The sequence below is a fragment of the Aythya fuligula genome, chromosome 6, assembly GCF_009819795.1.
Source record: "Aythya fuligula isolate bAytFul2 chromosome 6, bAytFul2.pri, whole genome shotgun sequence".
In the NCBI taxonomy this organism is placed as follows: Eukaryota; Metazoa; Chordata; class Aves; order Anseriformes; family Anatidae; genus Aythya; species Aythya fuligula.
Genome location: NC_045564.1, coordinates 13,019,781 through 13,163,959, shown reverse-complemented (window position 1 = coordinate 13,163,959; position 144,179 = coordinate 13,019,781). Strand labels below are relative to the sequence as shown.

Here is a 144,179-nt window from a genome sequence, read left to right as displayed (position 1 = left end):
GTGACTGCTACAGCCTTACGATGAAAGGAAAAGGGAATAAAAGATGAACTGGAAAAATATAAAGTTCCCCCTGAAAACCACGGTGAATATGTCCAAGGATGTAAACTCCTTGACTAAATGTTCTTCTTCTTAATAAGACTGCATCGTTCCTACTGTCATCAATAAGAAAAAAAGTAATCATTTTTCATCTGGATTCAGATGTTTTTTTTATGGGTGGATTTGACAGTGAGAAACTTCCAGTGTTGCCATGTGCAACAGTACAAATTTCAGATTAAATGATTACAGCTTTAGAAAAGGGCAACTAAATGCCTGATATTAATTTGTTACTAAAGGATCTCGGTAGGGTTTTGAATAAATGAGGACACCTTTTAAATGGTAGAACACAGGAAGATCAGAGATGAAATTTCACTTTCTTTGTCAGTGAGGAATATTGTCAATCTTTGCCATTTTATTCTATCTTTTAAGGTAACTCAATATTTGATGATAATCTCGGTGTCAGTGAAGTGACCATAAGCCAATTCTTTTGGGGGCATTAGAAGAAAATGCAATTTTCCAAGGCAGTGTTGTTCTGAACTTACTTGGTAACTAAAGAGTGCTCCATTTAATTTTTTCCTCTTTTAATAGCGAACTGAAAATACTACATGAAAGTCGTCATAAGTGTTCTCTTTACCAAAAAATGGGAAGTTATTGCTATTTATTGCTGAAATTAATTCCTTGGGGATGTTTTCATGTTAGGACAAAATGGCAAAATAAAGGCTGCTTATACAGAGAGAAACATACTTTGCCAGTACCTGTCAGTTTCCCAGGCAATTGTCTAAGGCATGTGTTTGACAGAGAACCTGTTCCTTGTGACCCTGGCTGGATTAGGCAGTATGTGACCTGGTGCCTAAAATCTGTGTCACAGTGAGCAGGCAGCAAAGGCTGGACAGACAGCTTCAGTGCTGGTACGTGTCACACGTGAGTGTCACTCCAACACCTCGGATGCTGGCTTGGATTTTCTTAGGATGGCTTTCATACGTTAAGAGTAGCCTTCCAGTCTGAGCACTTGGTTTGGCTCTGTATAAAATATGATCTAACCAGCATTCAACCCAGGACTTTTTTTCTTCATTTTTTCCCCAAGCAATGCAGTGTAAGGCCCTAATTTAACGTATACAGCGTGTACTGGGACATGTATATAAACAACTCGCGTGCTGGCTTTTGGCACAGCAGTTTCAGGTAGCTGGATGGTTGCAGCAGCCTGGAAGTGAGCATTGGCTGCCAAACCTCCCCAAGCCACGGGCACTGGCAGATCCCTGAGCCCTGCCGTCTGTCTGTGGCCTGTCACAGTGACGGCACTGTCTGCTTGCAGAGGTGAGGCTGTGCCCCTCACTTCCTCAGATGTGCTGCAGCCTCCTGTGGCTGTGCCCCTGTAGATACCAGTCCTCACAGGCTCTGTGGGTGAGGCACTGGGCACCAGCCTCAGCTCAGGCCTGCGGCCCAACCTGGCTGAGGCTCCCCAGGCCGCTGCAGCCTGCCATGCTCAGCCTGCTTCACTGCTCTGCCCTGTCTGCTGCACAACGCCACCCCTCAAGGCTGTTTTCTGCCTCAGAACAAGAAAGCATTTTCTCTGCTAATCAGAATGGCTTTCAGTTGACCACCTTTTACAGCGATTGTGCTTCCCTGGTCTGTTTTCACTTGTTCTCAGGCTGAGATAGGCACCACAGTGCCCTGTGCTGATGCACGCATTTTTAGTGATACTAAGCGTCTCTATGTTGTATGCAAGTCATTGCTCTAGCTCCGTTTAGCACTTACTAATTTGGCAATAACGGTAGTCTCCAGAATGGCAATTAGTGAACAGAAGAAAGTTGCTCTGTGTGACCTAGCAACCAGGCTTCCCTTAAACTTGTTTTCTCTTTTCTTTCCCCCTTCTTTTTTCAGCTCCATATCAGTCTGCAGGGAACGGAAGTGTAAATTGCTTTACATAGACACTACTGATGATTCTCTATTTGGTGCCAGTTCTCAGCTTTTTTCCTTTTAAGAATTTGCTCATCACAGTGTTTTAGTTCAGAAATATCTGCGCTCTAGGATTGCTAAAATCACAGCATAGTTTTAACGTATCTGTCTGTCATGTGCTTCTTGAATCTCTTTGGGAGTGACAGTATTTGGACATCTATGTGAAGGTCTTCTCTTCTTATATTGTCCTGTTGCTTATGTTAGTATGACTTTCAAAAGTTGAAAACAAAAGCATTTTGTGCTCTCAAAGACAAGGTATTTTGCAAGGCAAAGTCTCTTTCTAGGTGTTTGTCACATTTACTGCTCTGCCATATAAAAACGAAGTAGGTGCTACAAAGGGTTTTAAATTATGCTTTAGTTGTGAATTTCTCCGCTGCTTGGTATGCAAGTATTTTGTGAACTTTTTTTTGGTGTGTTCTACTATCACTGTATTAATACTAATTAACAGTAGTATTTAACAGTAGTATTAACAGTAGTTAATTAGTAATAGTAGTATTTTAATTAATTAAAAGCTAATTAATAATTTAACTTATTAACTAATTAATAAAGTTAATTCATAATAGCAGTATTAACAGTATATAAAAAAAACTAGCGTGGGAGAGTCAAGCATTCAAAGAGAGAAAAGGTCTGGGAGAACTGGGAAAGTACTTGCTCTTTCTTTTTTTGCATGAAGTGCTTTCTTATGCCTATAAACAAGGAAAGAGGTAGCAACATCATTCATGTTAAGCTGTACTTTGCTGGAAATGTTCTCTTCTTGAAAAACCTGCTGCATGTATTGATAGCACAGCACCAGTTTCAGCTTGAAGAAAAAGGTTGGATGAAGCTATGAGAGAATTTAGTATCTTCTCATAGGAGAAGCATGTTGGAAAATATCAGCCATTCAGACAACCTGAGTTGTTCTAAAAGCCAAAGCTTGTTTTGTAGTGGTGTTTATATTTGTGGGTAATCCGGTAAGGACCTCCGTGAGTCTATTAGCAGTGTCCAGTTGTCAAAGTCTAAAGAAATAACCCCATCCTTACCATTGATGCAGACTTGAAAGTGTCACAGAGAGGGGCTGCTATTGCCCATCACTGTTGTCAGGTCTGCAAATCATGTGCTATTCCCTCCAAGTCTGAACGGGGATTTCTGCAGAAGCTAGGCTTACCTTGATGTTATTTTTAGAACAAATTACATTGATTGCACACTATTTCAAAGGCCCCAACTAATAAAGTACACAATGAAATGTATCTGTCTCACTAGTTTAATTTCACTGTGTGGTTTTAGGTCTAAAAATTTAACTATTTATTTTCCAGACTCTTCCAGCAAGGATTTTGGTCCCACTCTGGGACTGAAGAAGTCCAGTTCTCTTGAGAGTCTTCAGACTGCTGTGGCTGAAGTTAGGAAGAATGAACTCCCTTTTCACAGACCCAGACCTCATGTGGTCCGTGGTCGGGGGTGTAATGAGAGTTTCCGAGCAGCCATTGACAAGTCTTATGATGGACCGGAGGATACAGAAGAGGGTATGTTGCTACTGGTAGTCTTTGAGGGAACCACCTTCATTTAGCATGACTGAGGGCCAACTCAATAAAGCATCTAAGCAAGCAATTTAATCCAATTGAATTTGATTAAATTTAACATGCTGCTTATGTCCTGCTGAAAGGGAGCTGTCTTTGTAGTACTCCATCCAACCTTGACTGGCTTCAGTGTAAAGTCTTCACTGATCTCCTTTGGGGCAGGGGTGTGTTGGAGGAATTAGAACTCAATCCTTAAATAATTGTGTTTTTCAACATCAAGAAGCAGCTGCCTTCTTCAGATTACATTAAAAATCATCTTGCCTGTTTTACAGAGCTGTCTACAATTCCCCCTTCTCCAACTAGGAAATTGTTTCCTGGTATAGACAAGGCAGAGCACCCTGCTGCTTATTCTGTCACCATGGGCTTACGGACCCCACTCTGGAAATAACGTCTTCTTTAGGATGAAGCATAAACTGTGCTTGCATCCTGAGCCCTCAAAGAGAAACAATACAGCTCTTCTCCAACCAGACAGAACAGTTTATGTATTTCTTTTTCAGCCATTAAAGTGGAAAGATTCCAAGAAGTGAATGAAAATCATACTTTTTTACCTAGGTTATTTGTTGAAGTGAGCCCATGATGAAATGTTTTTACCCCAGCATGCCAGTTTTCTTGAGCTGATGGACTAGCCAGGTTTAAAATAGAATAGTGTTTTACCGTGTCAGGATTTTCTTATCAGGATTAATAACTAGAAAACAAGTAACTATAATAATTCTGCATTTAATTTACAATAGAACTTTGCTTGAATTCACTAGATGTGTCTAGTCTGCTTTCTAAATTATTCAATTAAATGCATGTGTGTTGTGAGTCATTTGAGCACCTTGTAGACACAGATGCTGTATTTCATGTGTTTGCGTTGTGGTGGCCCCTAGCTATCCCCATTGCTTCTTTTTCATTTTGTGCAGATGGTTTTTCTGATAAGAGCTCTCACTCTGGTCAAGAAGCTCAGAACATGGAATCTGCCCCTCCAGGGAACCCTGAAATAGAAGATGTAGAAACCAAAGCAAAAAAAGACAAAAAAAGTAGAGAGAAAGAGAAGAAAAAAGAGAAGGGCAAACCTAAAATCAAAGAGAAGAAACGGAAAGAAGAAAATGAAGATCCTGAAAAGAAAAAGAAGAAAGGCTTTGGTGTCATGTTGAGGTATGTCATTTTAAAAAGCAGAACAACCACCCTTGCTCATTGTAACATATGAAACAACTGGTGCTCTCATAAAGTAGTGGAAAAATTATTTCACTTGGACTCAAAATAATGTTTATGTTATTTAAAAAGAAAGCAGTTTATACTTTTACACCAAACTTGTGGCTGAGGCAGAAGACATTTGGCAGACAAAATGTCTTTTTGTGCCTTTGAAATTCATTCCCATATGCCAGAAAAAAAAATCAAGGTTTCAGGCTAAAAACAAGCATGTGTGGGGGGTGGAGGTTTTGCAGGGAATATTTCTGAGTAATACATGACCCGCTCCCACAGTCAGACATTTGCCTCTTATTCCCTTGGTTATCTGGATTCTTCACAAGCTTTGGGGAGAGTAGGAATGCTTGTATTACTGTAAACAGTTTAGTGACATTTGTTGTTGCTGAAAAGTACTAGCTATGACGAAATCTTTGTCTCACAGCTTCAGCCATTGCCTGCAGTGGTCAAGAGTTCACTGTCCTCTCTGCTTGGCAAACAATTGTTTGGATTTCTTCCAAAAAAATTTGGCTTTTGTGTGTGGTTTTGCATCTCTGGAATCATCAGAGACTAGACAATACTTATCTCAGCATTTCCTTACTGCTGCTGGAGACTTTGGTGATACAAGCAGTCTGGTTGCTATCACCCCTGCCTCTGGTACCTGTTTAGTCTGCTGAGTATTAAAGTGGTTTAATTTAAGTAGATCTTTGCAATTAATGTGGAGTATGTGAATGAAATGTAATTATCTCATATATAAAGATGTTATTTGATTGTAGTTACTTCTGACACTAAACATTGTGTTAGCTTTATGACGCTATTAGCTTGATGGTTGGAGTTACTGATCTTGAAGGTCTTTTCCAACCTAGATGATTCTGTGATTGGTATTTTCTAGCATGCTGTATTGTAGACAAGCCAGGTGTATACAAAAGCCACAGTCATTGCCTAGACAGAGATGTATTTAACTAATAGTCTATGAAATCCTGCTGTGACATCATTCACTCTGCAATGATCTTCATTAGGACACTGATACATGAACTTGCATTGCAGCTCTCTCTTAATATTTCCTCCGGTGTCGAATAGCTTATGTTTTATACTGTTATGGAAAATTTTAGCTGTTTTGCTTCCATGTATCATCAATAGGAATCTTCAAATTGCCCTAGTGAGTGTTGAACACTGAAGAGAGGTTGTCAAAAATATACAGGCATGCTTATGTGCCAAGTTTGCATGATTCCAGCAGTTGTTAATGTTAGTAAGATAAAGGTGTATGGGTATACCACTCTGCATTCAAATGGAGCTCTTTAGGAATGCTCGAGAGGCACATACTCACACCTGTGCGTTGCACGTGCATTTGTGTTCATACCGTTTAAAGAAATAGGGCTTAACACGGAAATGTAGTCAAAACACTGAATAATTAGGAGGGTAACTTCAACAACTCTCTTTTTGTGTATGTTAAGCTTTGTCTATTTCCATTCTTCTTAACTCTTTGTAGCAAATAGGACTGGGGGAAGAGGAGAGTGACACAGAGGTCTGACAAAAGCATAAGTATTCTGGTTTGTGTGTTGGTAGCGGAATTGATTAAATTTGAAGTACAAGGTCTTTCTTACAGGGGTGACCCAGAAAGAGCAGGGGATGGTATCAGAATCCAAAACAAGAGATTGTAGTTAAAATAAATAAATAAATCTGATAATGATCAATATGCAAAGCTAAGAACAATGGGTTACCATTCTTAGAGATTTACTTTTTCAGAACGTATTTCACATTTTAGCAGTGTGCAATCTTTATACAGCTGTTCTTTTCATGTGTGTTTTTATTTCAATAGATAGTCTTCCTTGGAAGACAGTGGTGGTTTTTAATATTTATCTGGATGGCAGCACAATTGAGAATTTCTGTCCATTGAAAATCTGTACAAAGCCACAAAGGTGATGGGAACAGGTTATAGAGCACAGAGGCGTTGTTTGTAAGAAACAAACGGCTCAGCTGGGAGGTTTTGGGAGGTCCTCTGTTCTTGTCAGTGTTTCTATCCAAAAATTTTCAAAATTGTGTTTGAAAACAAATTCCTTCTTGAGAGGGTAGGAGTCTTAGATGGAACAAGTGCAAACAGCATGGGTTTGCAAAAGAATTGGAGGGACTGTATTACCTACTCAAGCAGAACAAAACCAGGCCAGTCTTTATTCAGGGAAAAACTGCTGTGGGTGATGTGAAAAACAAAAACTGAATATGAATATTTTTTTTAAAGAAAGAATGGCAAAAGAATCAGGGAACTTAGAAGGGATTGAATACTGACTAAGTACTAGATTCAAGAAGTACTTTTCACACTAGAGTTTGCACTGATATGAAGAGTGAGGAGATTGTCAAGAGGACCAGGGAGGAGGAGACTGCAGTAGGAAGGTTTAAATGATCAAGTGTTTTAGCAGCACGGATGGAAAGAAACAGCCAGATTTTTTACAACGTTGTGGAGATGAAACTGGCATGTTTTATTGGTAGAACATCTGTGGAAAGAAAAAAAAGGAGCTGCAGACGACAAAGTTGTGAACTTAAGCAGCAGGCAAGGTGACTACTAATTCCTGGTAGTTTAAAAGAAAAGTAGAGAGAAGTATTTAGAAACAGAGATGAGCTCGGTTTTTGACATGCCGAGTTTAAATTGGAAGGGAAACCTGCCATAGGAGGCACTGGAAATGTAAACACCATAAGGGAACAGAAAGCTGAGTGAAGAAGGAAATCTGTAGTGTGCCTGTTGCAGATGCAGTGGTAGCGATACTGTGGTTCCCCATGTGGGACGCTTCACCAAAATGAGGAATAGGGAACAGAGCCCCTGCTATACTGACAGGAGAAAAGAAGTTACTGAAGCAGGTGGCAGAGGTGGCAAAAGGATATATCTGACTGGGACAGTGCAATTCCACGAGTTTTTCAAGCTAGTTGAGTGGATGCAGCCGTGTAATTGATTGATCTTACTGAGCACTGAAGCCCCACGCAGATGCATTTGTATTCCGTGTAATTTCTGGACTGCGTTGTTCTGAGCCATGTCAGCTCTGCAGTGCCATATGGATGCATCTAAACAGGAAAACAAGCTTGCTGAACCCGTGTCAGAATTGTATTGAAATATGTAGGAAATGATCATCAGTGGGGAAAGCTCCTGGACCAGGACAGAGAAAGTGTTCCTGAGATGTCACCAGAAAGCTCAGTGCTGATGGAGGAACATACAATTTCTGGCACTTTGGGCAGAATGACTGGCAGTCAGGTGTAAGGGACAAAGGAAATTCCAATTTGAGGCTAAAAGTCGCACACGTATATGATAGAGGTATTGTACTATAATCACTGGGCCATGTTTACAGCTGTACCAAGTTTTATCTTGATAGTATATCCATGTGAATTGGCTTGTTTCTGCCTTTTAATCAATAGCAAAGCAAAACAAGGTATTAAAACCAAACCCAAGTATTTATCTGTAGTACAAGAAAGTGCAAGTGTTGGACTTTAGTCTTTTTGCATCTGAGATTTTTGAACATATTGGAATTGCTACTGCATCAGTTTTTTGCTTTTTTTTTTTTTTTTAATTTAACAACAGAAAATAGCAAAGCTGTTAGCAGTTGCTAACAGATTTCACTTAGTGCCTCATCTGTTGCTCAGCTGCTATTTACTTGTAGTTCCTGGTCTTTTTTTACACATACAAAAAAAAAAAAGGATAAAAAAAAAAATTGCTTTCCTGCTAAGCTTTTCCTGGATTGAAGCTTTATTTAGGTGACTGTGATTCAGGGAGACCATCAAGAAATCATGTGTGTATTTTTGTAATCCTTGTTTTTAAAAATGTCCTGTTTTCTGTAGTATGAACTGGAACTCCTGGCTGCTGTATTTTAGTGACTGCTGCTCCTGGAGCAAAGTAGGTAGATATACTGGAGATCTGAAATGCAGATGACACTGATTATCACTGGTTAGTTAAATTTCTATAATACAAAGTACTATTTTACTGCGGTGCAGACCGTATAGTGTTTGTGTTTTCTTGTTTGGTTGGTCCTGATGCATATATTGCTTGCCTTAGGATTGGATCTGCATATGTGCTGTTCAAAGAACAGAAGCTGACTTGATTAACTGTTTGTATGCAACATCAGCTAAGCAAGCATTATTTTACTTTTTGATATTTTCTGGCACATTGCACCATCATAGCTCACTAAAACAACGCAATGCTAGACAACAGACGGCAAAGTAAATTGCTAATGTATATCAGGAAAACAACTACATTAAATACCATCGTTACTGGAGCTGTGACTACATCTACCCTACAGTCTCAGGAAAAAGTCAGTCTCTAGCATTCATGATGAAACTTGGAACAAAAATAATATTCAATTCTATGCAGATGCATCACAGGAGCAAGGTTATGCAGTACTACATGAAGTTCTTGGTTCACTCCCTTTCTTACACTGGTCTGACTGATTCTTTCAGGGCACGGTGAGTCTTGAGGGGACTGCTGTAGCTCAGATGAGATTCTCTGTGCATCTTTTTGAAGGTGTTTTGTATTTTTATGAGCAACACTATAGTGAAACAACATCTTTCGAGCCTTTGAATAAAGGCAGTCTGTAGTGTTGTTAGTTTAGAGCTGTCAGAGGCCACGTAAGGTGGCTTTGTAAGCTGTTTGGAAGGGTTAACCCCTTGGTGCAGGGTAGTAGAAATCCCTGATGCTGAGCACTAACGCAAAAATGCATTGTCAATTAGCACTAGGAATGCAAAGCCGATCTAACCAAGAGATTAATCTAAAAATAAAAATATTATTCCTCAGTTGACTAGGTGATGAACACTAGATTTTAAATTTGTGATCTGTAGTTATTGCTTTGCTTTGAAATCCTGTCAAAATATTCCTTTCTAACAAAGGTAGGAGTTGAGTTGCTTTCTAAATTAAGTTGAAGAAAGACTGAACCTTTAAATCACCAAGGGAATATGACCTCTGCTGTGTATTGCATTGCTGCTCCATATCCTAATCCCATTGCAGTTGTTACAGTCCTGGCATATAATAAACCTGACTCTATGACTCTCTTACTACCCTTTCCAGATAGCGATTGTAAAAATTCTGGGTAGCCCTTTCCATTTCATGAGTATGAAGTTAAGTCAGCTAAAGGACTGCAGCCACACCAGTGACATTTTTATATTTTTATGGTTAGCTCCCCATAGGCAGAAGCCTGTATGTTGGATTTTTTTTTTGTTTTTTTTTTTAATTATTTTTATTTTTTAAAAAACACCCTATGAGCAAGTATTGGGGACTCAAAAGTAAAGAGTTTTTTGCCAAACTGGAGTGTAATGGAAGAACACCTTCTCAGTCTTTCTTTCTAGACGAGATTGAGGGAAAAATTTTGTTGGTTTAAGATATTTCTTGTCAACCTGACTTCACTAGTTCACTGGTGAATGTTTTCAATATTTGTATAGGTGAGAAAATGCATGGCCGTCAAAACCAATGCACATCAACCACAGCTTGCATACACATGCATGTGTGTGTGTACGTGCAAGTGAAGAAAGTAGAAATATGTGCATATCAGATGCATCTTGCTTTCTCTTCTTTAGATATTACACACTTTCTCACATAACAGTTCATCTTAAATTATTTACCTTCCATTTCACAATATGCGCCATGAATATTTTATTTTTTGTCCCTTTAATTTGCCAACTTTCCTTTCAGCTAAGTGCGTTAGTGATTTTAATTTTTCATTCTAGTTGGAAGACAAAAATGACCCTTTTTTCATTATTACTATTACAGGCCTTGTGCTCGGAATGATACTTTTACAACCAGCACCATTGAGCCCGTAATGGTATTGCAGAGTAGATCTCATAATGTACAGATACTGCCTTCCATTAAGTATAGCACTATGACAGCTTATGGAGAAAATTATTTTCTGGTCTTTTTTGCCCTGAGAAGTTAAGCACTGGGGAGGAAAAGTTAACATAATTAATAAGAGCATACAATAATAATGCAATTTGATGGAGATGGGTAGTGTGTGTTCTTCTGTGTGTGCGTGTGTGTACATGCTCCTATATATGTACAAATATATTTATATATACACATGTATATATTGAGCTGGAAATTAATATGGACATGGATAGACAGAAAATAAAAACACCACAAGACTAGATTAAATTATAATTAATTAGGGTAAAGCTATTTTAGATTTTTTTTTTCTCAATAGTGAAACAATCCAAGATGGATCATGCATGCGTATTAGATACACAGCATCAGTTAATGAGGCAAATTAGTTGTTGAGAGGCCTTGACTTCCTCATAAATATTCCCACTTTCCAAATGTATAAATTGGTAAATAAAACTCCTGTTTCCTCGAAAAAACACAAGCGGATGAGTGAGATAAGATGCCTGTTCGATTTAATGTACCTCAAGTTCGTCAAGTGTTTTAAACTAAAAAAGGACAAAGACCTTAATTTGTGTATCCCTTTTCCTTTCCTCCACTGTATTGATTCCTCCTTGGCTGCATTCATAGTCAGACTAAAATAGAGAAAATAAGGGGGTTTTGTACTAAAAATGATCACGTGGACTGCCTACTAAAGACTTATTTGTTTAATTAAGCATCTGTTCTCTTCTTAATATGCATGCATAAATCTCATTAACATTAGATGTATGCAAGTGCAGTGAAGAAGAATAGACCCCTTACTCTCATTACTGAACTTGGATAACGAGATTTATATTTACTTAACAGATCAGAGCAGAAAGTTCCCTCTGACTATTTGAAAGGACTGGAAATTACAAACTGTTTACAAGGAGCATGCTTTTTGTGAAATAGTTGCATGTTCATTTCAAGTTAAAATATCATTATTCAAGCCATTACTAAGGAAAAAAAAAAAAAAGCAGCATGCTTTGTCTGTAAGGATTAACTATGTGCACTAAATTCTGTGATGTGTCTAATTAAATGCATGCTTGCCTATTCGCTATTGACCTCTGGGCATGCCACACCTACTAAAATAAAAGTAAGCTCCTATTGGAAATACGAGTAGGTCCTTTCTGGAGGTGGCATGTTTCTTCTAAGTGTCTGTCTCCTCTCCCCCAGGACACCACTCTTGGAAGGGGGGGGGGGGGGGGGGGGGGGGGGGGGAAGTCCTAAAAAGCAAAGTGTATTTGCTCTCATCAACAACACTGTGGCAGTATGTTTTCCCTTCATTCAGTATACATGGCTGTTACCAGTTTTAAAATCCATCTCTTGTCTGGGGATAAAACGTGAATACCAGATTTTCCATCTAAGTTATGGTACGTTGGGTATTTCTGTATGTAGTACAGGTGCATCATGGTCAAAGATCCTAGAGGGTTTAAAGTCATGCTACCTGAGCTGCATTTTAACTAATAAATACATATTTTGCTTGGGAATATTGTGTGAAGGGAATTATGCCTTAAGACAAAAAAAAAAAAAAAAAAAAGCAGTTTTGCCGATTTTGTGGTGAAATATTTCTTGTAATGTGAACTTGGTAATTTGGGGATCTGTGGTGGTGGGGAGACAACAATTAACAGAGAAATTACACAGAAGGGGGCTCCTGACAGATTCCTTAACTACAAAGTGCTGGCAGGTGCCAGTTTAATAGGTATTGCCATTAACAGCCATCTGTAGAGAAAATGAAATGTGCTCATCTCACTGAATTATGATTTATGCCAGACAAAGCAGTCAAACCAAAGTAATATTTATATTATAATTCAGAGTCATTGATTAAATGCACATGGCATCTCAAATCCAGTTGACATTTTAAGTTGAAATGATTGCAGACATGTAGCCATTTATTTAACTATTACTTTAAAAAATGTGTCTCTACTTGTTATTAATAGAAGAAAGTCAGACCTGGCCAATATTTCAATAGGCTGACCTTTTGTTTTGCTGACATATAAAAGGAACAAAGCTCCTTTTGGGGTAGTCACAATTTCAGAAAATATGAAGTATGCTAGGCTCAGAAAAAAATGACCCCTTTGAACCACTCTGCCTCTTTCTTCCCTCTTCTTTTCCACCCAGGATTTTTGAAACAAAGTGGGCAAGAGATGGTTTAGGAGATAGGAAAACAGCCTGAGGCTGTTTCAAGTGCTCTGCTACTGAGTTCCTGGGTGACACTGGTTACCTCACTTAGCTGCTCTGGGCCTCAGTTATCCTTATACAAAGGTTATCTGTAATGCTTATTTAAAAATAAGGAAAGCCAAAAACATTTCCCTGCTTGACCTAATCATTGTTTGGTGAAATGTACATAATTTTAAAAACAATTTTAGCTATTTCTGTAAAAGTATAGCAGACAAATAGTTCTATTTTTAAGAAAATTAAAACCAAAAAGTGTAAGCTTTTTGCATGATTTCTCTCACTTCTCCTCTGGTCACTAGGACAATTCCTTCTCTGAGGACTTTTTACTCTTCCCTTTTACTTTTTTTTTTTCCGGTGATTCTAATTTTTCTCATTTGTTGATCTTGTACTGCCCAGTCTCTTACTTCCACAGGGCATCTCTCCATTCTCCTTTGACTTTTCCTCGTTATTGCTTATAGTCCCATCAATTTTTAGCAAACTTTGGTCTCTTTTCTCTGTGGAAAAAAATACGATGCAAGCTCAGACCAATTTGCAAGCTCAGCGTTGTGCTGTTAGAAGAACAGTTGAGAGTACTGGGTAGCTCACCCTTCGCCCTCCTTGCCACCGCTAGCACATGAGATGCTAAGCAGGGGTTTCCTCCTCCTGCCTCCTATCTCTAGATACTCTTACTTTCAGAAGTGCGGTTCAGAATACAACAGCTCAGAAATAAAGTTGACCTTCTATCTTTTATCCTGATTTTATGCCTTCTTGCTAGAAAAAAATGACTTGTCATTCCAAATTTAAGATGGGCAAATTCATTTTTTTTCTCTGCCAGCCCTCCCTCTTTATTTCCTTGCTCTGTCATCATGGCAAGTGGTGGCACCTTCCCCCCTTCACAAAAGCCGCTACATGGGATGTCATCTTGCAGTGAACCTTAAACCCTCTCTACGAGGCCGTGTAAAATTTGCTCTCTTCTTACCCATCACACTGAAGACTTGACCCCACAAAAAAAGCAGCAAAGCTTCTTCCTTTTCTGCTTGGACTCCTATCAACTGGTTGCTTCCAGATTTTTTCGGTCTCTGTTGTGGATCAGGTTGCTGGGTCGTTGTTCTGACTGCTCTCGGCTGCCCCTGTCAGCACAGCATGAACTTCATCTCCTTCCTAGTTTGGTCTGTGTTAACAGACCAGTGTGGTAACATATTGCTTTGAGCAACTGTTAACACTTACCAGCCAGCTTGTCTCAGCAGCGCAATTCCTCCTGCAACGTACTGCAGCGTGTCTGTGCAGAGAGGAGTTTACATAGCCCTTCAACTTGCCTCCGATTCGTCCCTGCTGTAGAACTTCGATAGCGCGTGTGAATGTTGGCAGGCCTAAACGAGTGAGGAAGTAAGGCTTTCAGATCCCTTCCACCCCAGCTCCTGCTTTCTAGCTCCAGCCACCAACAGGAGGAAAGAAAAGCTCTTTCCAGCTTCCTGTGCTGCACCATATTTGATTGTCCCGGTCCAACCCCACCCTGTTTTATTGGAATCTTTCAGGAAGCAAATGCAAAGGTGTGGGATTGATCCTTACCCAGCGGTTCCTGCTCGTTTCAGCTGCAGTGTTAACTCTGTCTTCTCAGTGCTTCCATCCCCTGACGATGCTTTGTTTGTCCCCAGGTTTCTGTCCCTGTTCCTTTTTCTTCCTCTCCCTACCTTGCACTCCACCCTGGGGTCTCTCTTGTCCTTGCTCTTACCCTGCTTACATGGAGCCCCAACTAATAAGCCTAGCAGAGCTCGTTAGCACGGGCTCTGCTGCGTGTGTTGCTTTTCCTCAGTACCTTGTCGTGAGGAGCAACTGCTGATTTCTCAGTGGTCGTGATGCTGCATGACGCTTGACATAGAAGTTAATGATGCTGTTGAGTGCACTCCTCACAAAGTATTTACATTCAAAGAGCACCGCACTGCTTGCTTCCTTCATTCATTTGAAACGACTTCTCTTGGGTCTTGGCTTGGGCCAGGCATGTTTGAGAGAATTTGCTCTTCCTCCTTAGAAGTCTTTGCAAAATTCTTGGTGGTGAAAATCAAGATGTATTCTTCTTTTTCCTTTCTTCTCTTGCAATTTTCCTCTTCTGTCCTATTTCTTATTTTTTTTAATTGTTGGGAAGAATGAGTGACCAAAGAATAAAAAGGAACCTCAGCAAATAAAATGTTAAACAAATGCTGACATGATGCAGACTAGCACTGTGTGGGTGGGTGTGTATATATCTATATATATGAGAGACGATGAGATATGTTGCTGTGTAGCCCCTAGTTTAGAACCAGAAAATAAAAATAATCGTCTTACAAGTTGACTCCCAAGGCAAAAATCATCTGTCTCTGTGTGTATATGTAGTGCAAGATAAACAGATCACTAAGTATTTACAATAGTTCCTCAGCATTTAACTTTGTATTAGATTTCAAGTAAGGAACTGGATGCCTGTGCCATTCATTCCCCCCATTCAAAAGCAGTGAATACCTGGCCTCACACTAACCCTAGACAATCAGGTTGGGTGGTAATGTGCAAATAGAATTGTAAAGCTATTTTCTGGTGGTAGAAGGCCACAAGTGTTCTCTGTTATTTTTTTCTAGCCAAAGAACCCCAGAGAGTAATGAGTCAGGCACTGCTCATTCTACCTCTGTCGACTTTTTGTTTAGCTTTTTATCCTCTAATGTGGAAATCTGTATTACAGTAGCTTAGTATAACAGACATCCTCATGTTCTGTTTTTAATTAAAATTAGATTGAGGAAATAAACAATTCAAAGAAGTTAGCTTTCTTTCTTTTTCCCCTCCCTCTAAGTATGTTTTCCATATCCTCTTCTGCATTTGGAGGTGCTTGTTTCCATTCTCGTGCTACTGAATTGTTCAGCCTCCCCAACAGGCAGTGAGGGAGGACTGTCAAAGAAGCTCGTGTTCATTCATTTAGTCTCCTTAGTGACACACATTTTTAAATTATTGATTTTTGTCTGTTTGTGTCGATGCAGTCTGCACTGTAATTCGTAATATAAGAGGTTTGTCAAAAGGTGAAGATTTTGCAAAACCAAAAATACACTGCTCTTGAGGAAAAACTTTCCACTTTGCAGCAGCAGATCATTTTTACTAGGACTAGAATATAAACAGCAGCATAACTTACTGAATTAAATTAGTCTAAAGAAATCAGCAAATATTTCTTTCCTTTAAAAAGTCAAGTTATTATCATCTCTGAATACCTCAGCTCCATCTTCTTCTTGTTGAATTCCTATTTAGTCTATTTTAGCTTGGTTGGCATTTGTTGCTTCCCAAACCATCATTCATCTGCAACAATGGAGGCTGCTCTAGGCAGGCTCAGGCAGAACTCCAGGAGCTCAGGACTGAAGTGGTTTGGGAAGTAATGTAGAGAAATTGCTGTGTATAGTTCTGCTTTGAATTCTGTCTGCCAGTAGCTGTAGTGTTTTGTTCCTGCGTGGGAGATGCATGCTAATTTCTGTAATTACAAAGTCGAAGTTGTATTTCTGCATCTGTAGTAAATGCTGTTGATGTTTTGTAAGACCATGATGAGACCTGTAAATCTTATGGTGCTAGTTCTCTGTAAACTGCATAATTTGCCTGTGAAGTATGTTATACCCAGTGAGTGGTGAAAACTGATTTGGCATGCAAGCTTGCTAATTCTGAGTGGATAACTGGCGTTAGTCTCCAGTGCTGTAATAAAGCGGATTTGGTTTTATTGCATCCTCCTACATGGAAAGTACTATTAAAAATCTGTGTGGTAGAGATATTTCAGTGCTTTACAAAGACTTGTATGCTTCGGCATGTTAGAGAGTAGGAAGGAAGCCACAATCCTACAAAATGTGCTCTGTCAGTCTAATTAGAAGCACAACAAGTTATAGGCGGTCTGAAGTATACTAACAAAAATACTCCAGTAGAAGTATATTCATTTAATTCGTCCCAAACATTTATCCAGGCTTAAATACCAGCTTCTTCTATCTTGTGGGGGTATTCAGATTGGAGAGAGTGAGTTTAATCTTTTTTGGTTTTAGGCTACAGTTTAAAGAAATTGAAAGATGATGATCCTGTCATGGTGGGGAGAAAGATCACCACCAGCCTCGACCTGCTGTACGAAACTTACACTGTACCATAAAGTACTGTCCGTGCGCTTGTGTGCAACTGGAAGTGTAGCACAGAAAAAATGACCTTTCACTGGGGAAAATGAAATAAAAAAAAAAAAGTTCCCAACAACCCTGGAGTAGAAAATAATCTGAGAACTGAGATTTTGAATAACTAGTTATTTACCTCAGTGGTTTAATAACTTACTGAAGCCTCAGTCCAGCAGATAGCAAAGCAATAAACTACAGTTGCAGTATATACTTTTCTGTCATCTTTGCTCTACATATTTACCTTTGCTATTTTAAACTGTTATTTGTATTCTTGTATTTTTATGGAACTGGTGGATTAGCACATAAATCTTTTAAAGTATTATATAATTAATTTCCAGAATATCGAGTAAACACTGGGTTTCTGTCTTTGTCAAGCTATTTCTGTCTCTATAATGAGAACAGCAAAAGGTTAGAAAAGGAGATGGTAGATTTACATGTGCAAGTACTATAAATACTCTGGGGACAGGAGCAAGGAGGTCCTTACAGCTTACATAAGTTAAAAGGAGCTTCTTTACAGAATGGTCTCATCACATCACTGTGCATCTTATGCATCTTTTCAAGGACACGGAGGGACCCAAACATGCTGAAACATCCCACATCTGGAGAAAAGCATGTTTAACAGAGCATTGTATTCATGGCTTCATCAGATACCATGGCCATTTGTTGATCTTGCCTGTCAGTTTATTGTTTTTCTCAGTCTTTGTTTATTTTGTTTACATTGGCCATTCACTGAGTATCTTGGGAGACAAATTACGTATAATGGATCCAATTTACTGGTCAAACGTTAAGTCAGTCTCATGAGGCTGCTTTCCTGTTGGTTTCTGTTGACTTTGATACCATATTAATCATAGTAGTATTGTAATGTCTTAGAACTTCCTATTGAGATTTTATTCTAATGCTCATGCAGCAGTTCCAGGTAGGTGACAGCTTGGTGAGTTCGTACTGTCATTAACTTGCGCAGGTTTCTTGCATCTTAACTTTAGAAAATGCCAGCCAGATTGAAACTGTGACTGCTGTCTTCTGTAGAGGGAGATCTGTGTCCAGAGGGGCTAATATCTTTTGTCTGGCAGTGTTTAGACCTGCTACATCATAATTTTTCCATTTGGCTTTATGGAAACTTGATGTTGAACATCTAGGTTTCAGTTTAATGATGTAAGGAAATCACCATGCAAGGCAGATGCAGTCTTAAAATAAGCCTACAAATATAAAGGTTAATAAGGAAATCTGTAAATCAGAGATTTCATATACAGCAGTGATCAGAGGAGGAAAAAGAAAAATTAAAAAAAATTAAATTGGTTGCATAAAATGTCATGCCACTTTACAAGCTAAAAGGAGAAGATTGTAAATGAAGCACTGAAGTATGAGATTTTCACTCTGTTTGTAAATATTGAATTTAAATGAGCTTTAAAAAGCAATACCAAAGACACAACCCCTCTGCCCCCAACAAAAACAATGTCTAGTTTGGTTTGTAGCCTTCTCAGGCACCCAATTTCAAAGGCTGACCAAAGAGGAGAGAGACCAAAATAATACATCAGGGAGGAGGAGAAAAGTACAAAACTGGAAAACAAATTGATACAGTGTCTGCATGAAGATAATTAAAGCCATGAGATTTAATTAAAATCACCGAGTGGCTGTTGCTATCAAGAATGAGACAGTGAGGCTTGAACAGAATTCCTCTGAATGTGTACAGGGAGCAGGATAAATAACAATTTTACTACTGGCTATAAACAAGTGTATTCAGCAAAGAACAGCCCAAGCTGTGGGTATATTACAAGGCCTCTGCACACCAAATTTCAAGGATAACCAAATGCTCTGTAAAAGCATCTTGTGATCAATTGTATTGAATGGCACAGACAAGTTTCATTGAATCAACACAGATGGCTATCCATTTGACTGTTCACAGAAAGATCGTTACAGACCTTTAACAGAGCAGTTTCTTCTCGGTATTTGTCCATTCTGGAACTTGGATTCATAATAATCATGTTGGTCTCATGCAAAAAAACAAAACTTTATTAAAGTCAATATGCTGTAGAAGTTCTGAAACAGAACAAAGAAACTCAAGAGAGTACTGTAACAAGCAGGTTTTATAACCTGTGTCTTTCAAAATGCTGCTACCATTTGTGCATTTCAATGACAACAGAAAAGTTCCAGAAGCTCTGACTAAATTTGTCTGACCAGTGATGAGGCTGAGATTAAAAATGTTTATTGTTTTATGGCAGCAGTGGAAGGAATGGGGATCAGCTGCACAAGTGATGAGACCTGATTGCAGAAAATGAAATAGAAATACAAACTGTGGCAGAGCAGAAGGAAGAGTTTTGGGAACCTAAATAACCAACAGTTATTTCAAAACAGTAGAGAGCATCCTGTCTTCCTAAAGGGGGAAAAACAAACAAACAAACAAAAAAAAAAAAAAACAGACGTTTCAAGGAGATATGGATTGTGTTTAAATCAGAAAAAAAAAAATAAAATAATAATTTAAAAAACAAACAAACAAAAAAAAAACATAATGGCTTTGTGGCAAAATTTTCCAGGTCCAAGTCAAAGCCTGTGGAAATTGATGGAAGTCTTGTACTGGATGCAACCCACATACATCTATGAGATTGAAGTGCGCCACTCTCAAGTTGTGACTAATGCTTTTTTCCTTTGGGTTGTAAAGGTGTAGGAGAATTAACCCTAGTCCCAGCTCTATGTAGAGTTCAGAGTGATAAATGTGTTTTTCTGACTTCCTGGGGAGAACCTAGCTTGAAACTGAGCGCTCATAAGGTCCAATTCTTCCCTGAATAGTGAACCTAAAAATAGCTTATTGAGTTTCTGTGTTTCTTTCAATAACTCAGTATCAGGTTATATGTAATATTCAGAAATACCCTTCAACTGCTAATCCTGAAAACTGCTATCTAAACATAAAGATATTCCTGTTACTGATTTGTTCTCACTGGTATACTAAGATTTCTGAGACCAAATTCTTCCTTTAGCTGCATCTTTACCATCCCATACTTTTGACTTGTGTTTCATGGGAATAATAGATAGATTTTAGCCTAGCAATTCATGAAAAATAATAAAATTTAGCTTTTTGTCCATTAGTTTTGCTGATTGTTTAGGGGCAAAAGGATTACAAAGTAGGTGAAACCTGGTTTATTTCCCTAGTTATATATGGTTGATAAATTCCCAGAGGAAGCAAATCTGTGAAGTACTATTTCTGTCATGTAGCAGTCGGTGTTGGGAAGGGAAGGAAACAGGTTTTCTGTTCCTGAGAATTTTAAAATTCATAGGACGTTTTGCCTGATATTATAAAACTCAAATATTTCTCACAGACTAAATCTGAAAAAGAATAAGTTTATGTTAATTGAAAATACCTATTTTTACACATCTTTCACTTTTAGAACCTTTCAGTAGATGGATATTACTCTGAAGAGTCACTTTAGTCAAAATCTTGAACAGTTTATTGTGGAAATACAAAGAACTTGGCAATTTTGAAATTAAAATATCAATTTGTGATGTTACTGTAAAACAAAGAAAAACGGCATACCAAATGAAAATCTGATAACCTCTACAGTCTGCTTGCTTAGTAAAATCCAGTAGCTTAGGAAAGAGAAATGGTCTTTTATAGTACATTAGGAAGAGTACCATGAACCCAAGGTGTAACATCATAAAAAGGTATGCATGATATGACTGAAAAATGTAACCTCTTTTGTAAAGTCATTACTGCTATTAATTCTGAAACTCTAGCCTGTGACGTTACTAGAAGATGGAGCAGACCTAAGAAGAACTTTAAGTGGAAACAACTCCATGATCCGAAAATGTTTGTAATAAGCTTCTGATAAAGCACTGACTCCTAGCTGTGAGGAAGAGATGGACATGACCAGTCAAGTGCCTGCTGCAGCCCGTAAGGATCTGGTAGGATTTAGTGTGGCATTGAAGTGCTCAGAGGAAAGAAAGAAGCCTGCTCAAAGGAAAACCAAATATCATGAGCTAATAGACTCATAAGAAGGCCACTCAGCAGATTCAGCTGAAAGGTTATAGGATGAAAATGAGTAATAAAAAATAATGGCAACCCTCCAGGAATGGAGCGGGAATGCTAAATGTGAAAATGAAGGCGTATCTTTGCCTGCCTTTGTGTCTCTTACTTAGTTAAAAGTACAGCTGACACTGTGTCTCCTAATGTTAAAGAGGAGAAGAACACTAATTTAAGAGCTCTCCCAGTCGTGCTCTCCGTTCTGGGACCCCCTTGCCCCTGTCCTGGGCTCAGTGCCTTGGGCAAGGGGCAGCAAGGGAAGCTGGCCGCCCACCCTTACCAGTGCCTGGTGCCTGCAGTGCTGCTGCCTTGGGCTCTGCTTGTGGAGAGCGCGCACCTTTAGGAAGTGAGAGCTCACTCCTGGTGTAATGAGGCAGGAGAAGGAAAGGCCTCTCTCTTAAAGTGTAGCTTTTTCCAGGCACTACAAAGGAGTCCACCATATAATGCAGGTGAATGAATGAATTGAAGAAATAGTTGGGCATGACATTCAAGGTAATTGTAGAGAGGGCTAAACATAAAATATGTAATCATTTTTTATTCCCCTCCATTGAGCCTCATAGTATCAGTTTCCCATATTTCCTGTGCCAGCCAAAAATATGCTTTCTCCATGGTCTGCCTCTTAGAAATCCTGACGCTGGACTTTCTTTGGTCTTAACTGGTTACGATTGGTGTCCAGATACAGATGCCCTTCTCAGCTTGTTTTCGAAATGAAAGTTGGCATTATGCTTATTATTGTTCAGCTATATATAAAGTGAAACAGACTTTCAAAAATCATTTACAGAAGATTTGCTGTGACTATTGACGTTTTCTGACAACCTAATTTTTCTTGTAGACCTTCTCCTCTCCTCCCACCTCTCCCCACCTCCTGATTTCTACTCTGCAAACAGCAGAAAGGTATTTGGGAAAGTGAAAAGGTTATGAATCAAACTTTTTGAGGTATTTTTTAATTGACCCTGGGTAGACATTTAGATGGAGCTGATAGGTTGCAGATGGTCTGTATTAAAAACTCTCTTTATATTAGATGATGCTGTGTCTTGCATCTAATGATTGAGTAGTCTCCTGTGGAAACATGCATTTACCCATAGTACATAAGGAGCATTTTCAGTTCTGTACATATTTCATCTGTTACTGGATTAACCTGAACAGTCTATGGGTAACCAGATCCCCTGGATGGAAGGACTGATTGGATGCTTGTTTGCTACAGAGATTTTTTTTTAGTACTAAAATTTAACAGGTTTGCTCTGAAATGTGGCCACTGGTATTTCACTTGAAACTCTAGGCTATGCAGACTTAGGAGCCCAGCATATAAAATATAGGCTTTGTTTCATAGTTTGCATCATGCAGTGTATATTGTTTTGGGGCAGGATGTTCTTGTTTGGTTTCTGTTGTTTGTTGGTTTTAGGGTTGTTTTCATGTTAGTTTGTTTTTCATTTTCAATCCTGACTTAAGAATGCAAGAACGGTATTGGGCAAAAGCAACTATGGACATTTGCAGTTGTATTAAAATGTGGTAATGCTGTTAGAGAAAAATGACAGCAAGGAAGTCTAGAGACGCTATTAAATAGTGCTGATATTTCCAGCCTTTGGAATAAAACAATGTGAACTGGGATTGAGTTTCAAGCTAACTTAAAAACTAATTCAATTTGAGGGCTTGGTTACAAGCTGGCCCTTACAATGTAGTTGGGAATCAATAATACTGTTTGACTCCTATTGTATGAAAACATGATCATTTCCTTAAAAAAAAACAAACCAAAAAAAAAACTTCATTTTTAATGTTGTAAGCTTTTAATAGTGAGTGGCTGAATTATCTCTGTAATTCATTACCCTCTCAGCTGTTAGATGAATGGGATATATTATGGTTTGTCATTATTCTCGATGGTGGCATGGAGACTGGGGATTTAAATCGGCTGCCACTGCATGGGCTATAGACATGCTGATGACTTGCTGTGAGATTGCATTTAGTTCCAGGATCTCTGGTGCTTCATAGTATAATGCATTCAGTTGCCATGATGAACAAAAGCTTCTGATGGTTTGTGTAGGTATACTAGGAGCAAAACGGAAGAGAAATAGCAAAGAAAGAAAGTAAGATGCTGTTTTCTTTTACAAGTGACAAGCTAAGTACAGAGAAAAAGTAATAAATTTATGTCAGGAGGGAAACATACAATAGTTGAAATATTATACAGACATCTCTATGTGAGTGTGTGTGGAGATATATAATGTGAAATACAGTATAATCTTAACATTGTTATGTACGTACTTATGACTGCACTGGCTCATTACCCATTGCATCAAGGATGCTCAAGTGTTTATTATGCTATTTACCAAATTATAGCTATTTCCTGAACAGCCGGCCTCTGCTGAATATACTTGTATTCTGTCCATCTTTAATAATGAAGCCTGCACTTTGGGGCAGAAACATAGTCTGGCAATGATCAGCAGGAAATAGGAGAGAAATTGGTAATCTCTTTAGCTTTACTGTTTTATGTTGTTTATTTGCCTCTCCCAAGTATTCGTTTAGGGATCTTGGGCAGCATAGGTCAGGCAGTTGAATTTTAGTGGATATTAAGAAGTGGATTGAAGAGCCAACATATTTCTGTAAGTTTTATACAGAAACTGTAAGTTTTATACAGTGTTTTGTTTTTCAGTCACATCAAAGATTTAGCTAATTTGTCTTGGCAGGAGTGTTGTAATAATTGCGATACAAGATATCAGCATAACATCTGTTAAGCATTGGTTACTTACTGCGACATCTGAATGAGTACATAAGATGGATATACGTAAATGAAACAGTGCTAGAGGTAGAAGGAATCAACGGAGTTCTGCAGTATTCAGGCTGTTCTGCTACCAGGTGAACAGTTTTGGGCTGGTATCTGAGCACAGAAATCCTCCCCAGTGACAGGGACATTACATTGCCCTTAGAGGATCGACTCTGCCATTGCCACCTTGTTGACTGTGAGGGCAGTTGGGTTGGTAACATGTCTAGGCTCTCATCTGGGATGCACATCTATCCCACAGAAGGGCCTGGGCAAATGGGGACCGCCCACCCCTTTCCAAATACCTAGGGTAGTAAGGGCAATGGAGGTGTGTAGTTCAGAATAGGTCAGGAAAAATTTCTGTCACTGGTGGCTGATTGAGTGTAGCTGTCCAGGGTTGTTTTTACTTTCTGCAGACCTTCCTTAAACAGAGTGGGAGGATGATCCTGTCATCTTGTTTACCTCTGCCATTGCTTTACAAAAGCAGCCCAGTGCAGACAATAACCTCATACTCACAACAGGAATTAAGTGGTTAGCAGATTAAGAGACCTAGAGCTGTGGGAAGAGAGACCTACAACAAAACTAAAACACATAGGTTCCTGGTTGTATGTCTAGCCACAGGTTGTTTTACATGGGGGGGGGGGGGGGGGGATGTTGATCCCCTTTTAATAAGTAGTTGATGGGATTTTAGAGTGCATGAAACAAGTTAATTGTGCTCATGACATCTCTGTTTTTTTTTCTCTTTTTAAATTATCTATCTTTCTAGAAATATCTTAGAATAAAGCTCAAAGCCTAAAACTACTTTAAAAATCCATTCCACTTTCCACCATTTATGTGTTATAATTTTTACTTTTTTCCATCTCATTCTTGGACAATACCCAAGTCAGTTGCACATGCTGTCTTTCTTGCTTTATAGAGTTACTCCAAAGTTTAACTTTCTCAGTAAAGCAGTGCTTAAGCATAAATCTGCTTTTATTTCATTTTAACTTTCAGAAAAATATCCCCAAAAAGGTTTAAGAAAACAGTTCAGAATATAAATGTTGGTTTATAATTCCTTCAATTATTGAAAAAAATGGTCCAATCAATCTCTAGGTTGGCTTCGTGGGTCAGAATGCCTTAATCTGACAGGAATGCACAATAATCTATGAAAGGAACATCTTAATTTATCACAGAACCCATTACTTCTAAGTTATATTTTGTGCTCTGGATAGCTGTACTTAATTCTTCACAGATAACGTAGATTGAAGTCTTGTTCATGATGCATTTTAGAAAATGGAGTTTGTTTTCTCTTCCAACGAGAAGAGTGGTGTTGTGTTTATTTTTAGTATGGAGGTAGATATGTCACCTTCTAACTTCTTGAAATATGCTTGTGATTTTACAAAACAAATGTTCTCAAGATCTTAACCATCAGCTGTGGAAGCTGGACATTTTGCGGGTGAAATGCAGCTGGAGCTTCTTCAACTTCTGCATTTCCCCCTCCACCACGAAGGTCAGTACTTCATACTTGTTTCTCATGTACTGAAGAGTAGCAGTCTGGATTGGTTTATCGAATACTTGCATTTGAGTTAAAAGTACGCTGAAGACAGACATGTGTTGAGCATTATTCTGTGTGTTTGGAATTTGAAGAACCTCCAAATCTATTTAGGGTTTTAGTATGATGAAGAGTTGAATTCTGTTTTAAGGTACTTGAATCTATCCTAGACTTGCTGCCAATTTTTGTTGCTAACAGAGATGCTCTCCAGTGCCTAACTTTTTACATCTGTATTTGATAAGGCTGGCAAATGTCTTTGATTAGGGTGTTTTTTTGGAGTGGCCATTCAGAGGCAACCTTCTTCTGTACTCTGCTGTGTCTCATAAAGAAAGGTTTTTCACATTAGTGAAGCACTTAATTACATTGGAGCAGCATAGTTACTTTGGGTTTTAGACTTATTTGGACTGTAAAAGCAAAACGTAACAAATGCTACCATCTGCTCTTCTCATTCCTCCCACCCTGCCCCGCCTTTCTCTCTCTGTGCCCCAACAGACTCTATTCCTCCCTTTCATCCTTATTGTCTGATTCAAAATCTTGTCAGGGTACTTAAAGCGTGGAGTAGCTTCAAGGCATGAAGCAGGAGATCAGCGTTTCCCAGACAGGATTCCACACTTGTTCTGTGAATTAAGGATTTCTACAAAGGTTAGCCAGAACTATAACAGCACCCTTTTTTCTCCCTGAAAAGTAAACTTAGCACATCTATCGTGTCTGAGGACTGGAAATTTCTGGCTTCATAGAGGAAAATGTGTCACTGTGGTGTATGTCATCTGACCTAACTATCCTAGAGATTTTTGTTCCATTTATCTCCTACATGCTTTATATAATGAAGGAAGTCTCCATAGGCATGATCAACCACAGAGAGTGAGTGAAACATAATGGTTTCAATCAAGCTTTCTGCTAACCCAAGTTAGTTGTTACTCTTCAGTCAAAGGTGCTATCTTTCACCTTGGAAACCAGTAATAATTATTCTATTCATTGACATTTGGTAGGTTTTCACTAGCCACTGGTCACAACCTTGTGCTTAAATTTGTAAGAAGCTTTTCTATTTTGAATTCTAATATTTTTTTCCCCTTTCAGAAAAATAACCTCCTTGACCTGAATTTGTGGAGTTTTGTGATGATCTCTGACGTGAATATCTTGATAGGAAATGCTGCAGAGTCCTTTGTGTCAGCCTGGCTCTATTCCACGCATATGTGCAATACAATTCCAGCAAAACTCAGGTTACTGCTTTTCCTGCACAAATCTGTCAGTGGCATGAAAGAGCTACCAAAGAAATTGAAGCAGAAAACCTTAAAACTCATATGTTACCCAGTTTATTGTTTCTAAATTATGTTCAGGAGCCCCTCGTTTCATCTCCAGACAGAACACAACAATTGGAACTCAGTTAAAAATAATTGAGGGAGGGATGAAGTTAGTTTCCCTGAGCACCCAACCTTGACATTGAGATTGTTTGCCAGAGAGCCAGGAGCACTCAAAGTGGTCGGCTGTTGCAGAGTTAAGGACCCTGGAAGCCCTGGCTTCTCCCAGCAGGCTGCAGCTGCCAGAGTAGCAGCGGTGCTGCCAGCAGCGGAGCAAAGCAAAAAAGAAGAGTTGTTGGGTTTCCTCCTGGCTCCCTTTCACGACTTCCTAGCTGACTGCTTGGGGGCTCTGGACAGCTGTCTTTCAGGGCTTTGGGACCTAGGAGGGTCCGACTGCTGGGCTGCCTGGAGCTGTAGACACTTAGGGCCAGACTCCTTCACGGTAAGTCAGGCAAGCTGCTGAGAGGCACAGTGGAGGCCTTTCTTTCTTGATGTTAGATTGACATCAGACAGGATTTTTCACTACAACATATCATCTCTGAAAACAGTGCATCAGAATTTTTCCTTCTAGCTTGCAATGGGACTGTGTATCTTACCTTCTTCAGAGAATTTGCCAAAACAAACTGCACTGTATCCTAAAAAAGATCATTTAAAGCATATGTATTAAAAAAAAAAAAAAAAAAAAAAAAAAAAAAGTAGCAAAGCTTTCTTAGCCACTGCAAAATGTTATGAATTATCTTTGCCCACTAAACATTAATTGCAGGTATATTTTGATTTTTTAGCTTCCTGGATTTCTGGAAGCAGGTTTCATGTAATCCAGGCATGACCCTCAGGGTAAATACATTTGCAGTTTTAGTTTGATTGTTACTAGTGACAGAATGAAGAAAAGGGTTCTTTCATCTGAATGTGTATGAATAGATACTTCTGCAGTTGTTTTTTTCTTTGCCTGCTTCTGGTGCTGGTGATCTGACAATTACCTGAATGGTCCAGAAGCTCAAAGCAGGGGTGAAGAGAGCCTGGTTTTCTCTTGGGATTTCTTTTTCACACTGCATCTACCTTTCTCAGATGGGGGAATATCATTAGAGAAATTTGATGTATACATGCATCTGGTTGTCTTATTCATTTATTTTTAAGCTAAGCATAAACTAGAAGACCCATTTTACACTACCTCTGTGGGGAGTGAGAGCATACACTTTAGATCCTACATAATTGTTATTCTTTAGTAAAGAAGTGATAATAAATGCACTGCTTGTTAGAGGATTCGCTTTACTGCAGGCTTGTAGCATTGATCTAGTCAAAGATTCTTCACACTGCAAACAAAACTTGCATATCTGTCATAGCATTACAAGCTCCTTTTGTGTATGTGTGTGGCAATGAACTTGCAAAAGATCTTCCTTTTTATTTGAAGGCTCTTAATTTCCTTTGCTCTATCTGTGATAAAAAGGGACTTGAAATCAAATAGTGTCACTGCTGAGGTTAAAAAATATTTCACTATGAAAAATCTTGTGTGTTAGATGCAAAAGCTCCCAGCACAAAGGAGGATAAATAAGTAATGGTAAAAATATGCGTTTATAACCATAAAACAGCAAGACCTACAAAGTTAGATTTGAGAATATAATCATGACAATGTCAACAAATATGCTGAAGTTGTTTTATGATATGGCTCTTACTGGATGACTTTGTACCCCAGCTGGCTCTAAACTGTAAATTCTTCCATTCTTTGTCCTGTTTGGTTTCCATCCCACACATGCAGGTGTTAGAGTATTACTTTGAAACTAGTTTTAGAGATGACCCTAGTTCATCTCCCTGGAGCTATGCAAAACCCATATAAACAGAATGAGGATGTGTGAGAGGCATTTATAATCATTCTAGGAGGGGTCTAGGGCTCAGTCTGGAGATGGAGTATATGTCTACGGTATGGAAAGCTTAATTGATGGCCTTAAAAAAAAAAAAAAAAAAGGCAATGAGTAACCTGGTAAATGGCACAGACTGTTAATTAGATGTCTAAATTTACCAATTGTGTCAGGAAAATTAGGACAGCGGGAACAATATGTCCCTAAGCTGTTCACTAAACAACTGCTGTGCTACTTATTTATATTTATCTGATGAAAAAGTACGTGCTGAAAGGAACACAGGAGGAAATCTATCTCACTACTCTGAAGCTCCCAGATATCTCTCTTTTCACAAGGCCTCTGTGTCCTCACATTCCCTAGTCTGAACCAGTCATTGTAGTACGTGGCCTCAGGAAATACTAAGCTGTAAAGAATTTTGATAGTATGTTCAGGAGGGAGCCATGAGGAAATTTTGAGGCTTAATCCAATGTTCAGTGAGGACAATTTACAAATTCCTGTTCATTTTGTGAGGAATCAGATCAGGCCCATGCTGATGAGAGGAAGAGGGAAGTTAGTATCCTACTTGGGATTCTTATTTAAGTATGTACATATTTAAATAAGCGTGTTTTGCAAAACACTGGGTATTTACATATGGGCATGATTATGTGCATATTTAAATATATTTATAGCTAAATAGGCAAACATTTACATGCATACCCAAGAAAAGTGCCAGTTCATCCTCATGTGGCACTCCATTCCCAGGTGGCTGGCTGCCCCGTGCCGCGCTCACGGGAGCCCAGCTGGAGCTGGTCAGAAGCTTCATATGATGCCTCCAGCCATGGAGAAGACCACAGCTCATTTTCTGTTCCTCCTGCTTCTCTTGGCTTATTGTGTTTTGCATCTGTGAGGGTCAGTGCAGCTTATTATTTCCGAAGTCACTACTGACCCTTAATTAGACAGGCAGAAGTAACTCTTTACTTTGCTGAACCAGTCTTTACAATGCTTTACTCCGGTGTACCTGATACTAGGCAGGGCTAGCTAAGTCATAGTAATGGTGTTTTCAAAAAATGGCCATTGCTGAAAAAGAAAATTGGGCAGCACTCTTGCAGCTTCCTTTTTCAATATGTACAGGACCTTATCTTTCACATACGTTTTTCTGGAAGAGTTCAGACAAGAAGTTATAAGGATTTCTTAAAGTACAAGTAGGCAAGAACAAAAAAAGTAATGACTATACTTTTTTTTTTTTTTTTTTAAAAAAAAAAAAAACCTTGGCATGCACAATTTGCTCACTGCATGAAACAAGCTCTACTATACAATTAATGTCAGATCAAAATAGTCTTGTTTATTCTGATTTTAGTTCCACTTGTTCCACTACTGACTTATTCATAAAAACAGGAGGGGGGGGGAGTAATCTTTTATCAGTATGCAGACAGCGCAGTTAAAAAATTTGTATAATAGTCTCATATTAGCTAATACAGCTTTAGTAATTTTAGATCTATAGTATACATAAATATATTATAGCTTATATGTATATATACATATAGTTACTTATATAACTGTATAGTATATAGTTATTTATATAGTTAGCTCAAGTTTAGCTTCAGCCATAGTCCAGAAGAACAAGTTCTCAGGGAAGGGTTCTGTTTGCAGCCTACCCCTTTGCTGCTGTACTCCAGCTGAAGCTCTAGGCTTTGTGCATCTCCTAACACTTTAGGCTGTCATATTCTTGAGGTGATTGGGAGTCTTGCTGAACCTTGTTGGGCACAGCAGCTGTGCTGAGTTTTCTTTTTGGCTGTGAATTTATTCTGGGAGAGGCTGACAGGTGCAACAGCGAGGAGGTCAGAACCTTGAGGATCCAGGCAACAAAAGATGTTTCCACCATCCATTCTTGTCCTTTTTCCTGCTTTGTTGGTGAGGCTTCTTCCCAAGTACAGAAGAATCTGTTGTTGTACAAGTCTACCTATTCCCATCCAGAAGTGCCACTGTTGTTTTAGTGAACATTTCACAAAGATGTTGCAGAAGCTAGAGAACAGCTTACAAAGCTTACAGAGGCATTTGTGTAGAACTGACCGACATCTTCTGCAGCTTTGGGGAGGCCAGACTTTCTGCCTTTGGAAATCACCCTATACAAGCAAAATTAAGAAGGGTTAAAAGGGGGGAAGGAAGGGCATGTTTCATACCTGTCTTCAAAAGCCTGTTGAAAGTGTCAAACTCCCGTGTTTTTGGGTGGTCCCAAAGGACCACCCAAAAAACATACCACGTGTCTGAGAGCATTGTCCAAATACTTCTTGAACTCGGTGCTGTGCCCACTGCCTTGAGGAGCCTGTCCCAGTGCCTGACCACCCTCTGGGTGCAGAACCTGTCCCTAACCCCCAGCCTGACCCTCCCCTGTCCCAGCTCCATGCCGTCCCCTCAGGTCCTGTCGCTGTCCCCAGAGAGCAGAGCTCAGCACCTGCCCCTCCGCTCCCCTCGTGAGGGAGCTGCAGGCCGCCATGAGGCCTCCCCTCAGTGTGGGTCCCTTCCAACTCAGGATATTCTGTGATTCTTTGATTCTACAGTTGCTGTGTGCAAGCACAAGGATGTATTGCAATGGCCTGGCTTAGACATGGCAAAGGTTGAGGCGAAACAATATTAATAGCAGATTGTGGTTTGGATCTGAGAAAGAAGGGCTCAAAGAACTGAGCTTCTTCCTGGCTATGCAAAGGCCCAGAGGCTAAGGGTGAAGGCTGGTGATAAAAGGTGCTTAAGTAGCATTTACAAGTCATCTTGTGAATACAGGCTGTTGAGTTATTTTTGGGTCCTGATTTGGTGCTATGTATAATGTTCAAAAAAGGAGGAACACACAATTTTCTCAGAAAGGATTATGATTCAGGAGAGAAAAGGTCTAAGAGTTTAATTTCTGAAACATCAAGGGGATATGATAAGGGTTGGTTCAAAACGTTAGGTCATTAATAGCATAAATGATCTGACTAAGCTTAATCCTGTGCTTAAATTACTATTTAATGATAAGAGAGGCCTTTCCTCATTTATCTTAATGTTTTTCCTTTTTGAAGGGCTATTCTCTTCCGCGTCATGACAAAGTTGCTTTGAGAGTATTTTAAACCATTTTTCCCCGTGTTTGATGTTGGAGGAAATAATGCATCTGTGAAGTATCTTCTTTTGTTGAAAGGAGACGTGGAGTTTCTCTGGTGTGATAACTTGAACAGAACAGGACAAACACAATGTTTGCATTTGTTCCTAGCAGCTGGTCTGTGGAATAGTAAACACTGCATCTACTGGGGGAATTAAAAGTATGGGCTAGAACAAAATAGACCTTTCTCTTTTTGGCCCTGCCTCAGGAAAAAGAGCATTCCTTAGCATATGCTGGGATTGGAACCAAAAGGACATGGAAAGCCTATGTTCCATCTCCTAGGCCATGCTCAAATTCAGAAAAGGAACCACTGGAAATAGTAAAAGCAATTTCGTAGGTGGGATGTTTTTCAGGCATCTTTGTGCATTTGGTTTTATCTAGTTGTGCTGATAAGACAGATTAGAATATGGTGTCCAGTACATGTCTTTTAAAAACATAGTTAATACTGAGAAGCACGGTATTTGCAGGTGAAGATATTTAATGCACAGAGGTCAGTGATACACGGGGTATCTATCTCAATACTAGTATTTTTTTCTTCCCCAGGCTTCTTCCCTTGCAACAAAAGTCATACAGTTAGTTTGATCTTTTTTCATCCCATGTGTTTTTTTTGTTTGTTTGTTTGTTTGTTTGTTTGTTTGTTTTTTGGTTTGGTTTGTTTTTATTAAGCCTAAATACTGCATCTGAATTCTTCGTATTCAAAGTGACAAAAAGCAAATATTTTGCAATTTAGTGCAGGAAAACCTGTCGTTTACTTTATTCTCTTGTCTAGGCATTTTACTTCTCAGAATCTACGTTCCAGCTTCTTGGTATTTCTTGAGAAAAAACACAGCTTTTAGGTATCTCCACTTCTCTACCTTTCTACTCTCATTTCATTTCAAACAGTACTAGCCACATTGTATGAGTCAAAGTTACCATCCTCTACATAACGTGAAAGTTCACTCTTTGGAAACTTGTACTTTCTCATATTTATCCAAATTTCAGCCAATCTGTTAAATATTAGCAGTTTTTGATAAAGATTTCTAATAACAGCACTGGTGCTTTTACTATTCTGCTTATTTGGACAATATACAAGCTGCTAGAGGAAGTATATCTGACAGCAGAAAAGATGCAGTTGTTAATTCCAGCTGATGTGAGTGGACTTGGGGGAATGTTTTTTCCAGGTGTGCAGCTTTCCAGTTATTGAAATTCAGGACCTTGGATTTGACCACGATTTCTACTTTACATTCCTGTATCCTGTTACCTCTTTTTTCCAAGGATCACTGGGCTATATTTGTAGTGATACTTGTCTATTCAGCAGCAGCTGGAAGAGAGACAGAATGGCAATGGCACAACTGAACAGCTATGTTCAAGTGAGAAAGAGGATGGCAGGAAATTGTGTAACTGAAGGGAAAGGGGTAAAAGGGTTTCATTGTCCCACTGGAAGAAGAAAAACAGAATTGAGGCCAGGTAACTGGGTGTCTTAGTTCTAAGAGCATGGCAGAAAAATAGCATCATAGCATTGCAAATTAATAATGCTGCCTCATCTAAAAATCCTGTCCCATCTTCAGTGCAGTTGTCCAGATGCACAATAGTAATACAATACTAGAAGAGTGCAAGGACAACTAAAGAGTATGGGGAAAAAAAATCTGTTTTAAATATTGTATCTAACAAATAGAAATGTATGTTATATAGACATTGTTAGGCACTCTTCACTTTTTCTTACAATAGAAGACCAACTATACAGCTAAAGAAATGGAAATGCAGATGGTTAAGTTATTTCGCAGTCAGGACTCTAGTTTGTTTTACAGATGAAATACTTTCAGTTAAACATAATTCATCAACTGTGAGCGCTCGTCTGGTGAAATTTGTGTTCATACTGTTGTGGGGTTTTTTATGCAGTAAATTTTTGGGCCCGAGGCCAAAACATGTTTGTTCAAGAAGTGAAGAGTGACTTCTCCTCCTCCCTGATTGTGAAGGTAGTTTTTAAAGAATGAGTCATCAAGTAAAGAAGTAGCAACAATACATATGATCAGTTGCAGTTAATGATGAATAAGCATAATGCTCATTTTAATGAATAATGATTGCATTCAATTCACAAATCACCAGTAAGCTAAACTTTTTCCTACAAATTATTTGGTGGACAAAGGCTATTAGCTAATGCATTCAGGAAACATTGTGGTTGAATCAGGCACGGTTCGGAAACAAGGTGGTGTTAAGTTCATTTATTGATTATGCATCCTAGAGTAGTTTTTATCAACACCATTTAGTTATTTATATATACTGTTTTCTACTGGCATCCGCTGTGGCATAAGTTTTGATGAAGTCAGTGACAGACTTCATCTGTGTTCTCCAGTCTCCTGTGCAGATAGAGGCTTTGAACTGAACATTTATTTTATCAGTCATAGCAGAGTTCTTTTTTCAGATTAATTTTTTGTGTTGAGATGATACTGTGTAGAATTTGTAGGAGATCTGTGCTCATTTTGGTCACTAGGTAAAATTAGCACCAGTTTTTTTTTTTAGAATTGTGAATAGTTGAGTGCATGAGTATAACATCAGAACCTGGAGCTGTAGGGCAACTGAGAAAAGAAGCCATGCCTTTGTGTGGTGAACAAAGCATCACTGTATCTAAACAAAAAAGCAGATGAAGTTTTTTCCCTACGTTTTCACACAAAAACTAACAGGCTGGTAATACAAACATTAATAACAAGTCTTGTAAAAATTGTGTATGCACATCTGTGACAGGAAATTAGTGTGTGAAAGACAAGGAACATGCAAAGAGGAAAAAGATTTGGGGAATCTGGACTGTTTATGTTGTTTAATTAACTTTGAGCTACATGGTTATGATAGCCAGCAAAAACAAAAGTACTTCATGGATTTAAAGCATAATTATACCAATTTTCTCTGAACTTATCCAGTAAAATAATATTTCTATCTGATTCTTCTAGAATAACTGCTTTTAAGGTTCAAGAAACAGTAGCAATTGCCAGGTCTTCATTAAAACCTTATAAAGAAAGTTTCTGGCGCATAGTACATGAGCAGAAAAGCAGATACAACAGATCTGTGTAGTTCACGCAATTGACTAAAAATTTCATTTGCTCAGTTCTCATATTTATTCTTTATAAAGTGGCAATGAGGAAGGATGTTTATTAAGTTCAGTCTAGTTTCCTAGCCTGATAAGAGAGTGTGTTGTGTAGCAGCTGGATGAAACCTTTCCCATCCTGAGCCCCTGTCCTTCAGCTGCCAGAGCCACATCTTGTGAGCGTGATGGAGTCCTTTTGCTTTTTCCTGTTTTTGTTGGTCACTCCATTATTAGTGGAGTCCTGGAGGGTTAGCAATCTTGCTGACTTGTTTTTATATATGTCATATATTTATATATGTCATATATTTAATATATCACGTGGTACTTAGGAACATGGTTTAGTGGTGGACTTGGTAGTGTTTTGTTGATGGTTGGACTTGATGATCTTAAAGGTCTTTTCCTACCTAAATGAGTTTATGACCCTGTGCTCTGGGACTCTCTCTGCTGAAAATAACTGGTAACCAGAAGCCACAATATATTGAGAACTGAAAATTTTGTAGATCATTCTTTTCAAAGCATAGAAATAACTGTGACTAATCATTTTACTTTGTAATAACTACTTGCAAAATCCACAAAAAAATAATGGTAAAAGATCTTGGCAAATGCAGGTGGACGTCCATCTTCCCTGAACATCCCTACTTCCCAGCTCAGGCTCCTGACATTTTGCTTTGTGTCAGTTTTGCTGTACCGAGGAGAACAGGGAAGAGATCCTCTAGAGATTTGTGACACAGGTTTTTGCTTAATTAACTGGTAGAGAAGGCTGCCTGACTGACAGACAGAGCCTCCTCCAGTCCCCAAGTGAGTGGTGTTAATTTTCTGCAACATACTGGGGAACATATTCCCATCAGTGTGTCCACACAACTCTTATTGATGCTAATGAGAGCTGGGTGCTTGTATCAAAGGCGAAATTGCTGTGTGTGTGCCAGGGTTGCATCCTAAATCAGTGAACAGTGGAATTGAATCGTTCCACTGACACTTTTCTCGTGCTTTGTGTCTTTCAGCAACTCCATTGTTTTTTCTCACGTTGTTATAACTATCCTAAGCCAAATTTTTCCTAAGCAAACCACAGAATAACCTAGTATCAGTTTTGTCAATATGCCACATAAAATGTTTTAAAGCTGGGATTTCTGAGAAAATAGCTGAGGGAATTTTGGCAGACCGTACTGGTTCTTCCTGAACTCAAAGATAGTGGTGAATTTGTTTCATGTGGACAGCTGTTTGTCTGAAAGCTTCCTTTAGTACACTATGAAAGTGATTCACCCCCCTAATACATCACTAGAAGTCTCTGCTACCATCCAAGACACTTAAAGGAATCACATTTACAGTTCTAATTGATGGCCACTGTTTTGACAGGCAAACAGATTTCTCCTCCCAGTGGCTTCATGGAGTTGGCCTCCAGCAGACCTTACCATTAGCAAAATTCTACAGAAAAGTGTATACAAGCTAATAATAAATCTGTAGGGAAGGATTTTAACCACAAACTACTATGTCTAATTAGTGATGTACAATAGCCAAGGCCAGGGAAGGAAAGTATTATTTATCAGAAGGACTGATTTTGACAGTTTAAAAATGCAAAAGCATCTATTATTTATTATGCTGAAACACATCTTTCAAAATACAGTATATGTAACTCCACTCTTCTTTAATTTTGGCATTGTTTTGAAAGTTACTGCTTTCCAAAAAAAAAAAAGGCAACTGTCATTGAGGCTGTAGGGATGGAATTTGTGATGCTTAAACCTTAAGAGTGCACTGTGTAATCGAAGAACAAGGCTTGTAGAGTTTTCTGGTTGCCTTTACTGCCTCCCTTTCCAATTCAATATCCGTACCTCTCCCTTGGACAAGCCTTCCTTCGAAAGAGGCTGAGTCTTTTCACTGTATACTCTCCTTTAGTTCAGAGTTTCTTGAGCACTGTGAGCAGTGCAGAGCTCAAATATAGACTAATGCATCCTGCTGGGAAGGAATTGAGACTGTTTTTGGTAGCTCAGCTACTGTAGTGAACTCTGCATGTCTCTACTGCATATTGCTGCGCTGCGTCTTGGAGGCAAGAGTGCTGTTTCCCAAGACACATTCCTTTCCTTTTCTGCCTCCAGCAAAAATCTCCAGGAAGGGGTATTTCCGTAACAGTGCAGCAGGAGAGCATATGAAAGGAGTATGGAGCACGGGGTGGGGGGAGAAGGAGTGTGTTGGGAAAGGAAAAGGAAATGAATGAGGAGAAAACTGAAAGGAGATAGGGGGAAATAGAAAAAGGAAAAAGCATCTTACACTGGTAGGAAAACAAGGCAGGTGGATATGTAGCATTACTGTAACTACAGCTCGGAGGAGATTAGCAGAGAAAGATAATAGGATTTCTTAATCTGGGCAAGCTGTTTTTGCCCTTTGTGCCTCAGTTTCTTAGATTTGTAGAATGGGTGTGGTGATACATGCTCAGCATGAATGATGATTAGAGTGTGACTACATTTCCATAGAGAAAGGGACTTCTGTGAAGGTTTAGGTGTTGTCTCAAGCACAACACAGGGGACTCCTCTGTTACTGCTGTTTTTCAAGAGTCAGGCTTTCCTGGAGATCTTGTTGGAACCTGCAATGAGCAGTTTCTCTTCATGAAAGTCAGATAAGCCCCAACAAATCCCCGCTGTGGCACATAAGGAGAGGAAAGCACACGGTGTGGTCGAGGAGGTGAGTACTGCTGTTGTGAGATAATTAGCGAGTCTGACACTTCCAAGTATCATGACTCTGAGTGCAAATGTAGCAGGTTTTCAGTTTTGTTTTGCAAATGTCATGTATTTAATTTGCCTCACAAGTTTTGTATCTGCAGTTCTGAGAATGTCACGGGTCCAAGTGTTTTCCATAGCCAAAAGGGCTGAGCAAACAATTTTCTGGTGTGAATGGAGATTCTCATATAATGTCTCAGCAGCTGAAATGATAAGAAAAGCACCAAGTACCATGAGAATCACGATGCAAGAAAAATGGAAAAATCCTTCCCCTTACAAATATGCATATGCTATACATGCATGTGTAGTTGATACATCAGTGAGTTCTGGGGCTGTATTGCTGGTAATAGGGGAAGAGGCACAGAACAGATGAGGAGGTAGCATGAAAGAGAACAGAAGGAGAAAAAAAAGCCTCTTTCCCTCACTTCAGTTGGTCTTTTCCCTGTCTCATTTACCTGTTAAGGCTGAAGGTGCTGGTGTGACACCGAGGGATGCTGTCTCTCTCTGGACCCTGCAGAATTTCCAAACTCAATCTGAGAAATCCACCGAGTCAGCAAGTAGTCCCAGAGGGGCAGCTGGCAGCGCCTGCAGACTGCACAGGGAGTCTCTGTCTCCTACTTTTTGTCTTATTGACTGAACCTCAGAGGAATAGGTTCAGTCAGAAACTGCATTTATCTTTCTCCTGCATGACAGAGGATAACAAATTCCTGGAAAAATTAATAGCTGTCCTAACTGCCTGCTTCTCGTCTCTTTTCTTCAGTGTGGGGATGAGAAAATGGGCATTAAGAAAGCAGAGTCAGGGGAGAAGACCTTAGTACTCTGTCCTTTTCTTTTTCTCACCATGGCCAAGACATGGGTGTGATTTTCTGTTTCCCCTAGTGTTGGCATTTGCTAACTTCATGTAGAATAGGGTCGGGTATGTTTCTGTGCACTGTTTCTGTGCACTGGGAGAGAATTAGTATTCACTTCAGAAGAAATTACTTTCCTGTAGGGTAGAACAGAGAGGGGAGAAATGGATAATGTTATATGAAAGCAGGGAAAAATAAGAATATATGGGAATAGTTTCTTGGGTGGAGGGTAATTACGCTGCCTGGTGGATAAGCTGGTAGGGCTTGATGGATTGGACAGACTATAAATCAACTTTCCCTTCTTCTGGCCAAGCTGTAAATCATAGCTGTGTTATATTACTGTATGTGTTTATTTCTCTGTGGAAGTGATGTAGGATGCAGAGTTCTTGTACTAGCGACCACAAATCAGCAACATGGTCGTCAGATGACTTAAGCATCATTTCTTGGACACAGGTGGAAAGCTGTCATTCACTGTAACAAGTTTCCCAGTCAGATAATAATAACAGTGACCCCTCTTAATAAACACTATCTCCAAAACTCATACTACCTCTGCATGTTTTCTAGAAATAAGTTTCTTGAAATATTAATGATGATTCCTCAGGCTGCCTTCTGTTGTCTATTCTTGCATAGTTGCCAGGGAGAGTTGCTCCAGTCCATGGGTTCTGTAGATGGGACTTGTGGTTTTGTAGCAACCACCTGTGACTCGGGTAGCCCAAGTCTTAGGGTACCATCATGTTCCTCGGTTTTTGTCTCTGGTCACGTCATATCCTGCAGAAGTTACATTGGGTCTATGGTAGGGCTGGATAGAGCTACCCCACTGGTAAGGATTTCCTAATACCTAGTTACCAGAAAGAGTTGCAGTACTTCAGCGTGGTCTGGCATCTATATAAATCAGGGGCAAGTTTGACATTTAAACGGTAAGGATGTGGGGCATAAAGGCTTAGCGAAGATGATGGTTAAAAAGATTTCAAGATTTCAGGGTATTTATTTAGATTGCCTGATTTCGTTCTGTGGTTTGTATGCAGAAGAGGAACCTCTTGCATTTCATCCGGCAAACAATCTCCAATCATTTATCTGATACTGAAACACAGATAATATTTGAGACAATGATACTGGCAGTGAAGATTTTCTTTTGTTGCAGTCCATATGGTTGATGCTTTCAGACTAAGCTTTACTGTGTAAGTTAGGGCTTTTGTTTGACATTTCATTTCCAAGTTTCTTCATTTCATCAAAGATTAGATGTTATTTACCTGTGAGGAGTTACAGCAAGCAGTTCTTCAGGTTTGGTGCTGGGAATTCTTTCATTAGCCCTTAAGTCTGTGAACAATGCAATGATCCAGGCATTAATACAGATGTGATTAACTGTCTTTTTTCAGCTTTGTTTGCTTTGTTCTACTGATACCTACAAGTTACATAATAAGTAGTACGGAAGGCTATGCATTAAAGGCAGTTCCCCGTTGTAGCAGACTTCTTGGCAAATTCATTTTCATTTTAGCACGACTTTGGTGGGAAAAAAATTGCACTGTTGATTTATTTTGAATGAACTCCTGGAAGGCTTACTAAGTATGCCATGTGGAAAGCTCCATGAAATGCTGAGGGTTAATATACTCTGCTCTTAATTTCAAATTCCAGATAAATACGGTTTCAGCTTTGATCCTATCTGTACTAATTCTTTGTCACTGTACTAATTAATTCAGCATGCTGGAGAAAAGATGCTAATTTGGGCATCAAAGAAATAAACGGGTTGGGGGGAGGTTGTGTTTAATGAGAGTTGTTAGAAAGATAAGTTTTACTCCCATTAGACTGGATCTGGAAGCTCAGTCTAGCTCCAGTAGTTAGCTATAGCAAATTAAAAAAAAAAAAAAAAAAAAGTACTTAGTTTAACGTTGACATAACAAAACAGGAGCAACAAAATACTGGTGTTAATAATGTGGTTTTCTTTGTATTTGCATTATCTGTATAACCTTCTCTTTTCCGGCTGACCATAACCAGTTAAATGCCGATCACAGCATTAGAATAATGTGGATTATCTCCCAAAGTGATTTGAGGATGGCTAAACATAAGCACAGTCACTGTCATAAAGCTTAGCTAAATTTGTGAAATACAAATAATAATTATAGCGCTGGACATGTTAACAAGTTGTGCCTCTTGAGTCTTGGTTGATATAATAAAACAAAGGTTAGGTTATTTTTCTCTTCCCATACAAGCTAGTTTTGATTGTCTAAGCTTGCACATACCCGCCTTACCTGCTTTTTGGGGTGGTTCGGTGGGAGCCTGATGGAGTGACCACCTGGCTGTTGGGTGGGATGGAAGGGACTCTTTCAACACCACCACAGTGCTGAGATCCGGAGTATAAAGAGGAACAAATGGTCTGGGTGTTGTACACAGCACTGCCCAGCCCCGCAGTGGACTTGCCTGCCTGCCCCTTCCTCTCCTCCTCCCTGGAGGTGGAGGCACTGCCATCACGGTTCACCTGCCTGTGAACCACGAAGCTGTGAGCAGAAGAAGCTGATGTGGCCGTCTCCAGGTCCACCATCTACCAGGGATAGAGAATTGGATGCGGTCAGTGGTGAGTGGGGGTGGCAGTGGGGCAAGGACAAGAGATGCACACATGCCCCTGGCACAGAGCTGCCCTTCCACAAAAGTTTAACTCGTGCCATGAAAGTACGGCCATCTTCTTGGATACTGGTGAAGGTGTGAACAGTGCTGCCCAGCCCTTGCCATGTGTGCTCTGCTCTCAAATTCACAGCCTTTACCCAAACATATTCTCGTCTTTCTGTATTTCTTCAGCTGTTGCAAAGCTCTCGATCCATTAGTATAATACTCAATGGCATGCTTCTGTCCAATAAGTAAACATTTAATAACAAACCTTTTAGATATTTAGAGAGCCACAAAAAATGTAAAAGAAGTATTTCATTAATGTTCCTATTAACATAAATGTAAAATGAGCCTGGTCTGTAATCACAAACAAGTGTGACTCACTAAGGATCTTTATGGAAATATTTAATACTCTGTAAAAGTGTATGTATGAAAGTGATTAATCAAAGCACAGCGCTGCTTCTAGGGTATTTCTTCTGCTGTAAAGCTGCGTGATAAAATAACTTAAAACACACAGCAGTAGTGGCAGTTAATAAGCTTTTTATAGTCCCTGTGTGGACCTGAAAATCATACCTTATTAGTATCTTTATCTTTCTTGTTCACTCATTCATTCTTACTCACATTTAAATTTAATTTTAAGGGTTATTTCTAGTCTTTCATAAGGGAGCTGCTTTAATAATCTCAGCATTTTTCCCCATTTGCTGTGAAATGACTAGGAGCCAGAGCTTTTGTTATATGTACTTTACAAATCACTCTGTTTTTTTACAGATCATTTCTGGAGATGTCAAGGCTTTATGACATTGTTAGGCTGTGTATCTTGCTTGACTGTGTCATATGCCCTCTTGAATTATTTCCGTGCAGATGTTTGCAGTTCCATTATGTACCCTGTTGGCTGCAGTGACACCTACTGATCTAGGGCAACCAAATTAACTAAGAAATCCAAGTTGCTGAATTTAGTCAGCAAGCTGCTTGGGGTTCTACCCAGCAGATGTTTCTCCTCCTTACAAGTCTGGGACTTCACAGACCTGCCTGCTTTTTAATCCTTGAAGCAAATATCAACATGTTTGAGATCTGGAAGCTCCCAGCTCCACGCGGAAATGGTGTTGCCATGACCACAGCTTTAGGTCTTGCATATAAGACGTTTATCCCAAATATAACAGAGCAGGCCTATAGAAGGTTTGTTCTAACTTTTATCCCTTAAAATGGGGATAAAAGCCTTGAAATGAAGCATATGTGTGCTTTTATACGATAGCCAATTGAATGTTAATATGTACTGCGAGATGATGATGTACACTCGGTATTCATTTAATGCTTCTAAGGGGAAAATGTTAGTTATTTGCAGGGCATCCTTTGAAATTCAAAGAAATAGGATAATCCTTCACTAAGCTACAGTATGTTCTCAACTGTTGCATATGGACTTTTCCCGTAAGGATGTATCACTCTGATCACTTAAAGAAAATCCCTTTATACTTTTGTTTCCAGGACTGTGCTCTGAGTAGTTGGAATATTAATTTTCTCAGCTGAAAAGTATGCTAAGGTTATTAGGTTTTCTCTTCTGTAGCAGTACTACCCAGGCATTTGCAGCAGATAGTCAGAGAACAGGGACAGTTGCTCTAACAACCTGGGAAGTTACGAGTTTATTTCTTTTCAGTCATTATGATTAGAAGTGGATTCATTTGGCATAAACTGATTATAGATGTATATAGAATGAGAGGATGCAACCAATCCATTTGTTTCAGGTCTTCCTGTTACGTTTCTCCATTTGCACATAAGGTTTTCAGCGTAACAATTCTGAGAGAGATTAACTTAAAAGAGAATTTTGCTGTGTTCAGGATAGCAAACAGAACTTTTAAAAAATTTGTGCCATAAATCTTTTCATCAATGATGAAAATAATGCTTCTGTCAATAGCATATACTATGGAAGGTAGATTTTAATGTATTCCAATTATTTGTTGCCTGGAGAACTGGAAACTTTTAAGTCCTAAAACCATTTAGTTTTCATAGAATTTTAATATGGATTTAATTAATTCTATACTATACTTTTGACAATAGATTTTATCCTGCCCTTGTTCAAGAGAGTAGCGGGCCTCTCACTGATTTCAGTGAGAATAGCATCAAAACCCAGTTGGGCAGCAAACTTTTTTGTTGTTGGTTTTTGTTTCTATTTGTTTGTTGTTTATTCTTCTATAAGCATTAGAGAACCATTAAGCCTGTAATGCACAAAACCATGCAAGATTACAATGGGTGGAAGTTAATTTTATCATCGGAAGCCCATGGCAATTAGAACACATCAGTGAGCAGAAGATAAATTTTAGGACAGGGTGTATAATTTCAGGAAGACGTGATACTTCTTTTCTTTTCCTTTTTTTTTTTTTGTTTGTGTGTGTGTGGCTTAATGCTTTGTGCTCTATATTGGTTTTCTTAAGTGTTAATTTTTTGTTGTTTTTATTCTTTAATGTTTGTGCAAGATTTTTTTGAGCTGAAAACATATTACAATAATAATAAAAAACAATGGATTTTTATGATATAGCAATGTGCACAAGAGGCTAAAAACCTCAACGTTTCCTAGCCTTTAGCTATATGCTGCATACTTAGTGTAACAGGTAAAAATTGTAAGTCTTCACAAATCCCATGTGAAGCTAAATATAACATGAAAAACAAATAAAACAAAGCAACAACAACAACAAAAATACCCCAAAACAACAGATCAAGTGTTTTCATCAAGACCAACTCACTACTCCTGATTTATAATTACACTGGAATTTGCTAATTTTTAGCTAGAGCAGCTCTACCAATGGACAGCACTATTTTTACTGAGAGTTATGATGCTTGCAGTTGTTACAATCAAAATCGTCACTATTTTATTTAAAATGTATTTTCTTCATAAGGAAGAAATAATACTAGTCTTGAAAAGAAAGCATGCTGAACATTTCTTTTTTTTCATTTCTCTTGAGTATGCAACATATTCAGCTTTAACTCCCTTCAACAGTACAATATGCCCAAGAATACTCTTTTCAGAATCAATACTTACTACAGTCAAATATGAGAATCCACAAAATCATAATTGAAAAATTGTGGGAGAAAAGTAAGCAGACTGAATACAAACAAAGTACCAGACTTGGATTACGACCAAGATGTAAGTGCTAATACAGCCTCCCTTGAGAAAACTGCCATGAGACCTTCACAGCATGTGCAAGTGTTCAAAAGCAGGGTGTTTTCAGGTGCAGCCTGCTGGTGCTCATCCCAAGGAGAGTTGTTGTTTGGCTGTCTGGTTAGGTGCTTTGTTTATCTGACATCTCTGTAGAGAGCAATATATGCAGAGTTTCACCTGGCTTTTCACATGGGTAATGAGCCTTCCTCACTTCATATGTTCTCACTCTTTCTTAACAACCTCTATCTGTCTTGTGTTTCCCAACTGCTGCTTTCACTGCTACCACCACCCTCTGATGGGTTTTATGGCTCCGCAGCCTGGTGGGACTGCTAGAACTTGGAAAGCAGCAGTGGAATTAGTGTGCTGCTCTTGACTCAGGAAAATTAGAAGCATGGAAAGTATCTGCTGTCTTTCTGAAAGCACTGATATAAGAGAGACCATCAGAAAAGAACTGAAGATGGTTTGTAGGAAATGGGGTGTGTGTGTGCATGTATGCATCTATATTGATCAGAGGATCCCTGGAAGAATGTAATACGCTAGCTGTCTTGTCACATATAAGAAAAAGGCAAGAGAAAGCTGTGCACTGGGATGTGACTCTTCCTATTCCCCAGCACAGGCAATAGTAGAGCATCTCATGGTAATGCCTGTAGTATTTGCTTTTCTTCTTGTCTGCACCATAAACTACATGTCCGTCTCTTGTGCCCATCATATATACACATATAACCAAATTCTTATTGTCTGGAAGACTTGCTGAAGAGTCTGTCAGAACTTCATTTGACCATAAGCTCATAATTATTGATTTAAATGCACTAAAAATTTGGATTGTTGACTTACAAGCCTGACAAGAAAGATTTCTGCTTTGGTCAGAGCAAAAACCTAAAGTCAATGATTTACAACTTAACTACATGTACAGTAGTTCAGCTGTTCCACTTGAGGCAGTTTGGGCTGACATGAAAAATAAAAAGGGTAAAAGAAAGATCACCAAGACAATACTGCAGACTTACAGAGAAGAGTAAGTAGTGAGAAATCATTACTTTTTTGTACGTACTGTCATTGATTTGCATGAAAGGACACTAACTTATGTGGAAGACACTGATCTTTTATTTACTTACAGAATTGAGAATTTCAAATTGGGGAAGAGGTGAGGAGGTTTTTATACTTTTTGGCCCATAATTCATAAGCATATTTGAGATACGACATACTTGACCCCAGTATTCTGTCTAGCTCCACCAAAAATGATATGTAGCTCCCTGGTTTAGTCACCTTTTACAGGCTGCATAAAACGGGCTGTTATGTTATGCAACATAACATCTCAGTGCAACATATAAAACAGTGGGACCCCAGAACTGATGGGGGTCTCTGGAGGACTTTCACTGCATAAATGTTAAAGTATAGTGCATCCCCAGGCAGAAAGGAAAACACAAGTACTTTAAAAAGAGATCTTAAAAGCAGTCTAGTTTTGTACTTTAAAATATATCAAGATTTTATTCTTTCTGAATGCATCATTATTTAAACAAAGAACAAATCTTTAAATTAAGACAAGATATGATTAAGAGATAATAGATACTGATAAGAGCAGAATTTGTGGTCCAGTTTGGGTGCTGGCACCACAGTCACTGCAGATTACTTTCAGAGAGCTGTCCTGTGGTAAGAACAACCTTCTGCTACTTTAAAATGTGCAATAATAGTTTAGTCCTGCAGTGGCTTGCGTTTTGGGTTTGGTGGGGCTTCACTGCTTTCTCTCTCGAGCAGTATGTTTCAAAAGTTCGGGAACCAAATCAGTTCATAACTAATCCTTCCTATTACACACAGCCCATTTAAAAATGTACTTCTTTTGCTATGTGGGATCTATGAGTGGTCAAGATAAAAGCTTACAGTGTTGTGATTGCCTAAAATTTCAGTGCTTTATGATAGATAAGTACTGTTTTTTCTTCTGGTAATTACTTCTTCCTGACTCCTTCCTTAATACCTTAAACAGATTTGGAAAGAAAAAGGAAGATAAAAGTGGGAAAACAGATCAGAAGGGGAATCCAAAGCATGATGTACTTAAAGAAGAGGAGCTGGAGAAAATGAAAGATGAACGTGAAAGGTAAGTAAATCATGTCCGCGTTTTTGTTCATCAGATGAAAAACCGATCCAGTACATCAGACATCTTTGGCTTCATCTGGCTGTGCCATAAGATGGTAGTTTTTGGACTTAAGTATGTTCTTTACTGCACAAGAGTTTGCTGGCTAGCCCCATGTTGCAGAAGTATCTAGTCAGCAAGTGTTGAGTAGGCAGGCACAATGGGAAGAAAAGAGGCTCAGCTAGATGCAGTCAGTCTGAAGACTTAGAGGCAGGGGTCTGCTGACATTCAGGGGGTGGGAAAGGGATGCTGGGCAAGACAAGAATCTGAGGTTCGTAGGTACCACTGGGCATGTGTCAGCAGTGAGTTGCAGAATTTCAGAAGTAAGGCTCTGAGACTGAAATACAAGGAACCACTGATGTGAGTAACACCAGTTCTCTTGTTCATAAAAATGCTCCTGTTTCATGCCCAATCTTATCATTTTCATGATTTCTGCAAACAGGGGGAGCTTGCAGTTTTCTCCTTTCACCCATTTCAGCCATTCAGGGTTTGGGGTTAGTCTGTAAGTGCTGACAAGGCTCAGCAAACTTCTTTCTCCGCTTCTCTAACCCAACTCATCCAGGTGTCCTCCATGATATGCCAGTGAGGGTCTTTGCTCCCTTTGGATAGCTGCTGTCAGAAAAGTTAGAGCCCATACTTGCTGGCTTTCAAGAGGCTTCTGCAGTTGCTGCAAGACTTTTCAAGCTGTAGTATTATGGGTTGTCAGTGCACAGGGAAAGCTTTCAGAGGCTTATTTCCCTCAGTGGAAAACGCTGCTCCTGGGTGATGGGAAGGAAGCAGATACAGTTCATTTTGGGAGTTCTGGGTCTTTCCCTGTGGTACAGGCCAGCCTTTGTGGTGCTGATCAGTGCCCAGGGAAAAGATATCCTGCTTTCATTTGAGTCATGCAGTGCACAGTCAGCTGTATGAGTGGAGTGGGAGATGACGGGATGGAGAAAAAGAAATAAATCCAGGCCCTGACCACTGAAGTCTGCTGCTAATATTTATTTGACTCATTTTAAAAGCTAGTATGGTATCCAATTGCCACAGTGCTGCTTCTTGCTGCTACTGGATATGCCTAGCCAGTGTTTGAAGTATTTAGTTCATCCAAGTTAAGTAGTGTCAGGAGAAACTTTGTACCATTTGTTTTAAAATTTCTGTATCACGTCCTTGATTTTGCCAGATTGATGAGTGCCTTTATTTTAAACTGCTGACTCCCAATTTGGATACTGGCAATTTGAGAGGTATGTGTCCTTCATTTTAAAGAAGCCAGTGTCTTTTATTAGGATCCTGGCAAGCTAAGAAGCATGTATTCCATCTGTTAAAGGGCCAGTGTCATTTAGTAAAATGTTGGCAGGCTGCAAGGAATGAACCCTTCTGTCTAGAGGTCTAACATTCCAATTGGACATGAGATAATTGTTCTTAATACTTCTTTAGTGTTGTATTATTTTTTTAAAGTTACAGTCGCTGATTGACAGTAACTTGGTAAGACTGCATTAGAAACTGGCAGCTCAATGTCTTCATCATTCTGGTTTCTCTAGTAATGATTTCAGTTTTGACCTGGAAGAGTTTGTGACTGAAATGGAGAACAGCAGGTGTGTTGAGAAGTGGATGAACCAAGATGATATTTTTAACTCACTTATTTGCCTCTTCTTCTGTAATGCATGAAAATAGAAATATACCCTATTTTCTATCAGGTAATACAGCTTGTATGGCTTAAGGATTAAAATCAAAAAATAAAGAGGGGGGAGAGACGAGGAGTGAATAAAATTTCCTTGCGTTATCCCCAAAGCTATGCAACATATGCTGTAAAAGCAGTCAAGTCACTTCAGCTTTCTAAGTGAAATAAGAGCACGGCAGTATATGTTTGCACACGTAAGTACGTCTACAGGCTGACTCCTGAATCCTTCTTGAATCGTAAGATGGAAGAGGCTCCATCTTTCCTGGAGGAAAATTAAATAAGGTTCTCATATATGGGTAAGAACTGTTTGGGAGATAGAGTAAAATCAGTGGAAGGAAACATTACTTGACTTAAATATAATTCAGTCCTTTTGTTTTGTTGTTGACTGTTCAGCTAGTGATGATACTCAGTAAAACACTAGACAAGTTTTATAGCTCTGTCTCAAGATTTAGTGATTGTATAAAGTAATTGAATTCCAAGATTTTAATGCAGATATTGGCAAAGAAAACCTTGTGGCACATCCACACCATAGATCTTCTGCTTCTATGACTTCACTAGCTACAGTTCTGCATACTTGGTTTCATCTTTATAAAACCAACCTTTGCTGAATTTTACTAAAGCATCAGTATGCTTTCAAATCATGTTTTCAAACGAGTTACGTTAAAACTACTAGGAATGTAATAGTAGAACAAATGGACTACAGAAATGTTGATAGAAATGCAGCTTTTGTCCGTTGATACCCATGAACAAATCCTCTATTTAACAGTTAGAACAAAATACAAATTGCTTTTCTGACATCTAACCTTTTTCAAATTAATTTAAACACATACCTAATTTTACTTTTCCAAGATGGGCTGTCTAAGTAATTTTGTTCAGACACAATCCCAATTACTACAGTTTTAAAGTCAGTTTGTTTGCTTAAACTTCAGTTTTCTTTAATGCTGACTACCTAAATATTTCAGAATCTGTCATATCAACTAATACTTAGGATTTTCAGTGGTATCTTTTTCAGAGGCTGAGCTGTCCATTTTGGACACTGGTAGAAGAGGTCAGAGTAGTTGATTTTTGGGCTGGGTGTGACAGGATTAATGATCGAGTGCATCTTAGCAGCTGTGGACCTTGCATGGTTTTGGAGGTTGGTTTTACATGCACTATATGTTTGGCAGATCTCCAAAAAAAAAAAAAAAAAAAAAAAAAAAAAGACACCAAAAAGAAAAAAGAAAAAAAGAATACCATTTCAAGATATGTTCCAGCTGAGAAATAGTTTTCAGAAGGAAATGCATTTCCAGTTTACAGGAGCAGGTTGTCACTTGGAGTTTTGCAAAGGTGTTAGTTTTTTTGATTGGTGTTGAATAGGTACAATAATATCTCACAGAATTCCAGAGACAGGCCTGCCATAATTCTGTATTTCCTTGTACACAGCCTTTTTCCAGAAATTTTGACAGATGTTATCAGTGCATGATTATGGATTGGCTGTGCAGTACAAATTCAGTGACTCTGACAGGAAACATCAGATCTTATGTAGGTGTGCTTGCAGGAACATAAGTCCATCATGCTCAGACTAGGCTGGATTTACTGCTTGCATGGAGAAAGAATTGTACAGTGCATGTGCAACAAGTCTGACACATCCAGAATGTGTTAGATCTAGTAGGCGTGTGCAGACAGAGCATACAGCACTTACTCTGTAATGCAGATGCTTCCCAAAAGGATTGAACTTGCTGCACATTGGTCCACAGCACAGATTTGCCTGGCAACCTTTTTATGGGCCACCAAGTTAAAGATTTGAACCTTAAAAAGTGAAAAAATTGAGTATTTCTCTAGACTAGCAATTCTTATTTCCATTCCACATCTTTCAGTTCTCAGTACGACTCTCTGTACTGTACTGCCTTGTAGCTGCAGTTCTCTGAAGCAGCCCTGCATCCTGCACTAAAATGCTGACATCGTTATTATTTCTTACTGCTTGTATTCCCTAACAGTCCCAACCAAGGTGAAGGTCTCATTGTGCTCGTTGCTGTTAGGGAAGCTTGGGCCCAGCCCCAAGCACTTACAGTTGAGGTAGCAGAGACAAAATCTGTCAGGGAAAAAAAAAAAAAAAGTGTCCCGTGGGTGGGAATATGATGTGCAGGCAGTGCAGCTGCTTATCCAGGTTCCTAAAAAGTCCCTGTCAGACTAGGAATTTGTTCCAGACCTTAGCCCCAGGCCTCCTTTCATTGCAAAGGCAGTGCTTCATTATATGACTGCTACTTCTGCAGGCTTCAAGTGGTTAAAGGGAATTTAGGATGTTAGGCATTCCTCATTTAGTAATGGCTTTATCTGTGTCCAATTGAATATGAAGTCAGCACTCTTCTGAATTTCACAATTTTCTCCTTCTCCCCCTACCTCCCGTAGCTTTCCTTTCTACTGCAGCAATACAAAACCACTGAAACTTTACCAGAGAAAGTCAGAACTTCAGGGCACAGCTAGTTTAGGAGGAACGACTTAGCTTGTGATACAGTTCTCTGAGGTGGTGGTTTGTCCTTCCTGACACCAGTCAAGTGGTTCATTGGACTGAGGCCCTACTTCAAATAAGCTCAACATTTTGTTCCTGCTTCAAAGACTTTGGCTGTAATAAAACATGTGCTCCAAAGGTCTAGAATCTGCCCATAAAAGGAAAAAGCGAATGCTGTGTCTGAGGTTTATTTTGATCAAGCTGACTCAAATCTGTATTTTTAGTGCATTCTGTATAAATTACTCAGAATCTATCATTTTAACAATAAGATGTTCGCTACATTATTAAACGTTGGAAGGGATCCTGTTTTCTTTCCCTCAAAACAAGATTTCTCTTCCTCCCTTCTTCCCATCTTTTTCCCACTCATTTGGGGTTGCCTTTAAATTTTCTGAAGTTTGAAAATCTTCGTAAAACAAACTAGATAAATATATTAGGCACTTGAGTTTTACACATAATAATTTGTTTGCCTTTCAAATGCAAATAAAGTGACTGTAAATGAAAGAAAACTCTTTTTTTATTTATTTAGGATTATCGTACAGGAATATTCATGCTGAGACCGGAGTCTCTCTTCTAACAGAATAGAACATTTCCTTCACATGTATATATTCCCTTCACATAAATTTTCACAAAATATGGCACTCTGTTGAAAATGGGGTGATTTTGATAAGTAGCATATCATACATTGGTGAATAAGGAGGCTCCCTATGTAAAAAAAAAAAAAAAAAAAAGCAAACTGTACTCTGCACTTGTTCAGAGGATAACTCATTTTGTTCAATCAGTCTGTTTTTTTTTTTTTTTTTACTACATATTAGCATTAATTGAGGATTTTTTTTAATAGTATTAAGTTGTCGAGTGGAATGTCAGAGAAGCAGAAAGAACATCTGGCCCTTGCTTTCTGAATGTCTGAACCGAATGCTTAAGTTACAGTGCATCTCAAATTTGGGTAAAATTAAATGGTTTTAGTTTTCATATTAAAGACTGAGTTGCCTTTACTTTTCAGAAACCTTCCAGAAATTGAAGGGAGCTTCTCTTGTCTTATCAGCTCTGGTGCTTGTTGCCTGTTCCCATAGTTTAAAAAATCAATACATATGTTTTTGATATTTGGCAAACTGAGATTTAATTTTGCAGCTGCAAGATCCCTGTACGAAGGGAATGCATCTTACAGAAATAAAATCATTTAGAGACCATTTCTATATGAGAGAATACTTGTGAGTGAAACTCCATTCCATTTCTGTTAGCAGTTGCTTCATTATATTTAATTACAAACAATTTCTACGTTACTGGAAATCAAAATGAAGACAAGAATAGTTACAGCCACGGCAGTGTGGTACGAAAGCCAAATTGTTCTGAGTCAAAAGTTGAAACTCACTGTTACAAAAATGAAAGTACGATTTTTAAATGTGGTACATCTCAGACTGCACTCATACACACAAAAAATGTTATCAACCCCATGTAGTTTTTGTGCTTGCGTTACAGTCTTGCAAAGTCTGAAAGTATTATTATGGCTGTTTATAGTTTATATTGATCTCTAGTAAAATGTTGGTAATTGCTCTTCTCACCATTCCACTCTGTGCTAAACCACATGTTTTTGGGACTCTGAACGTGTGCATCATTATTTATTAAGGGTTAATCCAACACTGCATATCTCTTCATTGAGTATGCCTGACTTTGCAACACAGCTAGGTCCTGTGGTTTAGACAAAATAAAATGTTGGATGTGATCCCAGTTTTAATACTCCCAATTTATTATAACCATTGAACTCTGATCAGATCACGGATTGGATTGGATCCCAGTTTTTTAAATGTTTCAATTTATTGCTGGCTTGCAACCCTGATAAGAATACATATTTGATTAAAGCTTCAGTTTTCAAAAATTCCAGTTAATTACTTTTAGATTCTTATTAGATCATAGTCGTGTAGTATGGTATGTTGAAGTTATGAAAAAGTTAGTGGATGATGTTGCATAGGTCAAGGTCATAGTTTCATTTTTTGCTGACAGTATGAAGTTATCAGATTTCTGTTTATTACTGTGGCAGCACTTGCACTGGACAGGAGGACAGATTAATCCCAACCCATTGATTCTGAATGATTCTCATTTTAGGTCTGCTGCTGCTCTGCATACCAGAACATGTAATAAAAGACTACCACTGAACACTGAGAAACTGATGCATGGTTATGAATAGCTGAGGTAGATGACTCACGTTTACCTTTCACAGGTTGTGACGTGGAATCCAGAACCAAATAGCAGTTTGTGAGCTCCTTCAGAGGGCTAATACACAGCTGGAGGGCATTTGTATGAAAATATTAGGATGTGAGTTCTACCTCACAGCCTCAAGTCCTACCTCAGCATTTCGCACTGTGGATGGCAAAATGGCATGTGGAGTTGGTCCTTCTCTTAAACTATCGCAGTACTGTTCCATGTATTGGAGATTGCTGAAAATAACCCTCTCCAGGTATCATAGCCGTGCCCTCTAAGTAAGACCCAAAGTCTCATCAAAGTGTCCTTGGTTTGCTCATCTTTGAGGCACTGGTTCCACTTTGCTCTGGAGACCACTTTTCACAAGCTGTGCTACTTGCCCACCGAACCAAGAGGTCCGAGCAGCCCAGTGGCAATGGCCTGGCTCTTGCTTGCATGGACATGCCAGTGCAGTGCTTTCTGGATGTATGGGAGCTTTATTGCTTGGTGTTTTAAAAAATTAGACTGTAAAACAGAAATACTGTTATTAGAAACTTTTAAAGACCAAATTAATACAGTGAAACTGGCCAGTGTACTAGCCAGCCTGGGTAGTAGAGTGCTTTCTAGGAGACAGACTAATCTGGCTTAGGGATTTCTTAGATGCAGTACAGACCGTAGGTCAGCTCTTGGCCTACCCCAAAATCAATAAGAGCATAAGAATGACTTGGAAGCTGCATTTCGTACCTTGCCCTTCCAATTGTGATTTATAACAATCTATCAGAAGTCCTTGGCAGGCGCTTTGAAGTAAAGCCACAGCACAGAATTCCTGTTCCTGTTTCCAGTGGAAAAAAAATGAAAGTACAATTCATGGGGATGGACAGGAAGTCAGTTTGCATTTGTGATTCTCCATAGCAAGCTTAAACCAAAATAACTGAAAAGCTTGAAGTCTTCTCTGCTCGGTCAAAGCTCGGTTTTGCTCTCTAGTCCAAGACTGGTAATTAGGAAAACAACAACAAGAGCAAATGTGAAGCCCAGACTGACAGACGGAGATTGTTCCTGTTCTTGAACAGGGAGATTCTGTTCAATAGGTTCCAGGTTTGATGTCATTGAGTGTAGAATAAGGAAACGGGAAATACATCCTATCATGTGGAGCTAGGCCTGCTCCTTCCACTACAAGTATTTAATTCAAATTAAGGCACAGTATGTATGCGGTTGCAGAGGTGGTTTTGCAAAATCATGAGGTCTCACTAGGTGAGTGGGAACTGCACATGGTAGGTACCTGTGCAGAGATGTCCCAAGTATATTGCATTACTACCGTATTATAAATAATTAAATCTACTTTCTTTCCTAAAGGTGGTAGGACAAAGTAATCTCTTGAGGTGCATCTGTTGCACAACTCATTGGCATGTTGAAGCCTAAAGAGGCCACATTTCTGCTTGGATTTTGATTTCTGGAAAAAAATAATGTGACATAGATTTAAAGACAGCTGGCCTAGGTGTCAGTAGAGGTGTATGACTTAATGATTTGTACAGTTGAAGCTGAACTCTCTGCCAGATCCTGTGTCATCACATCCTCCTTTTGAGTTAATTTTAGATGCTAGATTCAAGGTTCATCAGGAAGTGCTGTGATCCCAGGTCTCAGGTGATGTGTGGGCCACAAATTAGCATTGAACAAAGTTCTGGGCCACATGTGGGTGGGTGAATTCAGAACAGAAGGTAGTGGGTAGGTTCTGGGGTTTCGAAAACATGAACCTGCAGTAAAATTCACGTTATGTGACAGACATTTTATTGTAGCCCAGTAGTGCACCATGACTAGTGTTAGGCATGCAGAGTACTTACCTAATACAGACTCTGCTGTCCTTCCTCAGGTATGATGTGCAGAATACCTGACCTAGATATTTTTTTACTGAAAAGAACAAATCATAGCAGCCTGGGAATCCCTTTAAATCAGCGTAGAGAGCTAGGCCCACAACTTACTTATGGTCTGCAAAGTCCCTGCAGATACAAGGTCTTCTTACAGGAGGAGACTGAAGTTCCTAAAGGCATCAGAACATTTCAGTTGAAAGACACTAAAGAAGGAATTTTGACAAACCTGGAATGATTCCACTATTTAATCCACATTGCTACAAAACAAGGAACATCCTGTTGACAAGAGGCTGAGCAACCTGGTAGTGTAGTCAGCCTTGCTTTTTCAGCAGGAGATGGAACAGGGTGACCTTTAGAGGGTTCCTTCTACCCTATTTTATTTTTTTTAATGAAATTGGCACTTCAGAAAACAACACAGGATAGTTACAAGCAGAGAAAATTGCATAATGTAGTAAAATACGGAATTTAATGTGATAATTTGCTTTTAGTAATCTGCTGCATTTCACCAAATGTAGAACTAATGTGGAAAAAAAGAGAGCTGCTGAAACTTTCTTAGATTTAGCAGCAAAAGTGAAGTCGTGCTCTCATTGAAGTTCACGAGCAGGAACGCACTGACCTCATTAGAACCAAAATTTTTCTTTACAGGGCAAGATCCTGAGTGACTTGGTGATCACTCCCTGTCACCCCTGAGATAAATGGAAGAACATTGAGCCATCTGTCTTTTCTGTCCAAAGCTCACACTTAGTCATCAGGAAAATTCTTGTTTTGTGGCATGAAACGGCTATGTTTCATCTTCAGTTTGTCATAAACTTAGGCTACATTGACCATAAAATTTCCTTCTTAGTTTTTTCTTTCCCATGTTTCTTTGCTTACAGTCATCAAAGGGCAGCTTTTTCAGTCAATTCAGCATTACATGGAAGGCATAGGATAGTTCTCCAGAATAGGCATTGTTTTGTGTTTAAAACTTGGTGGTTTTGATTGTTGGGCCACTTAATGCTTGTTGCAAGATCTATCTTAGCCCAAGTTAGTCTCTTACTCTTTTAAATTTGTGAGATGCCTTATTTTTTATTTATTTCCAAGACCGTTTCTGTTCTTCTCCCTGTAATTAGTATCTGTAATTGTAAATAAGTTGTTCAAATCCAGCACAATAGAATGAGATAGAATGAAGAAACACTTGCATAGTTTATGGAGAGGTTGTTTTTGACAAATATGCCTCCAGCAGAATGCCCTGAAAGGTAATGCTAAGTTAGATGTTGTTTGGATATCTTTTTTTTATTATTATTTTATTTAGCTGTAAGACTTGCCTACCTCTAGAGTTTTCCTAGATGATGATTGAAAAAATATAAGTGAGTCTTTTCCTGATAAAAGATGCAGGTTTGAATCAAGTTATTAATGTCATTATAGACCATGCCCATCTGAAAAATGAGTGTGAAATAAAAAAAATTAAAAGCACTATACTGAAATTATTTCCTCAGATATTCAAGTGAAATATATCCATTCCCATCAGTGATTATGGCTTATGAATATCTGAAGGCAGGATGTTTTCAGTCCACTATTATGTAAATGAATGAAAATACAATATTTTAGTTACCAAAATATATTTTGCTAGCAGCTAGAAAGAAATTAAAACATTAAACCCAATGGAAATCTAAGTGACCTCCTGCAGAAATAGGCTGCTTTCCTCTAGTCAACCCGTTACTCAATATATGTATGAATTAGGTAAATGAGAGACAAAAGCAGAAATGTTATGTAAAATCACAGTTGAAGTATTAAGATACTAAATCAGATGTAAATTGAGTAATCATTGCAGTATGTAGATCTCGGGGAGAGTCACATGAGTGGGGAAAAAATCAGTGCAGCAGCTTTTATTCTGCTGTTCACAAGGAAGAACCAAATGAGTGGGAAAATGTTTAGCATCTCAATGATTTCAAAAGACTTAAAGATCAGGTTCTTTTTCAGAGTTTAGGTGCACCTCAAACTGCTTGTACACACACTCACCTGCTCTTATTCTGCTCCTCTTTTTGTGAACAGGATAGAAATTCTCCTAAAAGACCTATCGCTCCCTCCCTGTTTCTGTTGCATGTTTTATCTGTTGATATTCTTTATTCTCCCCCAGGAATATCTTTCATTGACTTAGCCAGCATCTTTCTTATTCATATATATGCTTGCTCTTCAACAAAGACTATTGCTTTTAATCTACCTTACAAGAAATGTTGCTGTATTCATCTTAAGTATAGAACAAAGTCCCTGAACCACTCAGTATTTCGCTATTATAAAATACACCATTTGGTCAGCAAGTATATTTTCTGTCCATTAGTTGTGTTTGACTACTTAGATTGGCACCTTGAGGCTTAAACCGTGTCATTCTTTGTATCTGCTCAGTACTAAGCACAGTCAGTGTATGGCTTATTAAATAAAAAAAAAAAAAAAAAAAAAAAGCATCACTCTTGTGCTTTCCCTGAGAAATCAGAAGAAATAGTACCACTTGCCATTTTGGATCCATTGAACAACTTCAGTGCTGTCAATTTTGAGGGCTCTGTGCCCTCAAAAAGTAAGAGCAACCTTTCTGCAGCAACACAGATCGGTCACAGGTGCTTACTGGCAACTCTGGGTTGCAAGCTACAGGTTGTGCTAATCAATTTTTTACCTTATCTTGAGATATAAACAGAGAATACTCCGTAAACTCATAGATATTTCATACTTGTGTATAAAAACATGGATAAAGCTGAAGCTGTAACAGCTTAGCAGAAAGTACTGGGAAAAGCCATTGCTACTTTAGTAAATAACTAGCAAAAATTGTACTAAAAGCCACTGCTGATACAAGATGAGGCATCTGGAAGTGGCATGTGTGCCTAGTCCTGCTGGGACTTGACTCTCCTAACTTGCTGCTGAAAGCATGGTCACAACAGGGCTTACACCACCACTTCTAAAGTTGGCGGGCTGGAGCACATTTCACATAGCATCCGCCTCCAGCTCGTGTTCTTGCACCAGTAAGCCAGTATGCAGTGCTCCTGCCCCTGCTTTCCATGGGACTGTCACCACACAAGTGCTTCTGGTGGGGCTTGTGCCACCAGAAAGCTGTGAGTTTTTTGAGACCCTCTAGAGAAGTGTTTCTTGCCAGACTTCGTGCTGACAGGACATCCCAGAGCTCATGGGTGTGCAAGGGAGACGTTCAAATGCCTCAGTAAAGACTGTGCTTTTTGTCATGGGTATATTTCTGGTTGATTGTTCTTTTCTCCCCCATCCAAAGCTGTTCTGGTGTGAAATGCAGCCTTGCAGAAGTAAAAGCCCATGGTGTCTCCTGGGCTGAGCTCCCCTCCTGTTGTCCTTACACTGTGATCAGATCTAGCGGCTGTTTGTGCCTCCAAGCAGCTTCTTGTGCCTCCTGTTGGGTGGCAGACACCCTGAGCCTTGCATGGGGGTGGCAGGACTGCTCTCAAGGTGATAGCTCCTTAGATGGTGACTCCCTGCACATCTCCTTCCGAGCTAGGGCTGGTGTTGGGCCTCCAGAGCTGCAGGCTGGGTTGCATCCAATATGTGCCTGGTTGCACCTTGTTGCAAGCGGTCTTTGATTTCCAAAGTTTTTTATGACCCTGGCCTTCTTTCAGCTACTGTGCTGCTCACACTAAGTCCGGTGTTTTAGTTTTTCCAGAGTTTTTTTTCTGCATGGGTTTTAGAAGGTTCAGCATTTTCTTGTTCCCTGCTCCCAACCCAGCCACCCACCCTGGGAAGCCAAGAGATGAGGAGTATCTGGTGTGGCTTTTCCTGGCCCTCTCATGCCATTCCTGAAAGCATTCCTGGGTGTGCTCCACAAGCCACTTCTGCTCCACTCCTTTTTTTTTGAGTTTTCTTGAGGTGGTCCCAAGCCCTTCCAGCAGCTGCCTTGCTCTTGGTGAGCTGCTGTCTTCTGAGCCAGCTTTTGCCTGTCAGTGTCTCTGTCACTGATGTCAGGCTAAAGCATTTTACATTGTGTTTGTCACAGGCAGCGAATACATATGTGGTCATTGACAGTAGCTCAGCAGAAACACAATAACTTGTTAAGCCACAGTAACTCAATCGTGTGTCTGAGCTCTGAGCTGCAGCTGGAAGGAGCTGTTGGGGCTGTTAACCCTTCTGTGGCTGTTGCACTCCGGCCTTGTGCAGCTTTTCATGCAGTAATACATGCACAGTCAGCATATGGGATTCGTGTGGGTACGTCAGGTAGGAAGGTTGAAAGTAGATGAGGGCATTTACTTGATTTATAGTGCTGGGGGTGTGCTACCGAGTATTACATGAGGTGTCGATAAATGTTTTCAAAATACTGTGTCCCACTTTCAGAAGTATGTGAGGCATATTAGATACTGTCTTCATTTAACTCATTTTCAAATCATGCAACATGTTTTGAAAATGTTGCCTATGGTTTTATTGAGCTTATATATTTTATCAAAGTACTTTTTTCTACTGACATGATTTGCTGTAGAGAAAGGTTCTAGCAATAGCTAGTGGGTCTTGAAAGTGACAGAAAAGATGAAGATAGGATATGTGTTGGATGCTGTTGAGGAAAAGGTAGGTCACAGGAAATAGAAAGGGCATTGCTTGATGCAGCACTTCTGTTGCTTGTTCTCAGACTGCTGGTGTGCAAAGGTTTTGTTTTTACAGAGACACAGCTAAGGGAAGTTGATGTAGTTGTCATGCAGTGATTTAACTGGAGAGCGTGGTGTTCAGGTGGCGGAAGAGAGCAAGCAGGACTGATATGGGATACCCAAAAGGAAATATATTTAACTTCCCTTCATTCTGAGAGGCTTTTTTTTCCCCTTCCCTCATCAGGAAGTTTGTAGAAACTTCAGTGCTACACTAAATTGTTCAGATGGTGACCTGTGCCTCTCCTCATCTCTGGTTTCACTGCCAGCATCGTGGTGCTGAGTGACATTTTATCTTTTGTCACAAGTTTGCACCAGTTGTTTAACCAGACCCATCCTGTGCTTCAAGTCTTGGACTCTCTTGTAATTACTGTTTGTTCATAATAACTGTAAGCTGGTTGCTATGATAATTGTGTTGATTTTGAATGATTTTCTTTGTGTTTTTGTGGTGGGAAATAAAGATAGTGCTTTTTCAGATGGGAAGAAGTGCAGAGGAAGATGCAGAAATGTAAAACCAATACACTGGGATGCAGCAGAAGTAACCTTCTTAGTAGGGTTGACAGAGCGTTGTAGGAGAGAGAGAAGAAATGCAACATTTATTTTTTCTATATCTCAGTAAAGGATTCCTGTGCACCAACTGGGATGTGCTGCAGAAAAAATGATTGCTTTAAAACTGGGTGAAAACATGATGCTGAAATACAGTGAGCGTATTTAAAACTTCAGAAAAATGCAAAGCAATTTCCAAGGTGAAAAATGTAAGAGAAGGCCTGGAAATCCAGATAAATAGAGAGAAGGAAAGAATAATCAGTCATCTGGCAGTTTGTTTCCATATATTTGAACATTTGGATTGAAGTGAAAAAGAGATCACAGAGCAAACTTTATAGATTCATATGGAAGGGTAGAAAAGAAACACAAAATATTAATGCAGTTGTAATAGCTGTGCTGAAAAGATGAAACATTGATCATGAAAAATTTGACATAACCTGGTATTGGCTGGTCAGTATAATATAGAATGGAAATAATTGTTCTTGAGCAGGTTTGGCTTACAATAGTGGAAGCAATTGGAGGTTGCATTCAGAAGAAGTAGAAGAAGGTAGACTTATTTACAGGAACAAAAGAAAATTGTGGTGACCTAATTCCAGCTTTTGTTGTGCAGAATATACCATTATTGATAGCAGAACAAATTACTCTCGCTGTCAGACATGAAAGCAAAAATCATGTGATGCTGCTGTGCTGCGCACACTTTTGTTTTCAGATAGGTCTTAAGTACCTAGGGGACAGGTGATGTATTGGTCCAAAGAATGTTATGTCTCCTCATTTCTGAGAAACTGTTGGGACTCTTCTTGTGAATGTGTGCCGTGCCTTCCGCACTGGCGTGTGAGAAGACTGTTCCTTGATTGCAATGTCCTCTTGCTTTTCTGCACTCTGTCATCCCACATGGGCCTATAATAATTCCCCACTGTGTGCCATGAAGCTTGTACCTCTGCTGATATATTCACGTACCAAGGTCTGTGTTAGGCTTTTTAATCGCTAATTGAGGCCAAAGCCCTTCAGTTTTCTGGGCTTTTAAGAATCACAGAATCACAGAATTGTCTAGGTTGGAAGAGACCTCAAGATCATCGAGTCCAACCTCTGACCTAACACTAGCAGTCCCCACTAAACCATATCCCTAAGCTCTACATCTAAACATCTTTTGAAGACGTCCAGGGATGGTGACTCCACCACTTCCCTGGGCAGCCTGTTCCAATGCCTCACAACCCTCTCAGTAAAGAAGTTCTTCCTAATATCCAACCTAAAACACTCCTGGCGCAACTTTAGCCCATTCCCCCTTGTCCTGTCACCAGGCACATGGGAGAACAGACCAACCCCCACCTCTCTACAGCCTCCTTTAATGTACCTATAGAGTGCAATGAGGTCGCCCCTGAGCCTCCTCTTCTCCAGGCTGAACAAGCCCAGCTCCCTCAGCCGCTCCTCGTAGGACTTGTTCTCCAGGCCCCTCACCAGCTTCGTCGCCCTTCTCTGCACCCGCTCAAGCACCTCGATGTCCTTCTTGTAGCGAGGGGCCCAAAACTGAACACAGTACTCGTGGTACGGCCTCACCAGAGCCGAGTACAGAGGGACAATCACTTCCCTAGCCCTGCTGGCCACACTGCTTCTTATGCAAGCCAGGATGCTGTTGGCCTTCTTGGCCACCTGAGCACACTGCTGGCTCATATTCAGCTGACTATCAACCAATACTCCCAGGTTCTTCTCTGCCTGGCAGCTTTCCAACCACTCATCTCCCAGCCTGTAGCTCTGCTTGGGGTTACTGCGCCCCAGGTGCAGGACCCGGCACTTGGCCTTGTTGAACTTCATGCAGTTGACCTCAGCCCATCGGTGCAGCCTATCCGGATCCTCCTGCAGAGCTTTCCTACCCTCGAGCAGATCAACACACGCACCTAACTTGGTGTCATCTGCAAACTTACTGAGGGTGCACTCAATCCCCTCATCCAGATCATCGATAAAGGTATTAAAGAGGACTGGCCCCAGCACCGAGCCCTGGGGGATGCCACTAGTGACTGGCCTCCAACTGGATTTGACTCCATTCACCACGACTCTTTGGGCCCGGCTATCCAGCTAGTTTCTAACCCAATGAAGCGTGCGCCAGTCCAAGCCAAGAGCAGCCAGTTTCTTGAGGAGAATGCTGTGGGAAACAGTGTCAAAAGCCTTGCTGAAATCAAGGTAGGCCACATCCAGAGCCTTTCCCTCATCCACCAAGCATGTCACTTTGTCATAGAAGGAGATCAGGTTCATCAAGCAGGACCTGCCTTTCATAAACCCATGCTGACTGGGCCTGATCACGTGCTTGCCCTGTAAGTGCTGCGTGATGACACTCAAGATAATCTGCTCCATGAGCTTCCCTGGAAGAAGATTCAAATAATCTTTTTCAAACTTCATCTGAAAGGCAGAAACAATCTCAAAGTGCCTTGTGAATTTTAGTAGGTGAAGAGCAGGATAATGAGAAGCAAGGACAGCTACCAGCCAGACAGAGTTATTGAGGAGTGCAGGAGCTAACGGTTATTTGTGTGAATTTTTTAAACAAAAATAGATAGATTTTTACATTTCTGATGTAATCCCATGTGGGACATGTAAAATATTAATCCTTCTGCAAGAGGGTTTCTCCTGAAGTCTCTTTATGTATAAAAGATAGAAATCAGCAATGTAGACCTCCCTCCCTGCTTCACTGATGTCTGAGGCCATATTTGCAGTGAGAATCCACCCCCATCATAGCACAATGAGTGCTCTTGGTGAAGGGCTACCTGGAAAATTTGTTTTTTGCACAAATGTCCCAGGTGATAACTTTGCCACAGATTCCTTTATGTGAATGATGAATGTGGTTTTTTTTGCACATGGGCAGACTGGTTTTCTCCACAAAACTCTGCTGTATAATCTCTCTTTTATCTTTATTCACAAGTCCTTGGAGGATAAAGGCTTCTGCATGCTTTCAGATGCTCTTTAATTATTACTAATTTGCTAGCGATGGTTTGTGGTTTAGATGGAAATGAATGATGACCACTACTTTTTAGCTTGTTGTCATATATAGCTCCTCCATGATGACTTTTCTCCCCATACTGTTGTCCATTGTTTTATGAAGAAAAGCATGACCGTTACCAAGGTCTATACCACTGTCACTATTAGTTTTACCAAGAATAAGCTGCACATCCCATCATTCTGTGAATTCCATTAAATTCTCACCATCTCAAGAAGTCCTCAGCCAGATGAGCCAGAGCAATTGGGAGTAAAATGGGAGAAGATACACCTTAATAACTGAATTTATCACACATTGATGCCGGGCTGTGCCCTCCATAAGATTCTCCTGAAAAATTTCCCTTGCGGATAAAGCAAGCGTTGTGCAGAATCTGCTACAACTTCAAGATACTGGCATAGCCTGTGTGAGTTTGTACTTGGTGCTAGCACCTGTCATGACCTGAACCATCATTCAAATGCACAACAGGGAGTACGTGTGGCATTGAAACATGAAGTGAAAGAGAAGTAGGGTGAAGGGTATGGAAGGAGGAGGAGATTGTACAGAGTAGAGAAACTCCAGGAAGAAAAAAGGAGGAATTCTTAGGAAGCCTAAGTGTAGAAACTTGAGAGGTGTCAAGGATACACTTGGATTAGAGTTTATTTCTTCTAATTGACCTTTAATCTCTAAGAATAATGCAGTAGATTACATTTAGGCTTTGTGAGACCTTTTAATGAAAAAATAAGAAAAATAAAAGAAAATGAACTAACTGGGCTGGAATCAAGAACTTGAAGAAAAGCAGAAATGGTGTATTAGGAAAATATTACTCTCTCTCCTCTTAGTCTTTATAAGAAAGTATTTCGAGAGAAAAAAGGTGATGTGCTCCACTGAGGAAACATGGAGTGGAGAACAGACATCTCCTCTGTCAACGGCCTTGTATCATATCATATGCAGGCTCATCCCACTGTAAAGTATGCCTACATTTTAAGCATTTAAAACTTGCCCTTTTATTTGGCACCCTCACTAGATACATCCTCACATGAATAAGGGAGAGGTCTAACTGAAAAGCCTGCATGGTGCACATTAATGTACTCAGACGTATGTGGAGAAAAGCATGTTGTTCTCATTAGAATTATTTGTGAAGCTATAAATCATTTGAAAAGTAATAAACATTTATTTTGATGATACAATTCTAATGGAACAAAATAAGTGGCATGAATCTCATTCTCCACTTAATAGCAGCTGTCTGCCAGACTGGATCATCAGCACCAAGCTCCTGATGGGCTCTTCTCTTCTTTCAAGGAACTGTTTTCTCCATGTCCATTCAAAACTCTTGAAAACATCTTCATTTTTCACTCTGCAGAGTCTTGAGGCTTAACTGAGGGAACCAGGTCTGCTTACACCCTTTGTACTTACTCTTCTTTGGTACAAATTATACTATTCCTTCTGTGCTGATGCTGTACTTCAGATACAGTAAACAATGAATGTTGGCTTCTTCTGTCAATCACTGCATTTCTGTATCTGTCTTCCATTCTTCATTTTTTCATCCATGCTTCATTATTTTCTCTAAATGCTATTTACTGCATACTGTGATCAGCATTCTGCTTGATCCATCTCACGGCATTTAATTATGCTGTGTTGAAGAGTAGCTGAGCAGTTAGTAGAAGTTGCATGTGCTTTGCTATAGGTTGTTGGTTTTTTTTTCCTTCAGCATGAATGTTGAATCATTGAATATCAGCTGAGTTTGAAATTTACCTGAATATGTTTTACTATTCCAAAGAGATTACACAATGGCCCTGATTAGCAGCAGCATTTTGTAATACCACTTAAGGCTTTATCACAGTGGAGTACTGCCAGTAATAGTCTTTAATTCACTTATATGCACCAATTCATCTCTGTCAGGTTTCTATTAATTTCTTTGCTGTTTTACTTTTTCCCTATCCTGTATATAGTGAGGCGTGATTTCCCCATCTATTCAGCCAAAATAAAATTAAAAAAATTAAATCTTCAGCAAATGAACTGTGGTCCTTTAATGGAGAGATGGCAGAGTTGTCTTAAATCAATGTTCACATTTAATCCACTTTTCAAAAGTTAGCTTATTTATAAGAATCTGTGTGGGTCAACTGTACAAGGGACAGTAATCATTTTATTGGCTACTTTAGATTAAATGTTTCAGGACTGGGTGAGGTATATTAACCACAAAGTGGAGAGCAGCTGTAGAATTAAAACCATATGTATGCACAGATATGCATATACACCTCTAAAAAGCCACTATATTCAGCATTGTGTTTTTTTCACCAGAACGATGACCACCTTGGTTACAAAGGTGATTTCCAGAGACAAATGTGTGCACCATTTTGTTTCATCTGGCACCAGTTCACTGCGTAGTGGAAGATCTAAACAGTTGGATTTGGAGCTGGTGCTCCAAATTTACATGATGAATCAGTGTCTGTCGTTGCTGTTGAAGCAGATCCAACTGCATATTTGTTCTTTGTTTTTCATTGTTAGGATTGGTGCAAAGCATCAGGAGTTACGGCAAAAGCAACTGAGAGGCCTGCTTGATTATTCCACTAGTCCTGGAGGACCTGACATTGATGATGATGAGGTGGATCCAAATTATGCTAGAGTGAATCACTTCCGAGAGGCGTATCCAGCAGCGAGCATTTACAGGCCATCATCACCAGCAGTAGCAGAAACCTTTGTGTATCCACGTGATTCTGCTTCAGCACCAATGGAGAGGGAGCACTTGGAAGGATTGTATGCAAAAATAAACAAGCAGCACTACCCACAGACTCCTGGTGACAGGTAACATTGCCACCTGGCATTAGAAACAATAATAGCTTGGCAGAGGGGAGATTGGGGCTGGGCAGGGAGGCTGTTCAGATGCCCCAGGCACCTGTATTTACTGACTTAGAAAGCCATGGATTTCCTCTTAAAACTGTAATTTGCTCTAGCAATGCCCCTAAAGCATCTGAGCAAGACAGCAGTCAAACAGAAATCATTAAAGAAAAGTCCATATTTCACAAACAGAATGAATGAACTGACTTCAGTCCAATTTCTCCCCTGCTGAGAGAGTGCTTTTCCCTTTTTCACTCGGGAAAAGTTCTTAAACTGCAGCAAAAATAATCTCTGGTTTCAGATCCCTTTCGATCTTGCTGATCATCAAATGCCTATTAGTAACAGGTTTTGTATGATAACATGATATATTGCATATTTTTATAGTTTAGTTTTTCCCAGCTGTGTGATATTATGCACTTTCAATTAGGCTGGGGAGAGGACTGGGAATCATGGCATTTTTATGCAGACTGTGAAGTGTGGCTTCACAAGACTGATTGCCTTTCACAGCCTTTCCAATAACCAAGTGGGAAGGAAAGAGCAATTTTTAATCCTTACTGTCAAGGTTCCAGGTTGATAGCACCAAAGAAAGATGGTCAAGTTTTTCCCTGGGTTAAAAAGAAAACAAATTCTGTTGAGGTGATGATTACCCACCATTATGATGGTTTTAAAACTGGATGCTTCTGGAATTTGGGGCTAAAGGAACATAAGTCTTCATTAGTATCACAGTGTTAATGTATTGATGCTGGGTTTTTCAAACCATTATCTGAGTGTGTAGGCATTATAGAGAGGTGCATGTGAAAAGAAGATCTGACAGAGAAAGACATTGGGGACTTGAGGAATTGTTTATGCTTTGAGTTCATGCCCACGTATGGGTAGTGTCTCCCTGTAGCCTCAGTCTCTTCTGTGTGATACCACACTTGTTAATTTTGGAGAAATACACGAGCACAGATACAGGAGTGTTTTCAGTTTGTGGCATCACAGTGCCTTAAAAATGTGTACTGAGTCCTTGTTATAAATAGTAATAAAATACTTCTGACATAAATCTAAGTGCCTAGCAAGGAATTGGCCGAGTATCTCTCTTTTTCACCTAAATACAGTATGGGAGAGATCTTTCCAAACATAATGGCATTGCTAATTCTCTTCTTCTGTATTGTTAACTCTTCCCCTACTGCATAAGGGTGAAGTGGGTGAAATTAGAAGCAGTGATTGAAGCTTTTTGCCATCTAAAGTGTTTTGCTTTCCTAGAAAAGGCTTGAGGTGATTGTTACTGAAGTCGCATGAACATCTGTATATAGTGAAGGGATCTGAAACCAAGTTCACGCTAGCTCGGAAACCCAGAGCTGAGAATTACCATCAGGAGGGAGTCCAAATTCAGATTCACGGATTTTTCAAAAATAAGTATATACAGATGTAACTCAGCATGGGAGTAAGACGTTGTCATAAAGGTTGCTTCATAATATCAGTTTTAACAGAGACTTTATAGCTTAACATTTTAAACATGTCATCAGTTTTGAAGTGTGGTTTAAACATTGTTTTTCCATGCAGCCATGAAGAAATGCCCTAGTCTCTCCCTCTGGCCTCTTTTGTTTGATTGCTTATGTTGTGGCTGTAACTACACTGAATGAACTCTTGACTTGGTATGTGGACATGATCGCAATCCCAACCAAGTCTGGATACAGTGTTGGGGTCCTGGGTTTTACAGTGTATTTATCTGTAATTGCATGTCCTGCCATGATAATTCAGTGAAAAACTAAACAAGAAAAAAAAAAAAAGTTACCTAATGTCTGACCTGTGATCAGAAGTCATGCTGAGAGGCTGTTCCATCTGTTTTGGTTCTGTACTGAAAGACAAACAGTCCACAACAACTTTGCTTTGTTGAATTTCTGAGGCTTGTAGATAGTGTTTAGCCAGATTAGGAAAAAATAGGAAATATGGGATTCTTATTAGGCTGCCTTTGTTCTTTTTTTAAATCTTTATTTCCTTTGTCTCAGAGACAAAAAGGTTGTTGTTACTCACCAGCAGAAATGTGCCAAACCTGAATAATTTGATGTGAATTTATGCAGTGTGTTGTGAGGTCTCAGCCAGCAGTTGTTGAATGTAGTGGCAACTACACGCAAGGAAATCTTTCTGTGCTAGAGGGAGAGTATTGAAAGGAGAAAAGAGATGTGGAAAGAAAAATCTCTGGGTAACATGTTAATTACAAAAACAAATCTGCTTTCAAGGGTCAAGTATGAAAACTGCCTAGTCTGCCTCAGAATGATGGGAAAGGGTTATAATGGATGCTTATTAACCAAACCAAAGTTATTTTGCATTTGCAGGGTGGAACATTTATCAATGCATTTGTCATGTAATAGCTCATGTTTTGGTCCTGCTAACGCATGCATGCTCTCTCAAAGTTTTGCTATTAATTTTACTTTAGATGGATGGCTTTTTCTCCTGCCTCTGACTCTCCACTTGTAATGTGGTGTGTGGAGATTTGATCAGTGACTAGAGTAAATGCAGCTTGGGGTAGAAGGGGGATTTGAACACAGAGAGAATACTTTATTGCATTTTGGTCTGGAAATTCGTTATGTGTCATTATGATAGAGAATTAAAACTCATTATTTGAAATGGTAAGTTCACTTTTATTTTATTTTTGCAGAAGAATGAATTAGCATAATAAATGGCTTGTAGAATTAGAGGCCATTTGTAAAGAAAGAAGCTTTGTGGTCAGATATGTGCCAATCACCACTCACATACTTACCCACCTTCCCTTTTCTCATCACGAGTCCATTGAGTGTCCCCAGTTTATTCTTCTCAGTAGATTCCCAGTTTAAACTGAGAATCTCCCACAGAGATCCCACTATTGCAGAAAACAAAAGCCTGCAAGTGTATGAAGAATGTTCCTTTAATCATTCTGAAGTATGTCTGCTGCCTCCAAGCACTGCTGCGTAGGGCACACGCAGACCTGGTTCACACTGCTCTTTGCATACTAACATTCCTTTACCTACAATTGCATCTGGCATCTCAGGGATTTTTTTGCGTTGGTTTATTTTGTGGGGTTTGCTTTGTCTTATTTTCAACTGTTGTGTAACGTTCTTCTGCACTGCTTCACAATCGTTGGATTTTATTCCAACGATTACTATATTCAGTGAAATAGATTTAATTTTTTTGTGTATATTTTACTGAAAGCTTCGGGATTCTTAACTAAGAGAGGTGCTATATAAATGTAAATTGTCCTTATTAATGAATATAGCGAAATCATTAGCATGATCAGTGTATTCTGTGAATGTTAAGTTAAAGACGGTTAAAAAAAAGCTAGCAAAATCACACATTTCATTGTAAATCAAGCATTTTTCTGTTTATTTGTAATTAGACACAATTTTCTGTAATGCAAATGCCATCCTAGAGGATGGCGCAGCCTGCACAGGCACCTTGTGCAGCTGGGGAACTTGTGGATCTCTGCTGGAGACGTTGTACGTTTCCTCAGCCTGCAGCAGAGGCTTTGCGGTCTGTGGCCCATATGTTCCCGAAACGAGTGGTAAGTCACATTTCTGAGTTTAGTTATCAAGGCTGTACCATGACAGTGCTAAGTTGCACCATGGCAGAGCCTAGGTGTCAGACCAAAGCCAAAAGAGCATATGTAAAACACTTTTATCACTTAAATGTCAGGCATGTCACATGTTGTAACCCTTTCTCACGTTTTGAATAAGCAATTTCCTCTTTTTTCCTCCCTCAAACATGGTGCTGTCAAGTTTATCCAAACACTCTGAGCACATCTCCTGAAAGGTTCTAGAGACATGCTCAACTTATTTGCTCAGCCCAGAACTATGAAACATTTAAAGTCTGATGCCAAACTCTTTGCCAAGTATAATTCTTCATTTATTTATGTGTCTTATCTTGGGGAATTTCAAAGTGCTGGTCTGACAAAAACGAATACAGTTTTCCTTTGTTTAGCAAGAATACATTCAGAGCTGTATCTTGTTGCAGATTTAAGAAAAAAAAAAAAAAAGAAAAAGAAAAGAAAGAAAGAAATCACTGTTTTATTGCATAGGAGTAGAGTCCAAAGCCCTAGTCTGTTCCAGCTCTCGTTTTTTGGAGATGCTATGTTGGGTCCCACTGTAGAAGATATTATGTGGAAGATCTTATCTCCATATGGAAGATTGTACAGTGTTAATTAATTAATCAAAAAAAAATGATCTTCCTTATTTCAGAATTAAAATTTCCTCATGGAAAATTTCTTCCACTCTTCTAGCAAAATGCAAAATTGTAAATGAGGAAAACTATCCCTCTGCACAGCCCAACCTGTGCCCCTCACATGCCACCCTCAGAACCGGTCGGAGGCATGGGGGAGAGGCAAGACACACTGAGCAGTCTGTCCCCTGCCCTGGAGAGGATCAAAGACAAATAGTGGTGTGTGGATCCTGAGAAACTAAATGGTAATCATAAGCTGTGTGTAAACTTGAGAGGAAAGTGAAAAGGATCCACAGTTTTGAAATACAACAAATGGAGAATTTTTGTTCTAAAAAGCAGGCTAAATGCTCATCTTTTGGGCAGGTGTATAGGTAGCTCTGGCCCTGTTCAAAGTAAGCAAGGCCTTAGGAATCCAGAGCTGTACAGAAAAGGCTTTGTTCCAAAAGTGTAAGTTTGGGTTGTCCAGGTACATCACTTGGCCCTCAGCCTGACACTGAAGGGTTTTTTTGTCAGTACAGGGCACCATGGTCATTGCCTAATGTCCATCTACAGCACGTTCTATCACTGAATGGAAAAAGCAATTCACTGCTAGAGGGGTGGGGGGTCTTTTACTTAGGAAAGGTTACTCTTTAAGGTGGATGTTGTAGAGGCAAGATAGAAGTGGAATGAGGCTCTGTGTTGTAGAGGAACAGAAATGGGATGAGGCTCTGAATGTACTGATAGCACTCAAGAAAAACGACAGTCCAGGTAAAGTTCAAAGCGCTTTTTCCCAGGAAAGATCCCTCACCCAGATCCTTCTGCTGTTGGGACCTCAGCCCTGTTGTTCACCTCTTATGGACACCCCAGATTTCACAGAAATCAGGTGACCCTGAGCATTTTAGAGCACATCTAAACAGAAGGACATTGTCAAACTTGAACCAGAGCAGAGCTGCTACTGCCGTGTAATGTGTGCATGGTTGTTTGAGGCCATGCATTCTTCAGCAGAAATAAATTCTGTCAGGAATAGTCACAAATCTGCCTACATGCATCCTGCCTGCTAGGGTTTGCATTTGGATCACCTCACTTATTGACAGATGTGTAAAATTTTATATACTGCACTCCCACAACTCCCTTGTGACTCCTGCTGCAGATGCTGGTGAGCCTGAGCTTTGGCAGCTGTGTTAAGCATTCATATGCATTCAGGTTTTTTTCCCCTCCAGCCCTGTCTTTTCTTATGTGATATATTATTGCATGGAATTATTTTACATTAATTCTGCCTATTTGTTGGTAATGTCCCATTCTTTCTGTTGTTTCTGTTGTTGGATGCAAATGCAAAAGATAGATCCCTGGAGAAAGAGCAGGTCTGTTACTGGAAGATGAGACCATACCAGAGGATACAGAGTGAAATGCAGATGGTGTTGTCAGCCTCTTAAATGTACAAATAAAGACAAAATGAGATCGTCCATACAGCTGGAATGAAATCATATGGCCTTGCATGTGTTGCTGCCATAGCGTATTTCCTACTGTGAGCAAGAGATGCTAAATTCTGCCTCATGCAGGATGTTGTTTGACCAAAAGCTCATACTTGCTTCTTTAATCAGCAGTAGAATAATGTGTGTACGTATTAACTTCTCTCTGTGCCCCCCTTTTTTTTTTTTTCAACAAAATGCCATTTAATTTTAAATGCTAATATGTGTCTTGTTAATGAAGAAGCCAGAATTGACTATAAGGTTGGTAAGCTCCAAGGAACAGTGAGGAAGATCATTACACTTCTGCTCGTAGATAGCTATTTGCGAACCAGCTGATAATGTGCAAAATTAAGATTTTGTAAGTGGCATTTTAAATGAATGGTTAATGGCTGAAGATTAATTAAACAGTCAGAGTTGTTCAAAAGAGAAGCTGTTAAAATCTTGTTTATAGGCCAGTCACTTGCATACTTAAAGTGCAAACCTTAATGGCATGTGGTATTTCCATTTAGCAGGCAAGAAGTGTAACTAGGATATTTTTCTTGAACAAGGAAACCTACCTTACTGGATATACTGTATAGATAGATGGATGTAACATTGTGTGCTCTGTTTTCCTCCTAATTAATAGTTGTCTGGTAGCAGTATAGGCAGTGAAATGCAAAATCCTCTGGGATTTCGGTAATCCTAAATAAAATTGCTAAATCTTATTTTAATTAAAGTTTAAGGGACATGGTTAAATGTGATGTGGTTCTATTTTCCCACTACTCTCCAAATAGCCTGTTCTACTTCATACGCTTCGGGGTTTTCAAAGTGCCCAGCTTTTCATTGCTCCAGGTTGTTTTCTGTCAGAATGAGTCTCCTCAGACCCATCATTAGCCTTGCAGAGTTGCTTCAGCTAAGGGAAGAAAAAAAAAAAAAAAAGTATGTTTTCAGTCAGGTTTATTCTGTACTGCAACTCGGGTTAAATGATGAATGTTAACGTAGTCCCATTTCCCTGACTGAAGAGAAACAACAAGCAGAAGGTCTGTATGTTGCTCACTATTCGGAGGCTTGTTCTTCCAACACGTTGTGATCCAAGAAACTGTTTTTCTTATGTTTTCCCCTTCTCAGCCCGGTTCCCAACTCCTTTTGTTAACTCTCTGCTGGTTTTCCCCTAGCTTCCTGACATAGTTGTTTTGGCTTACCATCTTCTAGCTTCTGGATAAGTAAGAATTTCCAGAGAAAGCCCTGATGACTTAGCCTTGTGCAAGCTTTGCTGTGTAGCCCGATGTGAGGTGAATTTACATTGCTAACCTCAGGGAACTTGCATTCTGTCCAGAACTGTGAGTTTCAAAAAAAAAAAAAAAAAAAAAAAAAAAAATCCTTTTCCATGGTATTTTTTGAGCTCCTACTCAAATGTAGAAAGAAATGTGCAAAGTGAAAGAAAAAGGTTCTTTCACTGCAGCGATAGTCTTTGCCTAGTAAAACTGATCAGTAGATGAGGGTATGGGATTTAGTCTGTGCATATCGTGTCTTTCCTTGGAGGTGGAAGAATACTGAGAGTCTTCAGGTGACATCCCACAAGTTCTCATATTTTCTAAAAGTAAGCAGTCAATAATAGGGGATGATGTCCACAGGGGACATCACAGACCCACCAGCATTGCCAGGTTAAATAGCCAGCAGGAACAGTGCAGTAATTTGGGGGCTTTCCAGCAGCATGACTGCTCATGTCCAGGCATAGTGCTTAAACCTGTATGGTGTTCACACAGCTCAACTCTGTAAGGGAAGCCTTACAATGGAAAGTGTAGTGATCTGTAGGCACCCATAAAAATTGTAGGGAATTCTTAATGTTTTCTGAGTAGAATATTTATACTCTGATTTTCCTGCAGTCCCAGTTTAGTTAGAGTTTACACTGGCAGATCTTTAAGATTTTTCTGCTAATCTTAATTCTTTTGTTTCAGTGAAGTGACTTAGCTCTCAAGTTATAAAAGATGTAACAGGGCTGTGGATCTGACCTCAGAATGAGTCAATGGGAACCTACTTGTGGGAGGTTTGAGGATCTAATAGCAGAATAAGCCAGCTGCTCCTAACAGAGTCCAGGACCTTGCTCCTTGCTTGTGTCAAGATGCTACTGGTGAAAGGTTACCCAAGGACTTAGTAAGCAGCGTTGCTGGCAGCAAGTACAGACAGAAGCATGAACTGCCTTTTGGTCAGCAGAAAACTAAGAATTGATGTTGTTTGAAAAGCTGAAAATCACTCAATATTGTGCTAGCAAAAATATTGGGAGAACTGAAGAGATGTGATGGAAATGGCTTAATAGGCAACAGGATGCAGAATAAAAAGAGAATAATTGTGATTACTGTCTGACAGCTGTGCAGAGCATGCAGTCGATGACAATCTCTAAAACATCCTATTTTTCAATACGTGATCACAAACAAGTCCAGTGGTAGAGACAGCAACTCGAGGGGTCAGAGCAAGCCAAGAAATTGTTTGTTTGTCAGCTCAAGCCTTCTGATGTAGTTAGGTTGGTACATACTCTGCACCTCTGTGACTGACTGACTGTCCTTACATCCCTGAAAGGAGCGCTGGCACCATATGGAGTTCACGCGTACAGTGGCTGAGGAACAGTCTCTCTGGCAGGCCATGCAGCTACAGATCATTTGTTGACATTGATCAAGGTATCTGTATTGATTCTGGGATGGTCTAAGAGAATTGTGACTATTTTGTGGAGAGTGGTGTTAGACTGTTACAGAAAATGAAACAAGTAACTTGTCTTCAACTAGATTGTGGTCTGCATCTGAAGGAAAGTGAGGTCTTTCATTAGGACAAAGGAACATGAGAAAATGATGTTGCTTCAGATAACCACACCGGTTATCTTTTTTATCACTACCTTGTCCTTGATGCCTGGAGGCCATTTTTTAAAAAGCAGTGGAGAGCAATTGCATGAAAGATTTTATACTCTTCAGTTGCCTGCAAAATAGGTAGCTGCCTTCATTTATTTATTTATTTATTTTATCAAATCAAGCTGAAGGAGAGAAAAAGAAAAAAAACACTTATAACAAAGATGATGATGAAAGAGTATGAAATACTGTTAGAAAGTGCTAAAAATCAAATAGCTTGAACATACCTATAAAGCAATAAATGTCCTCTTAATTTGTTTTCCCCCCTTCTTGTTCCAGTTCCTTCAGTGGCAGTCGGTCAGTGTGACATTGCATCCATGTCGCACTCCTCTGAATCTGTGCTGTGCTAGCCCCTTCCCTCCAGTGATTTGGCAGTCGTGAGGAGAAAGAAGCAAGTGTCAGATAGTGTTCTAACATTTCAAACAACATCTTATCGTTCAGTCTCTGATGACCTATATTTGTGGTTTAATTTCTTCACTCACTTAAAATTTTAATCTTAAATATTTTTTTTTCTGCCTAATAGTATCTTAGGGGCATTTCTTCTGAAACCACTATTAACTAGAATACATCCTTCAGCTCTGGAGTTTATCTGTTGTAAACACTTCTGCCCTTAGGCTTTGATGTCTACTTAGTCCTGGTTATGGTTATTACCTTGTAAATGGGAATCAACTGCAAACGATCATTATGGTATTTACATAAAATGCATGGAAAACAATTACTGTGAGACCAGCCTGTAAGTTCAAGCACGGGACATGGTTCCAGTGGAAGTGCTGTGCATGGTCTAGCAGTAGAAAAGTAAGCAAATGCACCTTCAGAGGGATGCAAACAGGTTAAAGCGTGTTCTGTCGGGGGGAAGGAGGGTGCAACTATCTTCTGTGTCAGAGTTGACATAATGCTAAATTGGCTGAAAGACTGCTTTAATTGAGCACTTGCTTGCCCTAAGTGCACTGGTAACCAGGGGACCTGGATTGCTTCAGCGCTGCTCTCAGGTAATGATAGAGGAGGCCTTCTGCAGCTCGTCCCTGCTTTGCAGGTCAGCAGGCACTTCTAGCAAGACAGCGAGGTGTGAGCTGGCGGAGGAGCATTAGGGAGCAGCAGCAAAGTAGCAATAAACCTGTTCCTAATCGTTATGGATTGTTAGTACACAGATTACAAGCAAACAGTCTGCAGTCCATCCTTCACCTGAATAAGGTGCTATTTTCTTCCTTTGACATTTTCTGCTGTCCCTCATTTGAAAAAAAAAAAAAAAAAGCAGGAGGCAGTTATATGGTGCAGCTGTGTACAATGGCAATGTTAAAACAGTGGCTGATGTAAAGGGGACTGGGGGGAAGGGATTGATCTTTTCCTTCTTTTCTCTGTAAATACCACTGTCTGCATCAGTGTTGATACTTTGACCTCTTTGCTACAGAGCTTGAAAAGTCTCTTGCACTTAGTGACATGTCCTGGCTCCAGAACCGAACAGGCAGAAGTCTAACTCTCTGTCTTTGAGCGTTTCTGCAAATAGATTATCAATCTAAATATGATAAGTGCTCAAGTATTCCTCCCCAAATTTAAACTCATTAGCCTAAATACTGGTATTTCTTACATGTCTGTGTGGCTTCAGAAATGATTAACAGTATTCCTTCATACCTTTTAGCCTTTTATCTGCATTCTGCCCACTATCTCATTACTATTAGCTATGGCAAATACATCAAATGGCTGAGCAGCTTCATTGTTCTGGTGTTTTTCTTTTAAAGACCGCAGTGCATAGATACATGTTAATTTCCCTTTTGTATTAAAACCTGCCTCTGAGGAATAAGATTGCCAGTATTCAGGTTTTGGCCAGTAAAAATACTGAGGTCTAATATTTTCTGAATGCTTTGTCTCAGTTCATGTTTTTAGTAGTGCAGTGCATTTGTAGCAGAGGTCTGCTTTTCTGTAAGCAAAAACCTCAAATTACTGTCCCCTGAATTTAGGAAAATGATTTTAATACGCTTTCTAAGTGTTTTCTTTATTTCTGGAGTTAAGAGATGATACATTTAGACACCTGCTCTTGCAAGTGGGTGGAAATTGAAAATCATGCCAAGAAAAATGCTGTTTCGCAGAAAAGTTTCGAAATATGCATTGTTTAGTGTGTGACATAGAAGAGATTATGTAAGGTTTGTGGGCCCTTGTTTAGGAAGAAATCACTCTCGTAGGTCTGTAGCTTTTCTGCTAGCAATACTTACTGCTTACATCTGAAAAAGCACTGTATGAACTACTGTTTTCCCCATCAACTTTGAAAGATGTCTAGGAGGCTCTGGGCACTGAGTCAGCACAGTTCCCTTCCACTTTTACACCAGAACTGTGGTTGTGCTCAAGTAACAGCAGAGGATCCCAACCACTCCACTAGTAAAACGTGTCTCTTTTATCAGTTGTCAGGAGACAACTGATCGGTTTATAGGTAACAAATGTGAATTTGTGCTTACTGGGAAGAAATGTAACTGCTTCTGCATTTACATACATACCTACATAAATTTGGTGGCACACGCTTCATTGCTATAGCTGTTGGAAGTAACACGTGGTAGTCACTGTATATGATAGGATAGCAGCAGTTGCCACAATGCATAAAAGGGATACAAGAACAAATGAAATCATTAATGCTTTTCTATCATATTCTTTCTTATTTCCAATAAGATACCATGCCTGGTACTTAATGGGGCATATCTTTGAAAAAATCAGCAGGTATGATGTTCTGGAAAACATGAAAATCTGCAACCTTGTCTTAGAGGCCAAAGTATTATTTTTTATTTGACATTTTTCTTAAGTACAAATTGTGTCATTGTCACTGTTACATAAGCTAAAAATTGTAAATTTATGTTTCACAATCTGAAAAGAAAAAGATAGCATGTGGATTTGAATCTGCTGTTCAGAAAGAAGACTGATGTGCAAGTCCTCTTTCCATCAAAGTGGCAACATTTCACTTGATTGAGGTGGAAAATCAGAACTGATTCCCATGCCTAGTTCTACCTGAAAGAATGATGAAGTGATGTTTTCTTTTCTGTTTTATACTTATTAGTTTCACAGCCAGATTACTGTAACTTGAGCTTTTTTGCCATACTTCTGCATGACTGTTTTTGTTAACCACTTTTATTACTTTTTAGCCTGGTTTTTGCATCATGCTATTGACAAAATGAGTTTTACATTTTTTTTACCCCAAAGTTTAGAGCATAGAATACAGAAGAAATCCATACAAAAAAAAGTCTGAAACATTAATTGGACTAGACTACAGCATTTAAAGTAACCTATTCTATCGTCCATTTACCTCCCACATGAAATGAAAACTCTATTTTGATCTGAACTGTCACAGATAATTTCTGCACATAAAACACATCCAGAGACAGCTTTCAAATGGAGTTGTCACTTCTTATTTAGCAGGCTGGGGACTCTCTATTGTTGTCAAACCCTCTTTGCAAAAGCATCACTAACACACTGATATGCACAGTTGTATGTAAGAGGAGGAATGGTTGCACAGCCTCCATGAAACAGAAAATTGTATCTAGGTGCTAGAATCCTCTGCAGCTGAATTTACCTACACCTTAGGAGAAAATCCTTTTAGGCTATTTTTAAGAAAATTTTCGTACTATGAGCCGGTGTTGGGAGGGGTTGTGTTTTTAGTATAGTGAGGTTTTAGTGTGAATAGTCATGATTAACATTTAAAAGCTACTAACCATTGTTCTGTTATTTTCCCTGACCTCTGTGGGACCAGAAGTTTGGCTCTAATCTCTTCACAAATTTCAGAAATTCTTCAGCACGTGCAGTGGGAATCTCTCTGACTGAGTACAGAGCTGCTGCCTCAGAGTGCATTGCAGCCAGCATGCTGAGGCAGGGCTGTAGTGCGCTGTTTTCCAGACTGCTCTTCTGCTGGTGGCCAGTGTGGCCCTCTGATGGGGTTGGCTGGAAAACCCAGCTATGCCATCGTAGATGACAACAGCTTAGAGGTAGAAGAATAATATTATTGTTCTTTCTGTTCTTACAACATTGTTTGTCCTGAACCATGATGGATTTTCTCAAAAGAAATTTGCCTCCTGGCCTCAGTTGTATTCTGAGAGGTTTATATTATTGGAATATGCAGTTAAATAGCAGTAATTTAAGACTTTATTTATCTCTCAGGGTCACAAAGTAGACTGGTCCTGCACCAGGATTAAGGGGAAAGAATTTGGTTAGTGTGATGAGTTGTCCTTTTTTGCTGTCTCCAGAGCAGGACTGAAAAGCTTGCACCACTCTTTTCGTTGTGGTAAAGCACAAGTTGCCAGAGTGCTCTTCCCACCTAATCCTGCAACCACAACATAGATAGACTATCTGATGATCTGTCTGATAGGCATGACTTTGCCAAATCCAGACATATACTTGGGAGTGAAATACAGAGACTGAGGGCCTTGCATTTTCTCTATCGGCCCAAGTCCTGCAGGTGCTTTCTGTCCTGCAGTGGGGGATGCTGAGGAGTCAGACTGGAGGGACTGAAGAGAGAAGCTTCCTGTTGCAAAGCGGGATCTACAGAAACACAAACTAAAAGCTAGAGCACAAATACAGCTGGTCAAAGCCCAGTGCCTGTTTTAAGGACCATATCTTCTGTACTGAAGTGAGATACAGGTTGGAAACTACATTCTGGTTTCTAAGCTGCGTGCCCGCAGATCTGAGGGGGCCTTGCTCGGGGTAGGCCTCAAAGCCTCTCGTGGCGAGGGACGTGATGGCGAGTGGCTTTCTCTGTTCTGCTTTCCCTGGCAAATGTATTATATTCATGAATCAATTTTAATTGCTATCCCACGGGGAGCAGTGAATTAGATGGGAAAAAGGGTAATTTTGTGTAGTAATGGAGAGCATGCTTAAATGTAGAAAAATGAGGGAAAGAAAAATCTTATGGGCACTGTGGCTATGTCAGTGATAATGCGCCTCCATGGGGATTGCAAACAATGGCCAGTGCAGGAAAAATACAGCAGATAAAAGCAATCTCTCCTCCTGCTCCCAAATGTTGGTAGGCCACCTTGCTTTCCTCTCTGCAGGTGGGAAAGGTGTACAGAGCTGGGCTGGATACAAGATATCCTCCTTGCTCCCTCCTTGCTCCAGGAATAGCAGCTGGGATCCCCTTTTGGGCTCAGGTGACATGCTTATAAAGCTATGGATAGAGAAGTGGACTGATATTTTTCCTTCGCTGGCAATAGCAACTTTGGAGGCTGCATTCTCACAGGTATTCTGCATACACTTCTCTTCTTTCAGTTACCTTGCACCGAAGTTGCTTTGTGTGTTCGTATGGTAGCTCTGTCAAGTTGTTAGCTCTTTTAAGTCAGAATGCTAGTATACTGTTTATAGTGACTTCTTACAGAAGTGAAACTCAAAAACTAAAATTGTCTTTGCAGCCTGTATGGTTGTGATATATCTGCCACCTTCCTCAAATGCTAAGTACCACTGCCAGGCATCTTGCTGACCAGTGTTGTTTCCATATTGTCTTGTGTTCCCCACCTGCCTTTACTGTTTCCGTAATTTCTGTTGAGGGGGAACAGAGCTTTCCTTTTATTTTGCATCTGTGCAGGGCCTGTTGCACGGAGAGCCCTGTCTCTGACTGGGGCATTGCAGGGGTGTTTTGTCTGCAAGTATCCCAAAGGTGGTCTTGACAGATTTGAGGCCATCCGAAAAGTATGCAGAGATAAGGAGGATGCCTGTCAGAAGCTGGAGCGAGGCCACTCCAGCCTACAGCATTTAGCCTGGAGCTCACTGCAGATTTTGGGAAGGTCTTGTACCCTCATGTGTTTGCCTGACCTTTTAGAGGCAGACGTGTGCCTGTTTCCCCCGTGCTCCAAACCAGCCAGCTAATGGCCTGCTCCAATCCAAAGAGAACGTGCTTAGGTTAATGTTGATGTGTCCTGCTGAGAGCGCAGTACCATCCAAAAGAACTTCAAAGCCTGTTTTTCTGCAGGTCTGCCTTCAAAACACTATGCAAATATGTCCTGCAGCAATGCCAATTACTGACTCCTGGGAATATATCTCAGCAATGGTCACGCCCTCGTTTCAAAGGCAATATATGGGGCCATTATGTGAGCAAATACAGTGCATGTCAGTGAAAATCCATTGATGATGATGAATTTTGGTTGCTGTTGACTGCAGCCAGATACAGGATGGTGAGTAAGGGGTAAAACATTAACCCTTGAGCTCTGTTTTTTTGTTGTTGGTGGTTGTGTTTTTTTTTCTGTGAACAGGTCAGGGTTTCATAAGAGCTCAAGGAAAATACCAAAAAAAAAAAAAAAAAAAAAAAAAAAAAGCTGGAGATAAGTCTTAGGAAAGAAACAAAAAAGAAAGAGGCAAGGAAAGCAAAAAGAATTACCAAAAAGAAAAAAAAAAAATCCACCTTGGGGAGAAAAAATCAAATGAAAAGATTTTTAAAAGAGAAGAAATTAAGAAATGGTAAGAAAAGATTTTAAAAATATGAACAGTGCCAGGAGCTTCTTTGCAGAAGGTTTGTGTAGAGGAGAGTTAATTCAGGTTTGAAAAAGTCCAAGAGTTCTAGGGAAAGCTGAGTTGTTTGATTATTTTGAAACCTTCAAAGAGAAACATTACAGGGAAATTGTAGAAGAAAGTGCACTGCTAGAGTTACTCTTGATCTGCTGTAGGGTGTGTGTGTTTGTGTTTGAAAACACTGTCATGACACTAAAACAATAGTGACCTGATTTTGATTGATAAATTGAGTTAACCTATATGAATCTGAAACATTTCAAGATTTTATTTTAGTCTCTTCATTTTCGTAAGTTACTTCTGTTCAGATAATATGATACTGCTAGTGTGTCCCCTTCCAATAAAAAATGTAGAGTTACAGAGACATGTTGTCTGTAGATCAAGGTGCTATAAAATTTCCCTTCATTATTACAAATATCCTTTGGTGAAAATACAGGCAGCTCCAGCTCCTCTCATTTCCATAAGTTGTGGCTGCGATGTTTTGTATACTGACAGTGGAAACAGTGCCAGAACCAGCACAGGAATTGAATTGCAAAATATGGATGGATGGTGTTTTCCCTGCGTGCTCCCCTGGTTGATGGCACCAAACAAAGGAGTCTCCCTTGCTAACACACTCCGCCAATACCTGTGGTGAGCTGCAGGCTCCCGGCATACCGAGAGCAGGAGCTGCAGGAGGAGTCCAGCCCTGCCTTGCCCTGCAGCACCTCCCCGGAACCTTTGCCAGGGCCCCCTGAGAGCTTATTGCAGGGGTGACCCCAGGCCATGTCCTCAGCATCCACGAGGGTTGTTTTCTGTATTGATTGTGTTACAGAAGAGAGGCTGTGGAAGAAGAGCTTTGTTTCCTCATTCTTGACTCAGAAAGCATTTACCATTAACCACTGTCCCTTCCCCCTCCTCTCCCAGACCTTTGCTTCAATATTCACTTGTCAGCCTGGGCCTTGTTCCCCAGGGTGAGATTTCTCCCCGTTCCATAATGAGGAACAGGACCTCCGGCTGCTTCTATGAGTTGCCACCAAAACTGACGTTACAGCTGGGCCCGGCAGCAAGGATGGCAACGTGCAATAGGAACCATCCCACATGAGATTTAGATTAACTGCTCTTCCGTTTGGTTCTTGTAATGCTTCAGCAGCATGATCTGATTTGCTGTATTCACATAATCCATCATTAATTGTCTGACTTCGGAAACTAGGTTCTTCTGTAGCGGGTGGAGAGATGGGCTCCCCTGCGTTCAGAGCGGAGCCTCACATTCTCAGCTGCAGCTATTTTACTTCATTTATCTGTTTTTCCGCTTTCAGTGTGGTTTATTTTTTCAAGCATTCTGGCAGGAGGAGATGGGACAACAGCAATGCTTCCGTGAGAAATGTTACCGTGGAGGCTTACTTAGGCATAGAGGGAACTGCACAGTAGCCGCTGGCTGCAGACCTCTGGTTTTGGTGGCGACAGAGGAGAGGAGGAGCGGGTGTTGCGGCAGCATGCACTGACTGTCTCCTCCTCCCCTCTGAGGAAGCTGCTGCTGTCACTGCTCAGAGGATGCTTGTGAGGGACAGCTCTTGCACCCACGTGGCTCCATCCATAGTTTCAGCGACGGGAACAGGCTTCATGTTCTCAGCTCTCTCCTTTGGCCCAGCAGCGCAGGAGAGCAGGCAGGAGCGGCTCTCAGGAGCCAGGCTTGTTTCTGGGGCTTGTGGCAGAGAGCAGGGGCAAAGAGTTGCACAGAGGCCGGGCAGCCCACCTGCCTCCATCCCCCTGCACAAGAGGTGCAGCAGCTCTGCACCCCCTCCCTCCCCAGTCCTGGGCCTTCACTAATTGTCTCCCACAGCCTTAAAACTTCTCGTTATTTCCTGCCCTTTTGCCATTCCCCTCACCCAAGTCTTCTGAAAGCTCCACTGCCTCCCCCTGAAACCTGCTCTATCGTTGCTGAATTGCATTTTACCACCCCACAAATGAGAGCAAAATAAACTACTTTATCCTCCATCATTTGAGCAGCAAAATGCAATTTGCTGGTGTTGCTGCAGATCTTTGAGCCAGCTCTGGTCTGGAGACTTTTATCACTTTGCAATCTAATCTGCTGAATACCTCATGCGTTGGAAGAAAATGTGTTTTTTTAAAGACAAAAAAGGCTGTGTATTTAGCATGCGCAAGCCCATATGTCCTCATATTTCTCTGTATGTATGTACGTGCATCTATATAAATAAAAAATACATATAACACTTTGAAAGTCCACACCTAACTTGCTAATGTCAGCCGTGGTTGATAGACAGCTAAGTCAGACTCTTTTTATAGTCCATTTCTAAAATGAAACCATAAATTTTAAAGCCAGGCTTCATCATTGCAGAGAAAAAGCTTTTGCAGTCTATTGATGAAATATAACATTTGATAGGATTTATGAGGCCCAGATTCGGGAGGATCATTTGCAGAGCACTTAAAGCTGCTTTTTCCTGCCCTTTGCCTTCCCTCCTCCCAAACACACATACCAAAAAAAATCCATTAGTAATGAAAAATTATTAAGGAAGATTTTTCTTGATTCCATACAAATGTCAATTTGAGAGAGAAAAAGAGGCAGAAAACAGTTGCAGGAGGTTCTACAGTAGAGAGATCTCAGTAGAGCCAGGCTGATTGTACGAGAGGAATACTAACTTTTGCTAATAAACACACAGCGTGACTCTTTGCCGTAATGCAGTCATCTGTAATGTGTGCCTACATATTTTTAATAGCACTAGATGGATTTTATTTTTTGATCAGATAGAGATACTCACAAACCAGTCACAGAAAGTTAAAAATAAAAACGATACCCAGCTTCTTGGTATCTTGATAAAGTTTCCTTCTGTCTTGTATTACCAGAGTGATAATTTCAGAGGAAAAACATCTTCTGTAACTTGCGATCACAGTATCTGTCAAATGGTAGGAAATGAAGAAAACTGCCAGACAGTGTCAGATTTATTAACAGCTCTAAGAAAACCAAAATTAATGCATTTTCTCGTCTTTGATGGGTTGAAATGTCCATGTGCTGTACTTATCTTAATGGACAAGTGAAGGAAGTAGCACTCATCAATTAAGCCGCTCATTAAGCTGACTACAGCTTAATCTGGAGCACATGCAGGAGTGCTGCGAGCTCACCAGGCTGTGCCTCGGAGGTGGCTGTGGTGTGGTGGTTGTTGGGAGCGCTCACACCTTGGGAGCAAACCGGCTTTGTGCTGCCTTCGGGACCGGGAAGCAGGACTCGGTGCCAGGCACGAGCAGTGCTGGGGGGCGGGCTGGGGGTCAGTCATACAGCCCCCTACTGCTCCACTTGCCGCAGGAGCTGCAGGCCTGACTTCCACTGGAAAAACATGTTTCTGTCTGCTAATAACCAGGCTTCAACCATTTGGGTTGAAAATGCCTATGTAGGAGGTGTGCTGAAGCCGAATTTCTCTGGAACATGATGACAGCTGTTTTGGGGGGCTGGGAGGGAGGAGGCAAGGGGTTGGTTTGTCTGTGGAAAAGGTAAAAATAAGCAGCATATGATACTTTCAATAAGAAGCTGTAGTCTTCCCATCCTCTGGAACAGGGCCTTTATATTTAGGAAGGGAACACAGCCTAGTCTTATACCAGACTGTGCCTTTTGCCACCCCTTGAACGTTGACAATTTGACTAAATTATAAGATTTAGAGTACTTCCCACACACATGATGGAAACTTGGCTGCTGACTTCACCAAAAGCGCTAGTCCTGAGCTGCCAGCGCCTAGACGTGCTTTTCCAGCAGTAGGTTCTCCCGGCTGCAGGGACCAGGGAGGCTCCCGGCGCAGCAGAGAGCACCGAGGTGACCTGGGTATGATCAGTGTCCCCTTGCCATTGTGATCCACCTTAGGGGAGGGAAAGGGAAAGCCGAGGTGAATGCAAAATCCTAAGAAATGCCATGGAGGGGTAGGACAGGAATAGCTGGAGCAGCCCAGGGGATGGGGAGAATAAAAGACATGTATATAGGGAGGAGCTGGATCAGGGCAGCGTGGTTGGCAGTGAGTGTGTGCCTCAGAGTAAAGGGACGTCTTTTCTTGTGAGAGCTTGACCCTGTGAGCTTAATGCTCTGTTAACATGTAATACATGAACATATATACCCTGTTAATGTGTTATATATTGAAGCAGTGCAGAAAGGAAGAAGTGTTGTTGGGTGCCCCAAACCACCTGCAGCCTGATCGGTACTGGCAGACTGCTTTGTGAAAAGCTTCTGGGAGATGGTGCTCAAGGAGTGCTGGAAGGCGAGACGCTGACCTAGATGCATCGGGGAAGGTGCTAGAACAGCCCACGGGACGGGGATGCACTTATGTGAGAAGCTGGTAAGGGGCCAAGGAAACTGGCATCCTCAGCTGAAAGGTACGAAGGGAAAACTTCGGAACATCAGGGTGAGAACAGAGAATGAGCGCAGCGAGACAAAACACATGTGAGGGTTTGTAAGTTGTTTATCTAAACGCACCACTTGAAACCATATGAGCAAATGTAAACAGAGAAAATCAGAAGGTGCAGAACAGTGTTTCCTTTTTATTTGGGAAAAGAGAGAGGAATCATTCGGCAGGGCTAGGGATGGGCCTGAACCAGAACACTTGCTTCAGGGTGTTTGAGACATCCCAACCAAATGCAGAGATGCAGGCTTGCTCTTCCTCTTCCAGGTGAGATGTACGAGGAGGTGATTGTGTGTAGCTTGAAGATTCCATGACTTTGCCTTTTTTCTGTTTTAATTTAACATTTTTCAACCCAAATACTGAAAAGGAACAGTTCTTCACCTTCCATCTTCAACACCTGAAAATCTGCCCCCACCTCTCTGAGTGGAAAAGGGGGAGTCCTTTCAGAGAGGTGCGGTGCAGCTGCAGCCACAAGAGGAAGAAGCAAGAGAAGCTGCGCATGCCTGGAAGTCTGAGAGCTTCCATGGGCTGCAGAATAAAAAGTAATAAAGTTCCACTGCTAATTTAGGCCCTTGAGTGCAGAAATATTTCTCCGAAATACAGTTCAGCTTGTAAAATGTTTAATTCTGTTGATGTGGAGCTTGCGATGAAAGCTAGCTGAAGGGAATGTGCACTCCCCAGCCATCGCAAATGTGAGCAAAAATGCTGCGCTGTGCGGGGGAGAGGTGCCCGTGGAGGGGAGGGAGGTGCTGCTGGGGTAGGCAGGGTGGCCCTGAAGGCAGCAGAACTTTGCAAAATCCATCAACTGCTTCGGCATCTGGCAGGGTTTCTGTTGAGCAATAACCACAAGCTAAATTTGCCATTTATAATTCCTGAGAGAAGCTAGTGGTAACTGTTGTTTTGACTTTTGAGCGTGTTCCTGTGAAACTGCTCAGATCTCAGTTATCAGTTGGAAACGCTGCCCTATCAGAGAGCTAAAATGAATTTCCCATCAGGATTGTCCCCGTGATAAGGTCGTTACAAAATTTTTAGCCCCCTTGCACTACTACAGTGTAAGAAATATAATTAACAGTGTTCCTCTTGCACGTCTGTTCAATGCTTCATGTGTCATGCTAGTCTGTATTCAGAACAAGTGAACTCTGCATCGCTGTAGTGGAGTTAGGGTGTTCCAAGGAGTGCGTATGGCTTCTGCTCCCCTCTGTGAGAAGCTCCGTGTATTGTGAGCGTCATCCTAGCATGCTGAATAGTGCTTTTGTTTGCTGTGCCTTCAGCTCACGGATAGTAAGATACATGCGAAATAATTTAATTTGTTATCTTTGCTTTTCTTTAGCTTGTAGTTAGAACGTAAAATGTTTTCCTTATAAGGCTTCCATGCTTCACCTTGCATGTGCCAGTGGCTTAATAAGAACATCTGCTGTCTTTCTGTAGCAAATCCGATGATTTTTCTATGCACGTATATTCAGTTGTACATATAAATAGAATCCAGGCACTGTTAGATGCGTACGAAAGCGTACGTCAAATTGAAATGGTAACATATGAGGTTTTCTGTAGTTCATTTATGAAGTATCGAGTTAAAAACAAAGCTGTGAAGTAGCCAGAAAACTTTGCATTTCTGCAGCCAAAGGCATATGCTTGTACAGCCTAACCTAATTAGATCTCTGAGATATTCTTAGAATGGTCAGTGTTTCGTGTCTTGTATCATTGTCTGAGAGTTGCTTTTTCATTATAGTTGGGCTTTTACACAGCAGAACGTAGGAGAGCATTGCTCCAGATGTCTGGCTCCTTTTACTGATTTTGTTGCTGTCTACAGCAAAACTTGCATTTTAGCTCTACAGTGTAAATTCCCTTTGAATCTTTGGGAGCCCTTAAACAGTGCAGTAGTGGAGTACGTGTAAATGTCTACAAAGTACGGTGATTGGAGTGGCTAGGTTAAGAGGGCTAAAAAACAGTTCCAGCTGGAGAGCATTCTTGAGGTAAGCTCTAAATACGCTCCAAATTGTCAGCACACTACTCATGAAAAACACAAGAAACGACTCATCCTCAGTGTGCTTTGCTTCCTTTAATGTGCATAAGGATAGTGTAAATGGAAGCCAGTCAATTTTCAGCAGTTTGTGTAAAATAGTCCCTGGATTTTGCTTCCGTACTTCAGCCTTTGGGAATAAAGACATCACACTGGATTGTTACTCTAAGTATACCTGTGTGTATTTCTGTGAACACGCTATCTGTATTTCAGTAAGTATTGTGTATCTGTCCATTAATATTTATATCGAGCTGAGAGCTTTGGTTCTTGCAATTTTTAATAAACATTGATGGTGTTACTAGTTTATACAGAACATTCAATATGCTCCATCAAAATGGCAGCTCTAATTAGGTTCCTTGAATTAGCTAATGGATTTTGAGAAAGATAGCTTACAAAGCTCTTACAGCTGTCCAAGATATTCCTGCCATGGCAGAAAGACAAAAGGCCGCTGGAAGCTACAGACTTTAAGCTTTAGAAATGCAGCTGACAGTTAAAAAAGATAAATTACATTTGTATTTTTTTTCCCGTAAAGGTCCTAATACTGGATTAATGTTATCCTCCCAGCGATCATTTATTAGAAACACAAACAAACAAAAAAACCTTTGTAGTAAGGATGTGAATTGACTGAGTGCTATGACTTTCCCTGATGCTTTGTAGATGGTATAAATTAATTCATTTATTTATTTTAAAGCATAAACTTTATCAGTAACAGGATTACAGACACAGAGACTTCTGAATTGAGATTTGTACCTTATTTCTACCTGGGCCAGATATTATAAAAATGAACAACGTAGAGGATTAGTTGCTGCCATTCTGGTAATGACAGGAATTTTTTTGTTTGCAACAAAGAACCGAATATAGTCTCTTGTGTGAAACTTGGAGAGGTAATTTCTCAGAGAAAATGGATAGTTACTCTCGGCTTTGTAGTTTCCAACAAAGTGTGTTTTAGAACGTGGACAGCATCATCTGCTGCGAGCAAGTTCTTAGATCCTCGACTCTTCCCTCACAAGGGAGCGCAGAAATTAAGACTACGGTGAATTGTCACCTTCTCTCCCTCCTGCTTTTGCTTTGTGTGTGCTAAAGGGAATTCCAGAGGGACTCTTGAATGGCTAATTCATTGGAAGTCTGTAAAGTACTTATTATTTCAGCTTTAGCAGTAAGTTTAATAAACTGTAGTGCAAAAAAGCAAGAGTCTGCAAATGAAAAAACCTGGCTGCCAGTCGCAGGCAGGTGTGATAGCCATTAAGGAACAGAGCTACATTTCCACACAAGAGTTTAGCATTCAGCGTTTGCTTTGTTGAATTGTTAGAGCCACAGTAAATGGAGTTGGAGGGCTGAAAATCTGCGCTGTGTGTTGATGTGACCTATCTATTGTAAATATGCCAGCTGCTTTAGATCAGGGAAGTAAAATACCCCCTCCCAAGCCGTGTTGTAATACAAAGTGCCAAAAAAGGCAATTTAAGTACTTTGCCGTGTAAATCCAGAAGAAATTACCTTGGAGAGAAGGCCCTCAATTATGCCTCACACGTGACATCTGCATGATAGATAAAAGGCATAATTGATATCATCTTTAGTGAAGAAACCAGAAACTGTTGCATTGTCTAGAGGCTACTGAAAATACCAGGAAAATCTGTTTTTCATTATTTTCATTGTGTATTGTTTATAGAGAGTTTGGTTGTTGTCAGCAGCCGAGTCCCTAATCTCCCTGCTTTCCTAGCCCTTTGGAGACACGTGCACATCTCGGATCAACAAGACGGCAGTAAACTGGTCACATGCCAGGAGCAGGCATTGTCATTAACCAGCCTGAACTGTAAGGCGTCTTTTTTTATTAGTAGTTAGTCTGGTGATTGCTTTTTTGATGAGGCACAATACACTGAGTAGAAAAGAAAAAAATAATCTTTTCTGTGAAGTAAAGATGACAAACCGGCTGCTAACAAGAAAGTGTCCTTTCCTGTTTTCCTTTTTTTCTTTTTTCTTTCAATTTTTCCCTTCTTTTTTTTTTCCTTTCCTTTTTTCTTTTTCCTGTCTTCTTTTTCCTCATGTTTCTATTGGAGTAGCAAGTACCATTCTGTTGTTACAGTGAAGTTAAGCCTTAATGTGCCCATTTTGTTTCCCTAAAGCAAAGAACTAGGCTATACCTTTATTTCTGTCCAACTGTAGCCAGCTATAAATTATAAAGGGGGGCAAAAGAGATGAAAAATGACCTGGATTGGAAAGATGGTGCTCATCTGAATGTCTAGGCCATCTGCCATGACAAACAGGAAAAGGTGTTGTATGTCATTTGAAAGGACAGAAAAGGATGCTTTATGTCAAGCCACTGAGAAGTATTGTATAAACAGTTTGGAAAAACTGAAAGTGATACAAATCTGTTGGTCTCAATCCTCAAATAGTTCGGGTGAGGCTTCTGTAAACATATTAGGAGCTATTTGGGGGAAGAAAAGGTTAATGACACTGCTAATTCATATCGTGCAAGGCTCACTCTCCTTCTTTCTTCATAATGAGTCGGTAAGAATATCATCGTCTTTCTCTCCACTAAGCTCCTAATGTCAAGGGGTCAGTAGTGATGTTACAGGGTCAATAGGACTCGATTTACATTCAGACAAATGGTAGTCATGTGCTGCCCTAGGAGTCTTTGACCTTTTGGACATCAGTGGTTGTACTGCTTTTATGTTAGTCTGAAGAACTGAAAGGTGACAGCATATGTTATGCTGAGGGACAGTTATGACTTTGTTAAGTATTGTAAAGCAGATACAGAGTATCGGTAAAACAGACTCGGGAACTTCAGTGTACGAGTTAAATACACTCAAACAGATGTAAGTAGCTTCTTCTGGGTAGTTGGTTTTCCTGCAGTTTATTTGTGATTCCTGGCTTTGTATTTATGTACTTTCAGTTAGGGAGCTACATATCCATCTACATATCCATCTACTGCTTCTCAAGGCGGCCCATCTATGAGGGGCAGCCCTGTGTAAGTGGAACTGGGCTCAGCCTTCCTTCCAGCCACTTTGCACAGTTTCCAAATCAAATGTCCTGCTGGGGCCCCTTTTGTGTTGATAAAGTTCCTACTTGCATGTGCAGGGGGTATAGTCCTGCCCAGACCAAGAAAGCAAGCATTGCGGAGACCAGTGAAATGGTGTGCATGGATCCAGTGGCTAGAGAGGTACAGCTCTTAAAGCAGGATTCGCAGACCTCCAAGGTAATATCAGTGGTGCCACTTTCTGACAAGTCTTTTCTTGCAGTATCATTCACCCAAGTGCATATGAAAACAACAAATGTTCATTTCTTCCTAAACTTGCTCTCTCAGTGGCTGGCCGAGATGAAAGCTGAAATACTGTAGGATTATGTTCTTATCATCGATTTTCTTTTTATCGCTTGCCACCATTCCTTCTTACTGCTAAGGTTCAGAAATATCTTCATAAGCAACGTAATACTTTAGAGTAGGAAGACAAGGTCTGGAATTGAAAGAGTAACATACTTGAATATTTCTTTATTATAACTCCAGAATGAAAATTTTATCCTGAATGAAATATTCTCTTACATGCTCCTTTGGACTCCTTTGCATTGTATACCTGTGCAGACCAGTACGTTCCCTGCGGTATGTAACAGCTAGTTTGGGTTTATGGCAAACTGTGAATGGAAGATTGTCCCTTCTCTTGAGTCAGTGAATTAAGTTTTGTTTGTTAATGGAAATTACACTAAAAAACACTTTTTTTTTTTTCCACTTGGAAGCACAAGTAGTTTGTTTAAAGGCTGACAGTCAGCTGGGTGAAATCAGTGTTTGAAGTAAGTGGCTGGCAAAGTGGCCTGTGCAATATTAATGTGTTTAGGAAAACCACTGGAAACAAAATGTTTATTGCCTCTTTAAATGTATGTTTATATACAGCCTTAAGTGGTTCATCTTCGCCTGTACGTGCAACACTTGTTTTTAATTTTGTGCTATCTAGAGAGCTGCAGTTAAGAAGTCATTAATTTAAAAAATGACATTTTCAACCTGAATGATTGAAATCCAGATGAGCTACTCAAAGGAAGAATGGAGGGGAGATTTTATTGTGTAAAATCTGAGCCATACGTATTAAATACTGACGATAATCTTTTGATTCTTTGAAAAAAATAACTTGTCTGTCATATTGCAAACGTTATTGCTGTGGTGCTTGCTCATCTAGCTCTTCAGAGATAAAGAAGAAATAAAATTTCGTGGTCATATTTTGCATAGGATTAGAGATAGCTTGAAGATAACAGCTGTGCCAAAGCACAGTTTACACTTTGTTTTGGGACACCTATGCCAGCTGTATGGTTGGAGTGGCTGTTTCGCAGCGGTTCTCCTTGCGGTCACAGTGGTCAGAGTGAAACCTGTATTGGGACTTAGGCATATTCGGGGATAAGGCAGAAAAACGTGATTTGGGGCAGTTAATCTCGTCAGTTATACAGCCCCAGCAACCCAGGAATGATGAATGTTCAGACTTCTTTTTTCTTTCTTCCAAGCCAGAAGAAAGCTTTGGTTTGTAGGGCTTGTAACTGGCAAAACTACGGAATGGCTGGCAGGAAAGTGCTTTTTCCTCTTTTGATTGTTCTAGTAAGATAACTGCTATTATTGTTGTTGTTATTATTATTATTTCCATCAAAGGTCCTTGCAGTATGTGCAGCTTATTCAAACAACTGTTGAACTTCTCTTAAGATTGCTTGCTTGTGGCTTGGAAGTTTGGAGAGTTTTTGCTACTGTTTAAAATCAGCATCTCAGTCTTCACCAATCACCTTGTAAAGTTTCTCCAAGTCTTTTTTCCACACCTATGTGTTAGTTTAAAACTTCCACAAAAAGCTTTAGGGTCCATCCCACCACCACCTACTTCTAACTAGTCTCTGTAAGTATAGCACTGTTCTAGGAAATAGTTCTGAAACCAGTCACGAAATGCAAAGTGGATGCTTCTCGTACAGCTTTCTCATGGTGGTTGAGAAGTCCATGAGCAGGTTAACTGTTGGAGCCTGCAAGCACGCTAGGGAGAATGGCAAATGTGTCATTGCACGCTTCTCTGTCGACCATATACTGCAGGGAGCCATGTCAGAGGAGTGAGTTTTGCATGATACTGTGGATACCATGAGGACTGTAATATTTATGTCTCCTAAAGGAAGGAGCACTACATTAAATGTAAAGCTACTGTAAAAGAAATCCGTCTGCTGTACTTACTAGGCTGGGGAAAAGCTCCAATAAGTCTCCTTAATATAAATTGACTCTGATTGGAGTATTGTTTTTGTATTTCTTCTGTAAGTGCAGGTTCCTTTTCAGTATAAATAGTCATGCATCCCAAACATTTGAACTGGTATTCATTTACCAGCCCTGTCTGAGAACTGCTATCTGATCAAACCAATATTTTTTAATTATGTACTTATAGGCAGATGGGAGAATAGTTTACAGTCAATGTATGATCTTCTCTGCAAATCTTTGAAAATTGTGTTGTGTTTTTTTTTTTTTTTTTTAATATTGCCTTATCAGTTTCTTTTTTTTATTACTGATGACTTCATTCTGTTTGAATTCAATGCTTCAGTTTCTTTGGGGTAAACTAATAGATTATGTATGCGATATTTGCACAGTGCTGATTGAATTCATCTGGTGAGCTTGAATGTGGTTCATATATTCACATAATTGTCAGGAGCCAACTTGAAATTCAGAACTGTTTCACGAGCATTGCACAGGGCATCATATTCATCTCACATTACTCAGGAGTGGGTAAAACTTTCATGGTAAGCTAGATATGCAGGTCTTTCAAAAGCCAATGTCTTTTACATTTGTGCCTGTAAACAGTGATGGAGAAAAAAATGAGCCATTGAGCTCTAACTGTTTCCTGAAAAAATGAAGCTGACATTGCACTGATCGTCCCTTTTCTGATCTGTTACCCGCACCTTCCTCACAGATTTCTGATCTTGCTGGCCAATTCTGACCAGATTTGACAGATGATTAGATGTTCAAAGGATGCTAAATCAGGTAATTTTCATGAAAATAAGCAGCCTATTAGAGGGGTCCAGATGAACGCCCTTGCCCGGGAGAAGCGCGGCAGCATGAACTCAGTCCCATTATCGGACACCAGAGAACCCACAGGAGAGAAGCACAGGAAATCAGGCTTCACGGAGCTGCTTGTTTCCACAGAGATTATGCTTGTGTTTTCACACTAATCCAGATGGATAACTTTCCATGTGGTGCTATCTTTCATTCAAATGTTCCTACTCATTCTCATGGGGAGGTTTTGTACTTATTAATATGGCATGGCAGAGGTTTGCCAAAGAGTAAGCTGTCAGGCCCAATTTATATACACATATATATATATATATATATATATAACCTCTTCAGCCAAAATACCTGGAGGTAGAAAGGGGTGCAGTGGCTATCAGGCCACTGGTTGCAGATGCTAACACTGTTTGCAAAGAGCAGCAGGGAGCCGGCCCAGCTGGAACCAAACCTGCTGTGTTGCGTGTATTTCAGCATTTCCTTCTCTCAGCTAGTGCTGCTTTGGGTAATGATGCTGGCAAAGCAACAAGGATAGCATTGCACTTTGGGCCTTATCTGTATTTTAGCAGCCCTAATTAAACTCATTATCTGTAGTCACAAGTGAAGTCAGAGGATTTCACAGGTATTGTATTGCTTGTGAACTGTGGACCAAGCTTCACTGTTCTAAGTGATATCCCCCATTAGGTAGTCCTTAACTTGCGAACTGGAGGTGGTTCTCCACTATTTGACAAGAATCCATGCAAGGAACAGAGGCATTTATCTATGAAAAGAGTCTTGGGGAAAAAAGGAATATACTGTGGGCATGGTTGTTTTTTCAATAATCCACAAAGTTTGCGCAAGCTTTCTGCGCTGTCTTGGCAGATCATGAGAAAAACTTCCTCTGGAAGAGGTTGATAAGTCAGCTAGAGAAGCTTGAAACCTCTGGGGTTTTGTAGAGTAGAGGGGCTGGATAGCTTGGGATCCAGGAAAAGCGAGTAATTTGTTTGATTTTTTCATGGAAACATACTGATGCTGCCAGTAAACACTTCCAGTCCTGCATATTCAGTTGCATTTGCACTCTACATAGGATCTCTCGCCATTGGTAATTAACTTTGAACCTAATTTAGCCACCATTCTAGATTGCTATTAGGTATTAGAAACTACCTATTGAACTGATGGGTTTATGTTCAGTCTTCTCTGTGTGCTTTCCTAACTCAGTTTGCTATGCAAATCCTATAAAAGGCTTACCTAGATTCTGGCACACTCATAGTGGACTGCGGTATGACAAGATGCTCCACAGAGCTCATGAATAAGTTTGTATCTCTATAGCCCTTTGCTGGTGAGGCAGAGTTGAGGTTGCAAATTAAGAAAATATATGAATATGTGCTACACAAACAACAGTGTGAGTTTAGAAGTGGCTACAGATAAATTCTATAACAATTCCCTGTGAAAGTTTGTAAATGCTACTGAGCTATGTGGTCAGTATTTGCCCCAGCCTGGCCAGAGAAGGGCTGGAAATAGGTCTGGAGGAACATTTAATTTATTAATTTTCATGTGCCGGTATTTTATTTTATTAGAATTCCTAGGTGTTTTCAGTTTGTTTGTTTGTTTTTTTTTTTTTTTTAAGTCCTTTCAGGTATAGTGGCGTGAGCTTCCACAGTTGTGCAAGCCCAGCCGTAAGGTTTTGGAATGTTTATCAGGGTCAAAAAGCACAAAGACGAGCATGTGTTTAACTTGACAAACTAAACTCAGCTACCTTTACTAGGGCAGCTTGAAGCGTAGCCAGCGTAGAAGTGAGTCTTTGTTGGATTGCTGCTTAAATACTACCTTTAAAAAATGGAATCGAGATGTGGTACTTTGCTTTCCCATCTCTTGCCTGCCCTGTATTTTCGTAGATGATGTTTTAATTCTTTGTGTAATTGAGAGTAAGGTTGTTTTTTTGTTTGTCAGTTGTTTGGGGTTTTTTTTGTTTGTTTGTTTGCTTGTTTGTTTGTTTTGTTTTCTGTTTTTGTTGTGTGGGGTTTTCTTGGAGGTACAACTTTTTTCTTCGCTTCTCTATGAATATAGTCTATTCTTTACCTTGAACAAATGCAATTTTAGGGAAATTCCACATTTAGCGTGGGAGCAAAAGGAAACATTTTTCTGGCAGCTTATCATCATCATCATCATTATTATTAAAATATGATAGCCATTTATAGCTGCTCATAGGAATGTTAAAAGTTTCCTTGTGCTCCCCCATCTGTCTGCATCCATCTGTTGTCTCTTGTCTTGTACTGGAATTGTTAAGTTCTTTGGACAAGGATAGCATTTTTTAAAAATGTGGATCAAGTTCACAATTAGGAGCTGTATTCATACAAGAAGGCAAAAATATTGGTGATGTGAGCCTGTGGGCACTGTGCAAGTCAAGAGTCAAACAGTCACGATCCATTTGTCTCAGGTGTGGGAATTGTGTGTGCTCCCGTGGGTATCTGATACATGTTTAGATGTGTGTGTACATACGAGTGTTATTTACCATTTTTTATTTCTCTCAGTGGCTGTGCAGGTGGTGGGAATGCTGATCGTATCCAGAAGTTACGTAAGGAGTACCATCAGGCCAGGCGAGAGGGCTTACCCTTCTATGAGGACGACGAAGTAAGAACACAGCCGTCTGATTACGACCAGCATTGGGTAGGTCTACAATGTGCTGCAAAGTGTGCTTGCAGCATTCGGGGTTTGCAGAAGATGTCCATTTGTTTGTATTTTACAGAAAGCTTGTGTCGGCCTAACATGACTTGGGGGGATTTACAGAATTAGAGAAATCCTTAATGCCAGTTTCCCCCACCCCCAAAGAAAACACTGGTAACATGAAAACTTGGCTAAAAAATACCCTGCCTGTTCACTGTCTTTGATCTAGGCCCAGGTTTTCTCTCTCCTGAGGTGGTCCAAGATATGCAGTCCTTGCCAAACTTTGTCACATGTGGTAGCATCAAGGCTTTTCAGCAGGATTTATGGTATTCTGGCAGTTCATCCAGTGATTCCCTGGATTAATGACAGCATTAGAACAACAGGCTCTCACTGTGCTTAGCTGCAAAGTGACAGGGAGGAAATACAGGCATGTCTACCCCTGCCTTTCCTTCTGTACGTTGGACAATAGCAATCTGACCGTGACACATCCTCAGTCACCTTTATAAAGTGAAAAATGGAATAACTTATTCCTTCTCTGTCAAAGGGTCTTAAAATATTTTACTGCCATAGTAGAACTGTTAGAAATATGCTATTTTCTTGATTTTACACCCAGGAATTGCACTACATAGACACATATTATGTACCCTGCTAAAGAAGAGTAACCTGTGGTAGAACCTGAGATTAAGTCAAGAGTGCTGGATTTTTAATGCAACAGCTGTAATCTATGGGATGACAATTGTGGCACTCAGCTCTACCTGAGCAGACTTCAGAGTTGGACTCTGTCTCTTTAGAAGTAATTATAATCAGCAAGCATTCAAAAGCGTAACTCTGATACGATGCAATTTATGCTAAATTTGAAATTTTAGTTAAAAAAAGAGACAGAATTATGTTAAAAATCTTAAGAATCTAAATGCACCTGAGCTTTGAACTGACGTTTTTAATGTCCTCCAAACTATCAGTGCAAATGTTGAAGTGAAATCTTCAGTGATTGGGGTTATAGTCCAAAAAAATCCTGTGTGAGACTAGATTTTATTGCAATCACAGATACAGAGTGTTTTTACATAAATTAACATTTATATTTGTTCATTAGCCCCAAAAAGTTTTTGTATATATTATTCTCATTCAGGTACCCAAAATTTCACTTTCAGTAAAATAATCTTTCCTTAGAGTTGTTAACTTCAATCTACTGCCTTAAAATTTGTGGCCCAACTTTCCTGTTCTTCTTCTGAATAGCTTTTGTAAACCGAACTGAGAATATTCATCAAATGCTTCTTTCTGCTGAAATTGTATGGTGTGTGAAGTGTTCTGCCAGAGGCCCTAGACTGGCCCAGTGGTACCTCTTCAGCAGCCTGAGGTTTTTTACTTCTTATCTGAAACTGATAGTTTTATTAATCCTCAGAGGAGGCTGATATTTATGGTCCAGTGTTGTTTCCTAAGATTCACAAAGGTTTCTCCCAGGTAATCCTTTTTAAGCCTTTCCTATTAGGTATAATACCGTGAGATTACTGATTTCCAAAGCCTTGCTTTTCCTGTGAGGCAACTTGTCCTTAATCAGAGCCGCTGAAAGGGAGCTCTGAGTATCTCAATCTTGAATTGATAAATAATAGTGGCCAGGATTGTTTCTTTTTGTCCTTCAAATGCAGAATATTTTTAAACATTTTTTGTTGTGAGGAATTGTAGTCTGCTCAAAAATCAGAGTTTACCTTGAGGGCTTTAATACACTGAAGTTTGTTGCTGAAACAGTTGCTCTTGTTGAAGCGGTTTGCTCCCTCTTGACTCCTGGCTGAAACACTTGATTCTACTCTGACATATGGTTTTACCCTTAAAATGTATGTTACATCATTCAATTCAAGCAAAAATGAAGGAACAAAATTAGAATCAAAATATTCAAAAGAAAACAAATGTCTCAAAGCATCTTGCCAGAAGAGTCCTCAAGATATTTTACAAGCAATGTCATCTCACCCGCCTCAGGCTGCTGACCTTCAGCAGTACTGTGGTAACACAGATTGAACAGCAGCTGAATTTTTCCACCTTTACTCATCAGTGAAGAGACATCCTGGTGACTAATTGCATAATTGTAAATAAAAACTTACTCTAATCTTCAGGACGGAAGGTCTTTCTTCAAAGAGTCAAGAGACATCTGAGGAGGAGGAAAACCTTCTGGTATAATTTTTCTTGCTTCGCACAGGAGATAAGATCACCATAGAAGCTGCAGCTGGAAAGGAGATTGTGGGTCTCTGCATATATTTTTAATACTCAATTAGTTCTTCCTATGCTTTTGTCAGTCAGCTGTTTTACCTAAGCCAGCTTCTCTATATGATGTCTTTCTAACATACAGCAGCTGCTGTAATCGCTACTCACCATCTCCTGAAACATGCAGATAAGTTGGGAAGTTACAGAGGATAATCTGAGAAGACACTATCCTGTCACAAATCAACAGCCTCAGAAATGGACACGGGGTCTTGTCCTCCAAAAAGTATCTGAGAACTCATGAGGCGAGTTTCTCTCTGATAAAGCTGACATTGACAAGTGGCCTTTAGCTGACACTGTAATGGGACAGAATTTCTAATAGAAGGGGTATTTCTAACAATCTACTTTTTTTAAAGTGGGATAAATCAAGTTAAAGTGCAGAGCTGGTTGAAAAGCCAGCATTGTAAGGCAAAATGATCTCATGACAGGCAATTGGGATCCATAAATGTTTTAAAAATAAGGTCAAAAATTCATTTTAAATAGGCCTGCTATTCTCTCATCATCCATTCCCCACCCCCTGCATCCATTTTCCAGTCCTCTGCTGTTCTTCTCATCTGTTGCTGGATGAAATTTTTGCTCTTTTGTGCCTTCATTCTGGTCTCCCTTCCCCACAGTCTGTTCTTTTTCCTTTTGTAAGTAACTGAATAATTCAGTTTAGTGTGTCTCCATAAACAGACGCATGTATATAGCACTGTCTGTGCTATGGAGCCAGATCCTTTGAAATTAATTTCCAGTTCCTTTGTGTTTTGGTTTCTCACTGAGTTTTGCATCCCTTGGAATCCTCTACACCTGCTCCCGTCCCCCCTTCATTTCAGGTTCACAGCTAGGGTAAATGGTGAGCCCAGCTCTACAGGGTGGATCACAAGGGTTAAAGTAAACCTCGGTCAGAGGGTTAACCTAGTTAACCAAAGAACGGGCTTGTGGTGAGCATAAATACTGTTAAGGAAAAAGAGTGCCAGTTGTTGTCAGTACACTATGGGATTACCCTGAAATTTTCTGACACTCAGGATGTCTGCTGGGAAGCATCAGCTCAAGACAGAGTGCATACGTATTCATGTCCTAGCAGAACATCAGATAGTGAAAGCACTCATGAAAGTGTTCTGTACAAACCTAATCCTAAGGCCATTGGAGCCTACAGAGAGAATAGGTCTATGTGGTATTATCATATAGTGCAGTATCAGTCAGACCCTGAGAGAACCCTATAAGCAATAAGCTGCAAGAACTTAGCCAGTATCCCTAGGAGTTAGAGAGCATTTTCATGGAGCATTTTTTCAGGGCATTAGAGTCGTAGAGTCGTAACAGGTCATAAGAAATACCAAAGGAGCTGTGAAGACGAGCTGTAAATTTAGCATGTATGCTTTTATTTAAAGGCATTTAAATAATGAGAAATTAATCATCTATTTGAGGATTTACTTGGATGGTCTTACAGGCTCTGTACAAATTCAAGTTACTTAATACCAGTTCCTTCCTTCAGAGTGGCAGTAAATTCTTGAAATATTCTGTGTAATATACTTTCAAGAACTATGTGTAGCACAGGCCACATTGCAAATAATTCTTCACCTGTTAGTGACCACATCAGCTTCACTGTACCAAACTTTATGTTAAGTGGCTGTAAGAGCTGCTTTTTTATTTGCAAATGAGGTTTGTAAGTTGGTAAGTAGACTAAAGACATAAGAAAACCTGCTTCTGGATGCTAACTGAACATTTTGAATGAAACAAACCTGTAACGTACTGAGTTTTGTCAGTTCCAAGTCAAGAATATGGAAGAAGAATCATGCCTGTCTGTGTTAAAGGCCAAGTACTTTATTGTGTGTGTGGCAGGGATCCAAGCCTAAAAATCAAACGGGAAAAAAAAAAAAAAAAGAAGAGGAACGTTAAGAAGTGCATTATTTTTCCATAATGTGTCAAAGGGTTCTACGCTTACTTCAGGATGAGTAAGGAGCTGTTTGTACTTTTCACGATCAATTAATTCCAGGTTCAGGATGTTGCATTTCAAATAGGTTAGGTTCCCAAAACTCACCAGCATTTGTGTTGGACCACAGCTAGAAACCAAAATTCCAACTTCCAGAATAATAGCATTCCTGTCTTCTAGCGCAATGGGAGAAGTGACAATTTTATGTACTTTGTGAAACCATATAGCAGAAACTGCTGTGAATTCCAGACTTTGAGCCCACAGACTGTTAGTCAGTAGAAAACATTGAATTAAAAAAAAAAAAAAAAGAAAGAAAGAAAAGCAATGACTTACTCTGTGTAGCTGTTTTGAAAGCTGTGGATCAGAAGTATTTGAGTATATGTTATTAAAACATCTTAATTAAGAGAGGATTTAAAGCATTCTACTAGGATGTATGATTAGCTCACCAATCAATAACTTTTTGTGGTCACTACTTACCTCTCTATACTGAAGGTTTCAGATTGGGGTATATTCTAAAAAGCTGTTCTAAGCAAGCAGAGAGATTTTGAAATTTGCAGGCTGGCTTTGGGGGTAGGTTTTGGGGGAAAATTATTTTAGAGAAATCCCTGCCAAACCTCATGTGAAAAATAAACTATTCCAAATGGTACATGCAAGGAGAGCCAAATTCAATTCCATTAATACTAGTAATAAAGAGTGACTCTTATAACTTGCTTGGAGTCATTCCTACTTACACAAAGGTTAAATTTGGCATAGGGAGACTGAACCAGAGGGGAGTCTGAAATGCTCGTGTCTTCATGCTTAATGCTGTGTACACACTTGTTTACCAAGGGAAACAGTTCTGGTGCCATATGTCGTCTTATCAAAGCCCGCCGGTACTCTTTATACCCTACAATATTCTGTGAATCCCAGAAATACATCATGCCATCTATTCCATGAGGTACCTCATCACCACACAGCTGCTTTTGGTTTCATTTAAGTGCAGGGGGGTTATTCTGAGACAGACGGACTCTAAGCTTTGCTCTTTCTTCATAGAAATAGCGGGAGGAACTTGGACAAAAGCAGGTGGTGCTGCCAGGCCGCCTGGCTGTGGCTTTCCACGCAGGCTGGCAGCACTGGGAGGCTGCACATTACCACATGCTCCAGCGGTCGTGTCCCTTGCAGCTAGCAGAGGTTCTTCTGACATTGCCCAAATTGAGAACTTGATTGTGGTATCACAGAGACCATGACAGCTGCCACAGATCATGCTGATATGTTATGAAGGGCCCTAGAGGTTTTCTGTTGTATATATTTTTCCTAATTTGCCAATATGTTTGGGGAGGTAAGAAACAAATCTCTAATTGGTAATTATATTGATGAGGGGAACAAGTAATCCATGCCATGTAGTGTGGTGAACAATTACTGTACTTGTGTGCAGAGCCTTGGCTCCGCAACTTTTATCCTTTGGGCACAGCTGGATGGGCACAGAAATGGGGTTTTCAGAGCTAGGCTTTATACTGGCCTGTGGGTCTGTGCAAAGGCTTTGTTGCAGTTGTGAGCTGCACAACAGCTGGGCCTTTGTGACTTGCTTCATTTATGGCAAGCTTCTGCCAGCATAGGCTGTCATAGTTTTCTGGCTACTTGTTGGTCACTCAGTAGATCCCTGACTGTGTGACCACTTCCCTTGAACGTGTGTGCACGCTGTCAGTCTCTGGCCAGTGTCACATGCTGAAGGTGGAAGAGGACTGAAATTTTAACACTGAGCCTTCGTGAGGGGTTGCTAAAGCTCCTACTTTGCACTTTGCCCTCAGTGATATGTACTTCTCCATGACAGCTCGGTCCCGACCCCTAGCAAGTCAGCACCCCACATACCATGGAATCAAATACAGCTGCTCGTGGGCCTGACTACCAGGGGGAAAAAAAGTACACTTCCTTTTAAAATTGACCTCCCCTTCCTCGGGCTATTAGTAAGAGGCCTGCTTCAACTTCTGGAAAGAGGCCCCAGTTACAACAACTCTCATTTTCTTAATCATGAGACAAGTCTGTAATGCCATTTAAATTCATGTCTGAAGCTAAGCACATGCTTAAGGTATTTATTAGATTGGGCCTGGAGCCGGGCCTCAGACTTGACCCCTTCATAGGCACAGGCTGAAGGCTTTGCCTTTCCTATCAGGTATCCGGGACATTTATCAAATAGATGCTGACAAGGTTGACTTCTTTTTGAATTCTCACAGCTTAATCTCCCTAGGTTATGTCCTTGTTCGGTATGTTGCTGATTAAAAAGAAATCTCTCCCCTCAAAAATATCGATGATCCAAAGAGTTGCCTAGCTGCTGTTGTCCCAGACAGTATCCTGTAGCCCAAAGATGCTGGTCACTGTCTAGTTCTACCTGCTCGGGGTAATGTCCCACCAAGACAGAGTAGTTTTGACGAAGTACTGTAGCATTTGTCCATTTAACGTAATGGAAAGCAGAATGACCTCAGAGAGGGAAACTGCGGTGGTTGCCCAGAGTGTGCAGAGCAGGGTCAAGCTTGAAAGAAGCCGGGTCAAGCAATACAACTATGTCATTGAGGCTGTTACAGGGTACAGGTCTTTTATTTTTTATAGTTAAGTATGTGACAGAAGCCAGCTGAAATAATGGACTTTCGATTACTTTTGATTTTTGGATTGAGATCTTACATGTAGCACTTCTCATTACTGCAGCATAAGATCTGAGCTGTAGGTCCTGGGTCTTCTGGAGTTTTGTTGAAGTTCCTCACTGCAAAATGCATTAGGAGAACTGCTTGTTAAATTACATCATAGGCACAGTTTCAGCAGCCAGGGTGTCAGTGTTCTGGTTACGTTGTTGTCTCGCAGTTAAAAACACTAAAAAAGTTCAAGATTTCTTCACAGCCAAGGTGTGAAAAGCAATTAGAATGTATCGCTGGGTGCTGGGTATAAGCAATTATCTATGAATATATAAAGGCTCTATTTTTTCTCAACAAACAGGCGACATTGTTATAATTATTTAAAATGAAAAAGAAAGTCACTGACTCAGACATTGAGAGATTGGGCGGATAACTTTATTAGTTCCCAGTCTAGGGTCTGTAGTGCAGATGCTAATCTAATATCAAGATTGCATTAAAATAAAGCACAAAATATGGGAAAGAGAACTCCATTTACCCGGTAAGGCTGGTGCTGTACATGAGTTTGGTTTTTCTGCTCAAGGCCAGTTCTTCTCAACTTTCAGCTTCAACTTTTATTGTTAAAGAACGCTTCGAAAAAAGAAGGCTAACCCCCCTTTTTTCTTGCTCAATATGGGATCCAACTGGAACGCAGTCTTTCCGTTGAATGTGCTGAGTTTTGACAAGTTCTGTGAAAGTTAGAAGTCAATTTCATTTCGTAAACTTTCTTTAATGTTCTTGCTTTGATTAGTAAACTGAATTTGTCAGCAGGAATTTGCTGGTACAAAAGTGTGTCTGATGAAATACCTGCACTGCGCAACCTAATCTGAAGGGTTGGTTTTGATATATATACATATTTTAGTCTTTTTAAGACAGTTGCTGTTCAACTGTATTTATTAACAATAAGAAAGCAAAAGTGATGAATACTGCTGCTTGGTTTTGCTACTCTTTCTCTTCAAACAGCGTGGCTGCTGGGTTTCGTGTCACATTGCCCAATAGTAAGTAGAGCCATTCCAGCTGAACTGTTTGTCATAAGTCCTGTATGATAGGAGCTGCTTAGTCTTTTGTAATCCAGGTGCTACTGGATTATCTGCCTTCAGAGGACAGTGCTGGCTCCAAGGGGATCCTCCTGTTCAAGGCAGATGATATGTGAACAATCCTGTGCCCCAGAATATCACCTATTTCATGAAGTAGTATGTTTATTTCAACACGTGTATTGTGAATGCCTACTACTGAAAAGGAGGACAAATTTTGGTATCTCTTCTAAAATGTGGTCTGGTGACTAATGGTAAGATTTCCCTGTGTGGTCTTCTCATGTGTTTTCTAGATAGGCTGCAAATAATGGTCGTCAAAATTACCATTGCAAATAACGCACTGCTCTATTAGGAAGACAGTGCTGTGCATGACAAGTAATGGTAGTGGCTCTCAAGAAACACGGATTCTGGGGAGGCCTGGAGAGCCTGTATACTTTATACCTTGAGACATCCCAATAAAAGTCAGAGCAGTAGATACCCAAGTTGAAATTATAACTTTGAAGGCATGGTATGACTCAGAACAAGGCAAACAAAGGAGGGTTCTGAGGAGATTTGAGAGTTTCTTTTATTACATTAAGCATGACCATATCGCATTCTGTTCTGTAGTTTGTAATTTGATGATAACTCCTTCAAGATAAGATAGTTCGAAATACATGCCTGTGCCTTCTATCCCTGGTCTACCATCATCAAACAAAATCATTCTGACAATTTAAATTCAATCTTTCCTGTGGAATGATTATAGGGGAATTTAACAAAATACTATCTGGCGATCCCCACCAGTGGATCAGTATTAACGTTTACATTTGCATATGAAGCTAATTTTCAAAGTATTTCTCTTAATTTGCTAGGAAGATACCTGTCAAGTTAGCAATTAAACTGTAATTTGGTCACTGAGGTGTTTACACGGATTAATAGATCTCTCCCTTCAGCGTATGCTCCTGAGTTGGAAATAATAGCTATACTGTGTGGTAGCATGACCCCACTTGAGTTTCACACACACATGCACGAAATCAAATTCCATCACATTTTAATGCAAATTTTACCTTTGCAAATGATGGCCTGAAAAGAATGAGTTTCCATGGTAACCTTAGGGGAACACATAACCTGTTTATCATAACTTCTCCATGAAACAAGACAGGGGGTGGGGAATACGCTTTGATGTCAACTGTATTTTTCTGTAGAGATCATTCTTCTCTAGCATGTATAGAGAATTTACCAAAATGCTCCCATACTGTCCTACATAAACTTTTTTCCCTCTCTCAGAAGCAGTTATAGAAAATAATATAGAAGGGCAAGGCAATAGGAGGTATTCAAAACCATTAACTGACCTTTCAGCTGCTGTCTATAGATTGACAACTAGGTCAACATTTTGAAAAACCGATCACAAATTACTACATATAGAGATCTCTTCCATCACTTTCTCGTTCCTTGCTTTGTCTCCACACTTCACGTTTGGCCCTTGGGTATCCCAGCTGCCTTTCAAAGGCACTTTAACTTTTTTGCTTTCTCATTCTTCCACTTCAGTGCTGCAAGTACTGTTTGAGAAATGCATTGAAATATCTCAACTCTCGCATTGTGGGGCTACACCACAGAAAAGGAATGTATTGATTATACTTCATATTCGGTGCTGACTCTCAGAGTGGAGGTGGTAGCTTCTGGAGCTGCCATTAGTGAGGAGTGAGTTTGATGGCTTTGAGCATCTGCAAGGCTGTATTTTTCCTGCAGATGCATAGTAACTCCTGGCTAAAGAAAGTATGTCTGCAACATTTTTTTAAGGTCATTAGGAGTAAGGAACAGATGTTGAGGTTTTTCAGAATGCTGCTTTGAAGTGCCATTTAGGAGTCAACTGACAGGACTGACCCTATAGGCAGTGATTTTGGGGACTGGAACACAGAAGAACCATTGCCCACAGTTACCCATCTGGTATCCATCTGGTACCAGCAAACAACAGACAGTACCAAATCGCAGAGAAACTGTACCAACTGCTAAATTGGTATCAGCAAGCAAAGAAGGTCGCCACCCAACAGCAGTTGCAAGCAGGAGAAACAATGTCTGTAACATTTACAGACTGGTATCTGAAGATCCGGAGGAACCTGATGCCATAGCATATGGAAAGCAATTCCTCTTTCTAAGCCTGCTTATGCTGATGTTGTTTGCTCAGTATTAATCCAGGTTTGGGATTTTTTTTTTGTTAACCATATTGAATTTGTGGCGTGGAGAGCTTTTGTCATAATGCCATTGAAAGAGAGCCTCTCTTTAGTGGCATCTATGTCTAACAGGATTAAGGTGGATTTAATAGCCTGTGCTAGAGGCTAACCATTCAAATTCTAGCAATACTGTTCCAGAGTGGTGTCAAGTCACAATAGAATGAGTTGGGGTTAACTTCTAACTCCGTGACAATTTACTCTGCTCTTTTTCTTTGATGTGAGCTGTTCTTGGGGAGAGGTGTGGCAGGGGGTTTTTTCCCAATTTTATTGCCATCTTCCTCTTCTTCCCTTTGTTCATTTTTCCCCTGTCTTCTGTCTTGTCTTCTCTTGCAGCAGTGTGCTGGTTTGTACAGTGGCTAAGTGTTTAGAATGTAATAATACAACAGTGAGAGGTTTACTGCCTCTAGGCGCTACCCCTTCCACTCTTGAGGACCTCCAGCAAGGCATGATTTTATAGACAATGAAAGGCTCTCTCTCCCCTGTGAAGCTGCCTGCCTGCAGGAAGCTTTTCTCTGTCTTTTTCCACTACTTGCTCTGCAATTTAGTTCTGTGCCCTGCTATTTCCCCCTTCCCCTCCCTCTTTCCTTCCCAGACACACATGCACATACCCCCCATGTATGCATTCAGCACCAACACCAGCTGTAGGTAGATGCGGCAAAATGGCATTATCTCGATGTATATGTTAAAAACCTCAAAAATACCCCAAACGTTTTCATTTGCCATCCTCAGCATAAGTGGAAATATTGATCTGTCCCCTGTTTGCTTTCCAGGTTCTGACACTGTCATTTCATTTTCCCTAAAAAGAATACAAGCTCATATCTGTGCTGCACAGAGTGGTCATTACACCCTGGCACTGGTGCCAAGAACTCTGCTGACTTAGCTAGAGAAAGATGCTGAAAGCCCCTGACTTGGAGAGAAAATTCAATTCAATTTACTTCATACAGTGTCTCTCATGAAGTATTTCAAAATGCCTTATATCAGGAGATAACATAATGAGAAAATGCTTTAGAGAACTGGGATTCAGATAGCAAGACAAAATGATACACAACAATGAACTAGAGTAAAAGAAAAGACGACTGTCATTTAAAAGCAGTAATCATCTGGATAAGTAGTCTTGTAAACTAATTACAGTGAGAAGAGAAGCAAAGAATGCAAGACTGGGAGGAACAAGAAGCAGCTTAGTTTCAAACAGAGGCTAAGGCAGAGTTTCCTTTGAGGCAGGGGAGAAGGAGCGGTGCACGGTATTGTAGAACAACTATGAGAGAGCCACTTAATACGTACATGTGAAAACGTTTTTTAATGTATGCTCTATATTGCATCACAAATGTATCTCTGTGAAAAGTTAAATTATTCTGTCTGGTAGCCGGGAAGAAATTAATTGCATTGGCCTGGTTCAGTGGAAGAGCAATTGAAATGCCCCCTTGTAGTTGGAAGAATCAATGCCGGTGCGTGCTGAGTTTTTTTGTTGTTTTGCTGCTTTTAAGTTTTGTGCTGAGCTCAAGGGCCTCTGTTTGCCTCTGCACTCTGAGAACAGGTTTGCAAGTGAGGGTGTCGCAAATCTGGTGCTCATTAAAGACAATTAAGAGGTAAAATTAACCAAAACATATTAGACGACTAATGGAAAAAGAAGCCACCCACAGAGAAGGACACAGGCCAGGAAATGATCTCATTTTGCATGGTCAGAGGAAACCATAGTCCTCCTGCACCAGGGATCAGGGATCACGGAGCTAAGGTTCAGAAAGCAGAATATTATCTTTGTGGGGCTGTGCAGTTTTGGCTTCACCTCCATCTCTGCTATTTTCTCTCTGCTTTCTGTTGTGAGATACAGCAAATGCTGAGAGCTTGTTTTCTACTGAGCTAAGGCAATTGCCATGTTTTTAAACTGTTATGGGAACAGCCTGTTTCCCTTTTAAAGTTCCCATCTGTGTTTGTATTTCCCTCAGTCTATTGCCTTTATAGAGAGTTTTCCTCTCTCTAAATCTAAACCATTAGTTTCACCTCCTTGAACAAGAGGTAGGACATTAGTGAGGAGAACTAAATCCTGAGATAATCAGCCTTGCTTAATTCCAGCATGGAGCACTGCTGTCATCAGTGCTTCTGGTGCTTATTGCATAGGAAGAAGGGGCAATGACTGTAAATATGCACATCTGTGTGTATATGTATATATATATACGTGCGTGTGTGTATAGTGGTAGAAGGGGAACATTTAATTGCCTAGCAATCTTGACTGACCAAGTATTGTTCAGTCCTCATACAACTGATTTTCTAAGTGAAAATTTTCAAAACTACTCACCAGCACAGCCAAGATCATCAGTAACTCTGCAGTGTGTGTCTGTGTTTCTTATGGGGAAGATGAAGGATGGTTTGATTACTGTCTCTTTTTTTCTTTTAGACAAGGATGTTTTTCTCACCCAAGGGAAATGCATTCTAGCAGCATGAACATAACTATTAATCAACACTTAAGCAATAATCAGTGAATGAAAAATGATGACCAGAAACTGAAAATGTACTTGCATAACTATTTTGGCGCTTTTCCTTTGAGATCGTGCCCTTGCATTTTAACATGAACAATTCTTATAAAATTAGTGCTGATATATTCCAAAAGGCAGTGATTTAAAAAGCCAGCACTTATTTTTCATGTTAGAAAAAAAAAAAAAAACAGTGAATGATACATGAAGATCTGCATAAGTAATGGTACAAAGCTACTCAATAATGTCTGAGATAGATCCTCAATTGATGTGGACCAGTAATACCTTACGGGGTTACTTCAGAAATGTACATGCCAAATTCATCATCACTAGAATGCTGTGTTCAAGTGTGTAAAGACATGCAGAGGATACAGAAATATTGACGTTTTCCCTGTGTATTTTCACCCAAAAAGGAGAGAGAGCCATTGAGAGATGCAGGTGTATGTCAGCTTTGGGAATTCCTCCAAGAAGAATCAAATGCTATTGAAATTAAAACAAACCACTCTCATCAGTATTTAGCATGCTTTCCTGAATCGGGGCCAAGGTATGTGGTAGCACACAGCAGAAACCAAGGCTGTGAGACTCTACTAGGACTGCAGCAATACCTTCCTTCAGTTCTTGAAGATGCTTTTTTGACAGTTAGCTACAGTTCTAATAACATCAAGTGTTTTTTGGAGTAACCTCAATACCAAACCATTGTACCAAATGCTTAGAAGTGAGTGTGCACGTGCATGTGCTCAAGGGAAAGAAGGCTCAACATTTCCTATGACTGAGCCCAGAAAACAGAACTTCAGAAGTCTGTGAGATCATGACTTGGGCAGTGAAGTGGCACCCACAGCAATTTGTTGGTTCACCTTCCAAAATACCCTGTATCCCTGTATTTTCTCTTGACAAAATAACAAAAAAGTTTAAATTAGTTGCCAGACTACCCAAAACAAACTTTCAAAGCATCAGACCATGATTTGAGGAGCTCTTAACAACTATACTCCCAAGACATCTGTGAAATGGAGGGGGAACAGAACTACAAGGTTTCCCAGGACCCGCAGTGCTGGGAATGCATTGCTTCCTTCCCTAGTTTTGAAAACTATCCTGTGTGGAAATTAAGCATGTAACAGGGAAGCTGAAAGTGTTCTCTGTCCGGTGGAGGTGGGTTTGAGGGTTCCTATGGAACATTTCTTGGTTTGCCATTGTGGCCACTTAATGAAGGAAAGCACCACTAAGAGTACCGAAAAGAAGCATTAAAGGTGCTGTCTTATATCTAAACAATAGTAAAGCAGTACTGATGGGCTCATATAACATTAGACTCCTCTTTGAGGACTGCTTCTGTCATTAAAATCAATGCAACTTAATTAAAGCAAATTATAGATAGATACATCTATAAATAAGATATTAAAGTGTGCTGCTGAATATGATAATTGCTGCATATTTAGCAATCAGCGTGTGTGTTCTGCTTTTGCCAGGAGGGATTTCTTTCAGTGGAATCAATGGAGCTTTATTAAAAACCATCCAAATTAGAGGGAGAAATGATGAGTGTTATAATAACGCAAAATCACTGTTTCAACTTTCATTGCAAAACCAGGAAAGCAAAATACATCCCTCTTTGTGTATGTAAGGAAAACATCGGGAAAATTCTTTTGAATTGTGAACACTGCTAGAATTTTTAATTTTTACCTTTTGATGCAAAACATAAAAAAGCTGGATGGAGGAAAACATGTTTTCTCTGGAAATGCTGGAGGTCTTGAAGGGGGGGATAATTAGGATATCATAGCAGCAAGCAATTAAGAAGACCCTTTCTATCAACTTCATCCATTTCACATGGAACATGCAGTTCACTGCCTTACATAACCCACCTCTGTTTTAATAGATAAAAAAAAGTCTTAGTGAGTCAAATCATCCTCTTAAATTCCACTGGAAGTCACTACATCCAGGCAGACTGTTGAAATGCAAAAATAAAATGGATGTATTTTGATACTTCACCTGTGTGTGAAACATTGAGACCAGGGTGGGGAACAAATCCACTTTTACCTCACAGTTTTTTTCTTCAGTTTTCACTTAATTGAAAACAAAAACCAACTGTGTCTCAGCAGAGGGGAGACCTGAAGGTTAAAGGGCAAATTCCGTTATACCATGGCTCTTTTTGGCATGCTGAATCTCAACCCATGTGATTAGAAACGCTCACAGACAAAAGAAGAGCTTTGAGAACAGAGGTCAAACCAGCATCTGAATCAAGTCCTTTAACAGATGATCACAAGACTATTGAAAAATGTGCTAAGCAATGCGGCGGTACTATGTGCCATGTTTATACACAGGTTTGCAGGCAAAATGCACTACTGGGTGGGATTTTCAAAGCACTTGGGTGATGGCAGAGCACATGCCTCACTCTGCAGGCTTCCTGGGCTGGATCATGTCTTTTAGTGCTTGTCAGTCATATAACACAGAGCAGTAGTGTCGTGCCATTTTTTATGGAGAGAAAACCAGAATGCACAAGCTCCGGTGATGTTTCTGAACATACACAGTGAATCAGTAAAAAAAAAAAAAAAAAAAAATAGGGAGTCCCAGCTTCCTTATCCTCATAAGCTCTTCCTGATCTCCTGTAATTTTAGGTAAGTCAGGCATGACTTAAGTGGAGTCAGCAGTATTTTTCCTTGGGTTCACAAAAGTATGGCTAAAATCAGCTCAAGCTGTATGAAGTTATAGTACTGCTACTTACGTAGTAGGCAACACAGACTGCTTCATTGTCTTTCAGATCTTAGTGATGATTGAAATGTTTGGAGGAGGCTTACTGTTCAGAACTGGAGAAAGTGAGGGGTTAAAACGAAAAAAATGAAACGGGCAAAGGAGATGTTTAGCATAAAAATGGAAAATGAATAAACCTTAACAACCCTATGTATTTCTTTTTAAGACTGAAATTCCTGACGCGGAGATACGGTTTTCCTACAGCTGGTTAAGAAGCTTTAAACAAACTTTTTAACAAACCTCTCTCTGCAAAGATGGTCGAAGTTTTCCAACAGAGCCCTGAGTAATACTTGCTGCATATGACAGAGGGATCGATAACTGCAGCCTTCTGAGACAGCCACCCTGAAAATGCCTCTGCTTTATTCTTTTCTTCATTGTGAGCAATACACAAGGTCTTGGGTCTTCAGCCTGCTGACTTAATTTGGGATGGACCCAGAGAAGGAAGATCGGGTAGCTCAGGTGGGAATATGTGAGAGGAGGTAGAGCCCCGGGTGAAACCACAGTCATGCTGAATGCCAGCTCCACTGCCAGGGGCAAGGAGCTGCTGCTGGTATTCGTTTGTGGAGCTCTAGCTCCCATCTTGAGCTGTGGGCGGGTGCACAAAGAGTTGATTCTGGCTTTGTAAAGCATCATGGACTTTGAACGAGGTCACTGTAGTTGTTCATACCACAGCGGCTGTCCAGCGCCAGATGCCTCACTCCATGTGGAAGAGGTAAGGTAGAATATGCTCTTAGCTGCTCCCTTAGCCTAGAATAAATACTCCAGGAGGAAGCCAGTAGAAAGCAGGTGAAGAGAAACAAGGCACAGCATCTCCTGGGGGGAAAAAAAAAAAAAAAAAAAAAAAAAAAAAAAAAAAAAGATGCAACCCCTTGCACTTTTAAGTGCATGTTTCAAGGTACTCTCAGTCTTTAGGATATGAAGTAAATCTTTTTCTGCTTGTAAAGAATTGTTCTTCTACAAGCCCAGCATAGGCAAGTCCTAAACTTATTTCAAGATACCTGCCTGCAGGTATACTCTACTCACACCATATAATTCATGTGCAAATACTTGAATTACCTAAGACATTTGTTCTCTGGTTTGATCTAAATGTGCATGTTCACTTTTTCTTTTTCCCTAGGAAATTTTCCTTGGGAGAATTAGCAGGTTTGAGATACTTGCTGTTAGCTTATCGTTTCCTTGTATCAGAAGACTCCTCTGAAGTACCTTGCAGTTAGTGTATTTGACATAGATTGCACCGACACCTGCACAGCTTTTGTCTTGTTTTCTCTTTTTCTTTATAGTTACTTTTTCTTTCTGTCTGTTTGGGATCTGAATGTGAAATTAAGAATCTACAGTTTTCTGTCTTGAAACAAGCGTGGATTCCAGTTGTCCTGGAGATGAGGCAAGCCCCCAGCCTGCTCTCCTTCTCTTCCTTCACATTAGTCCCCTGATGATGCCTGAGGATTCAGATGGCAGCGCACAGTGCCTGCACTGCTCTCCTATCTGCATTCCCCCAGCTGCTGGGGACTGGCAGGGTTGTAATTGAAGACACAGAGGTGTCACACTTTTTTTTTCTGAAGTGATGTATTTCTATGACAGAAATCTTGTTTACCAATGGAAAGTACTGGAGAGAGAGATTTGAATAATATTTAAATAATTAAAAAAAAAAAAAAAAAGCGAAGTAGATGGAAAAAAGCCTTTTTGCCCTACAGAAAAGCTTGACCAGAAAGGCATTACAATATATGGGTGTAATATCTTGCCTATATGTCTCATATCTTGTCTCCAAGTGTGGCCACTGTGGTGTGCTTCAGAGGAGCCAGCGGCACAGCTGCCCAGCAGGCAGTCAGAAGAGCAGCCTGCTGATGCCAAAGTTTCTACCAACTTTGGTATCAAAGATACCAAACCTTTCAGAGAAGGGAAGACTTCTCTTTGAGGCTGGAGCTGACTCGAACCTGTCAGAGACTTTATAGCCGTCTGTTAACCTAGTGCACCTTCTTTGGATTAATTCAAGCGTCCCAGTTATTCAAGGGTTTGGCGGTGATACTTTGCAACAGTAAGTTTGATGAATTGTTTGTTGTTGTTTTTTAGTAAAGATGGCATTTCCTTTCCTCAATTTAGGCATGCTGCTCTTTTAATTGCACTGATGGGATGATGGCTGTTTCTGTGTTTATCTCTCCCCCGTTATTTTTGCATATTCATGTTTTGCTTGTTAGTTATTTGAGGCCGCTCTACGCTAAGATGATTTCTTCTTAATGATGGCTCTTTTTTTAAGTTGATGTAGTTAATTTAAACCCTGAAAAAATACAGATGCGTGTTTCCAATCATTCTTAGTGTTGTGTATTACTGTACATCCGTGAAACATGCATTTAATCTGCCGCTGTGTTCGCTCTGTGCTGACCGGAGAGTTGATCTCAAGCCTCTGGCAGGGCCTCAACCGAACATCGCATCTTCCGTCGGCTCCTGCGCCTCGCCGGGCACTGCATGGTCAACATCCCTTTGCCTCGGGTGGGACTGCCAGTTTCTAATCCTTTTTGTTAGGGTTCTTGTTTACTTGCCTAAATATCTCACAATTATTAAATATGCCATTAAAATCTGCGTACCTGTCCTGAGGCCTGCTGTGTGCTCCCGGTTTGGGGGAAGGAGGGCAAGTTGGAATATTTTGCTAATTAGTATCTGTAATGCCAATTCTTAGCTCGGTTTGTTGTGAAGACAGCAAGGAGCCATTGCTTTGACTCGTTCTGAAGTGCAAATAATTTTGTCCATAATTGTTCCGTTTTCACAACTTCCCTCTTCGTCGGGGCAGTATTTTATTTCAGGCACCATTTTGCTTTGGCTGAGCGACGCTATGTTTTTACTGCTGCGTGGACAGATGGGGAAAGGAAAGGAAAGAAGAAATGGCTGAGTCTTTAATTAGCAATAGAGAGCCGGAGCTTGCTTTTCCAGTGCATTGGGGGGTTTATACAGGATGGGGAGACTGAGCAGCTCGATGGAACCAAATTAGCAAAATGGTATCCACCGCCAGGGAGTTTCTATGGCAACTGGCTCTCGAGTCGTATATACAAACAGAACTGGCAGGGGGGACCTCCTTCTATTTGGTCTGTAGGAAACCATCAGAAAAGGGGTATTTTCAGGCTGTAAAAAGGCCTTGTGATATAAATATTTCTTACTTTCTGGTGACTGGTAGAAGTTTTGGGATTGCTACTGAGCATTGGCATAATTCTAAATCTGTTCCTGTTCCTGCACATTGACTGGCTCCTGCTATTCATGGTAGGCGTGAAAGTAATCACTGTGAAGCTTGCACGGCATCCCGAGTGCACAGTCAGTTACCTGGCACATCATTCAGCTCATAAACATCTTGCCTCTGAACATAATTAATAGCCTATCTACTGCCATGCAGGTAGACTGTATTCTACATGGCTTTTTTGCTGAGCAAACTAAATTACATGTTCAGTTTTTTTTTCCTTCTTCATTCTTCTTCATAAATAGCAGAAATTGGGAGGTTCCTCCCTCACCACTGTACCTGATGAATTAAGGGAAATTACCAACCTGATCAAATTAGCAGTGTGAGAACAGCCAAAGCAGCTCTGACTCGCAGCCTGAGTGCATCTATCTGTGCAAATTCTCTCTACGTGTCACTGTTACTGATAGAAAAAATGAATGAATGATCAATTTAGACTGCTGCCCTCCTTTTGAAATGTAGGGCAATTACTGTTACTTTTCACTCATCCAAAGTCAGGCACTGCTAGCGTAGGGGTCATTTCCAATCAGAGGTGGTTATTTCTTGTGGCCATCAGTTCCATGAGGATTCCTTTCTGTTTTGATTCAGATAAAGGGGAATTAGCAGGAGGCCTGTGATAAATATTGCTTTCGCTTAGGAGTGTCTTGGATGCTCAGTGAATGGTAAGGTGCATAATGGTATTTGTCTAGCATAATTCCTGTGCTTTGCTAGGAATTATGCCTCTATTTGCATTGCACTTGTCTTATGTAATGGGTCCATAGTAGAGAGATTGTACGTGAAAATGCTGTGTAAAAGGAGATAAGACCTACTACACCTCAGTGCACAACCTGTCCCATTGTAGAAGCTTTTAAATCTCCTCGGTAAAAATGACATATTATACATAAATTACAGAACTAACAGAAATGTACTCTAACCTGTGGAAAGTGCAAAATGTTAATTTTTGTTTGTTTCTCTATAATCAGGCATTTGCAGAAAGCTGCATGTGATTTATTCTTTTCTTTTTAATGAATTGTTAAAAATGTTTGAAAAGGCATTAAATCTTCCTTTCTGCCATTAATCTGTAAAAGAGGAAGGGGATTTTAAATGGCCTCTTAGTATATTGCTTTATAAAACTGCTGATCCTAGCAGCACCGGAATAGGAATACATACTAATGTAGGAAACACTGAATGCAGTCAGAGCCTCCTGCATTTATGGAGGAAAAGACTAATAGCTCCATTTTAACAAGGCTCTTAACACTTTGGGCCATCAGCAGGCATTGAGTGAGTGAAATTGGGAGAGCTCCTGTGTGCTAAAAGCATTGAAGTTCACCATTTTGTACCCCAGTTGGAGCCTTCCTGATAGAATAGTGCTCTCCAGCCAACTCCAGTTGCCATCTTGAAAACAAACCAAGTAGTGAGCTGGCATTTTGACTGAGTACACTAATGCTTCACTTCTGAACTGCCACCAGAGCATGACAAATATGCTTAACTCCCGGTGGGATACTTAGCTTTGCAGTGGTGCTAGGGGAAGTTTCTGGATTTGTGTTAAGGATGAAAGCAATACCTGTTTATATCATGTTTTATACTTGAGCAAAACACACAAGCAAAGGAAAAACAGAAAACTTGGTACTAAAATGCTAGCTTTGACTCAGGGAGTTATGCTGCAGGAATCAGGAGTATGCTTGCTTAATTAGATTAGCTCCTCTTGTTACTGAATTCTAGGAGGAAGGCCAGCCAGGAAAGGCGAGACAGTATCCCAGCTAGCATGCAGACAAGGAGAAGTCTCTGAAGATTGTACCTGTTCTAAACAGCTCTTTGATACAAAAGCCTTTCTTGTTAGCAGTGATAAGATTATGTATAGGATGTGGAGCTTCTTTGAGCTCCTGCCTTTCTTTTGTTGATTTTGGCATGTTGCAGCATCATGTGTTCTCTGCTTATCGTTTCGAGATGCATTGTTAGTAGCTGGGGTGCATAATTGATCTTCATCTCTAATTACTCTTCTCTCCACAGGTTCCTGGAAAAGGTCCAGACGGGAGCTCATACAATCTCCACTTTGAAGGGATGGAAAGGCAGTATGCATCTTTACCCAGGTACAGTGCCGAGCCTCGGACACTCACACCCTCCTTCCAATGAGTAGGGAAATCAGCCTGGCTTCAGCAGGAGACATTATTTTGCAATTTTGTCATGTCATCTTTTGGTGATGATTTAATGCTAACTTTATAACTGTGATAATAATTTGGACTTTTGGTTTTAAAGAAAAAAATCTCTCTCATTGAACACATTAGCAAGAGGCATGATCCACAGGTAGAGAACATGGACATTGGGGAAGCCATCTCTGTGAGAGTTACAACAGGTCATAGCAAGGCCTAACTGACCAAGTTTATAGTGGCATAACCCTAACTGGCAATAACAGAGTACTGCTGTGGAAAGTCTCTGGTACAGCAGCTACAGCTCCTGAAGTCCTGTGTTGCTGGAAAGACTATCTAAGTAGCGGTCCCATTCGAGCAGAGCATCTCTGTGTTTTAACTGAACACTGTGGAAAAAAGAGCAAATTCTCTGTAGGCTTGCTTTTTTTTTTTTTTTTTTTAGTCCTTATCAACTCAATGAAGAGTCCTTCTAGACTGAAAACCAGAAAACCAGTGGGGCATAACAAAAAGGAAGCATTTCACAGATTTCAGTCCCATTTCTATGGGAGTTCTAATAGCATAGTATAAGTTTCAGCAACCTAGAAAGAAGAGTGAGAGAACGCTAGAAGAGAGAGTGGGAAGAAAGGAAAAATAGAAAATAGTCCCCCTGTGGAATGAGGCGGCCAGGAAAGACCTTAAGGAGGTTGCACAGTCCACTTCTTGAACCTTCAAGCAAGGTAATTTGTAAAAACAAAGCCAAAACAGCTATTTACAAGCAAGAAGAGATTCTTAGTTGTGATGTAGTGCTGGCATTTAGGAAATCAGTAAAGAATTTCTTTTTGCTTCTTTTTCCCACTGACCTATGCACATTCATAGGTATTACTGCAAAGATTGATAAATATGTAATGCTCTGTTCAATTCCACATGAAAATATAAAGCATCTCTTACTTTGGAAACCAATACAAATTGTTGGATGTTCGTAGGTGTTTTTAATGCATATGGCTTCTAAATCAAAGAATGAGTCTGTAGTCTAGTTACTGTCTTCAAATGTTATTTGTTTTGGAACTTTCTTCTGCATAGTAACTGGCTTTTCTAACTGGACCCGGCTTTCCAGCAAGGATTCTTGTATGTATTTCCTGACTGGCTGTGGATATTCTTACTGTACGGGTTAAATAGCCATCTTCTTTCAGAGTCCTTCGACACTTGTGTTTCCTGCCATGTTTTAGCAGTGAGTTTTGCAGGTTCTACACAGTTTAATTATACACAACCCCTTTTTTTAAAAATCTATTTTAAACTTAAATTTTGTTGAATATTTCCTTGTGACTTACAAGAATAAATTAGTAAGTGGTGCCCAGTGTAATTCTCTACAGCAATTTTCACATTTCTGTACCATGTCTCCTTTTATTCATCTTCCATCCAAGCTAATCAGCCTTATTTTTCCAATCTTTTTAAAATGGAAATTTCGCAGTGAAGTAACCTCCATCACCCTGAGTTATTTTTGTATCACTAGTATTCCTTTGGAGCGAGGATGACCAGAACTGAGCACAATACTGCAGATGCAGACACGTCTTTGCTTTATGCAGCAGCAAAGTATTCCACATATTCCTTTTGTCCTGTTCCTTTTTAAACCTGTTGGACCCTCAGCACATTCCCTGGGTGAATTGCTTGCTGGGGCACCCTGCATTTTTCAAAGTATGTCTGTGTTAATCAGATCGCGCATCTCACAGTGTTCTTCCCAAAACTTCCATTTAACTTGCTGGAAACACGACTCTCCCAGCTCTTCTGACAGGTTTGAGCATTTAGCTGGCTAGGACTCACTATTTAGGAAGCGATCCAAACATGCAATAAGCTTTTGGAGATCGGTGTGAAAAGAATGTCGTTTTCCTCAGAGCCTGAGAAGATAATGCTGCAGTGAGGTGTGTACTTCAGGTGGATTGTGTGCAACGCCTGACCCAAAGGCTCGCCCCGTCACACGTAGGCCATGTCGCTGCCCTGTCCCTAGAGCATTTCCACCCAGGCAGGAGCAGAGCTTTGGGGTAGCACAGCCCTGGATGTGCCTGCAGCCGAGCAATCAGCGGCTGTGTTTTATACTCGCATTTTGTAAGTTTTGCAGTTTCACGTTACTGCAGTAATTAAGCCCTGGCAGTCACAAATGACTAGATCACTACAGTGAAGTCTACATCCAGAAGAAGGGGATGCAGTCTCATTGCCAGCCACTAATGGAAATGAGTGATGTCTTTTGTTCTCATGGCTGACTGCCCAGGCGTATAGAGGAATCCAGGTAAAAGCCACCTATTTGCCAACCAATTCTCTGTGGAGGATCTTGAAAGCTATGGTGACAGGCAGAGGAGAGAGAGAGCAGTAGGTGGTTCTACAGAGGTAGTATTTCCTCAAAGACCACCTTTCTTCTCCCCAGCTTTCTCATAGTCATGGTTTTCTGTCCTTCTTTTGTCCTGTCCTCACCTTGGTCAAACCACTGAGCTGTATTTGGTATGGAGGTAGCATATAAGTGTCTTACAAATTTAGCCTCTTAAGTCCAGTTTAATAAGAGAGAGTTAAGGAGGATCAGCTGAGGGTTGTAGCTGCTGGGAAGCAGTTTCTCTTTGCAATATAGCGTTGAGTCTAGGAGGCTCTGACCTTTGCCTGCCATTCTGGCATGGCACAACGCAAGGGAGTAGAGGAAAGTGCTGAGGCTGCAGCTGGTTTCCCTCGAGGAGGAGGAGGAGGGAACTTGTGCCATGTGAAGAGCAAGTGGGACTTGCACAGGGAAACACGTCCGCTTACCTGAAGCCAGCAGGAGCCATGCCAGCACGTGTGTGGACATGGACAAATCAAGGAAGAGAGCTTTGATTTTCCTCCCTGCTGGGCAAGAAGAAGAAAAGGATCACCTGCCAAATAGCTTTATGAACGTGTGGTGCCCAAAGGCACCACCCTGTTCAGTGCAAAGGCACAAATCCTGCATGGAGGGGAAGACTGTCAGCAGCATCTGTGCTTATCTGCTGCTGGGTTTGTAAAATCTCAGCATTTAAACAGCATTGCTGCTTTGCCCTTTCGTTTTGTATTTTTCTGGCTTTCTCTGAAGCTGCTAATTTAAGCCTAGATATTATGGGCCCAATTCAGGTGCTGTGAGTCTGTTTTAACTGCGTTTGTGGAATTCAGCTGTGTCGAGTGTGTTTGCCTTTTCTGGATACTTGCAGCAAATCCAGTGTTCCAGTCTCACTGAGCTCAGTGACACCCTTTTTGCCTTTGAGTGTAAGATCTGTTCCTCTGTAAGGTGATGTTTTTAATTAAAAGCTGAAAACAGGAGGCAGCAGCCTTTGGAGGAAGGCTTTGTATGTGCTGGGTTTAATGAGTGGCCAGATGAGTTACCTAGTTAAGTTTCTAGCTAAAATAATGCCAGTCTGTAGACTTTGTTTGGAAATGTCTACAGAGGCAAACATTTGAATTGGATGATAAGTGACTGTGGCAGGAGAGTGGCAGGTCTTCATCTCAGGCTGCATTGTGCTGTTCTGTCTGCAGAAAAGAAGCAAAATGGGAAAGACAGAAAGGAAGGCTTTGCAAGAGAGATACAGTTCTGTGCACTCGGCGCTTATGTGTTGCCCTGGGGCTAAGGCTAAGTAGTGCTGAATAGATTTATTAAGCAATGTTAAATCTTCCTGCTTAGGAGAAGAATGGCTTGAATCTTATACCTCTTAGCCTCCTTTTTTGACAAGAGGAGTGTGGGAGCTAGAAAAAACATTAGTATTTTTGAACTCTTTTTAACAACTGTTTTCTTGGTGTAATCCAGAATATTTTCCTGATGGAACAGATAGAAAGCAGAAGCTGCTCTGTTTGTTGATAGCTGTATTTTTCATAGCTTGCTTTTACATATTACATATAGCTTTCATATTATATATAGCTATACCCATAGCTTGCTTTTGTGGAAGTCTGTCTCAATCTAAATCACAGCCTTGCCAATAGCAACCTTGCTCAGAGGAATCTCGTGCCCCCAGACATACTCTTTGCTGCATTAAGCTGGCTGTGACCAGAAGCAGAGACACTGAGATGGGATACTGATGGCATGATGAGTGCAGATCAGAAAGCTCAGCCATCTTCCTGGTAAGAAGTGCTAATTCCAAAAGAAAGCTAACATTCCAGACTTTCTCTGGAATCCTCAAGTTACTGAAAAATATGTGTTTTGTCAAGAAAACGGGTGCGACTGCACTAAGAACATCACAAAATAATTACCAGGATGGAAAAATGAGTTCAGGCTGCATTTCTGTGGCTGGCAGGAGACCAGTGAGCAAGCTAGCAATTGGCTCATGGGAATATCTGTCTCAAATGTAGCATGCACCTTAAAACTGGGGAACTTGCAAGTCTGTTAAGGAAGCTTTTTAAGGCAGTAGCTAAAAGAAGCCACCCACCATTTCTAAGTTTGAAGCCAGAAAGGGCACCTGTGATCACCTTCTCTGAGCCTTTCCCTATCCTCTACATTTCTGCATCAGACTAAATTTCAATTTTGATCTACAGCATTACTTTAATAAATATACTTAAAAAACATTGAACCTAGAATTAAAATGTCACAGAGTGGAGAATTCATTACACTCTTCAGAGGATAATTATTTTACTATTTGAAAATATTATGCCTTCTTTAAGTCTGAAATTGTCCCATTTCATTTTCTGAGAAAATTACAAGTTTCTGCTAGATTTTAAGAGCCAAGTGGTCTGTAAAATCTCTCCCCTTCAGTAGTCCTATGCAGTGATCATTTATTTTATCTTTTAACCTCCCTTTGAATAAATTAAATAGATTGGGCACTTAAGTCTTTCACTATAGACCATGAAAACAACGTTGACTCAGGGGGCAGGAATCCCCATGCAGTCAAATTATGAGATAGCCTCTAGAGTAGAGTTGAAAACATTTCCAACTGTTTGGATCAAAAGAATTGTTTCTGTAACACCTACGTCATGAAGAGATAAGGATCCTCAAAGAGAAGGAATGGATTACTTAGTGAGTTCCATTAGCTTTTTCTTGCAGTTAAGTGTTCTTGCCTTTACTAACCAAGTTAATTTCAAAATTCACAATTTCTGCAATTTAATTGAATCCCCAAAAACGTCATCATAAAGTGACTTGACACAAATCACCAGGAAAAGTTAATTATCTGTTAAATAAGTCATCATTTGCCATTGTCTAGCAGAATCTGAAAATAATATACTGACAATACTTAAATATGTATATAGTGTATTTGCCTGGTTAACAAAAAGAAATCATAATTTTAGTGCAGACTATAATTAGCTTCAAATCAACTTGTCAGAGCATTCCCAACCTATGGGAATCAACAAACCAAGGAACACAGATGAAAAAGCAAGGCTTCAAGTCAATAATTTAAATCAAAATTCCCTGTTTCTTGGTTTAAATTGCAATTAAATTTTCTGGTTTCAATCACTTTCATTTAACTTAGTCAGCCCATTTTGCCAAAAGTCTTTCCCTCTTATTTGGGTACTTCATTTACTTTCATCCTTGACACACAGAAGTATGTTGCACAACATTCTCCCAGCAGCGCAGTCGTGGTTACAGCCACCAGCTGAGTAATGTGGTGGTGTGGTTGGTTTTTTGTTGACCCATCTGCACTGACAAGGGCCATGCAGTAGCAGGGAGGTCTTTGGTAACAGCAACAACATTGCTCTGTCCTGCCAAGTTATCTTCCAGGTGCCTTCCTAGTGCTCAGCAACCTCTTAATACCTGTCTACCTCTCAGTTTCCACTGTTCCACTCTTCAGTTGACTTCATTACATGGCTCTACTCAATTCTCTTTTTCTAATTTTTAGCCCACAATCATGTTTTGTGGCAGGCAGAGAGTGGCAATGCTGATTGCAGGCTGCAGGAATTGCAGGCAATGCCAGTGCTGCCTTGTAGTGCTGCCAGTAGTTAAAACTGTAGGGTCAGTCTCCTGTTTCAAAAGAGCATCTGCAGATGTATCATCATAAACGTGGTTTGTTTTTGTTTTCTTAAACTGCAATGGCAGCTAACTAACTTATCATCCTAGTCCAGCATCACCAATGTCACGTTCTGTCAGTGAGAGCACATAACAAGACACACATTATGCAGATACAATGCAAACCTTTAAACTTTTTCTGTATAATATAACAAGGTGTATTTTAATAATGCTCTAATTTGCCCCCCAAAGTGGTGGAAAACAGGTAAATATTTTGTAGATTTGGGTTAGAGCTGAAAAACGTATGTATCTTCCCATTTCTCATGTTGATTAAAGTCAGGAGATAGGTTTGAGAACCAATTGTGAGTGGTCTTTTTACTTCAGTTTACAATGTGAATTAGTATTTTTTTTAAATATTCACCTGACAGAGCTTCAGAACTAAGACAACTTGATAATTTGAAGTCTTAGCAAAAATTAAATAGGATTGGAACCAAGTAGGGAGCAAAAATGAACGACCCACCTAATTTCATCATCCAATGTCCTATAAAATATAAAAAATGTCCAGTATATCCTACAGTACACTTGATTATTAACTTTCTCTCCTGTTTTAGTCATCTAAAGTAATATCAGTAACTCAGGAATATTTTTAAATATGATTTTTATCTTGACAGCTGTACTTTCATTGAGAATGCAGCAAAATCTTATCTGTCTGCATCTTCCAATGGAGTGATCTCATTATAAATGAAATACGTGAATGGTTTTAGTTGGTTTTTAAGTCCTGGCAGATGAATTTAGAATCAGTTTTAATGGAAATACTGGTCCTACTCAAGGACCTCCAAGATACGCTGCAATAAACCAGCCAAGATGAAATACAAGCAAAGAAAAAAAAAAAAGAGATCATTCTTACATGCTAGAGCACAAGCTTGGGAACCAAGCTGATGTGCTTATTAAAAGATTATCTTAAATCCAATATCAAACAGTTTAAGATTTACTTAACTTTACTTAACTCTGCAAGGTAATAAAACTGATTGCTGTGGAAACTGCCCAGAGCCTCAGAGATGACAGGAAAGTCATTGTATTTCAAGAAGGACAGAGTCCAGATCCAAAGTGGGACACCTGAATTGTGGTAAATGGCACGCAGCAGGGACCTGCAAGTGCTCTGTTGCATCATGCTCTTGCATCTGTTTCGGTTGCTCTGCTGCGTTGTGCCATGCTCCTAATAACACCTCTGTGTCATATGTGATGTCTGAAGGATTTCTTTTGTGCATGGTGTTAAAATATATCTGTCCAAAAACATTTGGGGTTTATAAATAATCTGTGCATATCTTCTACAGGGAGAGTCTCAGACATTAAAAGCCAGTGCAGGTAGGGAGGGATCTACATTATACTGTAGGTGTGGTTCATAAAATGCTCTTGTGTCTGAGGCAACCTAAATTTCTCTTAAGACTAGGAGGAAAGGAAACTGTAAATGAGATCACAAATACAGCAATCCATAGGTGGAATTCAAAAAGGAGGGGATTTGGTTGTTAAACATGCCTCTGGTCTTCTTAACAGAAGGAAATATCAGCTGAAATGAACTGGATGCCTCTATCCAAATTGAGTCTTTATGCTGAAAAAGTATACTTGAGAAAGTCAGAAAGGTCAAGGTTCATGACATCAAATCATGGATTGTGGCTGGCGGGCCACCTCTGTAATTTCCATGGGGATAACTAAAGAAAACTGAGCAAAGAAAATGTCTGCAACAACTGGGATATAGCTTGAAAAGAACACTGAAAGCCAGATGTCCCAGCAGAATACTTTGGAAGTGTAGGAGGAGGCAGATGGGGATGGGTTTTGTCAATTTTTCTAATAAGTCAGTCAACTCCTCATAGCAAAGAGCCAGTTAATGCAATATGGAATGGTTTAGAAGTCAATTAATATTTTGAAATTAAACAGCCAGCTTGCTTTTTTTTTAATTCTTATTTTAAGGAGATATTAGCTGGAGTAAATTTAAATTTTAAATTGTCACATTTACAAAAAACATGGATCTGATATGGATTTTATTGTACAACCAGGCATAAGACCTCCCACTAAAACTAGGAACACCAAATTCAGCTTAAAAATATGGTAGGGGAAGAAAATATTGCCTGTGAACAAAGGGGCTTGAATTAATATTATAAAGTTTAATGAAGTCGTGGAGACATGACTCAGGAACAGAAAAGAAAGCCGTATTAGCTGTGCTTCCAATGAGCAGAAGAACAAAACAGCTGTTCAGAACAAAATTTTAATGAAAGAAGTAAGTGTCAGTAGAAAATGGTTAGGTTGAGATTAAGGATCTGTGGAAAAAAGATAACTGGATGCAAATTAAAAACAAGGAGATCAAATTAAAAAACAAAAGCATATGTCCCATAGAATGTATCAGCAGAGTGATGTGCTGAGTGAAACCTGGGGAATAAGATGTGTGCTACAAAATGCAAATAACATCCTCTGCATTGTCAGGATGAATATTGAAATGGCTCAGGAGACCAACAGACTGGGAAATTCAGCCGGCTGCTTTATAGGTATGGATATCTGGAATAAAAATGTTGCTGCTTGGGTTGGGTTGTAAGTCAGAACTGATCAAAAAGTTTGGACTCTAAGCTGCAAAAGTTTTGTTTTCGTGAGAAAGGTCCTTGTAAATTAACATAAAGCAACTCCACTGCAGTTTTTGGCGTTGCCTTTCTCTTGATAAATAGGTCTGGAGGTGTGGCTGAAAGACAATTGCCAGCAAACGTGCTTTCAAAACAGCTAGCCGAGGAGAAGCGTAGGAAGCCAACACCATCAGGTGTAAAAATACACGGAGTTTTTGAGGATGTTGGATCAGGATTTTTTGAGCAAGCTTCCTGCAGTTCTCCCACAGCGTTGTGCATAGATGTCCTGTACAGTTTGTCAGAGCTCAGCAAGGTTCCTGCTAACAAGTGGCGGCTTTGCGATGGCTCCCATCGTTCAGAGGCAGGCTGCAGCGAGCTCTCCATAATCCTGCCTGTGTCTCCTCACAGCAAAAAGCAGGAAAGGTTAAAAAGAACAAGGAAGTTGCACTGTCATGGCAAGATCTGAGTTTCTAATAACAAGCCATTAAAAGTACATCAGTTATAAGTATTCTTGCGTGCACATTGGTAAAGAAGGAAAGGAGATATTGCCAATAAAGTAGGGAAGTGAGTTGTATGTGGACAGTTTTAAAGGCGCACTGTAGGGTAATGATGGGCTGTGCACTCTTAAGGACCCGGATTCAGTTCTGGGCTCTTTTACAAGCACATCAGGAGGAGACACAGTGAGCGCCTGGAGTGCCACCCACTGAGCAACGAGAACACGTGGGGTGAGGAGATCTGAGCCACAGAGGAACTCAGGGGCAGTGCTTTAAACAGCCCTGTAGTTGTTTATGAGTGTTATCCACTGTGAAACCCTGCCTTGTGAGGAGGGAGCTTTTATATAAACTGGTGATTAAAGGAAAGAGCTATCTAATTTGGGATGAAGAGAATCACTGAAGAAGTTAATAGTAAAAACAGTTGCTAGAGCAGCTGTTTCAATACAGCTCATTCAACTGGCAGCCAAACTGCTTCCATCTCATGAGTAGGTGACACATTTAATTTCTCTGCACAGAAGTCTCTTAAATACACATCAAGAGAATATTCTGAATTCCATGTTTTTATCCACTTTCTTTGTCCATATATTCACCTAAGGTTTTATTTTGCTCTTTAACTCTGGCACTTTAAAAGGTCATGCTATGGGATATGTTCATCCAGGTAGAATAACACCTTATTCTGCAAGAAATGCTGTACACGCTAGTATGAGCCTGATCCAGAATCAGTGCAATCCATGGTTGTGGTTCGGTAGGTTTCAGAAAGCAGTCGGTCTAGACTGAAATGCAGTTGCTGTAAGAGCATATTCCATCATTTCTTTGTTGTCCAGGTCTGTTTGATAGCAATTTGATAAACTGTGGTGTTATTTCTTATACCTAAATGGTATCTTTGTTTTTTGCACATGAACTCTGCAGACCAGTGCTAGCAGTCAAAATCTCTCCATATTTTGGAGGTTCTAGAAAAAGGAGTATATCCTCGCATGCTATTTTCTTCTCTACCCTGTCCCATCTTACCACAGATATATGTGAAGTAGGACTTAAAAATGAATGCAATTCAAGGTCACTGGAGAGTCACAAACATTCACATCAGTGGCTGTTACGGGCCATTAACTTTGTTAAGAGCCAACATGGAGCTAAAACTCTTGTTGTACCCTGTTAGAGAAAATTAATTCCTGCTTTCTTAGGAATCTTTACTCTCATCTCTGGGCTTGGAAGAGATTGTATTGTTCTAACATTTAATAGTTATGTAAATTAGCTCTAATTTTGTCACTTAGCACCTGTACAAAATTTTCTACTAGAACAGTTCTTTAAAATACAGCGTAAACAAAGTACAAGATGCTCAGGGATGCTGCTCTTTCAATGATGCTTATTTAGGAAACTCTGCATAAGCTATTTACCATAGGTAAAGATGCTCTGGCTGTGCCAGAAGAACACCAGCTATATCTGGTAGGCATGTAGTTGGTGTTAGTACCCAGTTAGAAAGGGAGGTGAGGCGAGGAGTCATGTAAACTGGAAGCTGTTCCTCAAGTCACCATCTTCTCTCTGTGCGTAGACTGGTTGATAACTCATGCACTTGCACCAGCTGAAAAAACAAAGCAGAACATGCAAACGTCCACTGTATAACATACATGGGAAGCAGGAGGAGGTGGCTGTTAACTTGAACAGAAAGTGCATTATCTGCCATCTTTGTTCCACTCCAGATGTAATTCAGCAAGAAGATTGAATCTGTGTGTTAGATGGTCTGAGACAGCACCTTGGAAATTGGCAGCCAGTTCCAAGCAAGAGAGGAGAGAGAGAGGGCAGTAAATGTGTGAACAAAGCCCGGCCCAGGTTATCAAGTAAAACCCCAAGCCAACGGGGGTCCTTGAATATTGAGTGGCTGGAGCTTTTCTTCATTTAAAGTAGAAAAATAGCCTTTGTTTTCCAGGTGAAAAGAAGTACTTTGAGAGCAGTCGGTTGTAGATCATGACAAAATCTGGCAAGCAAAACCAATCTCAGCAGGATTTCACAGCTGAAAATCCATATGAATGGCTTATTGCTTGGTGTTAGCGTACTGTTGTACATACCCATGTGCCACGAGGTTTTGGTCCCTCATTTAGCATTTTTATTATGAATTTTGACTCCATCTGAGATGCTGTGCTTCAAAGAAAATTAATGCTTCTTTTCTGAGAACAAAGATGTTTTCAGTGTAATAAGAATACATTTTTAGAAGTCCATTTTTATGGTCATGGTGTTGGTTATGGTTTTTCCTTTTGTTTTCTTGATAGCAATATGCTCTTGAACTGAAATCAACCACCAGTAAAACAGTAGCTGGGACAAAACTAACAGAAGAAAGGACATAGAGTCTTTCTTTCAAAGATCCTCATACAGCAAATGTGCACATTAGGAGATTAAAGATCTCCAAAGTGAGCTAAAAGTTTTAAGGACACTGGTAGTCACTCGCAAAGCCCTGTGTGTCCCGTTTCTTATACTGCCTGCCTAACTCAACTTCTGGTCATCCTAATTAGTGTTTTGGAGGTCTCCAAAGGCACTGGGTTTTCTCACTGACTTGGGAATTAGGCTGAATTTAGGCTGCCTGAGCACACCGGTGCTGATTTTGAGCACCTTTCTGTGAGGACCACTCCACTGCAGGGCATGCTGCTGCCCCTCTGGGCAGGGGAAGCTGGGGGCTGCGAGCTGTGCTGCGGTGCTGCCTGCGCCACGGCGCCTGGCACAGAGCACAGAGCTGCACAGCAGAGCGGCTTGCAACGAAAGGGAATTTACAAAAAAAAAAAAAAAAAAAAAAAAAAAGCAAATTCAATTAGTCAGTTGAAATTGAGTTGGGGATTACAACTTGGATTTTTAGGCCCAGATCCATCAGAGCACTTAAGCACCTGCTTTACCTTGAATACATTTTGCTTTTCAATAACAAGCATTTGCCTAGCTATCAGAGACCTCCAGGAAACCTGGACTTAAATGTGCATTGTAAAACATGGGGGAAGGATGGGAGACAGTCAGTGGTACTTACATAAATTTCACTTTTTCACTCTCTGAGCTTTCTGTGGTTTAAATAATGCTTCCCTAATGTTGCCTCAATGTACTGGTTTTTGTTAAATATCCTGTAAATAATATCAAAATATCATTATATTTAATGAATAATCTGACTTTTTCTCTGAAGAAACTTGTTACTGATCTTAACATGGGATTTCTTTAGTATTACTGAGTGGAATAAGAACCTTAATGTCATTTTAGTTTGATTTCTTTGTGTGAAGGGCTGACAGCTCTCCCTTCTCTCTCATCACCAAACATCTAAAGAAAGCTCCGTTATTGAGAGATTACTGCACTGGTCCTTGGTCTTGCAGAGATTTCATCAGAAACATTTTGTTTTTAATGGACAATGGAAAGTGTTCAGCTGTCCATTATTACACTTCTTTGTACACAGTCTAAAAATATAAATGGAAATTATAATTACATCTGTAATGCTTGGTCCCAGCTGAAATCACTTTAATCCCAATGCGGGGGAAAAAAATCAATAAAGAACCCTTAACCCTGGTCTTTTCCTCCTTAGACGTCTCGTTTTCAGTTGTACTAGTTTATACCACAAGTTTTACAAGTTTCTCAAGGAACTTCAGTACACGGAAACCATTTTGCATCCTTAGAATGGTGTTGGTGCTCTCTGCTTTTCTGACATAGAAACTGGAATGTTCTTGATTGTTGGTTTATATTGTAGCTGTTTCATGTGATGTGAAATTCCTCCCTTTTACTTTTTCATCATTAAAAAAGAGGGGCCTTTGAAATGTTGCAGAGTTATTTTAAAGAAAATCCCAGTTTACTGGAAGTAGAATTTCACTTGTTTATTAGAGAGGAACCCAAGTCAGCATTAAAAATGAGCACGGAGGTTTAGAAAAGACATCATTCTCAACTCACCACAGTGCCTCTGTCCTATATTGTGCTTTTTTCCTATGGGATTCAAATAGTAGGTCTTTCAAGGTTAAATATCAAGTTCAGGTTTTGTGTTTTTCCCTATCCCCATCTGTGAGCACATGCACATCAAGTGTTTTGTGTTTCTGCACCTTTCTGCAAAGCTGGACTTAATGCTGATAGTGGTTTTGTTTTGAATGTGTTTTGGGGAGGGGAAAGAGGACTACTTTTGTCCTGTAAGTCGTTAATTGTCTACTGATTGCATCTTCCTCTGAAGCATTGGGCTCTGGTAGCAGTCAGAGACATGGTGCATGCACACTCGGCTGCATCGCCCCAGTTGCCACATTACCAATATTCAGAAGTGCAGAATCTGTGTAGTAGAGGTGTGCTGTTCATCTGGGGGAACGCCTGTTCCTTAGCAGCTGTACCTAAACACCTCCATCTAGGTCATGAGCACTCAAAAAGCAAAAAGTAAATTAATGGTATTGGTCTGTCTTTCCTCTGGATACCTGCAAGGGAGTACCAAAAAGGAAGTTTCCGTGTGAAGTGAGGCATTTCAGCAACTCCCATCTCGTACTCCAGCTATTTAGTTGCTATCTCAGGCTTTCAGACCTTAACTTCCTGACTTCATTCCAGGATACAGATGTCTCATTCTCTGCCTGCCCTCTTCTCCCCTTTCAGATACCATTTTCCTATACAAGAGCCTAAATCCAAAGCTCACTGAAATTCTTCCATTGACATCCAGAGGCTTTGGCTGAGTCTGGATGAGGCCGGGGGACCAAATTTCATGTACCATTAAGTTATTTCCTCTTCTCTGTCTGGTATTTGGGCAGGGCGCAGATCTCTTTCCATCTTCACTTCCCTCTGCAAAGTGCCTTGATGTTTTTTTTATGAACTTGCCACTTCAAATCTATCACATCACACAATCTGAAAATAGGCAGAATGATACTGTAGTAGTGACCTTTATTGTTCATTAGTGAATCAGCAGCCTAGCGTACTGTGGTTTTAAATGAGCTATAAAAACTGGTTATTTTCGATGATGATTCCCTTGATTTGAACATACTAGAGCATAGATAATTGTTTGATTGATTCATTATGTAAAAAATTTGTTTCAAGGTAGAGGGTATTTTTGTTTAATTTAAAAATAAATAAAAAATCCAGCCAAATTGAGACATGCTGTCTTTAGGGATGTCTGGAGTCTTTGCCAGGTTCTTACCACGTTCAAATAGGGAGGTGCCACTTCTCTGTTTCTCTCTAATGGCATACTGGGCCTTACTGGGTGGCACAGGAATAGGTACCCAGGGGTACCTCTCTGACTGCGATGGTGTTTATCATAATCTAAACTGAAACCGCTGGTAGCATTGTGACTTACACATATGACTCTACTGCACATGGTAGTCTTTGCCACATGATGTGTGGATATATTTAAAGGAAACCAAAGCCTATAGCTGGTGGTGCTTTCCAGAGCCTCTCTTTATCTCAGTACTGGCCTGCTTCTGTCTTTCAATTGTTGTGTTGTTAACTTTGTAAGGTATCACTAATTTCCAGCTATTAGCATCAGGGTCCCATTGGTATGGGAGGTGGTGTTTTGGTGCATCCTTAGAGCCCATTTTTTTGGCCTCTGCTTTGTGCTCCCTCTTCCAGCTTCATCATCCTGACATCTTCTGTTCTAGGTACATGACTAAGCTGATAGAAGTGTTTCCACGGGCTGTGGTTGCTCTCTCTAGAAGATTGCTGTGCTCCGAGAACTTTGCTGTTGCAAATTTTATCTCGTCATCTGGCATGCAGTATGGTGTGCAGATGGCACAGAAGAAATTTGTTTAGAAGTTGCATATCTCCTGTATTACAAGTGCTGGGGGGATGCATAGATCTGGGATATTGGGGATCGCACCAGTTCCCAAAGATCAAAGGATGCTGCATGCCCAGGGACCACACTGATATGTCCTGGATGCATGATGCTGCCTCAGACAGAAACACATGTGAAAAATCACATAGGTCTGATGGTGTCATGTTTTCTTCCCTCTTTGCTGGCATTGCCAGGGGCAGTGCTGCTGGAGGAGAAAGCAAAGAAAAGAACGGTTGCCAGGCCAAGAGAGGAGTAGGACGCAGCTGCTGTTGCTGGATAGGAGAGTGTGCAGAAGGATCTTCAAGGAGGAGAAAGGAGGGGAGCAGTGGGGGCAAAGCAGTGTTACAGTGATGTATTTGGTAGCAGCGGCATGTGTGCATCTCGTACACACACAGCTACTCTGCGGGGCGTGTTGAAGGGGTGGTTGAGGAGCCAAGCAGGCTCACAGCTGTGTCTCACCTCTCTCGAATCTGCTTCTGCCACCAGAATCTGGTGTGCTAAACCCTCCTAATCTGAACAAGTAAACAGCCTGTCCCAGGCTGCCATCCCAGAGAATGGCAAGGATTTTGTAAATAAAGGAAACAATTGAATGATAAGTTCACACTTCAGCACACTGCTTAACAACCTGATAACAGTTAATTACATACAGTATTTTTAAATGCAGCAACAGGGAGATAACTCATGCAGAGATGGAGCACAGACACTTGGGCCTCGCAACTGAAGGTTAACCTCTTACTACCCATGTCCCTAAAGAGGCCAGTGACCTGTATCTCCCAAATCTCCCCAGCTTTGAACATTTGCTGGCCAGCAGCGACTGAGGGACATCCATAGCATTTCCTCAGCCCAGGTGAGTGCAGGGGGCAGAGCTGGAGGAAGCTGTGCTCAGCCCACGGAACTTGCAGGGCCCCACTTGGAAAGAGCAACCTGTGTCCTGCTGGGCAGGACACGCAGGGTGCTAAAACAAGGGATGTCTCCACCACGGGCAGCAGGTAGAGTACATCCCGTCGGCAGGCGCTGTGCTTGCTGCAGCTGCACTGGTGTTAGTGTAACAGTAGAAGCTCCTAAGGAAGAAGCCAGCATAAACACAGCTGGAAGGGGCTGCAGTCGCAGGGCGCTCGCGGCCGTCTTCATGTCTCAGCAGCTGCAGGCAGTGCTACTGCTCTCTGGGCACCGGGTGGGACGTTTCCGTCTCTCCCAGCCCTGTGGGATTCAGGGGTTTGACCCTTGTTATTTAAAGCTCAACCTCAGGACGTACGCTGTCAAGAGCGCCTGCAAAGTTTGTGACTTAATACAAGTCTAATTAACTGATTTGCTTATCCAAATGTGGAGATTTACACACTTTTGTGGAGGCAGCTGTAAAGTTATAACTTCAGCTGTTTATCATGCCCTGAGCCTTTAAATCTCAATTATTAAAGGTGGTGTTTAATGGCTGGCTGGAAAAGGGGTGGTTACCAGAGTGTTAATGGAGTGCTGCAAGCCAGGAAATCTATAATCTAATGCCTGTATAGAAATGAATGGCTCTAACAAAAGAAAATATAAGGGAAGGGGGCTGGGGGATGGGGAGGCTCTATTTACAGGCTGCTTGTGCTGTTTAGGAGCAAATCAATACATGAGCAGTGGAGGAACAATGGGGATTGAAATACTGCCTGAAGAAACCAATAAGAGCTGCTTGTTTTTAAGGTCCCCCTCTCCCCCCCAAAAGCAGGATCTTTCTTCTTGGATGTTGAGCCTTGCCTTGACTGCGGAGGGGAGAGAAGGGAATGACACTTCCCAGGGAGTTTAACAGAATGTCTGGACCTAGAAACAAAATGAAACGGAGGGAAAAATAACCAGCTACAGTCAGTTTCAAAAATCATTTTCCTTTTTTATTGAAGCATGATTTTACTACCCAGTTTGTGCCATTGGAGGCAGAATTGACAGCCATGCTTCATCATGGCAATGGGAGAAAACGCTGCAAGGAATGCTTTAATTTAAATGAGAGATGCTTTAAAAAAAAATAAGAAAGAAAGAAAGAAAGCCTGAAAGCTTGGTAATAACATTAATAACCAGTTCTTGCGGGTTTTTACTAGCCCACTAAAGATCAGACAGCGTGTTAAGATCCCAGCGGCTGAACAGTAAAGACCCAGGCCCAGGCTATTATTTCTTAGGAAGATTCTTTTAATGACTTCTGTTATTTGTTGAAAAATCATTTTAACAGCACAGCTGAATAATCACCATGCTTTAAATTCATTCCATGTGAAAAATGAGAACAGGATAGAATTTGGTTTTACGTCCCTTTGAAAGCGCTGAACGAAAATGGCACAGGTAGGAGCAGTGAATGGATAGGCTACTGGAGGAGGCTTCCCAGGGTGGTGTGTTTGTTTCTTTCTGAAGGGGAATTTGGACTGTGGCAACAGAATTGCTTTTAAATCAAATGAAAATCTCCCAAACCACCACATGACCTTTAATTTTTACCCTGGTAGCCTCTGAAAACAGCATAGATCTGCAGGAGAGCTTAGGGTGAGGTGAAGACATCTGAATTTTTGGTGTTTCTGGCTCTTGTGCTGCTGTACAGGGCCAGTGGTGGGGTCTCACCTGTCTGTGCCCCTCTCCCTTCCCACTGGACGTCTGCTTTTTGGGACAGTAGCTGGCTCTTCTCCTGGCAGTGTTAGCAAGGTGCCCACATCCACTGGAGTTACTGCACAGTACTGTGGTACAAATATCCCATAAGAGAGACTTCACGTGAGCATTTCACCCAGGTGATGACAGTTCTGCACTTGTTTGGACTTCTCTGTATTAGTTTGTCTGCTTTGAAAGTCAAAATTCAGCTGAGAAACCTAAAGCATTTGCTTCTTCTGCTGGCTTCAGCCCTTTGAAAAGCTTTCTGTCCTCCTGTGCCGCTTGGCCTGCATCATCTTAGAAACGTGACGCAAGAGACCAAAGGCCAAGAACACTTAGTTTATAGCAAGAGCTTTTGGCCTCTGCTGATATGCAAAACAAAAGACCAAAGGGACCTTAAAATCCCATCCAGGTCTCTCCCCAGCAGAGCAGGGGTTCCTGAGCAACAAGCGTGCTTGCTTAGCATTGAGAGTAGGTTACCAATGCCAAGAGGTTAATGACTCGCGTGGTATTATGTTGTGTTGAATAATGAGTAACATATGAAATGACACATGTTGTAATGACTCGCTACTTAAAGTACCAATCTACTTAAGACCCCTTTAAGCTCGAAGAGATCACAGAATAGCGATGTCTTGTTCAATAGGTGCTGCTTTATTTTATGCCTCCTGGTAGAGGAGATGTGCCATGCCTGAGAGCATACAAACAAAGCAAGTGGTGAATTGAGTAGGAAGGATTATTGGACTAGTTGTTTTGAATGCTCATTGGGCATTTATAGAGCACCAGCTAACATATTTGGGGCTTGTTGCTGTTGATTTGAGTTTTTTAATCCTGATTATCACAGTTCCTATATTTGTAGGTTGGATTTAGGGAAGGAAAGAAAAGGGAGCTTTGCCTGCAGGATAGGATTATCAGAAGCTGGTCTGAGATCTTCTGTGGAAAACAAACTAATGCTGGAGCACAGGAGCAGCATAAAGTGTTCCATGGCTTTGTTGGCGATGGGAGGCGGTTTAATTAAATGGCAGCCTAAACCATGATGTTAACCAATCTGTGACATAGTCTGGGCCCTTAGGGATTTAGAACAATTAGTTTGTTTGTGTGCAGAATAAACTGTTGGTGCTACCATAAGAAATCTTAGTAATCTTATAGTAAAGTTTCAGACCTGTCAAATTGCCGTTTCCCTTTCTGACAGTTGCTTCTGCAGTCTACTTGTGTGCTTGGAAAGTTGGGACAAAAGTCTGACAAAACTTTACACTTGGCCTCAGATGTAAAGATGACTGGGGCAACTGAATAGCTCCAGTTCCTAATAACTGCCCAGGTAGCTGCTGGGCCCAGCAGCTCAAAGGGTTTGTCCCTCTGCAAATAAAAAAGACTGTTCTCCAGTCACTTTAAGAATAGACTTCGAGTAATATAAACTCTACAGTTGCATTCCAGGACTGTGGTGTTTTTGCTGTTTGTTTCTAAATACTCAAAGCCATAGTATTGTAGAGAAAGAAAAACTGCACACGTAAGCTCTTATGTTCAGGCCAGTCAAGACCGCTGCTCAACTTTGCAAAACTGTGTGCAAGGGCAGGGAGTCTGGCCTGCATCTCATCGGAAATGTACTCTTGCTTGAATATCAAACAAACTCGTATGGATCCCTCCTTCTCCAAATCCAAAACAAATACAAGTTCTTTAAAAAGGAGAGAGATCTTTCTGCTCTTTTTTCCACTAGTAATGCAGGTCGTGAAATGATCATTATTTTTATGGGACTGCAAAGCCTATAGAAGTCAAAGCTATGTAATATACATTGCAGAGTGTTCTGCTAATCCCGTCCAACCGCAGTCGTGCCTGGCCCAGGGAAGAGGGTCTGGTAACTGGAAACCTGACACTGAAGGAATTCCAAACACAGTCCTCAAACTAAAAACAGCTCTCTCCACATGGCATGTGCTACATGAGAGCCAGGGATTGTATTCGTTTATGTTATCTGATTTTTTAGCCTTGCGTTGTTGATAAAAGAACAGGAGAAGAAAGCACCTCCACCAGCTCAGCCCATAAATAATCTGTGTGTGGTGTGTTTGAGGTTAGTATGACATTGCTAGACATCTGCCTTGTACTGAGAGGTACAAGCCTCTCTCGTAGACAGGAGCCACAGAGCACTTCCTTGCGCTGCAGATTCCTCCCAGCATTAAGATACCAAATTTGATTTCCTGTGGTTTTTTAAAATGCAAAACCTATCATTGGCTATGGGAAGTATTGGTCTGAAACAGCAAAGAATATTTGTTACAGGAGTATATCACCTATTAAGATGTGGAGACAGACTTTAATGAAGCTCAGAGTCGTGCAGTTGTTTTTTTTGTAACCTGCAGTATTTTTTTTGTATTTTTTAATGAACATGGAATATTAAGCAACAGAATTTCTTATTGCCACAGACTACAAACAGCACAGCAACGTCTTTAATACTGTATCTGGAGAGAGAGGGGCTACGTGGTCTTTTCAGTCAGTTGTTTTTAGTGTACATTGAGAACAGCTTTATAAAGACACAGTAATGTATTTGATACTCTAAGATTGTTTATTTGCATAATTTAATTCTTACATCTGCTCCTTTTTTCTTTAAAAGTAGATCCTCCTGGCTGAGAACAAACAGCTTGCAATCACAATGCCTACAATAGAGTTCTTCAGTGAGAATCTGGACACAGACAGGACCTTGTTGCTTTCTCCTGTTCTTTAATCACAGCCTGAGCTGCCTGATGCCATCACCCAGAGTCTCTCTATGTCTTGCTTAGACATGAAAGAGATTGCAGCCAAATGTGGGCTTTCCATTTGCCACTTAGTCTGTGGCTGTCTTTGAAGTTTATTTCAAGAAGTACTCCCTGACAAAGTAAGAAGGCAGTTTTTCATGTGAGATTATATCCCTTGCAAAATATTCCTGCAGCAGCTAGAAGGAGGCAGTGATGTAAGAAGGGAGCATTCCCTTCCTTGCTTTTTACCAGGTACTAAGAATGTGACCTCTGTGATTCTCCCCATAGAACAGAGGCAAGAAAAACTCTTTTGTCATGATGAAATCCAAACCCCCAACATGATGGGGCACAGCATGAACAGCCAGATCGTCTTTTTGCTTTCCTTTGCTTTGAGATAACCCGAGCATGTGTCTTTGCAGCTTATGTTAAAGGTGACCTGCAAATGGGGGTTAACAATGAAACACAGTAAACCTGAAATGAAATGTGCTCTTTTTTTCCTTTTTTTTTTTTTTTTTTTTAAACATTAGGTATTTAGGCCAGTGTGACAGGTACGCTCTACCCTGTGAGACTCTTGGCAACTGAAGAATCACTGAAATGGTGTCTTTTAAAAACAAAAAAAATGGAACTATAGAGAGCAAAAACTGTTTTGGTTAGTGTTTTTTTAAACATACAGATACCCATTTGACTTCAGTGACTAAATATTATTTTGGGTAAAAGAAGCCCTTCTTATGTATTCTGACTCCTTTAGTTCTGTTTTAAATAATTCCAGAAGCGTTCAAAAATTCTGCAGCAAAGCCAGAATATATTAGGTCTTACATGCTTTGTGCTTGAAAGGTAAATAAAGCAGAGATAGAAAAACAAACTAAACTATTTCAGGCTTTACTTGTCATAGAGAAAAAAAAAACATGTACTGCTAATTGAATGTCAATCGCCTGCTTTAACTGCTTTACAAACAGGTTACCTGCTTTACTTGGACAAAGCTCCTTTTTGCTCTTAAAGCTCAAAACTAATCGCAGTGCCTACCCCATCAGTCATGTAGAAGATGAACCCATAGAGCTGCTAACCAGCATGTGAAGCTATATGGCCAAACATGTCTGCAGCTACCTCTGCGTGATCTATGCTTCTGCTTCAGGGGAAGGTGAGATTTCTCTCCCTCATGATAAAATGAACATTTTAAGGGGCACCTTGCGTGTGACATTCTCGAGGGGTACATTTTCACACTACCCCACTAGCTTTGCCCTTTCTTGAAGCTGGTGCTTCTGCCTGCTTGCCTTCCACTGCTTCCTCGGTCAGCAGCCTCTGCTGTTAGCTAGGCGCACATCACTGATGGATCTTCCACTGGAAGCCAGCAGAGCTGAACTGTCAGCAGAAACACTTTTTGAGCTCTGAGATCAGTTCCTTCCCAGGATGTTGTGTCAACTTCCCCACCTTCTGCCTGCCATTAATTTCACTGGGCCCACAGGTCAAACAACTGACCAAAAATCTGGAAAACAGCTGACGGTCAGAGCAGCTCCTACACAGCATGTCCTCTCAAAGGACACACTCCTGGCCTGGTCCTTTTGAGTGGCTGGACCTGCTTGACCCAATTTGTGGATTTTTGATCAGTCCCCTGGGTCACTGATTTTCCACTTGAGGTTATTGGTTTGACCCCCAAACCATGGGTCACTTGGGAGGTGTGATATGGCCCCATGAACTCTGAACTCATCAGGAGCCTACAAAAACAGCAACGAAGGGGAGAAGAATTTCATTAGGGCCTCCTCAGAGGTGGCAGTGTCTGCCGAGGGGAAAGGCAGGGGTTGTTTTGCTTCTTGCAGAAATAAGCATAGCAGCTACAAGGGGCTGCCAAGTAGAAAGGGCTTGGTTTGAGTTGTTACGGCAATTTCTTTACGGGTAAACAACAGCATATACTTTTACACCATAAGCTATCAAGTGAAAATGCTGTTTTTCCAGAGAAACCCTGCTTTTGCTGCCTGGAGCAGCCCCATCTCCCAGACTTACTCCTAATGGTAACAGCATTTCTATAGTCAGAGCATGGCATCCAGAGATGGTTTTTCTACCTCAGCAAGTTTGACTTTCTGAGGACTAATTTGAAGCACTTGGGGAGGAAAGGGCTGTTTTCTCCTGTATTCGAAGATGTGCCAAATGGAGGTTCATGTCAGAGACTCCCCAGGCTGGTCGTTTGCACTGTGAGCAGCTCCCTGAGAGCAGGCTTCACCGAGCAGGGCTAGTAGGTGGGGAGGAATTAATCTTAAGGAAATAAATCAGCTTCAGCATGCAGTGTTGGTCATAAAAGGGAAGCAAAATGTCATTCTTTGTGGATTTGCATGCAAAACACCCACTGGATCACCAGGGGAAGTGAGCTGCAGAGGGTGGTACAGCCACGGGGATATTCTTCATGAAATTTCCCCTGGTCATGATGACTGGAGGCTGCCTTTTGGGCCAAGTTACCAGGGTTTACCCAGCTTTTGCTCATGAGAGAGTTGCAATAGTCATTTATTAGATTCCTGATTATATTAATGCCAAGGCTGCCAAAAAAAATGGCACACCTTCCCATCCTCCCAGGGATTTCCTAAAGGATCCACGTGAAGTGGATTCAAGTCTTGTCTCTCTGCACAACCTCTCCTCCAGCTGCTACCCCCCAGCTCTGAGGAAGATACTCCAGAATGATAGCAGCTCTGGGTATTTCCCAGATAAACTGGTGTGAAAGAGAGCAGCTTGCATATTTATGTAGTTTTTAAGAAAGATTTTGCCCCTCGTTCATGTTCCTCTGCAGTCTGCCTACACAGCAAGAGGTGGTATAACTGTAAGTGAACCGATGGTGGATTTTAGTTTTCTTGCTTAGGTAACAGCAATGAGGACTGTGTGGCACAAGCTCAAGATGCTTGGGTGCATGCCTGAGGTCTCTGGCACATCTTTGCTGCACAATTCTAGGTGAGAGCTGCCTGAATGTGCTGCCTCTGCACACACTTCCACCCAGAACTGGACTGCCTGAGCTTTCCTGGAAGCAGCCCTGCCGGGAGCCAAGCGGGCTGGCTGGATAGCAAAGCGCATCCCCCTCTTCCTGCTGCATCCAGACCCATCGTGTGAGCTGAGGGATGAGCTGTGCTGAAGGCTCGGGAGATGATGCTGGTGGCTCGGTCCTGTTCTCTGCAGTCATTTTGGTACCAATTAATCTTGATTTTGTTATTCTAGGGTCATTCAATTTTGTAGTTAGATCTCTGTCCAAAAGCTGCCTGGCTTCTTGGTGAATTCTGGATCTGTGTCCAAGCTCAGTCCCATTTTAATGTGATCCACAAGAATTTGGTTGATTACAGCTGCTGATGAGAACATCTTTAAAATCTAATAACAAGGATCTCGAATGTTACCCTAATTAAAAGGTGATGGTTGTAGGTTTGACATTTGTTCTTGTTGCTTTGCTGCTTGACACAAAGCAGTTCTTAACATTGCAGAAGCCCTTTTAGATTGGATGTGCGTTATTGTGCACAGAAGAATTAAAAGCTGTGTGTGATGGGACTAACTAGTGAACAAGTCTTGATAGAGAAATACATGGAGCAACTCCTCGGCCTGCTGTGGAAATAAGGCTTCGTTGCAAGGCGTAGGTGTGTGAGCAGAGATAGCAGTTGTCTCAACACATGCGGTTAGGAGTCCTTTCAGTATCTCAGAGGGTGGCTTCAGGCCCTTCAGCACTTTGTCTGGACTGTCTCACAAGGAGAGAGAGGGGGGAAAAAAAGCCAAGAGTGCCTGTCTTTTATAATGTTCTGTTTTTAAAGCAAAAAGTCTCTGGGGAGCATGGGGTCCTAAAAGTCCAGGGCCTGGAATTCTTCCTTTTGCTCTTTCCATTTTAAACAGGAAACATTTGCACTAAGTTATTCCAGGGGGAGAATTGTAGGTTCATTTCAAGGCAGATAATGTTTGTTCATTGCCTATGTCCATGATTTACCCCATGGGCTTAAACGAGTGCAGCAGAAAACCACATGTTTTGTTTTACTTCATGCAAAACAATTCCAATGGAGTCTGGGAGTCCAGATTAAGAAAGGGGAGGTGAGCTTGTAAAATCTCTGTGTGAACAAAAGAGAGGCATTGATGAATTGTGCACACCTGATCTGCTGTACCATGAACGATGACTTTTTTTAATAAATCTATGGAAAGGCTATTTAAACAGTTGATGAGTTTAGTCCCAAACCAACAGAGCAGGTGTAATTGATTTATATTTTCGGCCCCTGTTTTGGGTCAAAGCCCTGCCTTCTTCCTTCAGCTCACACTTGGAGAGGAGCTTCCTGTGCAGTCAATGGGAGGTTTTGCCTAAGTGCAAAGGCATTTGCAATCAGACTGGCAAAAACTCCTAATTGAGTTGAACTTTTGTGGGTACTCTGGCGACATGTCTGTGAGAACAATTATTTTTGCCATTTCGAAAGTATCACAAGTTAAGCTGTACTAGGAAAAATACCAGTCCTTCATTAGTGCAAATCATGGAATTAAGATGCAGAAAGCTACAGAGAGGGCTCGGTGGCACATCCTCAGGGATGACATGTTCACATGTTGCTTTTCACGTGAACTAGAGCTTGTCAGATCCATACTGATGCAGATAAGTTACAGACAGGTTACAGAGCTGTTGTAACATCGAGCCTTCCAGATCACAGAAGGTTTTTTTGAAACCCCATTGGCAGCTTGCCCGTTGCACACAGGTATAGTAGCCTGACATCCCTTGTGTTTCTTCCAGGAGTTCCAGTTTTTCCAACTGTAGTGTTTGGAAAGCTTTACGGTCTGACATGTTAGGAGAAAAAATAGTGGGAAATGGCTTGGAAAGCGTGAATATTTGTGCATGTAAAGCTTATGGGATTTGCAGACTTGCAGACCCAACTCATCTGTTTATCCTCAGGCCAGATAAGATTCAGTCAAACATGCATTGTTTAAAGGAGCTTTGTTTCCATTATGGCAAATGGATCACAGGAGGCTGAGTTTGGGAGCTGAAGGGCTCCAGTGCTCCCCCATTGTAAAAGGGCCGTGATGTGTGCTGGACCCTTCTTCCAGCGTCCTGGGTGTTGCAGACTTCTGTAGCTTGCAGGTGGGAGGGTTGTTATCCTTCAGGAGTTCTTTTGACTCATCTGGACAAGTCATGGTTGAGGTGGCATTTCCTTTCCCAAAGTACACATAGACTGTGAGCACAATAATGTGCCTCTAGGCTTGCAGACTGCCTTTTTATGTGCTTTATTGTGTTTTTCCTCCTCAGGCGTGGACCTGCAGAACCACTGGAATATTTAACAGGACCACGAGTAATATACAAAGAGAGAGATCTTCCCTACTACCAAGGAGGACAGCCCGCTGTCCACCCATCGAAGGGGAACTACATCCGCGCACCAGACACGAGAGTGGCAGAATTGAGGTACCCCCAGTACTACCCAGCCCCGCCCGTTGCAAACCAGCACAAAGGTCCCCTCCGGCAGGACGTGCCACCTTCCCCTCCTCAGCCCCACCGTGCACCAGCTTATAACGAAATTGTCCGACACCGTGGGACCAGTCCAGACCAGTACCAGTACAGGCAACAGGATCCTAGGCAGAAGAACCCCATGACAGCAGCTGTATAGCCACGCACTGGACTTGCCAGCACAGCCCGGGAGGACTTCTGTTGGACCTCGGCCTTTTAGAGTTGTTCCACGCGTGGCTGCCTGTAAGAGTGGCATTAGACCTGGAGTCGTTTGCACTGAGCTGGGCTCAGCAGAGGTGCTTTCTAACAGGCGAACTAAAGCCGCGGGAGGTACGATGTGTTTTGAGTACGTGAGGTACCAGACAGTTGAGTATTTTTTAATTCCTTTTTTAAAATAGAAAGTGGCTGCTGGAAATGAAGCGCAACACTCATTACACCTCAGGGCTATTTACCGAACCCGGCTGCACCTATGCAGCACACAGGTGGCTGCGTAAGGGCAGCGGCGTCACCGGAGTTTACTTCAGAGCACTGTTGCAGAGCCTTTAAGTGAGAACACAGCATGCAGTGCGGACTTCTTGCGGAGCTGGGGATCTTGTGTAATCCATCAGCTGACCAGGGACCTCGTGGGGTTAGCCACCACATTCCAGGCTTGTTCAGACCAGCAGCTCTGCATCTTAAGGATGCTGCAGTCCCAGATTTGTAATCTGGCCGTTGTCTTCCTCTTTCTATTTGATGGTGGCAGCAGTTTATCTTGTAGCCTGCATTATTATTTTTTTTTGCAGTTTGCATAGCAAGATTCTCCTCTTGTTGCACCTGCTGCGCTTGGAGTAAGGCAACAAGTTTTATCCACCATGCTTGAGCAGGCTTGCAGAGGACAAGGCAGCCGGCCATCTGAGAGGTGTGTGTCTGGGTGCATGTGTGTCTGTGAACACTTCTTAGTTACACAACGTGCACTCTTTACATGTAAACCCCAGAGAGCAGATCCTTAGTTGTTCTCAGCAAGTGTCGCTCTCGGGTTTTCAGTGGAGCTAGCCTCTAAGAAGTGGCTGCGGAGGTGACCGCGGGCGTGGAGTCCCTAACTCCCGTTAAGTTAACATATCAGGTGCTGCTTTGGCTCAGGCAGGGCAGCCCAGTTCCCAGCCCGCTGGCCAGGAAGACAGCCAAGTGCCTGCCAGTGGCATGCGAGTCGATCAAGTGCCTGCGCCCTGCCCTCGCCAGCCTGCTGCCACGGGAAGGCACCTGTCAGAGCAGGGCTGCCCGCAGCCTCCACATGGAAAATCAGCCTCAGGCGGTGCCACGTGCCAAACGACTCCAGTTCCTGCAGTCGGGGGCCAGCAGGGAGAGAGGCTTTTCGCAGTGAGAGGTGAGGAAAAAAGCGAGGAAAGGAACAGAAAGAGCTTTGAAACCTTGGGGCCCCGGAGGAAGAGGAGGGAATAGCTGTAAGCGGTGAGTTATTTGCAAGAGTACATGGGAAGAGAGGAGGTAGGAGGTGGGTGGGTGGGGAGCTGGGGGCGCACGATGCTGGGGCTCCTGCCCGGCTCTTTGCCCCGTGCAGCCTGAGCTCGCTGTGCACCCAGCCTGCCAGGAGGCCAGAAATATACGATGGCAGCCACAGAGACATAGCTACCTGGCCCAGCAGGGCTGGGGGCCCTCAGAGGTTTATCTCAAGGATGTTGTTGCAGGGAAACCATGCAATCTTGCCACCTAGCAATATGAAGTCACCAAGTGCCCTTAATTCCTCAACTTCTGTCTTTTGGGAGTGTTATTAAATAGTTTGGGCTCTTCTCCTCGTCAGGGAGAGACTGTGACCTAAGCCAAGGATTAAGTGCAAGGATTTCTTTGATGTCTTTTTGACACCTTTGGTATGCAGCAGATTAAATCACATAGGTCACTTCTAGGTGTTAAATGTCACAGGAAGATCTATCCTGCCAGGAGTGTGCCCCTTTACTAGAAATCCCTGGGAAAAGGCCTCGTTAGAGTAAGAGATCCGTAAGGCGCACGGGGGGGCGGGTTTGTGTGCTGCTGCCTTCCAGGGGCCACAGCCGCAGCTCGTGGCCGTGAGAGGGTGAGCATTTATCCCTGCCAGCCCGTTGTCTGTGTGCTGCCAGCGCCAGGAAGAGTCTGGGAGCATCTGCATCCACCCTGCTGGCCCGTGGGCTCCTGCAGTTGCATTCACACCGACCTCTCCCCACCAGGCAGGCTGGAAGTAGGGGGAGAAGCAGCCTTGGGGTGGTGGGGAGGGGGTGTCTCCCTGGCTCAGAGGCAGGGCTGGGCTCCCCGGGGCAGGGGCAGGCGAGCTCGAGATCCAGTCAGGAGGAAGCATCGGTGGGAGGGAGAGGAATGCAACCGATCATGAAGCAAGTATGTTTGGTTCTTGCTCCATTTCTTTCTGCCCTCTTCCCTAGAAATGTAGGAGGGAAAACCTCTGAGGGAGAGGTTGGATGTAAAGCTGGGTGTCTCTCGGTACCCTCCATAAATAAGGCACATTCCCCAAGGAAACTCTGCCTTGTCGCATACGTGCTGTACGCAGCCTTGTACTCCTCTACAAGAGTTTTAGATGCTGTAGGATACTCAGCCAGGACTTGGCAGCCACAGGGTAGATGCTGGTGTTATGAAGCCCTGCTGAAAGTGAAGCGAAAACAAATTAAAATACTTTCCTTTCCCTGCTTGAAATATAACCCCTGATACATTTGATCCAGCTGTAAAGAAACTAATATGTTTGCGACAGTGGCTTTATCAAGCCAGGCCACAATTAAGAACAGCTCTGAATGTAAGCTACTGCCTTTATAAATCACTCTCAACTAACCCTTCAGATGGCATCGCAGCACAGTGAGCAGAACTTATTTACAGTATTTCAAGAGCCAGGGCCAAATAAAATCTGGATGGAAACAGCTCCTGGGTTATTTATAGCCTTTGAAGGACCTGTGCAATTGTCTCCCCGTAACCTGAATCTTCCCTTAACAGCTCCCCTTGACTGCCTCAGCTCCACTCGGTTGAGGCGGTCAGATCAAACCAACAACTTCTGAGCTGTTAATCTTACCCAACAGGTTATTAAGC

General features: G+C 40.7%; 2 protein-coding genes across 2 annotated transcripts; both read left to right on the top strand.

The window, feature by feature from the left end:
- Positions 1–2,674: 2,674 nt before the first annotated feature.
- On the top strand, positions 2,675–16,855 carry LOC116490625 (partitioning defective 3 homolog B-like). The gene is made up of 4 exons (XM_032190005.1): positions 2,675–2,804; positions 3,285–3,491; positions 4,448–4,594; positions 16,755–16,855. The coding sequence occupies exons 1-4, from the start codon at positions 2,675–2,677 to the stop codon at positions 16,853–16,855; spliced, it is 585 nt and encodes a 194-aa protein (XP_032045896.1).
- A 24,843-nt stretch (positions 16,856–41,698) lies between these two features.
- Positions 41,699–142,624, top strand: LOC116490624 (partitioning defective 3 homolog B-like). Its single transcript, XM_032190003.1, has 6 exons — positions 41,699–41,814; positions 45,768–45,878; positions 64,735–65,031; positions 94,928–95,063; positions 115,513–115,592; positions 140,928–142,624. The coding sequence occupies exons 1-6, from the start codon at positions 41,699–41,701 to the stop codon at positions 141,280–141,282; spliced, it is 1,095 nt and encodes a 364-aa protein (XP_032045894.1). The 3' UTR covers positions 141,283–142,624.
- Positions 142,625–144,179: the final 1,555 nt, after the last annotated feature.

Bases quoted from the DNA above. Each gene is read 5' to 3' on its own strand.
- LOC116490625 (XM_032190005.1), top strand. From the start codon at position 2,675: ATGCCTATAAACAAGGAAAGAGGTAGCAACATCATTCATGTTAAGCTG. The intron at 3,492-4,447 runs GTATGTTGCTAC...CATTTTGTGCAG, and splicing joins ACCGGAGGATACAGAAGAGG to ATGGTTTTTCTGATAAGAGC. The intron at 4,595-16,754 runs GCAAACCTAAAA...TTTTGGTTTTAG, and splicing joins AGAGAAGAAAAAAGAGAAGG to GCTACAGTTTAAAGAAATTG.
- LOC116490624 (XM_032190003.1), top strand. From the start codon at position 41,699: ATGTTTGAGATCTGGAAGCTCCCAGCTCCACGCGGAAATGGTGTTGCC. The intron at 95,064-115,512 runs GTAGGTCTACAA...TTCTCTCCACAG, and splicing joins CTGATTACGACCAGCATTGG to GTTCCTGGAAAAGGTCCAGA. The intron at 115,593-140,927 runs GTACAGTGCCGA...TTTCCTCCTCAG, and splicing joins CAGTATGCATCTTTACCCAG to GCGTGGACCTGCAGAACCAC.